Below are 144,179 nucleotides of genomic sequence, written 5' to 3'. Positions count from 1 at the left end.
GGCTATTTCAATAGTCTCCTTAGAAGTCTTCTGGCCTTCACCTTTTGTCCTCTCCAATTTATGCTTTGTACAAATGCCTGAATAATCTTTATGCATAAATCTAGTCATGTCCCTCTAATGCTTAAACACCTTCAGTGGCATCTTATTGATTAGTGATTAAAAATTCAAACAACTCTTCTGGTATTCAAGATGCTCTATAATCTGATGTCACCCAATCTTTTCAGCTGCATCTCCACACCTAGTATATCTACACTAGCCAAATTTGATAATTATCTGTTTCAAGAACACTTTTGACTCCAGAAACAGCACTGTACCACCTTGCTACACATCTCTCTTTGCAGAAATAGGGGACTATTAGGAGGGAACAGCATATATGCCATCAGGCAGGATTAATGTCAAGTCTTGTCAATAAGTCAGTAATCATTTAGTTAGGGCTTACTGTGTTGGCAGGCACTATGCCAACTGCTGGGGTCACAGATGCAAGCCAAAATAAAGACGGTCTCTGTCTTCAAGAAGCTAATAGTCTAGCAGGGAAGACAACACAGAAAAGGGTGGGAGAGAGTGGAAAGTACCAGAAAGTAGGGTGGCAAAGTTCGGAAAGCAAAGCTCTGACCTGAGTCCTTCTTCAAAATGGAGATTCTGGAAGAAATTCCCCTGTGAGAAAAGGCAACTACAGTGATAGAAGGTTATGTTGGTTAGTAGGTTTTACTAAATTCACTTTTTTTAACTCTCTCTTTTAAAATCTTTGTTACAATGGATGGCTCTCAGTAGAGAGTCGGATGAAATGTATGTGGAAGTAAAGGTGATATAAAGAGAAAATATCAACTTTTTAAAAAAAGAAAGAAAAACAAAATGGATACACACACACACACACACATAAACCTTCCGTCTTTAGTCATACATTAGTCCTTGTTTTCATTCAGCAATTTCAATCATGTCTAACTCTGTGATCCCATTTGGGGTTTTCTTAACAAAGAAACTAAAGTGGGTTACCATTTCCTTCTCTAGTTCATTTTAAAATGAGGAAGTAGGCAGAGTTAAGTGACTTGTCCAGGGTCACAGAGAGTGTCTGAGGTCAGATTTGAGCTCATGAAGAGGAGTCTTCCTGACTTTCTAAGTCCAATGTTCTACTACCTACTATGCCACCATACACCTAATCCAATTATTACTTTTCTTTTTAAATTTTTTCTTTAAACCCTTACCTTCTGTCTTAGTATCATTTTTAAGACAGAAGAGCAGTAAGGACTAGGCAATTGGGGTTAGTGACTTGCCCAAGGTCACACAGGTAGGAAGTGCCTGAGGCCAGATTTGAACAGGGTCCTCCAAATTCCAGGCTTGGTACTCTAGGCTAAATGGATGCTACTTCAATGATCCCTTTATTAGCATCTCCTACCTTCAAGCACATCAACCCTTGTCCCCCCTTTATCCACATGAACATCACTACTCTGCTCTCCAAATCTAATTGTCAAAGCCCAATGAAGAAAGCTGCATTGTTGCAACATAGGAAAGAGTCTTTAATATTTGCTGATGGCCAGACATGCAACAGATTGGCTAAAACATAGTGCCAGTGAGGCCAAAGTGTGGTGCTAATGAAGAAAACTTTGCAGGTTGAATTCCCCATAGGCCAATTACTGCTCTGAGCCACCCCAGACTGTTGTTGTAACCTCAGGCAACCATAGAGCAACTGTATTCTGTCACTAGGGTGATTAGATGAGGGGGTGTGGATGCCTCAGTACCACCTCACTCCTAAGAAAACAATCCAAGGCACCTGTCTCTAGGGGTCCTGAGGCTTGTTTCTTGCTGCTTGTCTCTTTATTTTGGTGACTATTCCCCAACTTTTCCAAAAGCAGGAAAAGGCAAGGAAAGTGGTCTGTGTGCTGGTGAGTTCAATTTCACATACCTACATAGAGAAATATGTGTATAGGAACTCATTGATTTTGATAGAATAATGGAAGTTAATCAATCAACAATAATGGAAATTAATCAATCAACTAGTCTGTGCCACACAGTTCTAGCAATAAATATAAAAGTAAAGTGTGATCAGTCTGGGAAGTCAGGCTGAAGTCAGCCTATGAAAGACCTAGAGTATCCAAAGAGGAGTTTATATTTCACTCTTAGGGCAATGGAGGAATAATCAAAGTTTCTAGAGCAGAGGAATGAGAATGCTAAGCCCTGTACTTTACGAATATCCATTTGGCAGGTGTGTAGAGGATGAAGAGAGACTCAGTGCTGGGAAACCAATTAGGAATGTCAACTTGAAATCTGGAAACCCCCAAGTTTAGTTAGGTTGAAAGCTAAAGACCCCCAAATTTGACTTTGTCACATGAGAGTTTATCATAGGAAATCCCAGACTCAGAGTTTCAGACTAACAATAGACCTTAAAGTACATTAGGTGGAGCTAGGAGACTCAATCAGATATCAAGTACCCTTTTGTCCTAGTAGGTTGTCCCAGTGTGTCAAAGTCCTTTTCTCTTGGCTGGATCTTTCCCATTTGTGTCTATTATAAAGCATCAGCCTCTCCCTGATAATCCCATCTAGAACTCCTCATTTCTTTGTAGCCATTGTAAAGCCAATCAACCATACTCCCTTGTTTTCAGTTCCCCAAGAGGTATATAAGTTCCCCAAATGTTATGGTTCATCAGAGCTGTCATCTAGCTCAGTATCACTCCAAGGGACATGGTACCCAGAGTAGCCAGAGCCTTCAGCTCACTGTGGTTTTGATCGAGTGACTCTATGTGGAGGCCTATATATTTATACTGTATCCCTCTCCTGATTAAAGACTTAGTTTTTCAGACTATTTAATAGTTGTGTTTTTTTCCAGTTTAAAAGAAGCTATTGTATAGTCCAGGTAAGAGGCAATGGTGGGGCTCCAACTTGGAGGGGTAGTGATTTGAGTAGAGAGAAAGAGGCAGATTCAATATGAGGAGATAGAAATGACAAGCCTCCACCACTGATTTGCTGTTTTCAGGTGGGTGGGCAGGGGAAAGGGAAGGAAGAGTGAGGAATTAAAGATAACTCTGAACCTGGGATCCTGCATAACTAAAAGGATGGTGGTAGCCTTGAAAAAAAAAAGGGAAGACAGAAGAAATGGGTTAGAGGAAAAAGATAATGAATAGCACTAGGTGGATTAAACCACATTGCCTTTGAGGTCAAAGTATTGTGTTAAATAGGACAAACTTGCAGGTTCCATCCCTAAGATGTCCATTACTACTATGAACTACTCCAGACTACTGCTATATTTTCAGCTAACTATGGAGTGACTGCAGTCAGTAAAGTGATTAGATTGCTTATGTAAGCATATATTCTTATTACCATTTACTAAAACAGAAGGTCACTATCATCCCTGGGGTAGAGGAAGATGGAAATCTCCTGCCTACTTCCCTTGCTGAAAGTCCAAGAGTTAGCTGGCAGAGTACCAAAGTGATGCATTCAAAAGAGAAAAGGGAGAACTTTTATATAGCTACTGAGTCGTGGTTCCATGCTTTCTTCAGAATTCACAGGTCCTCTACTTCATCAGCTGTTAATTTCTTTTTCTTTGGCTTGTAGAACTTATTCAAAGATGTTTGTACTCATATATCCTAGGGTCCATCTCCCCATTGCTTTGCCTGCTTGTGCTCAAATTTTTTTTTAACTGTTTTCTTCCTCCTGAGCTCTTTTGTAATTTCAACTTATCCTCTTATATTTCCCTATTACTCTTTTTGGTTTTTTTTTTCTCCTTTCCCTTTGATGACAGATCCTGCTCCTTCTCATCCACCTCAGAGCTGCCTCAGGCTCCTCCCATGTTGGGCAATTCACTTTTCACTAGCCTTGATCCCTTCCCCTAATGGCTTTTGGGGGGACAGAATTGTTTCTAGCTGGATGCCAATTCCTTTTCCTTCAGGCTTGGTGCAACCACACACATATGCTGTTGCCTTGAACCAATTACCTCTGTTCTTCGGTTTTCTGTCTCAATGCTGCTTCAGAACAACAGTGTGATGTCTTGAGCAGAGCACACTTTCATTTTCCCCACCTTCTACCTTTTTTGTCCAGAAGTTAGGGAAATGAACAGAGTTGAATCATCACAGAATGGCAGGGAAGGTCAGGGGCAGAATATGCTTACAAAAACTGAATCAGCATCAAGGCTATTTTACAAATTGTGTCAGATGATTAGCATTCTTTACTATTAATTCATCAGATTACCTTATTAAACTTCCTGATGTCATAGCCTGAGGAGACAGCTGAAATTCCTTCATCTGAGGTGTATAATTCTCCTAATGAAGTTTGTGAAGATCAGAGAACATATCTAGTTCTCCATTTTGTGGACCACATATCTCTGAAGACATTCTTTTTCATTATCAAAATTAAGAATAGCATGGCATTTGTGTTAGAGAAAGATAAAACCCCAGCCTGCATTCAATGTTGATGTCAAGAAAGTAAAGAATACTTTTTTCATCAAATTTTCAGTTCATAGAGCTTTTTACATTACATTTATTGTTATATGTATTATTTTATATATAATATATTTAGTCTGTATTATATTTACTATATATTATAGTTCTTTTGCATTATTTTTATACCTATTATAACAAAGAAAAGATATCATTATGGTAATTAGCTATCAACTATCTTTATCTTTGGTATTATTACTCATGAAATTCTATTTGAAAGTATAAGCCATTTTAATAGGTAAGCTCCACGAGGAAAGGGACTTTCATTTTTGTTCTTATACCCCTAGTCTAGCACATAGAAATATTTAATGAACTTTTTTAAGGTCCTGAATATAGAGTTCTATTTTGGTATTTGCAATGTGCTCTGAAGTATTACATTTATATTACTGGAGGTTTTTTTTTGGGGGGGGGGTCATAACTAGCCTGCTAGGCCTAGCTTTGGATGAATTATGTTACAAGGGAATCACTTTAAAAGACTGATATATATTAATTTAAGGTCGCCAAGGAATCAGCTATGTAATTCCTAAATGAAAAACTCAAGTCAGCCGTCAGCCTTTTTTGGAGTTTATTTACAATAGGAGTAAGAAAGGAATTAGAGATAGCGAGAGAGAAAAAGGGAGAGAAGGGAATAGGGCTTAAATACCCCTTCTGTTTAGGCTGGGCCAAAAGGCCCAAGCCCTTAGATAGCTGGGGCAAAGAAAAGAGATCAGTCCCTATTACTCACATGACCAAAATGGAGAAACAGTCTCAGAGGCCCCCACCTTCAGCTTCCTTCAGAGCAAGCTTCCTCAGAGCCCAGGAACCACACCGACCAAAAAACTCCACCCCCCCTGGAGTCTCCAGACCCCCTATCTTTAAGCAAAACCATCCAAGTTCCTCCTCCCAGTTCTCCCATCTACCAATCCCTGCTCATCAATTTCCCTGTGCCCATGGAGGCTCTAGCTTAACCCAGGACTGCCCAGAGGTTTCTGGCTTTTGCACATGTCTGTTGAAGGTCATATTTTCAAATGATTAAATCTTTACTCCTTTGCTACAGCCCTTTCTAAATCCTGTTAACTTGAGTATGGTAGAGATTGGAATAATTAAATTTTGATCTAGGCTGCAGCCCTTACTCAATCCTATTAGGACTGAATAGGGTGGAGATTTATTCCAAGTATCTCCATTGTATCAATTCTAAAATCAATCAAGACTCAAAGAAATTCCTGTTCTATGCTTAAGCATAGGTCAAAGTCCTTTCCATTGTTCAGCAAAGGGTTTCTGTCCTAAAGTAATCTTAAGAAGGGAAGAGAAAGAACCTCCCATGCCAATGGGGTTCCCATTCCAATAGACTATCAGTAAGAAATTTTCCAAGTATGAAATATCCCAATGGTGAAATTTCCAACATTTATAAGTCTAAGGAAATTTGAGGTTTACAATTAAAACAACTTATTTGGATGCTACATTTTGGATTGTGTTTACCCAGTTTCCCAGCCTTCAAGAGAGCCTCAACTCTTCCATCTCCCTCACCCTTCACACTCAATCATTTGCCAATTCTTGTCCATTCTACCTCTACGTCTCTTATACTTGTTCCCCCCTCTCTGCTCACACAGCCATCATCACCTTTTTTGCCCAACTGTTTAATAAGCCTTTGAATTCATCTCTTTTCTTTCCAAACCATTCTCTACCCATACTCCCGAGTGTCTGAAGTTAACTTTCTATTTAAAGGAAACAACTCAGACATAGAAAATTAAATACAAAATAGGTACAAAGTAAATCTAGGGAAAGAACACTGGCAAGTTTGAAGGTCAGAGAAGCAGGCTTCCTGGAGGAGACATCCCTGAGCTGAGCTTTTAAGAAAGCCAAGGGGGAGGGAGGGCAGCTGGGTAGCTCAGTGGATTGAGAACCAGGCCTAGAGATGGGAGGTCCTGGGTTCAAATCTGGCCTCAGACACTTCCCAGCTGTGTGACCTTGGGCAAGTCACTTAACCCCCATTGCCTAGCCCTTCCCACTCTTCTGCCTTGGAACCAATACACAGTATTGACTCCAAGACGGAAGGTAAGCAAAGAGAGAGAGAGAGAGAGAGAGAGAGAGAGAGAGAGAGAGAGAGAGAGAGAGAGAGAGAGAGAGAGAGAGAGAGAGAGAGAGGGTCCCCTCTTGCCTCTAGGATACAATACAAATTTTTCTTTGTCATTCAAAGACCTCTGCAATCTGGTTCCAGCCTCTCCTTCCAGCTTATCCCATGAGACTTTCCTTCGGGCAGTTAAATGGGTCTATTTGTTATTCCTTGTGTATGGCATTCCTTCTCCCTCTACCTGACTTCTCTCCGTGCCCTTCTATGAATTGTATTCCATGCCTGGAATGCTCAACCTTCTCACTTCTGCCTCACTGACTTCTTGGCTTCTTTCAAAGCTCAGCTCAAGGACCACCTCCTAAAGGAAGCTTAATTTTCTGACCTTCCATTTTCAAGTGACTTCTCCCAAGAAATTACTTTGCATATATTTTTCATTTAATTTTCTACACCCAAGGTATTTCCTTTTAATAGAATGTTTGCTTCTTGAGGACAAGTACAGATTCATTTTTGTCTTTGTATCTCCAATATGAAGAAGGCATTTAACACATGCTTGCTGAATTGAATTGATTTCAAAATCTCTAATCCTCTTATCAATTAATAGTTGCATTTGGATTTCATATGATCACAGAATCACAGAGCCACTGACTTTAAAAATTGGCAGGGACCTCAGAAGCCATTTAGTTCAATCTGTATCTAACTAAGAATTCTCTTTATAATTCTTCTAAGTGGCCATCCAAGCAGTGTTGGAAGGCTTCCAACAAATGAGGGACTCACCATCTCCTGAGGCAATCCATCCCTTCTGGATAATTCCAATTATTGGGAAGTCATCCTTGGCCTAAATCTTTCTCTCTGTAGCTACTACCAATTGCTCCTACATTGGTCCTCCATGACCAAGCAAAACAAGTCAAATTTCTCTTCCATATGATAGCCCTGTAAAAACTAAGCATCATAGATGTAGCCAGAAAGGACTTTATCACCTAATCCAGAGCTCTCATTTTATTTTATTTTATTTATTTTAATTTTTTTAAAACCCTTACCTTCCATCTTGGAATCAATACTGGGTATCAATACTTGGTTCCAAGGGAGAAGAGTGGTAAGGACTAGGCAATGGGGGTCAAGTGACTTGTCCAGGGTCACACAGCTGGGAAGTGTCTGAGGCCATATTTGAACCTAGGATCTCCCCATCTCTAGGCTTGGATCTCAATCCACTGAGCAACCCAGCTGCCCCGCCCCCCCCCAAAAACCTCTCATTTTAAAAATGAAGAAACTAAGCTCTAAAGATTTTTTTTTTTTAAGAACCTTTACTTTCTGTCTTAGTATCAATTCTAAGAGAGAAGGGTGGCAACAGCTAGGCAATAGGGATTAAGTGTCTTGCCTAGGGTCACACTGCTAATAAGTGTCTGAGACCAGATTTGACCCCAGGAAAATGAGTCTTCCTGACTCGAGGCCTGGTGACTATTCATAGCAACACCTACCTGCCCACCAATCTAGAAATCCTAGTGAAAAAAGAAAATAAGGTTCATTTGGCATAACCTGTTCTTGCTGAAGTCATGCTGGCTCTTTCCGATCACTGTTTCCTTTTCTAGATATTCAATAATCAGCCCTTGGATATTATGTTTTTTAAATTTTGTCATGAATCATAGTCAAACTCATTAACCTTTAGATTGCAGATTCCATGTTCTTCTGTAATTTGATCCTTGGAATATCTGCTCTTCCTGGTTCTAATGGCACATTTCCTGATCCTCAGGTTCTTACAAAGATCAACAGTGACAGCAATTGCATCAGCCAGTTCTTTCAGTTCCCAGCAACATAGTTTCCTCAACCCGATGGCTTGAACTTGTCAAGGACAACCAGGTACTTTCTCACTAATTCAATTATTACCCAATTATCCTTTATTGAGCACCTACCATATTCAACCCAGGTCACAAGGCACAGGAAATACTAGGACAAAGTCAAAAACAACTCCTATCCTAAGATTTTTTATTCCATTGTGGAAGAAGAGAAGGTTATGTGAATAGTTAACACAGAAGTAAATAGCAAGACAAAGTAACAAACTCTCCACTTTTGCTTGGACCACTCTCTTTCCTCATCTCCATCTCTGGCTTCCCTGGCTTCCTTAAAGCCCCAGCTGAAATCCCACCTTCTACAGGAAGCTTTCCCGAGTTTCTCTCAGCTCCTAAAGGCACTAGCCATCAGGAGGGCAGCTAGATGACTCAGTAGATAGAGAGCCAGACCTGGAGTTAGGAGGTCCTGGGTTCAAATTTGCCTCAGACACTTCCTAGCAGGGTGACCCCCAGCAAGTCATTCAACCCCTTTGTCTAGCTCTTACTGCTCTTCTGTCTTGAAACCAATACTTAAAATCAATTCTAAAATAGAAGGTAAGGGTTAAAAAAACAAACAAACAAAACGGTAAGCTACTTGATACTGCTTCCAAAGTCATAGTCTAGACATGAGTCTAGACATCATCAAGTCTCAGATATATCCATGGGGTCATATTTGCCTCCCTGAGATCTCTAGTTCATCCTGCTTGTTCCGCATACTTAATAAAAACAACAATAGTTAGCACTTATATAGCACTGGGGCATCTAGGTGGCACAGTGTATAGGGTATCAGAACTAGAATCAAGAAGACGAGTTCAAATCTGATTCAGATACTTCCTAGCTAGGAGACCCTGGGCATATCACCTAACCTCCGTTTCCTCATTGTAAAATGGGATGAAAAAGGAAATGGTAAGCCACTCGAGTATCATTGCCAACAAAACCCCAAATGGAGTCCCAAAGAATTGGATATGACTGAAATGACTGAACAACAATAGAGTTTGAAGTGCTAATAGTAGGACGTTCTGGAAGAAATGTCCAACAAACAGTTGGTAACATTGGACTTGAACACAGGAGAGAGATAGGAATGGATAATTGTATAAAGAATATTTTCTTCCTTTCTCTTAAACTCTTTCTTTGTCTCTGTATGTGTTTATCCCTGTTTTTCTGTCTCTAGATCTGGAAATCCTTTGCATAGAGCTCTAGTTTTAAATCTATTACGATACCAAGATCCTTTGAACCCGGGAGAGCTGATGAGATCACCTAGAGGAAAGAGAAAAGGGAGTAGGATGGAAAGTTGGGGATGGTTACAATTAGGGTTAGGAGAGGATCTAATCTAGCAAAGAAACTACCAAACTGTAACTGGGTAGGAGGGAAGAAAGTCAAGAGAAACTAGGGCCACACAAACTGGGTTAGGAATCAGAGTGTGAGAAAATATTCAGAAAGAATGTGAGGTCAACAGGGTCAAATGTTACAGGGAGATCAAGAAGGATGAGGACTGAGAAATGCCTTGCTCATGCCTCAGCCTCACCAATATTTTCTCTCTCTCCTCTGTACCTCTCCCCTCTCACTTCTCCAATTTTGTGCCTCCTCCGTGAAGGCTTCCCTAATTCTTCCCCTTTCCCTCCTCATCTTTCTTTATTGCTGAGCCATTCAAATAGAGTGAACTTACTAAATGTTTTCTTGATTTGTAATTATCTTTTACATATAAAGAGACATTCTAGGCTGGTGGAAATAACACTCTCTCTGATATCAGAGGAGCTGGGTTCAAATACTCCTTTTGTGTATGACCTTAGACAAGACTTTGGATATAAACTCCTTGAGCTTCAATTGCTTCCTCTGTAAAATGGGGGTGGGGAGGTGAGATGACCTTTATTTCCTCTGAGGTCCCTTCAAGCTCTAGCTCCCTGTATGTCTTCTGTCCCCAAATAATCTTTGCCCTCTGCTCATTTACATTATTTTTTTTGTTATTGTTTTTCAGTATTTTTAGTTGTGTCTAACCTTCTATGACCCCATTTTGGGGTTCTTTTGGCAAAGATACTAAAGTGGTTTGCCATTTCCTTCTCCGGCTCATTTTATAGATGAGAAAACTGAGGCAAATAGAGTTAAGTGACTTGCCCATTGAATGGCCCCATTGTGGGATTCTCTTGGCAAAAGATACCTGAGTGGTTTGCCATTTCCTTCTCCAGCTCATTTTACAGATGAGGAAACTGAAGCAAACAGGGTTAAGTGACTTTGGTCACACAGGGACACATAGCTAAGAAGTATCTGAGAGGGGATGCCCTTCGATTGGGGAATGGCTGAACAAATTGTGGTATCTATTGGTGATGGAATACTATTGTGCCCAAAGGAATAATGAACTGGTGGGATTCCATGTGAACTGGGACGACCTCCAGGAATTGATGCAGAGTGAGAGGAGCAGAACCAGGAAAACATTGTACACAGAGACCGATACACTGTGGTACAATCAATGTAATAGATTTCTCTATTAGTGGCAATGCAGTGATCCAGGACAATTCTGATTGGGGATGTAGACTCTAAATGATCACCACAGTACAAATATCAATGGTATGGAAAGAAGTCTTGATCAGTGACACTTGTAAAGCCCAGTAGAATTGTGTATTGGCTGGGGGGCGGGCTGGAGGAGGGGAGGTAAAGAACATGAATCTTGTAACCATGGAAAAATATTCTAAATTAATTAACTAAATAAAAATTTTCAATTAAAAAAAGTATCTGGGGTCCAATTTGAACTCTGGAAGGGTTTCCTAATTTCCAAGTCCAATGCTCTATCCACTGCACCAACCCTAGCTGGTAGTGGTTGAAAGAATTTCCCCTGAGGAAATTTCATCAAGCAGCTTATAATTTCCATGGGCTTAATGAGATTTTTGAGGCTCTGAGGCAGTGGTTTCTGTAGGACCATGACTAATTCACACCAGAGTCAGAATTCAAACCCATATCTTCCTTGTCCAAGTCAAGCATTCTATCCACTAGACTACATATACATTTTCTTATATGCCCAACAGTAATTAGCACAGAGCCTTGCACATAGCAGGTGCTCTGCAAATATTTGTTGTATATTGAAACAAGTTGAAATAAGAGGAAAACGGAAGTACACACCTATGAAACAACACAGAAAGCTAAGAAACTGTTTTTCATTGGTTTCCAAAGACGGTAAAAGCTGTCCTTATCTGGCTTTCCATCAGCTGTAATCATTAATTGACTCTTATGTATACACAGAGTATAATGTGACACAATTGAGGATCAGATGCTACCTGAGGTAGCAAAATCTGAGGTTCCTAAACTAAAGACAAAATAAAAGACCACACGGTTGTAGGATTAAGCATTTTTACTGCATTCTCCTTTTTTTCCAAATTGATAACGTATAAACACACACATAGGTGGTACTTCAAAGTAACCAAAATATTTGATTAACCAGAGCATGTCCTTCTTCTTATGATATCATAGAAAGACCCCTGTACAGGTGTCAGATGATGAGGGGGCCACATCTGGTTCTCTTCACTGTATGACCTCAGGGACTCTTTTGGAGGCTGTTTCCCCATATAGAAAAGGAAGGTATTAGACCAGAAGACCTCTGAAGATCTTTTTTTTTTTACTTGTTTTTTTGTCTTAGAATCAACTGTGTGACCCTGGAAAAGTCATTTAACTTCACAATGACCCAGGTAATTAATTCTCTTAGTCTACAAGTTACGGAAAGATCCTTGTTGTGGTTCATTTGATCCAGTTGTATCTATCTCTTTGTGGCCCCATTTGGGGTTTTCTTGGCCAAGATACTGGAGTGGTTTGCCATTTCCTTCTCCACAGATGAGGAAACTGGGGCACATAGCATTAAGTGACTTGTCTAGGGTCACATAGCTAAGAAGTATATGAGTTTGGATTTGAGTTCAAGTCTTTTTCTTTTTTTTTTTTTTAAACCTTTACCTTCTGTCTTAGAATGGATACTGAGTAAAAATAAATAAACAAAGATCCTGAAAATAAATAAATAATAGAATGGATGAAAGAAAGAGAAAGAAAGAAAGAAAGAAAGAAAGAAAGAAAGAAAGAAAGAAAGAAAGAAAGAAAGAAAGAAAGAAAGAAAGAAAGAAAGAAAGAAAGAAAGAAAGAAAGAAAGAAAGAAAGAAAGAAAGAAAGAAAGAAAGAAAGAAAGAAAGAAAGAAGGAAAGAAAGAAAGAAGGAAAGAAAGAAAGAAGGAAAGAAAGAAAGAAGGAAAGAAAGAAAGAAAGAAAGAAAGAAAGAAAGAAAGAAAGAAAGAAAGAAAGAAAGAAAGAAAGAAAGAAAGAAAGAAAGAAAGAAAGAAAGAAAGAAAGAAAGAAAGAAAGAAAGAAAGAAAGAAAGAAAGAAAGAAAGAAGGAAAGAAGGAAAGAAGGAAGGAAGGAAGGAAGGAAGGAAGGAAGGAAGGAAGGAAGGAAGGAAGGAAGGAAGGAAGGAAGGAAGGAAGGAAGGAAGGAAGGAAGGAAGGAAAGATTGATTTTGAAAATAAATAAATAAATAAAAGAATGGATACTAAGTATTGTTTCCAAGGCCGAAGAGCAACAGGGGCTAGGCAATGGGGATGAAGTGATTTGCCCAGGGTCACAGAGCTAGGAAGTATCTGAGGCCAGATTTGATCCTCTTGACTCCAGACCTGGTCCTCTACACACTGTGCCACCTCACTACCTGTAGAGCTTCTTATACCAGTGAAATCTCAAGTACAGTCCTTATCCTTATAGTCCGTTAAATGAGAAGAAATTGTAAAACCAAGCTTATCTGGTCATGCTCATTTTTCTGAGCTAGAGTGAAAAAGAGGGAAATCTCCTTTCCCTGTCCCTGGTTCAGTTCATGGCATCCATGCTGTAGAGGAATGGGAAACCTCCCCAGTAGTGATCTGGAGACATCTCAAAGGTCCCCTCAAGGATATCTCTGTGTTGCCAGAACTGGGAATGCCCAGGCAAGCCTGAGTTAGAGAATTAATGAATAAATAAACATTAATCGAGTGCTGGTTATATTCCAAGCTCTATGCTAAGTGCTAGGAGGAATACATCTTTGGAAAAAATGGACAAGACTGATTTTAAGATTCTCATCAGCTCTGGATATGTGATTTAACTCTCTAAACAATCCCTGCCTTTAAGGTGCTTATGTAGGCTGACATGACTGTTCTTTCTTCAAGGTCTCTAAACTCATTGCTCTTACCAAGATTAATTTCTCAGTTATCATGTAGCCTTGCAAATAAGGAACCAGCCCATTCTTTTTTCTTCATTTTCCTTCCCAGCCTCTTCTGGCCCTTGAGGAACTATTAAAAAGCCTTTCTATATTACCTAATATTGTGAAGACAGATGACTTCTTAAGCTCCAGCTGAATCCCAGGCTTCATTCTAGGTTCTGAGGATTGCAGCAAACTTTGCTCTAGGGCAGAGTTCTTTAGATTATTGTTTCCCTCTCAGGCCTGTCTCAAATTGAAATTGATACCAGTTGGCAAGGAAAGGGTGCTGCAAATCAGAACTTTTGAGCTGGAAAGGACCTTAGAGATTATTTTATCTAAACCCTTTGTGTGACAGAGAAGAAAACCAGTACAGGTCATTCCTGATGGGAAGGTTTCTCAATGTGCATAGTTTCCATTCCTTGGGTGCTTTGGCTGGATCCAGGGGCTTGCAGAGATGAGGAATTTCCAGGGGATGCCCTTCTAGAGGCTGTGACAACAAGTAGTCCACCTTTGTTCTCTGGTTTTCTAACCAGTTGCAACAAACCTTCTGCTCCCTATTTTCTTTTCTTTTGCATTTTTCCTGATACTGTGCCCAACAGAGAACATGTTTTAGGTCCAGGAAAGTGTAATGTGAGAAACATGCTTCAAAAGGCCACATTCATAAAGGTGATGGCATAGGGCCCAAGGCAGAGGCATAGATATTCAGAACAAGAGTAAGATCATAAGACCTGGAAAGTAGAGACCATCTAGTCCAATGCCTTCACTTTATAGATGAGGAAACTGAGACCCAGGGATGAAGTGACTCGCTTAAGGCTACACAATTATTGACAGGCAGAGATGGGAATTGAACCAGGGTTTCTTGACTCTAAACCTATTGATCTTTCCCTGGTTAAGTTCTGTTTTCATGTGCCCTCGCAAATGCCAATAAAATGAAGCAGGATGCCCCTTTGCTTTGCTTTCTTCTCAGGCGACTCTCTGGCCCTATACAAACTACAAATATAATAAAAATATATATTCCTAATTTACCGTAATGAACCTGAGGCCCTAGATGAAACTAGAAAGTAAACTTCGGCATTGTCTCGCTTCTTTCAGTGGACTCTCCATCCTCAAAGTGACCGCTATCAGCGTTGCCCACCTTGTAATCTTGAATTCCCATCCACACACACATACCCAGTGTTCTGCATTTTTTCGAGGCTAACCTGGTTGCCCCTACTCCATCTGAAATGTCCTTATATTGTGCTTTCAAAGCTACAAAGTGTTTAACATAAATTGAATCTCACAACAACCCTGCAAAGTTTATGTCCTGTATACATTATATCATCCCTACCCTATGAATAAGGAAACTGATATTCTGTGAGGTTGAGACTTCCCAGCAGTCACATAGCTAATAAATGTCAGGGTAGGGAATTAAACCCAAATCTTCCAGATTACAGTGTCAGACAAGCTACCTTTGCACATCATATCATTTAATGAAAGCTGTTTTAAAAACATAAATTGTTTCATTTTTTTCAATTAGGAAACATTTATTTTTATCTCCCTCCCAATCCCTGACCCTAATGAACAAATTTTTTAAAAGGCAAAAGAAAATCCTCATAACAAATATGCACACTTGACCAAAACAAATTCTCACATTGGCCATGTCTGAAAAAGTTATGTCTCATTCTGCATTTTAAGTGCATCAGCCCTCCGTCAGAAAGGAAGCAACAGTTTCATCTTTGGTCCTCGGCGATCCTGAGTTGTTATTGCACTGATCAGAGTTCTAAAGATTTTCCAAGTGGTTTTTTCTTTATCATGTTGTTGCCATGTTGCAAATTGTTTCTTAGTTCTGCTCACTTCGCTTTGAATCAGTTCCTTGAGATCTACCCAGTTTCCCTGGAAACTCTCCATTTTGCTCTTTCTTAGAGCACAATAACATTCCATTCCATTCACAAAACATAACTGATTGAGCCATCATTCCTTAAGAGGTGTGCAACTCCTTCTACCTCTTAGTTTCCAATTGTTGCTGTTGGGTTTTGCTACTACAAAAGGAGTAGTTCTAAATATTTGTGTGTGTGTGTGGGGGGGGGGTCCTTTCCCTCTTTCTTTGATCTCTTTGGGTCGGACGCTGCGGGTGGTAATTGGGCTACAGTCAAAGTGACTTTGGAGCCATAGTTCCGAATGGCTTTCAGCGTGGCTAGAGGACCCATTCACCCCTCCACCAACAATGCAGCAAAATGCCAACACGAGGCACTTTTCTCTTAAGTCCTATTTGCTAATATGGTAGGAGGAAGGTGGACCATGAGAGATGCTTTAATGTGTATCTCCCTGATTATTATTGAATAGCTATTGCATGAAAGGTTCGACATGGTTGAGGGTTAATGTGTTACTCTTCTCGATAACATAATTACATTTTTACAGGTATTTTCTGGAAACAATACCTGAACTTAAAGGACTAAATCTCTAATGGCACTATGATAGGGTAGCCTAGAGAAAAGTTTTGATGGAGAACTTTTCCTACTGAAGCTCAAATCATAACAGGTCAGTGTTAGCTAGGTACTTCCTTCTGTCTTAGAATCAACTCTATGTATTGGTTCCAAGGCAGAAGAGCAGCAAGGGCTAGACAATGAAGGGTAAGTGACTTGCCCAGAGTCACACTGCTAGAAGTGTCTGAGGCCAGATTTGAATCCAAGACCTCCTCGTTTCTAGGTCTGGCTCTCTCTACCTACTGAGCCACCCTGCTGCCCAGCTGCCCCCTGACACAACTGCTTTCTGAAGGCAATGAATATACACACAAAACTTTTTCCCCTCCACATCAAATTCTCACTAGTCCTTCCATACTATTCCCCACCTTAGTGGTGCTACAACAGCTCTGTTTTTAATAGGGATTTTAATAGGACTTAACAGAATTTAACAAGACTCTATTAAGTCCCATAGCTGATGGGATTGAAAATTCCTATTCGAGCTTTTGTTCTGAATGAAGTCTGATTTCTTTAAGCTTTGTCCCAATTTCTTTCTAGTTCTAGGCAATAATAATTAATATAATAACTATAATACAACCTAGTAAATATATATATATACACATATTACATATCTTTATCTAGCTACCACTTTAAGGTTTGCAAAATGCCTTATAAATATCTCACTTTTGTCCTCACAATAATAATAAGACTGGGGGCTAGGTACTGTTATTATCCCCATTTTATAGTTGAAGAACCAGAGGCCGAAATGTTCAAATTGTCACTTGGGGTCACACAGCCAAATAAATGTCTAAAGTTGGATTTGAACACAATTCTTCCTGACTCCAAATGTAGCACTCTATTCTCTGCACCGTCTACTTGCTTCTGAGGTGTGTCAGAGCCCATGTTGGACTCTAAAATCGTTTATGGGCACCCTATACCAACATACGGTCAAAATGGATATATGATTTAGTCATAAAGGGTGATATTATGACTAAATTGGAGGAAAATGTGATAGTTTACCTGTCATATCTATGAAGAAGAGAAGAATTTCTGATCAAACAAGCAATAAATTATAAGATATAAAATGAACTTTGATTATATCAAGTTTAAACAGTTTTTGCACAACCAAAACCAATGGAACCATGATTAGAAGGGAAACAACAAACTAGAAAAAAATTTATAACAAATTTCTCTGATAAAAATCTAATTTTTCAAATTTGTAGAGAACTGAGTCAGATTTATAAGAATACAAGCCATTTCCCAAATGACAAATGGTCAAAGGATATGAATGAGCAATTTTCAGATGAAGAAACCAAAGCTACCAATAATCATATGAAAAAAAAAATGTCCTAAATCCCTCTTGATTAGAGAAATGCAAATTAAAACAACTCTTACACCTATCATATTGACCAATAGGACGGTAAAGAAAAATTATAAATGTTGGAGGATTTGTGGCAAAATTAGGACAGTCATGCATTGTTGGTGGAGTTACGAATGGATTCGACCATTCTGGAAGGCAAATTGGAATTATGCCCATTGGGCTTTAAAAACTGTGCCTACCCTTTAATCTGGCTCTACCACTACTGGGTCTGTATCCCAAAGAGATCACAAAAAAGGGGAGAAAGGACCTGTTTGTACAACAATATTTATAGCTGCTCTTTTTGTGGTGGCAAATTGGAAATTGAGGGGCTGTCCATCAATGGGGAATGGCTGAACAAATTGTGGTATATGATGGTGACGGAATACTATTGTGGTATAAGGAATGATGAACAGGATGATTTCAATAAGAGCTGGAAAGACCTCCATGAACGGATGCAGAGTGACACAAGCAGAACCAGGACAACACTGTACACAGTGATAGGCTTAGCTATTGTGAGTGATACAATGATCCAGAACAATTCTGGGGGATTTATGACAAAGAATGCTAGCCACCTCGGGAGAAAGAACTGCTGGAGTCATTATGCTGATGAAAGCATACGATTTTTCAGTTGTTTATTTGAGTTTATGTTTTGAGAGTTTGGTTTTATAAGATTACTCACTTACAAAAGCAAACAATTTGGAAATATTTTGTGTGATAATACATATATAGCCCCAATTAAATTGCCTGGCAGCACTGAGAAGGGGGAGGGATGGGAGGAAGGTAGATACATTCAATTATTTAACTTAGGAAAACTTGTGTGTGGAAATTTGTGATTACATATAATTGGCAAATATATATACACATGTATGTATATATCTATGTATATAATTTCTAGGGATACAATTGAGGCCTTGCTTTATTTGAGTCCACATAAGACACCTTTAATAAACTGGCAGTTCTGTGACTATGAGTCATAACCTGCCATGAACTTCAGGAAATTAAAGGTAAGGGTCAATCAAAGGGCAGAAAGACTCTCAGAAAATGGCAGGCTCAGGGGCAGCTGGGTGGCTCAGTGAATTGAGAGCCAGGCCTAGAGATGGGAGGTCCTGGGTTCAAATATGACCTGATACTTCCCAGCTGTGTGACCCTGGGCAAGTCACTTGACCCCCATTGCCTAGCCCTTCTGCCTTGAAACCAATACACAATATTGATTCTTAGATAGATAGATAGATAGATAGATAGATAGATAGATAGATAGATAGATAGATGGATGGATGGATAGCTGGATAGATAGATGGATATACGGATAGATATCTATACAGATAGATATCTAGATAGATATGTAGATGGATGGATGGATAGACAGACAGACAGATAGATAGATAGACAGATAGATAGATAGATAGATAGATAGATAGATAGATAGATAGATTAGATGGATGGATGGGCAGACAGATTAGATGGATGAATGGATAGATGGACAGACAGATAGATTAGATGGATGAATGGATAAATGGACAGATGGATGGACAGAGATAGATAGATAGATAGATAGATAGATAGATAGATAGATAGATAGATAGATAATGGCAGGCTCAAGCAAGCTGCCACAAATCACCAACAAAACAGAGGAAAAGAAATGGCATAAAGGATGTCACCAGAGAGACATAACGGCAGACGAGTCACAAAGAGAGACCCATATGGATAACCTGCTTACTCTATCAGCATCAGGGCAATATTAAGATCTAGACCAAGAACACCAACATGGTGGGACGGACCCCCCAATGGAGGGCCTTTGTGGGGACACACGTATGTCGCTGTGGATGGGCAGCATCTGTGTCTTTGGGGGAAGGTCCTCCTTGGGGGAGCTCCCAAAGCCAATGGAACGTGTAACAAGTGCAATGTCTAAGTGTGACTGACCATCACAAAAACATTGAGCACCGCCGACGTGTGCCCTCCACCAGCAGGAACGCAGGCCCTGGGTCTGGGGAAAGGTCTGGCTGGCTCTCCCACATGCCCAGAGCTCCAACAGGTCTGGGCCATAAGGGGGCTGTGCCTACCCACTAGAGGAAACATGGGAGATGGGCATGGTAGAAGTTTCAGCTAGCTTGGGTTATTATTATTTTTTATCTTATTTATTAGATTATTGTTAGAATGATTAGATTACACATCCAGAATTGATGGGACCCTTAAAGGTCATTAAAAAAAAAACCTCTTACCTTTATCTTAGAATCAATACTAAGTATTGGTTCTAATGCAGATGAGCAGTAAGAGCAAGGCAATGGAGGTTAAGTGACCTGCCCAGAGTCATACAGCTGGGAAGTGTCTGAGATCATATTTGAACCCAGAACTTCCTGTCTCTGAGGCAAGATTTGAACCCAGGACCTCCTGTCTCTCACCCACCTAGCTGTCCTCAAAGGTCACTCCCTCTGCCTGTTTAAAGACGAGGAAACTGGGGTCCAAAGAGTTAAACTCATTGCCTAAGATCAGCTAGGTAGTCAGAAGTGTTAGGATTTGAACCCAGGCCCTTTGAGTCCAACTCTAACCTACGTAGAGAGTTGGCAAAGGAACCCTAACCCTAGTCCTACATCTCTAAGCACATACACACCCCCAGCATGCATCCATCCCTTGTCATATGATGCCATGCAGACATGAGCCCCGGGAAGAAAACGTCCTTTGTTGGTGTCAGTTCTTTATTTCCAGCGTCTGGAAATCTCTGGCCGATGTGTCAGCATGGTAAATGGTAACGATAAGCCAGGGAGGAGGCTGAGTCAACAAGAACTGGTCTTTCAGGGTTCCCTTAAGGTTCTCGGTAAAACCGGTTCTCTAAGTGGGCGAGGGAAAGAGCTGAGGGGATGTTCCGGCCTTCCAAGAAAACGATCATATCTCCATCTTTCCTGGGATCTGACGGGAAGGGGGCAGGCCCGGGGCGGGGTGACAGCTCTGGAAAAGGGGGGTCCCACCTGCGCGGGGCATTCGGCATCCTGACGGAGAGCTGCCCCCAGCGGCTGAAGTCTTTAGGTTTGGAGGGTCTTTAGTTTGAAAGCTCCTTCGCAGGCTGACAACAAAGCGCAAAAGCTCCAAATAAAAGTTCAGGATCATCTCTCTGAACCCTCACAGGAGGGCGGCTGCAGGCCAGGAGGACAAGGGTGCGGTTTCCATGGCCACAGGGCTGGGCTGGTGTTCCTGAGGCAGCCGGGACAAGGACACCATTGAGGAGAGAGGCAGCCTTGGATCAGGATAGCCTGGGCTCAGATCCCACCTTGGACGCCTCTCACTGTGGGAGCCTGGCCTGAATGTCTCAGCACTCTGGCTCTTTCTCTGACTCTAAGTCGGGCCAGTGAGGAGGCTCAGTGGATTGAGAGCCAGGTCGAGATTAGAGGCCCTGGGTTCAAATGTGACCTCAGACACTTCCCAGCTGTGTGATCCTGGGCCAGTCACTTAGCCCCCACTGCCTTAGCCCTTACCACTCCTCGGCCTTGGAACCAATATATAGTATTGATTCTAAGATGGAAGGTAAGGGTTTAAAAAAAAAAACAAACAAAAAGTAAATAAGAAACATACCATTTTTTACTTTCTTTCCTCTGTGAATTATTCTCTGGTATAGATACTATATAACTTGTTTCCCATGTTGAACAGGAAATATATATTATAACATATGTACAATTTTGCCTTTTTGGGAAAGGAAGAAAAATGAGACAGATTTTTGGACATAATAGTGAGAATTTGTTTCTCTTGGATAGGTATGTTCATTATAATTTATTACATACTTATAACAAATCATATGTATCATGTTACATATTAGATCATGTCATATATTTTCAAATGGTAACAAAAATAAAGAAAAAGTTGCACTGGGAAAAAAGTGAATAAGAATGAAGGGAAATTGAACAAAAGAGAGACTGATGATACTCAAGAGAATTGGGGGAACTTGGGCAATTTCTTTTATTGACTCCTGAAATCTGGGCAAAAACTCCCAGTCTGGGAGGCAGCTGGGTGGCTAAGTGGATTGAGAGGTCCTGGGTTCAAATCTAGCTTCAGATACTTCACACACAGCTGTGTGACCCTGGGCAAGTCACTTAACTCCCATTGCCTAGCCCTTCCCACTCTTCTGCCTTGGAATCAATATCCAGTATTGACTCCAAGATGGAAGGTAAGGGCTTACAGAAAAAAAAAAGACAAAAAAACTCCCAATCTGGACCTCTTCCTCTCTTCAAAGCTTAGCCCAAGTGTCACATCCCTCAGAGGCCTTTCCTCACTTTCCCTCTCAAATCATTGTGAATTTAATTTGAACAAGTCTTCTATATCTACTTATCTGTGAGCACAGCCTATTCCCATAGAAGAGAAGGTCCTGGAAGGAACGCGTTCACTTTTGCATTTCTTCTGTGTAAGGCGCCTAACTGGTGACTGATAAAATTGTTCATGTAAGCCACTCTCCAAGGCTTCGCTAAGTCACACGGGAGTTGCCAGCTCTTCCGGGATATCCCAGGTAGTCAGTCATCTGGCCAGTGTCCAGGACACCCAGCCCTCCCTTCGTGGAGGCCTTTCTAAGTTCAGCACACTCCTCCTTACTCGACTTCCTGAATTGCTGCCCTTCCTCTAATGCCAAGTCCAAGCGCTAACTCTTCTAAGAAGCCTCTCTCTGACCCATGCGGGTGGCGATGGCGTCAGCACTATCGCACACCCTGTCATGCAGCTTCTGCCCAAAGATGTGCACAGGGAAGAAATCCTTTCCTGAGGGCCGTGCAGCAGCGAGGATGGTCAGGAAGTCTCTCCTGGCATCCTAAAGTTGTCTCTTTGCTCCGGGTTCTGTACTCGGGGGACAAACAAAGCAAGAACCCTTCCTCCACATCACCCTGTCGGCCCTGCATCGTTTTCCCAAGGCTAAACAGTCTCCCTTTCTTCAACAGAGGTGGCCTGGGCACCCTTCTGTTATCTGGGGTGCCCCCTCTGGATTCTCTTCAGCTTGTCCATACACCAGTCCCAAACGGAATACTCGGCAGAGGTTCCCAGGAGGGCAGAACGCACCACCACTCTCTGCCTTTGTTTCACATCAGGTTTCTGACTGCCATACTCCACGGCGGGTTTCTGTTGAACTTCTCAGCTATTCAAAACCCTCAAATCTCCTCCAGAACTCCCACATCTTTGTAAACCTTAAAGCATAGATAAATGCTTCCATTATTACCATTACTGTACTTATAGTTGGCTTTTGTGAACGTAAGTATAGGGAAAAGGGCCGAATCTGTGATTTCACTGCGAGAGAACACCCCGATGAAGAAACTCCCTCTTCCAAGGGAGTCTGGCACCATCTCTGCAGCTTACAATTTTAGGAATTGGGCACAGCAGATCAGTGACTTGCTCAATCACCATACAGTGTTTCCGGAGGAATTTGAACTCAGGTCTTCTCGATTAGCTTCCAGATCCGTTATCTATTGCATTATGTGAATGTATCCAAATATAAGACTTCCCCTCTATTTATTTATGTTGCATTTAGCCTTATTAGGTGCTTGAGCCTGGAGAGATCTTGTTGGAGCCTGACTCTATGGTCCACTATGTTAGCTGTCCCTCCTAGCTTGGTGTCTGCCATCTGTACATCTTATTAGCAGGACCTCTAAGCCTTTAAGTGCCTGAAAAGAATGTCAAATCATGTAGATTTGACAGAGATCCTGGGGGATTCCATTGGAAACCTCCAGCCATGCTGATATTGAACAATTAATAATTACTCTCAATTCCAACAATCTGGATTTCACACACTTTGCTTTAACTTATTAATTAGATTATCTTATATTGCAGTCACGTGTGTGTACTCGATATCCTGGAGGGATTGTAGCTCCAGATCAAAGACTGACTTTTCTAAACTTGTTTCTCTCCCAGAACCTAGGGCAGTGCTGTACACAAAGGCAGGCGCTTGGTCAATGTTTATTAACTGCAATCGATCAGCATTAACTACTGAGGAAGCATATTAAAATAAATCGTTCTTTGGTCTAAAGTCCTTTCCAGACTTTTTCCTTTAGAAATATGGGTAAAAGAACAAGAACAAAAAAAGTTAAGTATCCTAGAGAATGGACCAATGGTGGTAACCAAATTTAGAAAAACCAGGTACCTATAATCTAGTTACCATCAATCCTCCTCATTCCCTACCCTGAAAGGAAGCTATGAGAAATATGGGGACCATCATTGTCCATTTCCTGAAGGGATTAGGGTATTAATCATAAGGAGGAGCTTCCTTTGATTATACCTGGAGAAAGCTTGAATGGAGTCATTAAAGGAGGAATGGAGTAGGAAACAGGCTACTGTTCTATTAAATGGAGTAGAATGTTAACCCAAAACTGCATTTCTTTATAGTGTGACCTTTTAAGATGCCTTTGCAACTTTAAACTGTCTTCTGTAACCAAGATCTCCAAAGGCATGAAGGTACTCTGCTGGTCTGGATACTTCTCTCTAAGTAGAACAATGCTTAAATTTAGAATATTAGATTAAATTAGATAAAATTGCTTCTAGTAGACTTGTGCCTAAAATGCAGAGAGCACAGGAGTTCAGTGATGGCAGCTCAAGATATATTACAAGGCTGCCTTTAGTTAGTTTTGAAACAGGCTATTTATTTAGATAGAGGTTAAAACAAGCTAAGACAAGCTCTTGCACTCTATGAGTGCTGGTCAAACTGTAGGCTTGTACTCAGACAACTCATATCAAAAATGGGATGGAGGAAATTATTTTCTTTCATAAGTCCATTAATGCTTAGGATCTGAGTACATCTGCAAGAAGTTAGTGTAAGAGTAGATCAATAGAATAGACTTGGAGTAAATGACCTCAGCAAGATAGTGTTTGATAAACCCAAAGATCCCAGATTTTGGGACAAGAACCCACTATTTGACAAAAACTGTTGGGAGAATTGGAAAACAGTATGGGAGAAATTAGGTTTAGATCAACATCTTACATCTATACCAAGATTAACTCAGAGTGGGTAAATGACTTAAATATGAAGAGGGAAATCATAAATAGATTAGGTGGCCATAGAATAATATATCTCTCAGATTTATGGGAAAGGAAGGAATTTAAGACCAAGCAGGAGATAGAGAACACTACAAAATGTAAAATGAATAATTTTGATTATATTAAAAAGTTTCTGTACAAACAAAACCAATGCAACCAAAATTAAAAGGGAAGAAACAAATTGGGGGGAAAAAATTATAACAAGTTAATGTGAATGAAAAAAGGCCATCTCTCTCACCCCCCACACACCCCAAATAAAATTTCAGTGGTTTAAAGTCACCCTATCTTGCCAGCCAAAAAGATGTATCGCAAAACACACATCACTAGATCTTTTTGAATATTGAACCAGTTTGTTTTCAAATGTCTATTTAACCAATCCCTTTGATTCAGAGACAAACCTTTCCTAAAACTCTTCACATTAAAATGAAACCAAGAGAATATAAGCTACTTGAAGGCAGGTAGGGGCAAAGAGGGACTGCTTCCTTTTCTTGTGTCTTTATTGCCTCACATCTAGTGGACGTTTATAAAATCTGAATCTACTGAACTAGAATCAGAACTATGGCAGGTACAACATGGATTTGAGTTCTTGTCACTCAAAGTCTCCTCCTTAATTTAAATCTAGATTGTGGAAGTGGAAGTGATGACTGAATTAAAGAATTTTAGTTGTCCAAGTGCCTCCATCCTCATCCTGTCTGGGATAGGACATCCCAATGACAACAGGCCAGGGTTATCATCCTTACACCACAGCTACCAGTCAGGGTGACAACCAGTGCTAGCACTTCCCAGACATGGTCCTCTCATTGTGAAGAAAGCCAAAGTGATAGATCTGGTACAGGGTTGGACATCATTCTTGTGAAAGGACAAGAAATACTACTCCAGGACCTGCCAAGTCTATGACCCCAAGATGTAGAATGCCCCCTTGGACTTGGCACCCCAATACTCACTGAACTAAGGCTTCCCAAAGAGCTTCCATATACATGGGGCAGGTTTAAGTATTCTCTTTCTAGTCCTAGTGAGAGAATCTGTTACTCAGACATCCAGGAGGACCCTTGTTGCAGATCAGGACAAGAGAGCAACCTTTGCTCTATTAAAGGTAACTATATCAACTTTAAAAAACAAAAATGTATTTTTTTTAAATCAACACTGCTGGGAAGATATGGATTTTTTTGTAATCAGGCCAACTGAAGGAGCTACTGTGTGCAACTCTTTTAAGATGATTTGGAACACTTGCTTCCTTCTCCTCAGTCATCTCCTGGAGGAAGAGGGGTTGCAGTGCTAGTCTGTTAGGCTTAACATGGCCTTAGCCTTCTTTGAAGAGAAGCTTCTCAATGGCTATGCTTCAATGGCATCTCTACGATGCATAAAATTTTAATGTTAAGTCTTCTAAGACTTAACCCAAGTTCTAACGTCTTTACCCAAGCTGAACTAGAAGTGACTAGAACTGGCTTTCAATTACAGATGTTTTACCCTGTTACTTTGGAGTAAGTAACCCTCTCCTGGCCTCAATGTCATCTATAAAATGAAGGAACTGAGCCAGTCTCTAGAAGCCACTAGATAGCACAATGGATAGGGGCCAGGAATCCAGAAACCAGTTAAGACTGGCTTCCAAAATTTGCTAGATGTGTGATCCTGGGCAAATCACTTAATCTATTTGCCTGTTTTCCCATTTAAAAAAACAGATAATTAAAGGAGATGTTTGCAAAGGGATTACCGCAGTGTCTGGCCCACAGTTAAGTACTTAAAATGCTTTTTTCCTCCCTCTTAACTCAGGGTCCATTTCGTTTTACAAAAAATGTTGATTATATGTTCATACAATTATTTCCTTTGTAGTTCTATGTCTTATGCATATAAAAACATTATTGAGAAAGGATCCATCAAAAATAGTTAAGAACAGAAGCTGGATAAGTCTCCCGAAGTATCTTGGGATCTCTGTATTCTCTCATCTGTAAAAGAGAGATGATCCTACCATCTAGCTCTCAAAGGATTATTGTGAGGATTAAGTGAGAGAAGTACTCATGTGTGCTACTAGTATTAAATGTAGGGGAAGGGACCTGTGGGGTAATTTAGTCCAACTCTTTTATAGAGGAAACTGACTTGGCCAGGTCATTCAGGGAGTAAATGGTAGACATGAGATTCAAATTCAGGCTCACCATCATGTATTTTTTTGTTCTAATACTTGAATCAAACAGGTTACAAGTACCCAACACTGTTGGGCATCAATTAAAAGCAGCCAAACCTATAAATCACTCACTTCCGATTTCCAATTTCATGCCTCAGCTGGAAGCATTTCTCAGTTACCTGTATTCTCTTAAATGAAAGGCTTTTCTCAATGATTCTAACTCTTCAACATTTGACTCTTAGCCACATATTCCAAATGGATGACTACACTCCCTAGGTTCCTGTAACATACTATATGTTCATACATATAGTTCAAACATACAGCAAATTCTCAGATACTTCCTAGAAGTGTGACACTAAAGCCCCTTAAGCACCATCGCCTAGCCTTTGTGGCTCTTCTGCTTTGGAAATACTTGGTATCAGAAGAGAAGGGTTTAAACATCCCCACGGATGTCTCATAGGAATTGACAACACACTGAAAATAAAGCTACCAGGGCCCATTTAGTCATCTATAATTCTTCCTCATATTCAATCAGGTGCTAACTTCGGGATTCTACCTCTAAAGCATTGCTTCCATTCACCTCCTTTACTCCCTCTCTTAGTTTAGGTCCTAACACTTCTTGCTAGGCTTATTAAATAGCCTAACTGGTTTTATTTCCAATCCACCTTTTGCAAGCTGCCAAATCATGCCCAAAGGTTTGACCTCATCACTCTGCTCAAAAAAACAGAAAATCCAACTTTGTGCTAAAACCTAATCCATGCCATCCACACCTACCTAGGCCTAGTCTCACCTGCCACTGCCTACCAAAGCATTGTCTCATTCCCCTCATCCACAATGAAGGCTGTTTGGACTAAATAACCTCCCCAAACCTTCCCAAGTCTATTGTTCTTCTTGGCCAGGGTTAAGTGCCTTTGGCATTCTCTTTCAAGAATCCAGTGAACTGCATCTTAGTTGCTAGAGAATTCCATTTTACTGATTGGGAACTGTTAAACTAAAGATGCTATGTCAGCTCATAAAGCTCACAATTTACTGTGGTGAAAATTCTTCAGAGTACATTTATTAGGGATGTAATGGCTGTCCTGTTAACTGAGCTCCCAATGAATGATGACTAACTTTTGGAATACCCTATAAGAAATGAGTCAATCAGGTCTGATTATTTTTATTTCTAGTACCACAACAAAAGCAGATTTCAGACCCATGAAAGCCTAATCTGGACTTACGGTAACTGGAAAACATGAGCACGCAAATCAATTTTTCCATATATACAAATTGTATCTGTGCAATTTAAGAGTATATTTACAGGATTTAGAGTAGTGATGTAATTGTCCTGTTTGTGTCTGACAATGTAAGTACTTAGCCTGGATTGGCAAGACATCAAATAGTATTGCTACAGGTTCTATGGGGGGGAGACAGCAGACTGCCATTACCCAACGAGCAACAGAAGCACTAGTTTTGAGTCTCACACATCTCATACTTCACAGGGTCCCAATGTCCTCAAAGTGAACCACTCAGATATTCGGCTCAGAAAACATCTCTCCTCAGGTTGTCGTGGTTACACTTCATTCCCATTTTAAAATAAAATCCTGTTTGCTTTCGTAGTATGCATATATGTCAAACTGTTACTGTAGCCTAAACATTAAAACATAATGGGTAAATAAGCCTCTGCCCTCCCTCCTACATTTGAGTTGGACATTATTAACCTACATTATCCAATATTTGTATTCTATCATTCTTGGTCCTATGAGTGTGATGCATGGTGATGTTACTAGGTCAGTAAGATTTCTAGCACCCCACCCACTCCAAGTCACAGCCTGAGACTGTTACCATATCAAGTAAAATGAATACCAATAGGAAACAAATGGTTATCAGACCTGCCATTTCTGTGATTTAAGGCAAATGCTAATACAGTAATGCCTTTCAACTAATAGATTTTAATTGCAATCTGCTCTGCAATTTATAGTCAGTTGACTAAAGACCCAAATACTGAGTGATTTGCCCAGGGTGACAGGCCTTCCTCAGTTGTCCCCAGAAGTTAAAAATCAAATGCTCTTATCTACCAAACTGGCTTTTGACAAATATTATGACTATTAAATCATCAAAACAGATAACTGAAGACAAAAAAAGCCTTAAAATTATAAGTCAGGATAGAATCTTTTCTCTTACTAGAGTAAGAGAAATTACTATTCTCAAAGATCTATGGAACTGTGAAATATAAAAAGTCAGGATAGAATCTTTTCTCTTACTCTATTACTATTCTCAAAGATCTATGGAACTGTGAAATATGAAGTTAAGGCATAAAGATAGACTAAAGTGCATGAGTGAGATTCATATCATTATTTTGGCCACTTGAGCTTTTTTGGCTACTAACATGAGGCACACTATACTCCAGAGGAAAGGTGAGATCAAATCTTCATTCTCTGGATTATCTCAGTGTCATTTATAACTCAAACTCAGAACACTGAAAACAACTACTTTCAATTCTATTTTTAAAAAGTGGAAAGAACCTTTTCTTAAAGAGCACAAATCTGATCAAGTTACCATGTAATGTCTTAATATTTTTTTAATCTATTCTTGCCTCTTCATTTTGAGTAACTTTAAAAAGGGACACTATAGATTTAACACCTGAAGGTTCAACAAGCAACAGCTAATATGTAGACTTTCCAACTGAACACATGGCATCGTTAACTAAATTCCAGCTCAGTACTCTCAGACGCTAGCTACTTTAAAGCATGCCAATATAAACAGACTGAAAAGAGTATAAAAAAAGTCATTGTCCACTGTTTAAGGAATTTTTATTAAAGCAAGAATTTTATAATCCAAATTACGTTTCCTTGCTCAGCTATCAATTCTGTTATCTAAAACAGTGGTGATATTCTGAGCTTTTCCACAGTAAAGAATTACAAAATTAAAGAAAGGAATGCTTTAAATTTTTGTACTGTGCTGAAAATTCTTTTCCCCCCGGGTCTATAAAACATTAATTTGTTTTTATATTTTACTATTTTTTTGGGTTTTTTGTTTTTTCTTGTTTTTTGTTTTTAAATCAATAAGTAATCTAGGACTAGCATTAAGTCTGCTAGACCTGGCATTTGCTCGGTACATCAGGTTCAAAGTTTCCTTTCCTTTTTTTATTTATTTTATATTTTGCAATGTTTTTTCACAATATTTAAGTTTTTCGATGTTTAGATATTTTTCTTCGGTGAAGCAGAGGTTCCATTTCGTGGTCCCTGATCTTTCTGCAAGTTAAAAAAAAAAAAGTTGATCTCCTTTTTTGCAATAGGAAAGACTCTAAGCCAGGGGTCACCAATTTTTAGAATGTGTACCCAAAAGTAGAATGGCTGATATTCACAACCACTCAAATAGTTAAGTATGCCATCTTAATCTTAGATGGTCATTAATTTCCACCCACCATTATATCATAGGGCAAACTGTCTTGTAGGTAGCACTACCCTTTCCACCTAAGAAAAACCCATCAATTTGTTGTCCTTGGCTGGCAATACCTATTAAACTATCTGAGATAAGGTTATTTGACCCCATAAGTCTTTCTTCTGGCTGATATACCAAATAAATGAATGTGAGGCAGGAGGGCAACATGGTCCCTTATTTCAAACATAAAACTTTCTTCTTTCTCACTGTAATTAGTGATTCTAATGTAAAATAAAGAAAAGTAGCCAGAAGAATATTTTCCTACATAACACATTTTAAATTCTTCCTCTGGTTAAACTTTGGTGTCCCCCCCCCCCCCCCAAAGTACTTACTCTTAAACAGTTGGAACGCCAGTGGCACTGTTAACTGCTTTCTGGGCAGCTTCTTTAGCTTGGTGAGCTTGCAGTACAGCTACAGCTTCATCAACCTAAGGAGAATCAATTAATGGAATGAAGGGGGTTCTATCGGCTAACAAAATTCTTATTGTACTAACTCCCAGGGTGAAGTTAGTAATAATTACTTCATGGCTACAAAGGCAGGGATGACAGAAGCTCTACTACTATAGTAACCGTATCTTATTCTAGCTATGTTCCAATAGAGGCAATGGGGAGGAATATCCTTGTATATGACACCACAGAATAAGGGATAACTATATGCCTCATCAAATCTAATCCTTAAGCATATTATTTTCTACTACTGGATTATAGTTTTCTTAGTAAAGACCAGAAAAAAAACTAGAGCCTAGGTGAGAAACTGAAATTACCTTAGAACGGAGAGACTCAGGAGACTCAAGCATATGAAGAAGCTCAGAGTTGTCAATTTCTAGCAACATGCCAGTGATTTTACCAGCCAGAGTGGGGTGCATAGCCTGAATGAGTGGAAACAGCCGTTCACCTAAGGGGTTGGATGAATAAAAATACTTGAAATCCATTATTTTATGGTGGCATCTTTCAAAACTACAGAAGAAGCATATTAGTATTTGTGCTCTATATATGAAAAAATATAGGGAAAAACTGCTTTACTATTATTTCTTTCATGGAAAAATTTTCCCATGTGTCAAACTATCCATTAACTATCACCTAGTCACTACAGGGTAAATCAATTTTTCCTCCCATGAAAAGATCAACTAAACTTTTTTCCCCTCTCCATTTTGGGAAACTGAAAATCATGTCTTGAAATCTCTAGCCCAAGAAAAGGAATAAAGATCCTCTTTACATCTTGAGATGGATCACTTCAAATCAGTTTAAAATACCCTATTGCCTGCTTGGATGCCACTAAGACACTGGAAAATTCTCATTTTCCTCCTAAAAAGCATACTGCTTAGATCTCTAACCCTAAACTCCTTGATTTGTCATTAAATACAAGTGGATACATCAAAATCAAAGAAACTGAAATAAAATTCATGATTGGCTAAGTAAGATCCATACCCAACATCTGCTTTTGCTCTTGAGGAGGGGCGGATGCCAGCATGGAAGCAGTTAAAGGTTCCTGACCTTGCACATGAACAGCAGGCTAGAAATAAAATATTAATGAACAAATGCATAATTTTATAGTACCTTAGTATTTTTATGTACAGATGAAGGCATAATGTAGACTGCAAACAGGATACTTGAATATGAAATAAACTGGTAAAACCAGAATTTCCAAGGACCATAACCCATTCAAAAGTAACCACTGAACTCCCTTTACCCTTCCCTCCTGCAAACATTTCCACCAATATTCTGCTAAACTGCACACCAAAGAGGATAAAAGAAACTGAGGTGTCTTGGTTCTCTGACTAAAATCAAAGCAACTGGTTGTTAATCATCAGCTGTTTTTACCTATAAGTTCTGTAGCTGAGGAAAGTGATTATCACATGTTCTATTTTTTTCCTTTAAATTCTATCACAAGGTAATGCATGTTTGTTCATCTATTAGGAAAAAACCTGGCATTTCACTTGCTATTGAAAAATGGAGACAGATGCTAATAAACTTTTTTTAAATCACCCAAACTGCTTTATTATGCTGCTGCCTTCAGTTCCTGTCGGGATGGCCACCTTTTATAATCAGAATTAAATCCATACCTGCTGCATGGTAACCTGTGGTTGTGCATTAAGATGCTGTTGAGGATTGCGAACACCTGCAGCATACTTATACTGTGGAACTGTGCGGACAGCAGGAGTAGCTGCAGCAGCAGCAGCTGCGGGACGTGGACCCATCGTCTGAGTTGATGTGTTTGCTGGAGGTGGAAGGAAGAATTTTAAAATATTTTAACTAAACTTTATAACAATTAAAAAAAAAACTAGCTGTTACAGCCCAAAGACTAAACAATACCCACCAACACGCTGTGTTGACATGACTCGTGGAACCTGTGAAGAAGCTGGTCTCATTGTACTAAATGGCGGCCTAGGAGCTGCTGGGCGGATAGCACCGGGCATGTTCTGGAATGCTTAATTTAAAAATGCAGCCATGTATTACTCATATTATCAAGAGAATGCAGATTTACATTCTTTGAAACTCAAGTCTCATTTACTTCACATCTGAATAGATATATAAGGACAACAAAAATAAGTTCCATGTTGTTAGGAACATCTTCCTAACACTATTTTAAGACCACTAAATGGACTGTACCAAAATTCTTTCTAGTCAGCACAAAACACAGGTTTGAAGAGCAAACAAAACTAAGTTACAACTCTTTATTTTTAGGAAAATAAAGCCACTTAATAGATTCCTTAAGCACATGATCATTATGAAAAGGAGATAAAGGTAATCTTGACCATAATTTAGTGTGAAGAACTTAAAATTATTGATGTCCACTAAAGTAAAAGTATATTTCATAGAAGAAAAGGGCTTACGATGAGGTCTGGCACCCTGAGCAGTCCAGCGAGGACTTGGTCTGAGTTGAGCAATTTGGCTAGCAGGATAGTACGCAGCACGGTTCTGAGTCTTGGGAACAAAATTAAATCACTTAAAACAATCTCCAAATATCTCCAAAATACCCGTACCTATTAAGCAGGTACATCTCAACTAAACCCTCACTGGTAAAACACATCAACATATAAGCTTTAACTCTTATGTTATAAACTGACAAATGTTACATAACCTAATTTAAATCTAAGAGGATGTTCTTTTCTCTAGTACATACCTGAGGAATAGCTGCCATGAAGTAACCTGAAGGAGGCTGATAAGGGTTGATTACAGGGTTGGGCACAGCTCTGACGCTTGCCATTCTCTGCATATACTGGTTTGTGAGGTGAGCCTGCCGTTCCTCTTTGCGTTGGGCTAAAGCTACATACAATGGCTTAGTGGCAACAATCCTGCCATTCATTTCTGTGACTGCTTTGGTGGCTTCCTCTGGCGAAGAGAAACATACAAACCCAAACCCTTTGCTGCGGCCACCTTCCATCATCACCTTATCAAAAAAGGGGGAAAAACAGAAAAACCTCAGAAATTAAACACTATTCCAGAGAGGCAATAACAATCATGCACAAAGGGCTTTACACACACCACCTTGTTTATTTCTTCATTGTTCTTAGTTTTTAGACTTATTTTTGCAATGACAAAATTAGGATTCAGATGCCAAAATGCTTGTCTCCATGGTCACTGAGCCTCAAAGTGAAATGCTCCTTATGTCATACAAGGAACCACTCATGTCATTCATTGATTGCTCCTGAATAATCTGTATTCTGGGGTTTATTGCAGGTGTGTTCTAAACTCCTGGGAGATTATAATTAAATTACTTGTATTCTACATCCTATTTTTAGCCCAGTAAACCACCTAGGGTTGAAGTTTATTATTTTTCTAAACTCTCCAAAATGGGAAAAAGAAACATGAACTTCTCTTGTCAATTAATATTGTTGCACTCATGTTGTCACAAGATAGAAAAATTGTGGGAGCCTTAGTCTAGTTTTCATTCCATCATACCCAAGAACCACTAATGACACGCTATTATTTTCCTAGATACTGCATATTGGTATATATTGAAAATGTGTTCAAAGTCACTTATATTCTATGATAGCCAATTTTTAGTTCAGTGCAATATAAGGATGAGGTGCCTTTTTTGCTATAACCAACTTTGGAAAAGCCAAAGAAAATCTGCTTGTTAACTAATAACAAAACTGTGAATTAGTAATAAACAGTGTTTAATATTGATAATGGGAATAAAATAACCATTTGGCCAATTTTTCTTAACCCCCTGGGGATTTTGTTCACCAAACATCCATTTTATATTGTACTTTGCAATCAGATCCAATGAAATCTGTCCAATTTATCAATGATAGTGTGGACAAACCAAATTGCTTTTTTGGTGGAGATTACAAAGATTTGATTTTTCTATTTCAAACCCTCCCCCTAGCCACTGGTTAAGTAAGGCCCTAAGGTTTGAAACAGTTATGGAAATTTAGATTCCCATCTAAGTTAGGAAGTCATTTAATTATGAAAAGTCATTACACTATAGGCTTCCTTTTAGGAAATTTGGTTCACAAATGTATTCAACTTCCAATAGACCCAGGTACTAGACTAAGGGAAAAAATACTTCGGAAGCAGTTATACTTCTATACAAGCCTCAAATGTAAACTAGAAACCGGTGCATTTTTTCACCACAAAAGAATAGGTTCTTCGTGCTTAACAACAAATCTCATTTTATCCTCTTAACAACCCTGAAAGGTAGATGTTATTTACTAACCTTATTTTACAAAGCATTGAAGAAACAGGTAGGCTTGGCCAGGATCATACAGCTACCAATTTTAATTCAGACCTTCCCGACTCCCCAAATCCAGCATTGTACCACCTTAACTGCCTCTATTTTATCCAAATATTGGCTCTTAAAACCTTTGTGTATTATTGATTCTAGAAATTGCAGGTTCTCATGCTCCCTCCCCCACTCTAAATTAAATTATTTAAGTGCCCTATGCTTTCTCCAAATTCTATACTTCTGCCTTTTTTGCTGGATCTTCTACCACATCTTGAGGGAGTCTCTCCCAAGGCTCTGTTCCTGGGCATTCCCTTAGAACCCTCATAATCTTACCAGCTCCCAGTTTCAATTCTCATCTTACTACAGATGACTCAGATCTACTTGTCCTGACCTCCATCATGGTCCTATCTTCAACTGTCTACAGACATCTCAAACTAGATGTCCCCTGAATATCTTAAACTCAACATGTCAAGAATTTCATCTTCCCCAATTTCATACTCTCCCAATTCCCCTTATCTAATCAGTTGTGAAAAAGTCCATCATTACCAGGACATCCCATGCCTGGACAGTCTGTTGGTTGGGTCTTCCTGCTTTTAAGTCTTGCTCCACTCTACTCAGCTGTGGTACTGACCTTCCTAAAAAAGCACAAGTCTCTCTTTCTGCCCTTTCTTTCCAAATCAACCAACTCTAATGGCTTCTAGGATAAAATATAAAATCCTGTTTTTCAAAGCTCTAGAAACCTTTTCAGTCTTTACACCTTATTCACCCCATGTACAGTGCTACTGGACACCCTGATGTTCCACAGTACAGTACATTTCCTGACTGTCCTTCATGTCTACAAAGTTCCCCTTCTCCTGTCTCCTCCAAGCCCCAGATAAAAATCCTACCTTTTAAAGGAAATTTTTGCCAACCTCCCTTTTAACATTAGTGTTAGTCTTCTCTCAATTACCCTCAATTTATATTATGCATAACTAATCTGTACAGTTTTCTTCGTCTCACTCATCAGACTGTGAGCTCCTTGAGTAGGGAAATGTTGCAGGTTTTTTGCCTTTTTTATGTATTCCTAGGTACTTAATGCCATTTTTTAGAAATTATCAAGTATGATTCAGTTGTAGTGTAACAACAGACTTACAGATCAGAGATCTATGGTTGACGTTGATTAAAACTGTTTTGAAAAAAGTGTTTCTTAGAATGTATTTGTATCTACATATTTACTGTGATGAGTAATTAGATAATTCACTTAAATCCACCCACCTACAGATACATACAAAAATAAATTTTTCATATTTTAAAAAACCTAACACCCAAAGCTTTACCTTTGCACTAGTAATTGTACCAAATGGTGAGAATTCTTTTCGAAGACGCTCATCATCAATACCGTCATCAAGATTTTTCACGTACAAGTTCACACCCTAAAAAAAAAGTTAAGTGTAATAGTATTTAAGGAAAAAATCTTTAAGATGAGGATTCAAAAATGAATATACATGCTTAATTTCATCAAGTCTAATATATATTTATTAAGGAAACTTCAACTCTTACCTTCTGCCTTATAATCAATACTGTGTATTGGTTCCAAGGCAGAAGAATTCTAAGGCAGTGGGAGTTAAGTGACTTGCCCAGGATCACACAGCTAAATATCTGAGGTCAGATTTGAAGCTAGAACTTCCCAGTCACTGGGCCTGGCTTTCAATACAGCTATCCAGCTGCCCCCTATTCAGCAAATTTCAAGTGTTTTCCAAGTTTTATTCATTTTGTTCTTTAGGGCATTTCACTTCTCACTTTATCTCCATCCCCCACACCAATGTTACCTTCCAGTCTTAAGTTTTAAAATGAGAGATATTTAAAATATACTAAACCGAACCTGAATAGTTTCTTTTTTGCCATAGTGGCCATTTTCCCTCAAAAGAAAAAAATACTTATTCCCCATCCTGGCCTTAGTGGCTGTCAACTAAAAAGCAAAATAATTCAAACCTGGTATCTGGTGATCCTATCCTGCTTCATTTGTTCAAATTTGCGCTTAAGTTCCGTCTGTCGTTCTACTTTTTTCTGAGCTCGGCCAACATAAATTTGTTTTCCATTCAGTTCTTTTCCATTCATCTCATCTACAGCCTTAAAAGATTACAAAGTTATTTTAGACTTATATAGCAGTCTAATAAAATGATTAAGAATGAGCAATCAACTGGTCTACTTTTGAGTATCAGTGGACAATCAAAGCTTGTTTTGTAATTTAAAAAATTGTCGAATTCATATACATTAAAAACTGGTAAAAAAATACATTTCTCATGTAAAATATATGTATATAGAAATGTCTTCACAGTACCTAACTAACCTGTATGCCACAATCAGGATCCCAATACCCCACACACCACCTTTTTTTTTTACTTTGAGACTATTTGTCCTGTTTGCATTCAAGATGATCATTTGAGGAACATTAAAGTCTTACTTTCTGTGCATCTTCATGTCTTTCAAAGCTCACAAAGCCAAAGCCTTTGGATTTTCCACTTTCATCAGTCATTACTTTTACACTTAAAGCAGGTCCTTTAAAAAAAATTAACATAGTATTTATTTCAAAACTACTCAGAAGTAACTGAAAAGATAAAGAATTAAGTAGAGGGAAACTTTTAGCCAGAAAATATTGAAAAACACAGAAGTTCTAGTACCATAAGGTGACATGAACTAGCAAATGGAGACATTCTTTCCTTGACATATTTTTGCGAAGCCCTCTCCTTGTACAATTCTTTACTTCTCCAAAAGCCTTCCTGCTCCCATCTATAATGGATTTCAGACCAAATGTTCATTCTTTTTTATTCTATTAAAACACTACTTGAGTAGTTGTTTTTGTGAACTTAAGAAAAATAAATAACACTATTTATTACCATTGGCTAAGCCTTGCTCCAACTTGAAACAAATTACTTATGATGTATCCACAAGCTGTCTCATGTGTACAGGGAGTTTGACAGAACTGTTATACTTGGGTTTGCCACTTTTTAAACAAATTATCACTTCTTTAAACTGGTATTCCCATCTTCGTTTTTTGTCTAGAACTGTGTACAGGAAAAACTTCTAACATACACACTGGCCACTTACTAGCTTTAGAGTTAGTTGTCTCAAGTTATATGTTGTGTGCCTCATATTAACTGAGCTGATGATGTCATGGATAAGACTTCAAACCAGCTGTTTCTGACTCCAAGATCAGTTTCTCTAGACTCTCCCACTATGCTATAAAATGCAAGGTATTATACCCAATTAAAAAAAAAAATCTTCCTTAGCTTTTCAGACTTGCAAGCTTCCTAGAGTTAAGATGAGTGATGAATAAAACTACATTTTCCAGTGTTTTAAGTCAAGATAATCTGTGATTTTTGAGGGTTAAAGTTAATGAGATAGCACAGAAGATCTAAATTTATGAATAATGTGCCATTGCTCAAAATGTCACTATACACTTTACTAGCACAAAATTCCGTTCCTAACCCAAAACCAATAGCATTGCTTTTGTAAATTAAAAATGACTTTTTTTAAATTAATGCTATCCCAAAGCATTGAAATCATTTGCTAAATGCCATTATTTCTTAAATATCATAAAATTATAACTTCCAAAACTAATAACTGGAACATTTCCTGGTTAAGTAGGCTGGCTCCAATCACCTGATATTACTGTTGATTGTTAATTAGCATCACATTTACATGAACTTTTTCAGTAGACTGAAATGTTAGCTTAAACTGATATACAAATTATAGTTCAAATTTAAGAGCTAAATTGTGATATATCCCATAACATGTAAAATTTACAAAAAAATAACAATTAAGTTATAGCTTAAGAACTTTACAAGTGTAAAGAAATGCAACAATAGACATTACCAAACTTGCCAAAGAGCTCCTTAAGTCTTTCATCATCCATGTCCTCACCAAAATTTTTGATGTAAACATTGGTGAATTCTTTTGCTCTAGCTCCAAGTTCTGCTTCTCTTTCTTTACGGGATTTAAATCGACCAACAAAGCTAATTATAGAAATGTAAAGACCAATATTAGTTAGTTTTGTGCGGGTTTTTTTGTTCTTAGTTCAGAAGGAAGTTGTCTTGATTTTATGATGGTTAACAATCTTTATTAGTGTGGTTTGAATGTAAACTAGTGCAAAGCCAACCTCATTTTGAATAGATTTGAGGGGGAGGAGGTTCCCTGCTACTTTCCTATTAGCAACATCCTACAAAAATATATTAAACAAAATACACAATAATTAGGCATAATTTCCTATTTTTCTATGATGCCAATTCATGGGTTTTGTCCTTTTATGGCCATATTGTTTTAGGAAACATTAACTAATCCTAAAATGGAACAGTAGTGTCTCAACAGGAAGTATGTGGATTATGGAGTAACTTTTTACTAATAAAATCACTCATCGAGGGCAGCTGGGTAGCTCAGTGGATTGAGAACCAGGGCTAGAGATGGGAGATCCTAGGTTCAAATCCGGCCTCAGCCACTTCCTAGCTGTGTGACCTTGGGCTAGTCACTTGACCCCCATTGCCTAGCCCTTACCACTCTTCTGCCTTGGAGCCAATACACAGTATTGACTCCAAGATGGAAGAAGTAAGGGTTAAAAAAAAAGATAAAAAAAGAAAAAAAATCACTTATCTAGTAGTCTGAGCTTCCTGAGAAAAGGGACTATTTTGCTTTTCTTTATATTCTGAATCCCTAACAGTATCTGGCAAGATTGGCAAATGCTTAATGAACTTATTGAGGAAAAAATATACTGTGTTCTAGCACTGTGGAAGCACCTTTACAAATATCTTTTAAAAACTCACAACAACCCTGAGGAGGAATAGGTGCTACATTATCACAATTTCCTCAGTTGAGGAAATTGAGTGAAATAGATGTTAGCACTTCCCCAGCATTACACATAGCTAGTAAATTTCTGAGGCTGAATTTGAGCCTAGGTCTTCCCTGACCCCTGGGTCACCTTGCTACCTTTAAGATCAACTTATTGTATTATAAATCTTTGATCTGTCTAGCTCTATCACCTAGAACCCAAGGGATTCCCGACTAAAAATATCAGTAGGTGGTGCTGTAAATTTTAGTTTATTTCACTTATAACCCAAGTAAAAATACCTGGAAATTATCACTGTTTTTGAAATTTCTGGTCATTTTATAATAGGAAAAAAACCAAGGACTGTACTTCATTTGTCCACTAATATAAAAATGATTTGTCAAATGATTTTTTTAAAGTACATATAATATTCAAGATATTTCATTTTTGCTCTCATTCAGCTTCCAAATGGCAAAATTTCCCAACATGTAGACTTCTCCAATTGTGTTACTTTGAAGCAGACCTCCTCAGTGTTTCTAAATAAAATGTTTTGATTTTCTTTTGTATTGTAAGTAAAGATTGACTAAGTCTTGAAATAACTTCAGTCTTTTGGCATTTGTTTTACAACTTCAAAGGCTTCATTAATCTATTTAGTCAAAAATCACTGACAGAATTTTCATTTTAAATCATTTTTACTCAGTTTTCTTGCTTTAAAAGTGTCCGCTTTTTAATCTTTAAAACTTCTACTGTCACCAATTACTATCTTATAGACAATTTCAAAATTAAGTATTCAAATATATATACTTCCTTTGTTTTCATTTTGGATCACCTGTTCTAGATTTCCATATTTGATTAAGTCTTAACTTGCCACAATTTTTCCTCTCCATTCTATTTTCCCCATTGCAATTCTGCAGTATAGTTATTTTTTAAACTATAGTTTTGTATCAGTTGAATGTAAATCCCTTGGTGACAAGAACTTTTTTGGATTCTCTGTACCCCCAATGCCATTTCACAATTCCTTGCGCAGCATAGTAAGCACCAATATTTGTTGCTCATGATCCTGAATTTTTAAAATGAAGTTATCTTAGTCAAACTGAGTTATTTCCATTTTGAATTTCGGAATTAGGTGATTTCCCAAGGTCACCTGGAGCTCCCTCAGGTTACTTCCATAGCTTTTGCAACCCTGACTTGTCACTCAAATGGAGTCATACAGCTAAGGAACTGTCTGAGGCCAGATTTGATCTCAGGAAGACTGAGTCTTCCTAACTTTAGCCCTGGCACTCTATCCACTGTGTTCCCCTTGCCATCTCTGGCTGGTCCCAACGTGGTTAGACAAATTATGAAAACTAAAATGGCTATATACTTACACTTTGCGATCATTAAGAAGCATTCCATTCATTTTTTCAATAGCTCTTTCAGCAGCTTCTTGTGTCTCAAAGTGTACAAATCCATAGCCCTTTGACCCATTTTCATCACATACCACCTAAAAAAGTATTATCTTTTGTTACTAAAGTTGTTTTTCATTTAGTAGTTTCAAAGAATATTCTGATCCGTAATTTACCTCATCCAAGCATGACTAAACATTAAAAACGAATATATTCATTAACTGGAGTTTTAACTTACCTTACAAGAAAGGATGTTTCCAAAAGCAGAAAATGTATCATACAATGCTTTATTATCAATGGATTTATCCAAATTTTTGATGAATATATTGCCCACACCACTTTTACGTAGTGATGGATCACGTTGAGACCACATGATACGCACTGGCTTGCCCTTAATGACATCAAAATTCATTGTATCTAATGCTCGTTCAGCTGTGGGGTGAAAGGAAATAACAAATTATCTACACATTCTAAAATGCTTTGAAGGGAAATGAAATGCCCAGAACCTCAAAATGGTATCAGGTCAATGTTTCTTCCTATATATATAGCAGGCAATGGAGAAGCTGTCAAAGCTTTTAATCTGTTAAAAGTATGATAAAAACATCTCCGGCTGTTTCCCATGAACAAAAAAATGATATACAACAGAATTTTTAAATTATTGGCAGGTTATCTTCCTTCATCCAAGGTATTCTTCATCCAAGGTACATTCTTTTCTTAACAGAATAGAGCTACTATTTCCCAAAAATTTTCTCAATATTCAGATGATTAAAGGTATGTATTTATGGTAATTCTTATATGCTATACAACATCCTTCCCTTGATGTAATATAAATACTTCTCTACTTTTATAGTACAGTTTGCAATCCTAGGTAAAACATTATGAGTTGGCCCAAATCCTTACTAGACAGGTGAAACAAATACCACAAAATCAAGCATCAATTCTACAAATTAATTGCTTCAGTTGCAGTTGAGGTTTGACTTAGTCTGTTTTTGTATCTATAAGGTATTTCAGATAAGAAAAATCTAGGTCAAATCTTTAAAATCTAAAAATCCTTAGGCCAAAAAGGCCATAGGTGCCTCAAGTAGTATGACCTTTCCCCATAATATAAAGCATGAAAAAAAGCTAACTTTTTATGATGCCCCAGGCACTTTTCTACAAATGAAAGTTCCAGTTCCTACATTTTGGAAATCAGCTAGACAGCCCATTATCAATTGACCACACACATACTCAGTTTCTCCTGGTTTTAGCTGACTTTGCTTGAACCTCTTTTGAATGAGTCACCTCTTCCTATTTATTTGAAGCTAGCTGGTCACTCTCAAAGATTAGTGTATAAACCCATCCTATCAGGCAATATGTAACCAAAAAAGTCAGGTCTGAATGATATATGCTTAAAATTGACCCTAAAGCCTACAAATTGTAGAAAATCCCAATTGAGAAATGCTTCCTGTTGATTGGTTGCTGTACTGTTCTTTTAACTACTAGAAAGGACCAGTAATGTAAACAGAACCCTGTATCCATGGCAACCCACATCTTAGACTTTTCAAACAAATTTTTGTTTCTTTAAAACTTTTAAAGCTGTCCTTATGAACCACCTCCAATTTGCTGTTTTCTTGCTATTAGTGATAGCCAAATTACTATAACTTATTTTCGTCAACCAACTGCCAAAAGTAAACAAAAATCATTTAAACTACAAATCAAATATTTTGGGGAAAACCATTTAGTATCATTTACAATGCTTTTAAAGGCACAAAAAGGAAGAGGCAAATTCAAGTAATTGGTATTTTATAGAAAAATTATGCTAATCCATGACAGAAGCCTTCTTCCTCCTAATATAATTAAAATCCTCTTTCAAAGGAATCTGTAGATGAAAAACAAGTTTAAATAAAGCTTTCACATTTCAGAATTTTGTAGCATGTAAAAACTTTAAAAGTACCATTAAATAAAATTTAATTTTGAAAAAAAGATTCAGATGCCAGGCCACTTCTGTCAAGCTAACAATCTGATTAGCCACAAATCTGTTAAAACTTGGCTAAATTTTAGAGTTGAATTAAAAATATTTAGGATGGGGGTGACTACAATTGTTGATACATTTTACCCTTAGGAGTTTAAAAAAAGTTTTAATTCTAGAAATCATTTATTCAGACCACTGATACATGTTTCACAATCTTGGTTCCAGATGAATACCTACTTTAGTAGTAATTTCACATCAAAATAAAATTCCACTACTACTCTTTAGGTAATGGTGTTTTAGTACTAAGCAATGAAACTTTGTAACAGAAGAAACCTCAAAGTCACATCATCAGGTGAAACAGAAAGCAAAGAAAATATTGAGGAAATTTCTCAACAGCTTGAAATCAACCAGATACAAGTTGATATATCGTTTTGAACTTTGATATTTACATTGATGGCCAGCCCCTTTTCTGAAGCCGAAGGGGAATGTAGGGGAAAGAGTGCCTTCCAGAGACAGCCCCTTACCTCTACTATTCCCAACCCCCACATACTTCCCAATGAGCTTTAATCAAGTTACCGTCGGGGAAATATGCCTATCAAGGCCCAGAGCTCCCCCTCGTTGAATTTCAGCAGACGTAGGCCTCGGGCCTAAGGGTTACAGAGTTCAACACGTGGTATGTATTTGGGGACACCTGATTTCTTTGGCATGAACACTTTTCCTGGGCTTCTCGAAGCTTGAGTCCCCCCGTATACCTGAGGAGTCATATCACTGGCAGCTGTGGAATGGGCCGGCGCCCAACGCCCCAAACCAGCAAAACCCACGCCTTGGAGGGGGAGGGCTAGGGAAACACAGGCTCCCAACCCCCAAAGCTCCGCGTCATCAAAGTTTGGAAGTGGCTTTGCGGCCGAGAAAATGGTCGCAAAGAAGGAAGTGCTCCGGGCGAGGGGCGTGTGGGTGCCGCGTGTGTGTGTGTGTGTGAACATGGCTCCAGGGACAGTCCAGTCCGGACTCGTCTTTTTCCAACTTGGACCCCAAACCTTGGCCCACCCGCGCCCCCAGTTCTTCTCTCACCCCCTAAGGAGCTTCCCTCCCAAACTGTCCCCGCGGACTCCCTCCCCCATCCGGTCCATAGCTCCCTCGTGGCCTCCCTGTCCCCGATCCCGTCCCTCCCGGCCCCAGGCTCTCACCGTCCGCCGGCTGCTGGAAGTTGACATAAGCGTAGCCCAGGGAGCGGCGGGTGATCATGTCCCTGCAGACCCGGATGGAGAGGATGGGCCCGGCCGGGCTGAACTTCTCGTAGAGCATCGCCTCGGTCACATCGGGGTGCAGATCCCCCACGTAGAGCGAGGCCATAGGGTAGCTGGGGGCGCTGGGGTTCATCTCGGCGCCGCCGCCCGAAGGGCCACAAGCCGCGAACTTTCCGTGGGAAGAGGTAGGGGAGTGTGGGGGGCCGGAATCTGGAGCCGGGGGGGCTGGGAAGGAGGGGAGAGGGCAAGCGCAGAGGGACAAAAATCAACCGGAATCGAAAACTACTCAACGGCCACGGAACGGGTACGATCCGCCGCCGGCTACCGGTGCTGCTTGCTCAGGGGCTGGCTCGGGAGGTGGCTGTGGTCCTGGCGGCGGGGAAGGCCTGTCTCTTCGTTCCCTCTCGGAGCTGCTGCGGGGCCGCGGGCGGCGGGTCGGTCTCGGCTGCTTCACCGGGTTATTTTATAAAAGAGGAAAAAAAATAAAAGTCTCCGGCGGGGGAGACGCGGATTTTTTATGATTTTTTTGTGGGTTTTTTAAAAGATTTTTTTGTATTTTTTTGTATTTTTTTAATAATAAATGTGTGTTCCGGGCCCGGAGCACACACTCCGCACTCACAGCACTAACCGCCGGGGAGAAGGGGACGCGCCGCCTCCCGCACCCTCTACTTATACCCGGCGTCGTACTCGCCCCGCCCCCGCGCGTCTGACGCCGGCGCCCGGCGCGAGCGTCAGTCCAGAAGGAGGGGGAGGACGAGAAGGAAGACGAAGAGGAGGAGGGGAGAGAAAAAGAGGAGGAGAGGAAAGAGCAGAGAGGAGAGGGAGAGGCCGTGGCGGCGGCTGCGGGTGTGGGGAGGGGTGGGGTGGAGAGGACAAGGGGGTGGGGTCGCCGCGCATGCGTCAGAGGATGGGGCGGAGCGAGCGTCGACACGGGGCTGGGGGAGGGGCGACTCCCTGGCGGAGGAGGTCCCTGATCCACCCTCCACTAGGGGAAGCGTTAACCCGTCACAGCGGCGGTGGGCGGCGCGTGGGGGCTTCCTGGTTCCCTCGCTCTAACCACCCCCCACGTGCTGCGGCCTCCAGCCCCCTTCTCAGAGCCTCCCCTCCTCCCTTCCCCAGCCCCGGGTGCGCCCTACCCCGGGACTTGTCCCACCCCCTCTTCTACCTACACCCCTCCCCCCCTCCTTCCCGGCTAGTGCCTCTCCTGGTGTAGAGGGCGCCTAGAGGCCAATCCCCAGCCCTGAAATATGCATGGGACGGAGCAGCGAGCGGCTCCCGGTTACCCCAGGCCGGCCAGACTACGAGTCCCAGCCTGCAGCGCTTCCCCCGCTCTGGCGACCCCAAGAGGCGGCGCGGCGCGGCGCCGGCCGGGATCCGTAGTCCAACGGCCACATCTCCCGCCCTCCCCCCGGCGGGCGGGCAGCGAACGTCCGAGGCGTGAGGGAGCCGCCCGCTGCCTCGGGCCGTGCGGAGCCCGGCTCCCTCCCTTGGGCCCCGAGGAGCCCCGACTCACCGCACCCCCACCCCCACCGCCACCTCCCGCGTCCGGACTTCCGTCTTCGGTTAAACGGTCGCCCACGCTAGCCGCCCCAATGGGGAGACCCTTTCCACGGGGCCGGGGATGTGGGGGAGGGGGCGCGTGACAACCAGCACGTGCCCATCCCGGGCTCGTTAAAGGTCACGTTCCTGAGCCATAAACTGAACCCTCAGGACCCCCTTTTTTCCTTCATCTCCCAGCCTGGGATGACAGCCCCAGTTCCCACACGGCCACCACGAACTTGCAATTTGATGGCTCTATTTGGAGAAAGATTTACACATCGGGCTTTAATTTGCTCTTCGGGATTTCATTTCATGGAGGAGTTTGCTCCTCCTGAGGCAGAAGTCCCTTTTTGGGGGGGTTGGGGGGAGTCATGGACCTCTTTGGCAGTCTGAAGCCTTTGGATCTCTTCTTAGTGTTTTTAAATGCAGGGGTGGGGGGCGGGGACCATAGGAAGCTGTATTAGCATACAGTTAAAATTTTTTAAAGTTTTATGGACTCGAGTAAGACTGCCTGTCCTGTGTCCTGAAGATCGACTGTTACCTTAACTGTGCAGCCTGGCAGACATGTATTTCAATTCTGTTCAGCCTACGTCAAGTGCTTTCTGTGTATGAGCAAGATTGTGGGCCGGCCTGTTGATTTTTTATTCCTAATAAGGCAGCTGACAGTTTTTCACAGTATTTTAAAGACCCAGATCATGTGAAAAGTGAATGACGTTTTCCCTGTTCCCCAAGAACTCAGGCTATTGAGAACTGTCACCTAGGAAAAATGGAAATACTAAATAGTAAAGCGTTAAAAGTAATTTCTAAAAATTAACCATTAGCAATACTAAATATCAAATACTAGAAGACTAATTACCATAATGGCTTTGTTATTACAAGGTTGGGTATCCTTATAATGCAAAAAAAAACAAACAAACCCAAAACAATTCAAAAAGCAAACCAATAAGCCCCTGAATTGCAAACTCCATCAGGGTTCTTTTACTTTCTTGAAGCAAACTACATGCAGTTATCTACTCAGAAGTTAATTCATGGTTTCTCGTATGCATTTCACAGTTAACCAGTTCACCCTCATTTTGAAGTAAAAATAAAATAGCTTTGGGGAAGACAATATTATAATAATTGGAATGTTGGCAGTGAATTGCTGAAAGGCTAGGGAACTTTATCTGATTTCAGTCTCTCTTACTTGAGTTACCTTTAGCTTTCTCTGATCATCAGTTTCCTCATTTTTATAAATAGGATATTCAGCTAAGTAATCTCCGACATCCTTTTCTGCACTAACCTATGACTGATCTTGTGCCTGGTTGGTAGTTTATTTGAAATTTCCTGTAAATAATTGAGTTTATAGTAGTAAGTAAAATTGTAAGTTGGTGTACTTAGGCAAACAATGAAGCATAACTTGTTTCTACTTTGAAAGAAGGGAGACTGCTATTATAAAATGATAAAATTGAATTTATAAAGCTCTTTACAACTTACAAAGCATTCTTTACAACAATCTTTTGAGACTAATTTAGAATTATTATCCAGTTTTTATAGATAAAGAAAAGGAGAGTCAGAGAAATTGCTGCAGTAACCCCATAAATGACAGATAGACCTGTCCCAGATCTTTTGACTGAAGTCTTACGTTCTTTCCCTCCTAGCCCTACCATTAGACTTTTGTATAGAAATCTGTATCAACAAAATTATTTTTAAATGCTCACTTGGCAGAAAATGTATTAGGTGACCTAGGGAACCACAAAAGAAACAGATACATTCTCTATGCTCAAGTAGTTTTCTGTAGGTTCCTTTAAAAGATGTTTTATAATTATGAGGTTAATAAATAAATAAAATAAATAAAACAGTTATGCCATTATAAATATAAGGCAAAAATTAATTCAAATCTTTCTTTTGTAGAATTAAAAGTGAGGGGGAAAAAGAATTTAAGACATACCCTAATATGATAATTTTGTATTAAGTATGACTTATTAAAATAAAGATACCTCAAATTTCATAATTCATAGTTTAAAAGAAAAAAAATTATTGTATTTAAGGATTGTATTTTCATCAATAAGGATCGCCCTCCACCTTAGACTTTTCCAAACTATAAACTGTCTTGTAGAGTTGTGGCCCAAAATTTTATTGCTCTGTGGCCAAGCTAGATCAAACTACTTTGAATTTACCATAGACTTGTTCTTGGAATGCAGACATAGTCTGTTATCTCTCCTTTCTTGAAGCCTTTCCTGGCATGGTAGGACCAAATTTGGACTCCATTTGTATAATGTTCAAGACCCTGGGATCTCCCATACCCTTTGAGGTAGCATTAGAGCAAGACTTTTGTGTTAATATTCTTATTAGTTTATTGATAGAGAATGTTTTAGAAGCCTCCCAGAACTGATTCAATATTGATTAATTCATGTGGTTATATATATTTCTGGATTTAGAGTTGGAGAACCAAGGTTTGATTAATGGGTGTAATTGGTTCTTAATAGCTCTTATTTTTTACAATACAATAAAGCCAATGGGCATAAAGGAAAATAAATCAACTATTTGTACTTCTTATATTCTATTTCTCCATCAACTCCTTTTTTAGCATCATTTTCATTTTCAGTTCACTTTTTAAAAAAATCAGTGCTATCTATGTTTATCTGGTTTCACTATATTTAATTTTAGATTGCAAGCTGTGGGACAGAATAATTACTCTATGTGTATACAGCATCACACTGTGGGTCCCTAAGAATGTATACTGACACCATCACCATTGAGTTTTCAGCTTGATGCAGTTGACTTCAGTTATCTAGAGAATTTTTATCATTTAAAGTTTCTTAGATTTTTATAGATAATTTTCAGGCCACTGGTAATTAGAAGAGCACCTAAAATATTCATAAGATTCTGTATAATATAAAAGACATGGTCATTGACTGTTTTAATGATGTCTTCAACTACTCTTTGTGACTAAGAAGAGGTCCCAGGAAAGGAAAATCTTTGGAGGGGGATACTTAAAAAATATTCCTTTAGTAAAGAAATAATGTACTCATAGTAAATAATAATACTAAAAATGCGATGTGGGGTACTTTAGGATTTGCATACATTTTTCTTTTGATCCTCACACTTACCTAGAAGATATTAGGGACCAAATTCTTAGGTATTCAGAAGGTTTATATTTTGCATGTGATAGCCTGAAGGGCATTCATTCTAATGAGTAGGATTTTCAGATAATAATTATAGTGTTAGAAAGGACCTTAGAGGGATTTATTTCACAAATGAGGAAACTAAGATTGACAAACCCTGGTTCTCCAACTGAATCCAGAGGTCTTTCCATTGCACCACTACCCCATCTAATGATTTTTTTAAAAATCCTCATCTTCTTCAAATTTATTCTAAGTATAGGTTTCCAGGCAAAAGAACAGTAAGGGCTAGGCATTTGGGGTTCAATGATTTGCCTAGGGTCACTCAGCTAGAAAGTATTTGAAGTCAAATTTAAACCAAGAAACTCCTATCTCCAGGCCTGGCTCTCAATCCAATGAGCCACCTACCTGCTCCACTCCTAATGATTGATGAATGAATAATTTTTTTGTAAGGTACTTAACAGATGCCAAGGTTCAATCTTAGTCAATTGATTGGTTGATTGAAATAAGAATAAGAACTTACTAAAGTGTGCCAAATCCTAGGAATACAGAGACTCTATCCTCAAGAATTTATATCCTAATAATAGGAAACAGTATTCATAGGAAAGTGGGGACCAGAGATATTTGGTGTTTGTTTGGTTACTCAGACACTACAAGCTGTGTTATCTTGACCGATTACTAAACCTGTTTGCCTTAGTTTCCCCAATTATAAAAAAGGGATTATAGTAGCACTTATCTCTCAAGGTTATGGTGAGGTGAGCATCAAATGAGATAATATTTGTAAAGAACATAGCTCAGTATCTGGACACAGAAGATGCTTAATTAATGGTTATTTTCTTCATTTCCTCAGGGAGACCAACCAGCAAGCCATTGCTATACTTCAGGTGTGAGGGAATGAGGACATACAACAGGCTGATGGCAATGTCAGAAGAGAAAAAGGGGTATATATATGTGTGTGTGTGTGTGTGTGTGTGTGTGTGTGTTATATGAAAGTAGAAATGAATTGCTATCAGGACCTTAAATCTGGATTAGGATTTATCCCCGGCTACTGCTTAAGCCAAGATAGTGAGTCTGTCATCCAAAGACCTATGTGATCTTAGACAAATGACTTGTAAAATGACTTCTAAAGCTAGGTTCTGTAATATTGGGAAGGCTGTTCTCTGTTATCTAAGGATCAACTTTGCTAAGTTTGGAGAGGCACAGAAGATCTGGACTCTGGTAACTAAATCCTGTCTCTGCCCTGTGAGTGAGTACCTGGGTGGCCTTTTCTGTATACCTTAAGTAAATCACTTCACCTTATTTTCTGTATCTGTAAATTGAGGGAATGTCCTATATGGTCTCTAACAGCCAAAACTATGTTCTTATGAACTTTAGGAAACCATTTCCTAAGGCAGAGAGGAGTTAATTGATGGAAGGTTTATCCTCATCAATGAAATGAAACTGTTTCATGTCTCTCCCCTTGCTCTATATTTTGTGGAGGAACAGGCTCCTGTCAACTTTTGTTGCAGGTAAAATGGGAGTTCACCTAGGTCACATATCATCTCCTCATTCATAATCTCCCAGCTGTTTTCTTATCTGATTTCATAGAATTTTATACTCCTCTGGGAAGTTGTCATAATCTTATTTGTATTATGTCTATCTTGTTGGTTGGTTGTTTTCCTTTGCACTTGAAGAGGACCAAAATGACATCATTGGTGATGTCTTTTGCCTCACCAGTAAATCAGATTTAAGTGAGGCAGAATTGTACAAAGTCATCAGCCTCATTCTCTTTTCCAGAGTTATTGAAGTGCAATAATAAAAGTCAAGATGATTGGTGATAGTGTGGGATGCAATGGACAACCTGGGGCTTTTTCAAAGCCTAACTGAGCTCTAAGCACTCCATAGTGCCTACTTCCACCACCTTTCATGGCCATGGGAACAAATTGTTCTTATCCATCCATTCTATAGGGGGGAGCCTTTACATGCCTGAATAAACATCCCTCTACTTCACTAATGGGTTTGAGGCCTGTTTTGTCAACCTCAATCTCATTTATCTGTGGTTGTCAGGGCATGGCTGCTGTGCATGCTACAGCTTCTTGGAGCTGTAGGTTGGGCTGGATAGCAGTGCCAGGGGAGGAAGAGCAGGCAGGAAAAGGGCTCTGAACAAGCTGTATACCCATTTATCTTGAAGCCTCCACTAAAACCCTATTCTAGTTATTCATTATGTTAGGAATATTTATATTGGTAAAATCAGGAATCCTTTAAAATGATCAGTAATAATAATCTGTATGTGTTTTTCTTTACTACTAGAGTGTAAGCTTTTTTGGAGACAGGAACAATTTATTATTTGTCTTTACATCTGGCCCAACCCTTAGCACATTGAGGTGTACATAGTAAGCATTCTTTAGTAGTGAATAAATAAATGCCTCAGAATGTCGGTATTTTGTAGTAATTACTACAGATGCAAGTTCAGATTAGTTTACCAAATAGTAATCAGGATCTGAGAAATCAATTAATAAATGTATAAAAGGCTATTTTATTTATTAATTTTTAAAAAGACTAAACTTCCCTTACTAGACTTGGCTATGCACAATTTATTTTTAGTGGAAGATATATTTGGCAAGCTTACAATTATTTAGAAATTATTTGCATAGCCGTGCCTTCTAGGTAAAATTGTATTAAAAGGTAATTTGATGACAATAGAATTAGAAAGAAAGGGATTAGAATTTTTTGAGGAATATCAGTTAACAATCAATCAATAAACAAACATTTATTTAGCTTTATGTGTCTGATATCATCCCTGCCCTCAAAGAGTTTATTTCTATAAGGGAGTCAATATGTAAGTAATAAGGAGATATTAGATACTGAGTAGATGAAAGCAATCTTAAAAATAATAACAAATAACAGCTATGGTCTTTATATATTTCTATAAATTGTGACTATGGAGTCAATGGCCTTTCTCCACAGTAGGGATATTTCTTGTCTAGACAACTAATATTAGAATTGGAGTACTCAGTGTTTTGGTCAGTGCTAGACATATTGGCAAAAGTCTTATTCTCTGGTTCTCTTTTTTCTAGATTCTAAGTGGGATATAACCCCTTTGTTTTCTGTATATATTTTGTTCCTATATTCAGTATAGATGGTATTTTTATCATAAGACTTATTTCATCAGTGTAAGGAACTTTTGGGTGTCAAGATGCTCTCCATTCAGATGAATATTCTTCTAACTCAGTCTACAGAAAGTTGACTAGGACATTGAAAGGTTAAATGACTTGTCCCATAGTAAGTACCTAAAAATACTTGCTACTTTCTTTCTTTCTTTTTTTTTTTTGTATCTAGGCTACTCTCAGGTACTCTTGCCTTTGGCTATTAAATCTAGGTCTTTCCTAACCATTTTAGACTATGGCTAGTTCAGGTACCAGGTGAGTGACAGGGCATAAATCCTCTCCCCTTCTCCAAAATTTCTATAAGCACCCTGTGATTCTGTAGTTCAGTGGAAGTTCTAGGACTTAGGTTCAGTGTGTCCTCCCAAATTCATCCTTCTACCTCCATTAAAGACCCTTATTATTAGTTTTTTTAAAATGCTTGCTGTGGGGTAGCTAGGTATTATAGCAGATAGAGCGCTAGACCTGGAAGCGGGAGGATCTGGGTTCAAATATGGACTCTGATGCTTCCTAGCTGACTGGGCAAGTCACTTAGCCCTAGTTGCCTAGCTCTTGCCATTCTTCTATCTTAGAATTGATACTAAGGCATGGGTTTAAAAAGAAAAAAAGTGTGTACCTTGTCTGCCTGCCTTCCTTTCCAATATCACTTGTCACAGACAAAACTCAGGTCTTCTTGTCTCTAAGGATAGTTCTGTATCCATTAGACTCTTTTGATATACAATAGTTAATTAAATTATAACCTAATTAAATGGCCATTTTAAAAAAAGTAATAGATTTTGGATAGTTTTTGTTTTTCTAGGACTTAGGTTTCCTCATTTTCTTCCCTTCCTCTGTCAAAACTCTCATAATTAAGAATTAGCAAGAAAAAATAAAAGGAGAAAAATTAGCAAAATCGATCAACACATCCAAAAAAAATCGTATCCCTCTACCTCTACAAAGGAGAAGTGAGAGAGAAGGATGTGTCTTCCCATATTACTTCATTGGGACCAAGCTTGCCTTTTACACTTTTGTAACTTTCAGTTTCAATTGTTTTGTGGTTTGTTCTTTCCATTTACATTGTTGCAATTATTGTATATATTATTTTACTGGCTCTGTTATCAGTTAACAAAAGTCTTTTCATGCTTTTCTGTTTTCTCATATTCCTCAGTTCTTAAGCAATAGCTAACATTTATATAGTGCTTACCATGTGCAGGTACTGTGCTGAGAACTTTACAATTATTATCTCTTCACTATTCCATTACCTTCATCTATCATAATTTGTTATGCTAGTCCCATTTCTCAAGTGATAGACATCTACTTTGTTTCTAGTTCTTTATTGTTCCCAAAAGTGCTTCTGTAAATATTTAGGTATAAATGGATCTTTACTTTTTGTCAGTGGCCTGCTCAGGGTATATACCTAGCAATCAAATTTCAGGGTTAAATTGGAAATCAAATTTCAGTCACTTTATCTGAATAATTAGAAATTGCTTTCCATTATGGTAGATTAGGTCACAATTCCACTAATAATATACTAATATCTTTTTTTCCAGATTTACACATTTTGTATATTTCTGGTCATTTTACAATTGTATTTTCTCATTTTCTGACCTATAAGGTACATGGAAATTGTTATAATGTTCATTCAAAACGCAACAATGACACATACGGTGAGATATCTACAAAATGTAATTAACATATCCTAAAAGTTTAGAAGATAATGTAACTCATTTAGCAATCCATGATTTTTGTTTTCAAAACAAACTTCCCTTTCCTAAACTCTCAAGTTGGAAACTGGGAAGATTTTCTTTTCATTGAAAGATCAGAAGTTATGATTCACACCTGTTCCACCATGGACATCCCTTGAGCCCACATTCCTAGGCAGTTTTTCAGCCTGCCTTTGATAAGTGAAGATTCTCATTTTAGTCTGTAAAAACTGAAATGTCAAACTTGTGCTCTTCTTTGCCTAGAAAATCTTATGTATTCTTTAATTTTTAACAAAAATTAAATTTATAACAGGTGGTCACTAAAACTACAGCTTCCCAAATGGACCACCATAAGCACAGATATCACTATTATTCCTAGGTCTGTAACCTATGTCACACAATTGCAGACTAAACATTGGGAAGAAACTGAGGCTATGACTTCTGTGCCTTAGGGGTGAAGTTGAGGAATTTGAAACTTGTGCCAGTCTTTCTACAACCCTCCAATATTGACTATTTCTGTGTTTTGTTGTCTTTGCTTGATTAGGGAGCATGAAGTGAAGCCTCAGAATTGTTTCAATTTGTAATTCTTTTTATTATCGGTAGAATGTTTTTTCATATTAATAGTTTACAATTTTTCTTTTGAGAAGTTTTTGTTCATAGCCTTTGACCAATTCTTGATGAAATTTAGGAACCACGATATGATGAGTAATTTCAGCATCTAATAGATGCCACCAAGACTATAGAATTTAGAGATAGAAGGGACCATAAAGGGTCAGTATTATACCAAGAAAACCAAGTACCACGGTCAGGGTCCAGCCCCATTCGCAACTCCAGGGTTCCCGACAGGTGGCTAGTGATCAGTCAAAATAAATAAAATAAAATAAATAACAAACAGAAGAAAGCTTAATCATTATAGCCATGGGACTGCTTTGCACCTAACAGCTTGTGAATCTTAAAACTGCTCAAACTCTACCTTAGAACATTTGGTTAAGGCTATTCCTCATTTAGACAATAGAAGTACTTGATCAGGAATGTATTGGGAACTTTAAAATTACTCCACCCATACTTAGACATATGTATAGGGGAAGATAAAGTTGTAAAACTCCTTAGTGAACTATGAAGGTACTTAACTAATACTTATAGTGAGGCCAAAAGCCCTTAAGCTAGGTCTATTTTTAGATCTAATACAAAAGGGTGCTAAGTACCTATGAAGGTCAAATTAATCACTAAAAGGTCAGGCAACTTGCAAGGGACAACCTTAGCAAAGAGGTGTGAAATACTCAGAAGTTTTAGTCTACCCAGAGAAGGTGATAACAAGATGTGAATTAAGAATTCCTTTGGAATTCTTTGGAAATTGTCCTTTGGAAAATGTCTAGTGTGATTGGTAGATGTGAAAACTTAGGGGAGGTGACATAGGAGAAAATTCTCTTTAAAAGGAGCTGTCTAAACCAGTTCAGGGGAGTTCGGATCAGTTGAGCTCAGGAGCTGAACTGGAAGGTCTCTCTGAACACTAGAGTTTTGCTTGGGACAATCTTGTGGTGAGTGATTAAAGAATTACTTAGTTTTTTCTCTTAAAAGAAAGGCCTAGGCCCTAGCCTTCCTATTATTTCCTTTTACTCTGTCTCTCTCCCTTTCTTTAATTCCTTCATTCATATTAATTAAAATCTTCATAAAACCCAGCTGACTTGGGTATTTCATATTTGGGAATTTTTCCCATGGCAACCACTTATTTTTTATTTAAATCAAGACACTAAAAATTATCTTTACAGTTTGGCAATTAACAGTCTTGAACCCACATTTTCACGGTCACAATTTATGGCAACCACTCTTTTGTCTGTAACAAGCTGCTCCACATTCCCAGGCTTGATTTTTTTATACCCATTTTCTTGGCATGCATATTGCATTACCTAACACACATATTCAAAGAGAGATAATTAGAAAAGTGATACATTAACTTTTAACAAATCACTTGATTAACATTCTATATTCTTATATTGTGATTACAGAAAGAATAAAGGTTACACACAAGATAAGTGATTTCGTCACAGGTGGCTTACCAGGGAGTTTGAGTTGCTGATTTGTGTAATTGAGTCACTGAGGCATATTGAAGCTTAGTGTACCTGTATTGTACCTGTATGAATTGTATGGGCCTCTATGATTGATCTGTGTGCTGGCTTCATGAGAAAGTTTTGGGCTTGGCCTGTAGCTACAGTTTTGCTGGGAATCATGTACCTAAATAAAAGTTAACCCATGATAGTTTTTGGGTTTGGGTTTGAGGGTCTGATCTTTTGGTGATGTTTTGGGGAATTAGGGTACAGGTGTTTTGCTCTTGCATTATTTCTTTTGAGACTAGGTGGAATAATAATCATGTCAATTCATAGGTAGGGGCATTGCTGAAAGAGGTCATGTAAAGGGGATAGAGTGGGCAGTCACATCTTGCCAAGAACCACTCTGTGGTCTCCCCAGCTACCACATGTGACTCTGTCAAGGCGTCGTGGTCTGATTACCCCCAGCAACCAAGGCCTGGAGAAATGAAATGATTTGTTTTAGATCATAGAGGTAAATAAGTAGTAGTTCCAAATGATAGTTTAGTATCCCCTGATGCATTGGTTTTGGAAGGTAAAGGACATGGGTTTAAATCCAAGCTCTGCCACTTAGAACCTAACTTCAGTTTCCTCAGGTTCTGATTTCTAGGTCTTCTGAAACTCCAGTGCTCTTTTCACAATTCTTGTATTGTCCATCATATTCTTAAAAAGTTTACTACGGCTTCTGAGACTCTACAAACTTAGTTAAATTTCAAAGTCACTAAAGTTATGTCTGGACAGGGGAGTTGATAAAGATATTCAACAAAATTTTGTTTAATAACAAATAAGCAAATGACAAAAAAAATTAACTTGCCAATGAAATAACATACTTTGTAAAGAAAAATGGGGAAATGTGGCAATAGAATCACAAAGAGTAAGGTGTCATATATAAAAGGATGAGGACAGGAAAAATTCCCATTTTGATGTTAATTCTAGCAGGTTAATCAAGATTGATGAACTTTAATAGCTAAATACAAGGACCTTCTGTGGCAGTAAAGAGAGATGAGGATTGCTAAGATATAGAGGAAGGTTAGTTAATGAAGAGTCTGGAATGTCAATCTGAGGATTTCATTTGACAAAGGTCAACATAAAATTTTGAACAGGTATTAAAATGATGAAAATAATGTTTGATAATACTTTTAGCAACTAAATATAGGAAAGATTATATACCAGGGAAATTCAAGGTAAAGAGATCAACTAAGGGATCTGTTGTAGCAGTGTAGATATGAGGTGAAAGCAATTAATTAATAAGCCTTTTATTAAGCAGCTAAAATGTACCAGACACTGTGCTGAATAAAATGAATATATAGGTAAAAATGAAACAGCCCTTCCTTGCCCTCAAAGAGGGCTTAAAAAAAAACCAAAGAGCTTAAATCCTGATACATATGAAAATAGTTATGTCTACTGTGGAAATGACAATCAACTAATCAATAAACTTTTATTGAGTGCCTACTAGGTGCCAGTCATGATTCTAAGCACTGGGAATAAAAAAGATGCAAAAGATAGTCCCTGCCCTCAAGAACCTTAAAATCTAACGAGACAGACAACATTCAGACAAATAGATATGAAGCAAGTTATACACAGGAGTAGAAGGAAATATCTGAGGGAAAGCACTAGACTTAAGAAGGATTAGGTCTACATGAAATAATGAAGAGTAAAACAAGGCGACCAGGTGGTTCAGGGGATTGAGAGCCAGACCTAGAGATTTAAAGTCCTGGCTTCAAATGTGGTCTCAGCTACTTCCTAGCTGTGTGACCCTGGGCAAGGCACCTAACCACAATTGCTTAGCCCTTACAACTCTTCTGCCTTGAAATATTGTTTCAAGAAAGATGTGTATGTCTACTTCCAGAGAAAGAACTGATAAATAGTAATAAGCAAGACATAATTTTATTTATACCCAGATCTTTTTTGTCAAATGATGCCTTATCTAATGTGGGAGGGGAAGGAAGGAGTTACCTGTGAATTTTAACGTAACAAATAGATTTCAAAAAATATTTTTTTAAAAAAGAAGGTTTCAGGAAGGCTTCCTGTATGGGAGAAGGGGAGGTTAGTTGGAATTTAAAGGAAATCAAGAAGTTTGTAGTTGGAGCAGGGGTGGGAGAGCATTCCAGGCAGGAGACAGCCAGAGAAAATGCCCAGAGCCATGAGATGGAGTGTCTTGTTGACATAATAGCCAGGATGTCAGTTTCACTCAATCACAAAGTACTAGATTAAGGCATAAGAAGAATAAATAGAAAGGCAGGAGGATGCTAAAGTATGAAGGGCTTTGAATGCCAAATATAGCATTTTACATGATTCCGGAAGCAATAGGAAGTCACTGGAGTTTATTGAGTAGGAGGATGGCATGAAAGGACCCAAGTTTTTGGGAAATTGCCCTAGTGACTGAGTGGAGGGTGGATTAGAATAGGGGCAGAAATACCCAAAAGCTAGTTAGCAAAGAATTGCAGAAAAAAACTCATCAAGACTTAGCTTTCATTTATGGGGCAAAGGAAGGAATGAGTTTAAAAAAAAAACCTATAAAGTTTCTACACTGTGGGTTAAACAAGATTGGGAAGATTGTGATTCTATAGGAAAAGGGTGATAAATTAGATCATGTCACATGCTTGGGGAAGGAGAAGATAAATGATTAACAAGTTAAAATTTAATTTATCATGTTAATATGTCAAGTTGGAGAAATCCTGGTAGACATCTGGAGAAAGGAATCTGAGAAAAGGGTGTAAAGTCAGGAGTTATATTGACGTATTTTATCTAGATTCATCCCTTTGCTACCCCCTTAATTTAGCACTCAGCACACTTTTACAGCCCACTCACAAAGCCTCAAATGATCTTTCTTCATTTTTTTTCATTGTTTTGATATTCATTATCCATAAAAGCTTGTTAGCTTATAAATATGGAGATGACACTTCACTTCTTTTTATAAATCAGCTTTTTACCACTTGCCTCAGAATTGATTCCAAGAGTTGACCACACTCTTGTTTACACTTTTCCAATGTCTAAGTTAGGACAAAAAATAATATATAATTGGATAGAAATTAGAGGGAACTCCCTCTGCCAATGCAGGTTAGTATATTCTTTGTATCTTGTAGTCTTAAGAGAATTGGCAATAGCACTAAGAGGTTAAGCTTGCCCAGGATCACACAATTTGTATGTTTTAGAGGAAGGACTTGGATTGAAGATTCCATGGTTTATGAGGCTGGCTTTCTATCAATTATGCCATGCTACTCTTGTACTATATAACTGAATATGATAAAAAGTTTGGTGCCTTTTTGGAGACCTTTACATTGTTTGGAATCTTGATGTTATCTTCTGCTTACTCTCCTCATAAAACAGGTACAGGTTTTCTTTTTTTTTTTTACTTCTTGCTATAATTTAAAAAATTTTATTTTCTTTCCCAATTAAATGCAAGAAGAATTTTCAATATAAATTTTCTAAAACTTTGAAATCCAAATTGTCACCTTCCCCTTCTTCTCTCTCTCTACTCCTACTATGGCAAATGACTTGATCTGGACTATACATGTGTGATCATGTGAAACATATTTACACACTGGTCATGTGAAAGAATACTCATATAAAAAACCAAATCCCCAAAATAGAAACACACACAAATAAAATAAAGTCAAAAATGATATGCTTCAACCTGCATTCAGAGTCTATCAGGCCGTTCTGTGAAGGTGGTTTAGCATTTTTCATTATAAGTACTTCAGAATTGTCTTGGGTCATTGTATTGCTGAGAGTAGCTTAGTCTTTCACAGTTCATGAGAAAATATTGCTGTCATTGTACAGTGTTATCCTGGTTATGCTCAGTTCACTCTGCATCAGTTCATGTAAGTCCCGTTTTTTCTGAAATCCTCTTGTTCCTCATTATTTCATCACAATCACATACCATGATTTGTTCAGCCATTCCCCAATTGATGGATGTCCCCTCAATTTTAATTTCTCTGCCCCCACAAAAAAAGAGCTACTATAAATATTTTTGTACAAGTAAGTTCTTCCTCCCCCCCCCCCCTTTTTTCAATCTTTTTGGGATACAGAGCTAGTAGTGGTATTATTGGATCAAGGGGTATGCATTGTTTTAAAGCCCTTTAGATATCACTTCAAATTGTCCTCCAGAATAGTGGGATCAGTTCACAACTCCACCAATGATGCATTAAGGTCCCATTTCAGGGGGAGGTTTTCTTTACTCAGGTAGGATAATTTGTAGCCAATTTTGTGGTTTGAGTTAATTTTATCTGTTGAAATTTCCCACCTTGCTTTTTTAATGCAATTAAATTCAACAACATATATCAAGCACAAGTAGATGCCAGGCACAGAACAAAAAACAAAATAGTCCTCACCCATAAGGAGATTACATCATTACAGTTTAAGGAAGACTGAGGAGCAACCACTCATCATAGGGGTGAGGGAAGGGGAAGGAGGAATCAGGATAGACTGATTAAGAAAGGACAACAAAGCTAATAAGTAGTAGGACTGAGGTTAAAATCCAGCACAGTCTCCAAATGCAAGACTTTCCCATTATAATATGATGCCACTTCCAGCAACATTTTTCTTGTGTCCTCTTGGATAAAATAAAGAGCATTAGATGAAATTTTAAATTCATCCATTTTTATTTTTTTAATTGAAACATTTTATTTAATTAATTTATAATATTTTCCCATGGTCACATGATTCATATTTTTTCCCTCCTCTCCTCCCATTCCCCTTAACCCCCCCCTCTAGCTGACTCACAATTCCACTGGGTTTTACATATGTCATTGATGAAGACCTATTTCCATATTATTAATATTTGCACTAGGATGATCATTTAGAGTCTACATCCTCAATCATATCCCCATCAAACCATGTAATCAAGCAGTTGTTTTTCTTCTGTGTTTCTACTCCCACAGTTCTTTCTCTGGAGGCAGATAGTGTTCTTTCTCATAAGTCCCTCAGAATTGTCCTGGATCAGGCAATTTGGAACTATGCCCAATGGGCGATAAAAGACTGCCCTTCGATCCAGCCATAGCACTGCTGGGTTTGTACCCCCAAAGAAATAATAAGGAAAAAGACATGTACAAGAATATTCATAGCTACACCCTTTGTGGTGGCAAAAAAATTGGAAAATGAGGGGTTGTCCTTCAATTGGGGAATGGCTGACCAAATTGTGGTATATGTTGGTGATGGAATACTATTGTGCTCAAAGGAATAATAAAATGGAGGAATTCCGTGGGGACTGGAACAACCTCCAGGAAGTGATGCAGAGCCAAAGGAGCAGAACCAGGAAAACATTGTACACAGAGACTGATACACTGGTACAATCAAATGTAATGGACTCCTCCATTTGTGGTAATGCATTGATTGTGAACAACTAAGAGGGCTACAGGAGAAAAAACACTATCCACATTGTAAAAAATAGACTCGAATACAGGACTACAATCCCCATGAGCCTTTGCTCCACTTCCCCAGAATGCCTTGTAATCTCACCTGGGCCGAGATCGAGAAGATATTTAAGCAAAGGCTTTTGAAGGGCTCGGCCCTTTTGGACTTCCGTTTTGGAGCAGAGGCGTCTCTTCCATGATGTGAGGTTATTTTGTCTAGGCCTCTGGCCTAGGCACATGTTTCTTACTTGTATATTCTTAATCCTTAACTTTAATAAACCTCTAAAAAATATAATACTCCTTGCAGAGAGAAACTAATTTCTACCTGCCTCAGTCTCCCCCTCTCCCCTAAATTTTAATCTTTACAACATCCAGAGGAAAAACTGGGAATAAAAACACTAAAGAAAAACAACTGCTTAATGACATGGGTCGAAGGAGATATGATTGGGAATATAGACTCTAAATGAACAATCTAGTGCAAATACCAACAACATGGAAAGGGGCTCTGATCAAGAACACATGCGATACCCAGTGAAACTGCGCGTCGGCTATGGGAGGGGTGGGAGGGAGTGGGGAAGGAGGAATAGAAAATGATTTTTGTAACCAAGGAACAATGTTTGAAATTGAAAAAATAATAATAAATAAATAAATAAAAATGAGAAGGAATTAAAATAAATTCCATTATCCTAAAAAAAAAAAAAGAATTTTCCTGGGTCATTGCATTGCTACTAGTAGAGAAGTCCATTATATTTGATTGTGCCACAGTGTATCAGTCTCTGTGTATAGTATTCTCCTGGTTCCTCTGCATTCCATTTTTACTGGGCTGTGCTTTCTTCTAATACAAAAATAATAATGCATTTATATAACATTCTAAGACTTGCAAGATGCTTTTATACATAATGCTGAGAGTGTTTGTCACACAACAGTCCTTTAAAATAGGTACTACATGCATTTTAGAGATGAGGAAAAGCAAGTTTAGAAAGGATGAGTGGCTTGCCCAGAGCCAAACAACTAGAGTGAGTCAGGATTTGAAACCAGGTGTTATCTGGCAAACTGACTGAATAAATTAATTTAAAAGATTAAGCATCCACTATGTGCCAATCACTGTATTAATTGCCAGAGATACAAATATAAGTAATCAAGAGAGCCCCTGACCTCATAAAACTCATGTTCTAATAAAAGAAGACAAGCCATAGAGGAGAGCTTGAATTAGAAAGGAGGGAGAAGGACAAGTACATATATGGTGGCCTATGTGGTTGGACACAGCCAGTGAATGATGTGATGGCTCAGTTCTAGAGAATCTAAGGTGAAAGCACATCTCTTAGAACTGAGTGTCCAGGCACAGAGTCCAGATTTTAGTGAAAGAAAGAGAAGGGCCAAAGTGTTGGTAGCACAATTTGGAAATGGTTTAGAAGTCCAAATCTTAAAAGGCTTTCCACTATGCCAATTAGCCCATTATATTAATTGGGGAATGACCAGTTAATGTGTTATATTCCTGGCATGGGGCAGCTAGTTGGCACAATAGACATAGTGCCAGACCAGGAGTCAAGAAGATTCAGCTTCCTGAGTTCAAATCTTGCCTTGGACACTTACTGTGTGATCCTAGGCAAGTCACTTATCCCTGATTGCCTCAGTTTCATCATCTGTAAAATGCTGGAAAAGGACATGAAAAACCTCTCCAGTATCCTTTGCCAAGAAAATCCCAAAAGGGGTCACAAAGAATCAAACACAACTGAAAAATGACTAAACAACACCAGCCTTCCTATTTAGGGAGAGATAATATGTATAACAACTGAAGAAGCTTATGAAACTATAGTTCACTCATTCATTTAACAAACATTCACTAAATGCCATTTTTATAAAAGACTCAATGGAACACATAAAAACATTGGAAAAAATATCAAGCAGATTTTATTCAATACAAGTTTAGCTAGGCCTTTGCAACTCCTTAGCAGTTCTACCCCACTATTATCTCCATAACTTATCTCCTAAAAAGATTTCCTAAATAATTGCTTCTCTTTTCTCACCAATACCCATCCCCAAACCTCTCCACCTCCAAAATGTACAATATTGAACATGTGACAGCATCCATTCATTCCACAAACAAAATAGAATGGCAACTCCTTGAGGGCAGGAATAGAATAAATTTCCCAAATGATAAATGGTCAAAGGATATGAACATGCAGATTTTAGGTGAAAAACTTCAAACTAGTCATATGAGAAAATGCTCAAAATGTTTATTGATTAGAGAAATAAAAACTAAAAAAAACTCTTGGAGGAACCACCTCACACCTATCAGATTCACTAATATGACAAAAAAGGAAAATGATAAATGTTGGAGGGAATGTGGGAAAATTGGGACACTAATACACTATTGATGGAACTCTGAACTGATACAATCATTCTGAAGAGCAATCTGGAACTACTGGGAGCCATCAGGCTATGACGCCTTGACAGAGTCACGCGTGGTAGCTAAGGAGGCCCTTGGCAAGATGTGATTGCCCACTCAGTCCCCTTTACATGACCTCTTTCATCAATATCCCTTACCCCTGGAATTGACATGATTATTATTCCCCCTAGTCTCAGAAGGAAAAAATGCAAGACCTGTACCCTGATTCCCCAAAACCTCACCAAAAGATCAAACCCCCCAAACCCAACCCCAAAAGACTATCATGGGTTAACTTTTACTTAGGTACATAATCCCCAGTGAAACGGAAGCTACAGGCCAAGCCCAAAACATTCCCACTCACAGAAACCTATTCTCATGAAGCCAGCATACAAATCAATCATAGAGGCCCATACAATAAGTACAAGTACATCAACCTTCAATATGCCTCCATGACTTGATTACACAAACCAGTAACTCGCCAGTGGGAAACTCCCTAGGAAACCCTAAGAAATGACCAGTCTAATATTAAATTTGAATTGTGTTCCCAGTACCCCTCAACCTCAATGGTACGATTGTTGAATTGTCTTTTAAAAACTGTTGATTAATTATTCCATTTTATTAAAAGCAATAAGTAATTTTCCTTGATTGTTTGTAAGCTCAAAACTCCTCACAGGGTAATGAGAAAATTAAGCCACCTGTGATGAAATCATTTATCTTGTATGCTATCTGTAATCACAATATAAGAATATAGAATGTTAATCAAGTGATTTGTTAAAAGTTAATGTATCACTTTTCCAATTATCTCTCTTTGAACATGTGTGTTGGGTAATGTATCTGTGTGCCGAGAAAATGGGTATAAAAATAAACACCAGGCCTGGGGATGGCTGAGCAGCTATCAGATGCAAATCAGTCCCATGGCCATAATGATTAAGCTGTCTTCTGTTTGTTATTTTCATGACTGATCATTCTCCATCTGTTGGGAACCCCTGGAGTTGGGAGTGAGGCTGGACCTTGCCTGTGGCATGGAACCACACCCAATGAGTCATAAAACTATGCATATGCTTTGACCCAGCAATACTATGTCTAGGTCTGTATTCCAAAGAGATCAAAGACAGAAAAAGGACCTACTTATACAAAAATGTTTTTAGCAACTTTCTTTGTAACAGCAAAGAATTGGAAATGGGGTGTCCATTACCTGGGGAATGGCTGAACAAGTTGTGGCATATAGTTGTAACAGAATACTATTGCACCATAATCAATGACAGGATGAATTAATAAAAACCTGGAAAGACATATGAACTGATACAAAGTGAAGTGAGCAGAACCAGGAAAACACTAAATATAGTAACAGAAATATTGTATGATGATCAACTATGAAAGATTAAACTGTTATCAGCCACACAAGATTCCAAGATGACTCCGAAGAAACTCATGATGAAAAATGCTATCCATAGTCACAATAGAAACTGTTGGAGTCTGATCACAGATCAGAGCCTTCCATTTTTCACTTCATTTCCTTCATGAGTTTTTCCTTGTATCTGTCTTCATATGTATTGCCTGATGGCACCAATATCAGACTATTTACTGCCTTGGGGAAGGGAGAAGAGAGGGAAGGAGAGGATCTGATTCACAACATGCTAGATAACATGCTAAATATTGTATATGAAATTGGAAAAAAATTAAGTTAAAAAATATGATGCTGAAGTTTTTAAACTATATAACTAAGAGAATGGTAATATGGTTGACAATAATAGGGAATTAGAAAAAGGAACTGGTTTGGGGGAGAGTTTAAAAAAGGAAAATGTCATGTTTTAAATATTTTGAATATGAGATAAAGGTAAAATATCAAGTTGAGATTCAATACATCATTGGAAATAAAGGACTGGAAGTCCAGGAGTTCATAAAAGCCCACAAATTAGAGCTGGAGACGGAGATTACAAGAATCATTCTTGTTGTGGAACTTGAATCTTAGTATAGAAAATGTCTGAGGAAGAGTTATAGAGAATGAAACCATGGGAGAGGAGGAGGCTTTTTTTTTTTTAAACCCTTACCTTCCATCTTGGAGTCAATACTGTGTATTAGCTCCAAGGCAAAAGAGCAGTAAGGGCTAGGCAATGGGGGTTAAGTAACTTTCCCAGGGTCACATAGCTAGAAAGTGTCTGAGGTCAGATTTGAACCTAGGACCTCCTTAAGCCACCCAGCTGCCCCCAGGAGGGTACTTTTGAAAGAAACTTCAAAGGGAAAAAAGGGCTAGCTATAAACAAAGTCTTGGAGAATGCCTTTATTTTGTTGTTGTTCTTCAGTTGTTTCTATCATGTCCAACTCTTTGTGGTCCCATTTGGGATTTTCATTGCAAAGATACTGCAATGGTTTGCCATTTCCTTCTCCATCTCATTTTATAATAGAGGAAACTAAGGCAAACAGGGTTAAGTGATTGGCTCAGGGTTACACAGCTAGTAAGTGTCTGAGGCCAGATTTGAACTCAGGAAGATGAGTCTTCCTGACTCCAGGTCCTGCAATCTGTATCTACTATGCCATCTAGCTGCCCCATACCCTTATGGGGGTAGAAAAAGAAAAAGGATGGGTAAGAACTTTATTTAAAAAAAAAAATTTTTTTGACAAATGGGTGTGAGGAATAACATTTTTGATAAATACTGTATAATTTATGGTGAAATGAACCAAAGAACATTGTTTTCTGCTGTTCTGATTGTTCATCATTCAGACTGGTTGGGATGCCTTTTAGAGAAGACAACACCTTTTTGCACATTAGTCAAATAACTGAGTCCTAGATTAGATCAGTTTTTTTAATGATTTCCCCAGTGGCTGGGCCTGAACACTGTGAGGTGAATGTCCATAATAACCTAGATATGTTTCTAGTCCACCAATCCATATCCTTTTCACATTCCACATACCATATTCACATTCACATTGTTAATGAGATGTGGCAAATCTGCAATGTCAGACTTAAATTCTGAGTTGACTTGGACTTTATTTTTGTAAAAGAGAAAATAGATAGGTTCTAGGTTGTTCCTAGGAGGAAAATTAAAACCAATAAACGGGTAAGAATTCTAATGAAGATTTTGGCTCAAGATAAGAAAAAAAAAAACTCACTTCCTAACAACTAGAACTGTCCAACAATAGAATGGACTGAATTTGAGGAGTAAGTTCTCTGTCATTTAGAGATATTCAAGCAGAGATTAGATATATCAGGTGTCATAGAAAAGAGATTCTTGCAGAGCTATCTGGAATTAGTTTGAGGGTCCATCAGGAAATTATTTCCATCAAATTAGTCTTGGAAAAACTGGACCAGTTCCAAATCTAAATCATAAAGATATTCGGGAAATGTGATTTGGGAAGCCTAGAAAGGCTCAAATCTACCTGGAATGCTTGGAATCATAAACTACCTCCAGGGTAAGGAAAGACTTTTGTAAGTCATAAAGTAGCATATAAATTGGTTATTATTATTATTGCATATGGACCATTTGAATTAATTAGAGTCACATCTAGGAGGCAACCTCCAAAGGGGATCCCAGGGATAAACTGGTTCTTATATGAGCCTAAAGTATCTAGTTAGAATAAAGTTGGTATTCAAGTTGCAATTAATTGAAAGTTTTTTAGAATTGCTATAATCTACCTTGATATATTTTCTTTTATTTTTGCCTCTAATCCATCTCTTTGGAGGATCCAAACTTCAACCAGCCATAAGGAGCTAAGAATGCTTTTCAACATGATCATTTGGCCTAGTAAATAAGCACAACATGCAATTTGTGAGCATGGTGCCATGTTGTCAAGGTTTTAGATTGCTTTTAGATAGATTAAATGAATAATATATCCTTTTCACTTAATGAATAATATATCCTTTTCACTTAATTTCTCCAATTAGTTTATTTCCATAGATAGTTATAGTTTCATAGACAGCTAATAATATTATTATATAGGGAGATACTTTTATTTATTATAAAATTATAGCTGAATTTGAGTTTTGTATATTGGTTGTATTTTATACAACTAACACAAATGTTTGCATGTTAGGCATTTTGATCATTCATTAGACATTTCCAGTTTATGCCCTTTAGCAGGGATGGAAAAACTTTTGGAGACAAAGTACCAGATCCCTCCCCCACACATGCTGGGTACACCCCCTCCTTAAAATGCTCCCATTGAACTGCTGTCAGAGGGGTTGGTGAAGTGAGGAATGTCCTCAGTGAATGTTGAGAGGGGTAGAGGAGTAGCCCCAGCATTCTGCTCCCCTCCAGCTCTGCTGCCTATGAGCACCCCACCTTACCCCCTGTACATTCCCATTGGGCTGCTGAGCAGAGGGGGGGATGTGAATGGAGAGGGGAAAGGGAGCAGTTCCACCCAAGTCCCTCTGCCTTTCTAGTAGCAAACTCTGGGGGTAAGGGGCACTGTGTGCCCACAGAGAGCACTCTGCATGTCATCTTTGGCACCTGTGCCATAGATTCGCCATCACTGCCCTATTGGCATCTCAAATTCAACTAGTTCAGGGGGCAGCTGGGTAGCTCAGTAAATTGAAAGCCAGGCCTAGAGACTGGAGGCCCTAGGTTCAAATCTGGCCTTAGCCACTTCCCAGCTTTGTGACCCTGGGCAAGTGTTACTTAACCCCCATTGCCTAGCCCTTACCACTCTTATGCCTTGTTACCAATACATAGTATTGATTTTAAGACAGAAGGTAAGGTTTTTTTTTTTTATTTCAACTAGTTCAGATCAGAACTCATTATCTTTTCCCCAAGACCACCACCCTTTAACACTCTTTCTCTCTCCAGGGACTACTATCTTTCCAGTCACCCAGGGCCACAACCTAGATGGATAATATCATCTTTGACTCCTCATTCTCTCTGAGGTTGTATTTCTAATCACTTACCAAATTTTGTTGTTTCTATCTCTACAATATCTCTTGTAGATACCTCCTTTCTACTCACATAGTTACTACCCTGGTTGAGTCTGTCACCACTTTCTCCTATATTATTGTGGTAGCCTTCAAATTGGACTCCCAGGCTTAAGCCTCTCCCCCTATTAATTCATCTTCTACACAACTGCCAAAAGTGATTTTTCTGAAATTCAAGTTTGACTATGTCACCCTTTTACTCAAGGAACTCCAGAGGTTTCTTATTATATCTAGATTCAGGCATAAACTCTTTTTCTTGGCAGTTATAGCTATTCATTACCTGGCTCCTTCCTACCTTTCCATTCTTACACATTATTCTCCGACACCATTCAGTGGTCTTATTTGTTGTTTCTACAGGTGATGTCCATCTTTCTTCTCCATATCTTTGTTTTGGTGTCTGTCCCCCATGCCTAGAATATTCTCCTTTCCCATCTCTGCCTCTCAGAATCTGTGACTTCCTTTAAGACTTAGCTCCATTATGTGTAATTTGGAAAATAAAAGACAAAAAAAACCAGTTCAAATAATATGTTCTGCAGAAATTCCTAACAGGTATCCTTAGCTGCCAGTATACTCCCCTCATGTTACTTTCAATCTACTCTGTAAATATATTCCTATTTATATTACAGTTATCTCTCCCATTAGAATGTAAGCTTCTTGAGCACACGTACTGTTTTTGTTTTCCTTTGTATCCCCAGTACTTAGCAGAGTGCCTGGCACATATAAAGTAAGCATTTAATACATTTTTGTTATTTAAATGTGCTGCATTAATTTGGATTGCTTCTTCAGAATATGGAGGTCTGATTAAAATAATGTACTATGTATAGTGTCTTCATATATATATCATCTCATTTCAGACTGACAACACCCTGTGAGTTCAGCAGAGCCGGTTTTATTTTCCCCATTTTACTGATTGGATAATCTCAATCCAGAGAGGTAAGAAGCAACCAAGAGAAGACTTACTCATTAAGCAATGGGACTGCACACATTGCAATATAGCTGGAAACACAGCTTTAAAAAAACAACCTACTGAATTATCCAAATTCTTAGAAAACACGTCTAGGGGATAGCTGACAATGCAGCAACCTCAGGATTACTCATACCTCAAAAAATTTATTAGAAAAAAGAACCTGACACCTTATTCCAGGGAGTGGACAAAGAAAAATTCCCATATCTGGGTAACAAAGAAACAAACAAACAAATAAAAAAACAAACAAACAGAAAAACAAACCCACAACTAGTAAAATCCAAAATGAAAAAATCCATAGTATCCTAGCACCTTTGATAAGGAAGAACCCAAGATTTATCACACTTAGACATATCACAAACTCCCACACTACCATTATAATTTAGGGTTAGGGTGAGAATAGGGTTATAGTCAAGAATAGAACCCAAGTCTTTATCTGTTACATAATACTGTTCTGGCATTATTCATGTAGAAGAGTCAACTAAATTTCTTGCACTAGACATTCTTTTGAACATTTATGTTGAAATTAAAGACTCCTTGGCAACCAGAAATATGTCACAAGACCAATTTATGACCTTTTTTTCATACTTTATTATGGTTGCATAAAATCAATTTCATAAGATTGAACTGATTATGAAATACAGTTTTCTGCACAGGAATGGATCACATGGCACTCATCATTTCTAGGATCCTATTCCAAAAAGTATAGCATGCATCACCCTAACATTTTTAACTAGGGTCCATTAATGACTGTCAAATGGCAAACCCACAGGGTAAAATTACCACTAAGAATTCAAGCCTACAGATGATACAAGTGCTTTTATTAGATTGGCAAATACAGGTTTTGGTGTTGCTTCCAGAGCTTTAAAATAATTGTCATTTATCTGTTCTAATGTAAACATTACATCCTTTGTACCATTGTAACTTCAATAATTGACAGCATTGCACAATAATTAGTCCAAAAGAATTCTTACCCACGATGAGATGCCAAGATACTGGTCAATGTGGTGTTTGATGGTGATGGCATTTTTGAAATACTGTATGAAAGTGGGAAGGAAGTTCTCAAAATATACTATAGTAAAAAATACATACCACAGAACAGTAATCCTCAAAATTATCTGGTACTAGTTTAAAAAAAAAAGAAAATTCAATTGGTGGACCAGATTACATATATAAAATAAACACAGAGAAGCAGAAATAAAGATAATAGCAAAGTGCTCAATAAACCCAAATACTCTGTCCTACTAAAGTATTCACTATTCAATAAAAATACTTGGGAAAACCATAAAGCAGTCTGGCAGAAATTATGTTCAGGCTAATATCTTATGTTTTTTACTCAGCTGTTTCAAACTTTCCCTAGACTGGCAGGTTAGGATTAGGATGCTTATGACTATTTCTTCCCTTAGGGTTCCAGGGATAAATAAGTCAGCAGTTTTCAAAGAAAGAAATATAAACTATAAGCAGTCATATGAAAAAATTCTCCCAAACTCCAATACATAGAGAAATGTAAATAATAATTCAGAGGTTCCACTTCATGCCCATCAGATTGTCAAAGAAACTAATGTAATGTAATATTACTGTGTATAAGAAATGATGAAAGAGAAGGTTTCAGAGAAACCTGGAAAGATTTATATGTAATGAAGTAGAGTGAAAATGAGTAAATTAATTAATTAAATTAAAAATTAAAAAAAAGAAAATTAGTCAAATCAGAACTATATACAATAACATTGTAAAGAGAAACAACTTTGAAAGACTTAAAAATTCAGATCAATAAAATGACCAACCATATTTCCAGAGATCAGAAGATGAAGCATATTCCCCATTTCCTGACAGAGAGATGATAGACTTAAGGGGTCAGAATGAGACATATTTTTCAAATATGGCCAATTCAGAAACATATTTTTCTTGACTACACATATTTGTTACAAGATTTTTTGTTTTTGTTTTTCTTTTTCCCAACAAAGAAGGAGGAATTAGGTAGGGTAGAGTTGCAAAAAAAAAGAAAAAAGAAGAGAGTTAATGAAGCATTTTTTTAATGTGCAGAAGGAAACATAAGCTGGACAACTTTGAAAGTTACAGGTTGAATCTATTATATACTTATATATAGTATATACTTAAGAAGAAAAAATCTATATTTAAGAGATTTCTGTGGTTTCCTGTACAATCCTTTTTTTCTGTTCTAGGCTATATATGAAAATACTCATTTCATTTGGTGTTTTAAAAACACATTTTAAAAAGAGAAAAAATACTGCAGCATTTACTTAGTATTTTTTTTTCTTAAACCCTTACCTTCCATCTTGGAATCAATACACAGGTATTGGTTCTAAGGCAGAAGAGTGGTAAGGGCTAGGCAATGGGGGTCAAGTGACTTGCCCAGAGTCACACAGCTAAGAAGTGGCTGAAGTCAGATTTGAACCTAGGACCTCCCATCTCTAGGTCTGGCTCTCAATCCATTGAACCACCCAACTTCCCTCTTAGTATTTTACATATAGAGAAAAAGACTGTGTAGACAACTGACTGACCTCTTGCATTCCCATTTCTGCAACTGAGATGGAAAACAGTTTTCTTGCATTATAGCATATAAAAGTTTTGTTTCAGAAATTCCTGGAGTGAATTGATAGATACAAACCACTTCTTTGAAGTGAATACAAAATTTGAAAGACCAATGTGTGTGTTATTTCAGTCCATTAATAGACTTCCTTAATGAGCAATTAGTTCATTAGCCTCTCACTTCTGTACCTACAAATATCCCTTTGAAATCTATGTGATATGAGGGAAAGAACATTGGATTAGTTAGGATAAACTTGGAATTGTATTCTACTTCTCAAACATACTAGTTCTGTAAAGAGGGGCTTTCCTCTCTGAGCCTGGGTTTTTTCAACTATAAAGCAGCAATAGTGGTAATTGGAGTATCTGCTTGAGCATATTGCTAGTCTCAAATTCAATAATGTATGTGAAGTGTATTGAATACCTTATTACTGTAAATATTAGTTGCTATTAAGTAAATAGATTCCCATGTGTTAAGAAAATCCTTAGCATGCAAAGTCAAAGGACTCAATTCATCATCTGTAATTTTTATTTATTTATTTTTATTTATTTATTTTTATTTTAAACATTATTTTATTTGGTCATTTCCAAACATTATTCACTGGAAACAAAGATCATTTTCTTTTCCTCCCCACCCCCCCTCCCACCACCTTTCCCTCTCCCATAGCCGACGCACGATTCCACTGGGTATCACATGTGTTCTTGACTCGAACCCATTTCCCTGTTGTTGGTATTTGCATTAGAGTGTTCATTTAGAGTCTCTCCTCAGTCATATCCCCTCCTCCCCTGTAGTCAAGCAGTTGCTTTTCATCCGTGTTTTTACTCCCACAGTTTATCCTCTGCTTGTGGATAGTATTTTTTAGATCCCTGCAGATTGTTCAGGATCACTACATTGCCACTAATGGAGAAGTCCATTACCTTCTATTGTACCACAATGTATCAGTCTCTGTGTATAATGATTTCCTGGTTCTGCTCCTTTCGCTCTGCATCACTTCCTGGAGGTTGTTCCAGTCTCCATGGAATTCCTCTACTTTATTATTCCTTTGAGCACAATAGTATTCCATCACCAACATATACCACAAGTTGTTCAGCCATTCCCCAATTGATGGGCATCCCCTCGTTTTCCAATGTTTGGCCCCACAAAGAGTGCAGCTATGAATATTCTTGTACAAGTCTTTTTCCTTATTATCTCTTTGGGGTACAAACCCAGCAGTGCTATAGCTGGATCAAAGGGCAGACAGTCTTTTATCACCCTTTGGGCATAGTTCCAAATTGCCCTCCATCATCTGTAATTTTTAAAAGATCAGAGTTCAGTTTTATTAAATTATAAAATTAACTGTAAAATGCTTAGCAATAGGGCTTAAATATGCACTAATTAAAGTGATCACTATCTGATAGATGATTTTTCTATGGAAAATATTCTCCTCTCTGATTTAGAAATGTCAACACTTAGCAGACCAAAACAAAATGAATTAAATGTTATTTTGTCCTTGAAGAAATTAAATAAGGTTTTCTTCTCTAAGCATTGCCTTTTCCCCCCTTGAAATAGTTAAAATTCAAAAAGCATTTTTAATATGTACAAAATATTTACAATTGTTATATAGAACCTCCAGAAGTATTTGATTGAGGAAATAAAATGTACAAGAGTTTCTGTAAAGGTAAGATCTTGCCTGGTTATAGATTTTTCTCCTGTGCTCTTAGGAATCCAATACTCTTCACTTAAATAACACAAGAACCCAAAAGGCCAAGGATCTGTGACAAAGAGATAAGGAAAGTACATGTGATTTTCAAAGGGAATGCTACTTTAAAACCATTCCCTTGCTAGATAATAGAGCCTGCTTGCTTCAGATACAGTTTTCTGTAGTAGATTATTCTTGGGTTAGTGCCAACCACAAAATAGTCTTAAGCACATAAAGTAAACACATTGAAAGCACTTATGACCAAGGGGAAAATAAATTCCTTCCCTATTTTGATGCCACTTTTGTAAAGGAACTTAAAAAAAAAAAAACAGGACTAGGGAGAATATTTGATTGTCACTTGGCAATAGGAAGAAAAACAGTGAAGACTGACCAGGACATCAGGAGCATTTCTAAACAGTCCCAGACCTGGCCAAAATTATTTAGTCAGCCAAATTTGTCTTCTAACACTCAGGCTTCCATTTGTTTATTCAATAGAATTAGTCTCTTTGGGGGCAAAGACTGTTTGCTTTTTTTTTCTCATCGTATCCCCAGAACTTTGCACAGTGTCTTGGATATAGTAGGTGCTGAATACTTGTTTAATTGAATTAATATCCCTTTAATAGCTCAGCCTTTTAGATACCAGATGTCTTTTTTTTTTTTTTTGAGTGTCTACTCTGGCCTTGTTTGTCTAGTTCCTTTTTAAAGGTTGTGTCCAAGATGTGAGTTCAACTATTAGTAAATCAGTAAATATTTGCTAAACTTCTAACATGAACCAGGCATTTTAGTATGCACTGGGATAAAAAAACAAAAATTAGAACAGTCCCTGTTCTCAAGGAGCTATTATTACTATGAAGAGACAACAAATATCATAGCATTATAGGTTCTTGGATTTAGAATTGGAAAATTCCTTAGAAGTGATCCAGTCCAACCCCTTCATTTTTCAGATAAGAAAACTTAGTCCAAGAGATTTTAAGTGACTTGCCCAAGGTAATGCAGGTGGCCTGCTCTAGTTTAGTAGACTGTAAGCTCTTTGAAGGAAAGAAGTCTATCTTGTTTTCTCTTTTATAGCCCCTAAGGGCATAGCACAGTGTTGTGAAAATAGTAGTCACTCAAGAAAATATCAGCTAAATTGCATTGTGGAATTTAAAGCATTGGTAACCCAGCAGGGTAAGTGCTTTGAGGATCAGAGAAGCCCTTCAGGCCACATCATACCACTGGTGGCTACTTACTCTTTCTACAAGGTCAACTCTTTCTCTAAACATGATTTGATTCAATATCCTGTGACTCTGCTGACCAATTGATCTTCCTTAAGTGCACCCCTCTCACCATGTCATCCTCCATTCAATAAACTTGTACTCCCTATCTCTAGTATCAGAAAACAATAATCTACTTAATATTCAAAGCCTTTCATGGCCTGGCCCCTGCCTACTTCTCCAGTCTTCTTATACCTTGCATCCTTCCCTGTATTCTACAACCGCATAGCATGAACTTTCCATGCCTTTCCTGGCATAAGACGCTCCATCTCCTCCCTCTAGCCATGATTTCTATCTGCCTTCCAAGTTTGGAATGCTCTACCTGTTCATCATCTCTACCTCCTGGCTTCCCTAATTCTCTTCAAGTCCTGCTAAAATCCCACCTTCTTTGTATAGTAAACCTTTCCTGAGTCCCCTTAACTCTAATGCCTTTCCTCTGTTGATCAGCAGCAATCTGTTCTGCACATATCTTGTTTCTCTATAGTTGTTTGCTTTTTGCCTCCCCTAATAGACTGTAGCTCCTTGAGAGCAGGGACTGCTTTTTACATTTCTTTATATGTCTCTGGTGCCTGGCACATGGTAGATGCTTCATAAATGCTTGCTGATTAGTTGCTAGCCTTTTCCCACCTCTAACATGCCTGGCCAGCAAGAGCTCTTTGGTCATTAAAATCTCCAGGCTGGCTCATGGCAGATTGGAAAGTAGGTCATGAGGGGCCAAGATGTAGCAAGGGATTCCAGATATATTTCTTATTTACGCTAGGCAGTTCTGAGTGTCTTGAATGGACAGTTCCTATACCAAATTGAATGACAATAAATGACAGTTGGCTGTCCCTGTCCATATTTTATTGAGTCACATCCATCAGAATTTCCCAGAGATTGACCTGAAGACAGTGCAGTTTGGAATAATTACTTCCTGCTAGCCTATGCATATGCTAGGCCAGTAATGGAATTCTGGAGCATTAAAAGCTTTGTTTGGACCTGCTCTCTTTACTCAAGTGAAATCTTGTTACCCCAGAGAACAAGAGCAAAGCATGCTGTTCAGTGGTTATGTGGGAGGAGGCTTAACTTGTTCCTTTGGGATTCCTTCTCTGCTAGTAGGTCCTCCTTGGTATTCACTGACTGAAGACAGATAAGGAGTCACCTGAAAAGCCTTCTTATCTTCTGACTATCTCCTCAACAGTCTGAAGTGATGCTTGGATTTCCAGACAATAGTTTTATTCTTTTGGGTTAAGGAATCAATTATCTAGAAAGTACTATCCCAGAGAATGAGATACAAGATATGTATGTGTATATATATGTATCTATATACATATATATTTTTTAACTTAAAACAATTTTTAATTACTCATATAAACAATTTGTAAGAATTTTTATCTGACATGATACAATGGTCTACTGAAAAAATCCTAGAGAATCAACTAAAAAGCTAGTGGAAATAATAAACAACTTTAGCAAAGTTGCAGGATACAAAACAAACCCACATAAATCATCAGCATTTCTGTATATTTCCAACACAACATGGCAGCAAGAATTTGAAAGAGAAATTCCATTTAAATTCATCCTAGACAATATAAGATATTTAGGAATCTATTTGCCAAGACAAACATAGGAATTATATGAACACAACTACAAAATACTTTTCACACAATTAAAACTAGATCTAAATAACTGGAAAAACATTAATTGCTCATGAATAGAATGAGCTAATATAATAAAAATGACAATCCTACCCAAATTAATTTACTTATTCAGTGCCATAACTATCAAACTACCAAGAAACTTTTTTTATAGAATTAGAAAAAATTATACCAAAGTTCATCTAGAGGAACAAAAGATCAAGAAAATTAAATGAACTAATGAAAATTAGTGAAGGATGGGGGCCTAGCAGTATCAGATCTCGAATTGTACTATAAAGCAGTGATCATCAAAACAATATGGTACTGGCTAAGAGATAGAAGGGTGGATCAATGGAATAGGCTTGGGGTAAATGATTTCAGCAAGATAGTATACAATAAACCCAAAGATCCCAGCTTTTGGGACAAGAACCCACTATTTGACAAAAAACTGCTGGGAAAATTGGAAAACAGTATGGAGAGATTGGGTTTAGATCAGCATCTCACACCCTACACCAAAATAAATTCAGAATGGGTAAATGACTTAATTATAAAGGAAAAAACTATAAGCAAATTAAGTGAATGTAGAGTAGTATTCCTGTTAGATCTATGGGAAAGGAAAGAATTTAAGAAGAAGCAAGAGATAAAGAATATTACAAAATATAAAGTGAGTAATTTTGATTACATTAAATTAAAAAGGTCTTGTACAAACAAAATCAATTCAACCAGAATTAGAAGGGAAGCAACAGCTTGGGGAAAAATCTTTATAACAAAAACCTCGGACAAAAGTCTAATTTCTCAAATTTATAAGGAGCTAAATCAATTGTACAAAAAAAAAATCAAGCAATTCCCCAATTGATAAATAGGCAACAGACATGAATAGGCAGTTTTCAGATAAAGAAATAAATAAGCACATGAAAGTGTTCTAAATCTCTCATAATTAGAAAAATGCAAATGAAAACAACTCGGAGGTACCACCTTACACCTAGCAAATTGGCCAATATGACAACAAATGATAAATGTTGGAGGGGATGTAGCAAAATTGGGACACTAATACATGGTTGATGGAGTTGTGAATTGATCCAACCATTCTGGAAGGCAATTTGGAACTATGCCCAAAGGGCTTTAAATGACTGCCTGCCCTTTGACCCAACCATACCACTGCTATGTTTGTACCCCAAAGAGATAATAAGGAAAATATGTATATAAAAATATTTATAGCTGTGTTCTTTGTGGTGGCAAAAAATTGGAAAATGAGGGGGTGTCCATTGATTGGTGAATGACTGAGCAAATTGTGGTATCTGATAGTGATGCAATACTACTGTGCTAAAAGCAATAATGAACTGGAGGAATTCCATGTGAACTAGAATGACCTCCAGAAATTGATGCAGAGTGAAAGGAACACAACCAGAAGAACACTGTACCCAGAGACTGATACACCGTGGCACAATTGAATGTAATGGACTTCTCTACTAGCAGCAATGCAATGATCCACGATAATCCAGAGGAACTTAGGAGAAAGAATGCTATCCACATCCAGAGAAAGAACTGTGGGAGTAGAAATACAAAAGAAAAACATATGATTGATCATTTGGCTCCATGGGGATATGATTGGGGATGTTGACTCTAAATGATTACCCTATTGCAAATATTAATAATATGGAAATAGGTCTTGAACAATGATACACATAAAGCCCAGTGGAATTGCTTGTTGGCTCTGAGAGTAGGGAGGGAAGAGAGGAGGGAAAGAACATGAATCATGTAACCATGGAAAACTATTCTTAAAATTAATTAATTAATTGAAAAATCATTATCTAACATTTTGCCATTCAGATTTTCTCCCTCCCTTCTTCCCCACCCTCCCCTCCAAGACAGTAAAAAGACTGATATAGGTTGAGATTGACTCACTCCTTGCCTATTTTTAAATTTAATCAACCAAAAATGAAATCACTCCTACTTAATGCTACTTACTAAAGTGAGATATACCTCCAGAAGGGACTTCCCCCTGGGCAGTGTTAAGAAAATTTAAAGACTGCAATTGGTCCCCATAAAGTGGAGGAAGGGGCAGGAAGTGACATAAAGAAAGGTCCATATTAAGGGCCTAAATTTCCTGTCAGAAAGTCTTTTGAGATGTTTGGAGGGTCTTTGGTCTTTGGCCTGAATCTTCAGCGTGAAGGACCTCGGGCTGGCAACTTGAACTGCTTCTGGTTAGACTGCTCTTGGATCTTCTCCCTTTGGACTTCAAATTGGGTGAGTGAAAAAAGCTGACCCTCCTTTCCTGGCTTCTGGAGAGATTAGCACCTGAGAGGCAGTGTGGGTGAAATCCTTGCTTAATTGACCACCAAGTCCTCCAGTTGAGGGGATAACTAGCCCTGCTGGAGTGGGGTTATCCTGGAATCTTCCTTTGCTGACAATAGCTTAGTCTGTCACAGGATCATTGTGTAATATTTCTGTTACTATATACAGTATTCTCCTGGTTTTGCTCATATCACTTTGCATCAGTTCATATAGGAGAGAGATATTTTGATGGGAAGTTTTGAAGGAGATACAAGAAGGATCTGAGCATGGGGTACTTAGAAGTGAAGGTGTTTCTTTTACCTAACCTGAGCTAGCTATGAGACCTCTTCAAGAACTAGTAGGTTTACCTCTTACCCAAAGTTTTTGTATTATTAGCATTCTCTCTCTCTCTTGAAATGACATGGTTCCAAGGAACTGCCTTTGCCTTTCTTAGTATCTCCACTACTTAGTACAGTCCTGAGCACATAATAGCTACAATTAATAAATGCTTGTTGACTGACTCTGGGTAGCCAAGAAGCCATAAGAATGAGTACCAAAGACAAATTTCATTTACTTTATAATTTTAGCCTAGATTGGCACCATTTCTTTCTCTAAAGGGAAGAATTCAAAGACTAGGGATATGTTATCTGCTTGGCTATGTACTAGCTATGTCACCTTGGAAAAGTCATTTCAGCCTCCCTTTGTATAAAATGGGAATAATAGAAATTTCATTATCTACCTCACAGAACTGTCATAGCAAATGAAATATTATCTGTAAAAGCACTTTTTGACCATAAACAATAAGTTGCTGTTGTTATTGCCAGAGGCCAGACTTTATTAGAAGCAGTTTGACTAGCTCACATTTTTAATATCTAGCCATAAACTTAACTCATGGGATTCTCCTTTGATTTGCCATTTCTTGGCCTCCAATAATTAAAAAATACTATACAGTATTTATTCATTAATTTATTTTTGAGACCATGTTTCCCTAACTCACCCAGACTTGAAGAAAGAAAGAAAAGAAAGATACTAACTCGAATGTCCATTTATTGTTTTCCCAGTTCTGCCCCCACCCCAAATTCCCTTCCCATATTGAATACAATTAGTATGTTCATAAGTATGGAGGTGTCTTTACCTTGGATCCGGTTTTTGGCCTTGAATCTACTTCTGTCTTAGGATCTATACAAGTATTGGTTCTAAGGTAGAAGAGCTATAAAGCTTAGGCAATTAGGGTTATGTGACTTGCTCAAGATCACACAGTTAGAAATTGTCTGAGGTCAGATTTGAAACCAGGATCTCTTGTCTCTAGGCCTGGCTCTGTCCACAGAACCACCTAGCTGCCCTTATTTATTGGTTTTCTCATTTTTATTTCTAATATTATAATAATAAATATTATTTCTAATTTTTTTTTAGTTGTATGCTCAGTTTGTTGAGGGGTCAGCTGAGGGTGCAGTGGATACAGTGCTGGGGTCTAGAATTAGGAAAATTTGAGTTCAAATCTAGCCTCAGACATTTAGGACAAGTTGTGACTGGACAAGTTGCTTAACCATATTTGCCTTAGTTTCATCATTTGTCAAATGAGCTGGAGGAAGAAATGGAAAAGTACTTCAGTGTCTTTGCCAAGAAAACCCCATATGGGGACACTAATAGTTGGATATGACTGAACAACCAAGCAGCAATTTATTGATAAGTTTTTTCTTTCTTTTTGTTGATGAAAGTGCTTAGAAACATACAGTTTCTCCTTAGGTCTGCTTTGTCTGCATCCCCCATTTTTTGGTATGTTGTTCCATTGCTGACATCTTTACTGTGTTATCGATTGTACCTATGATTTGTTTTTTGACCTATTCATTCTTTAGTTTTAAGTTTTTAGACTCTAGTTTTATTTTTAATCATTTCACCAATGACCCTTTATTGAATGAACTTTTATTTCATTGCTATCAGCAAAATATGTTTAATATTATTGCTTTTCTGTATTTTATTGTGTTTTTTCCTAATACATTGTTGCTTTTGATCAATATACCCTACATATCCAACTAATGTGTATTCCTTTCTATTTCCAAAATCAGAGGTCTATCATGTATAACTTTTCTAAAGTTCTATTTAGGTTCTTAACTTTTTTCTTGTTTTGTTATTGTTAGATCTGTGTAGCTCTGAAAGGGATGTGTTTAGGTCCCCCACTATTGTAGTTTTACTGTTACTATCTCTCTGTTATTTATTTATCTTTTCCTTTAAGTATTTAGATGATTTATCTTTTGGTGTATATATTAAGTACTGAAATTAATTCATTGTGGAATCTTTTAGCAAAATGAGGTTTCCTTTTTATCCCATTTAATTAAGCATATTTTTGTTGTATTATCTGAAATCATAATTGCTACATAATTGATTTTTTTAGTTCACCAAAGCATAATAGATTTTAATTCCTTGAAACATTTTGAAATTATTCTCTTTTGGGTTTGTGTCTTGAGCATCATTGTCACCATAATAGCTTTTATAGTGAGGTTCTTTTTTTTTTTTGCTCATTCTTCTAGCCTACTTCCTGACTTCAGACTTGATGTGATAACTCAGCTCTGCATACTTCTTGGAAAGAATGTCTGGTCTGACCTGTTGCTGCTTTTCTCCAGATACTGAATATTGTGTTAATCTAGGTTCCCAGGGACAGCTCAAACTGGGAACCTTTAAGCTTTCAGTGCTTTCAAAGTGGTCTGCTCCAGGGCAAAGTCTAATTGCTAACTCTCTAGTCTGAGCTTTGAGGAATTCCTAAACTGGGTTTGGATCTGAGCAACAGTGAACAGCATGCTGCTTGGACTTTCCTATAATTGGTCAGTAGGAAAGAAACATTTGTGGTTCAGAGTGACAGGGAACAAGCTCCTCTTTGGTCTAGGCTTCCTGTCCTAGTTATTCCTCTGCATGCTTCAGCTCGTGCTAGAAACTGAAACTGATTCTCTGCTCCACTCTTGAGGTCTGAGCCATTCTTCTGTTACTTGCTTCTGAACTTGCCTAGAACCTTCAACAATATCTCTGAGTACAAGGTCAGCCTGTCTTAGATCTGTGACTTGGAACTGGAGAATGGGTGACAAAGGGGCCAGTTAGCACCTGTTCCCTTCAGGGTCCTCAGGAGCTCTGGGACATCCTTTTGCTCTGATGCAGTCTTTCCTGGCCACTTTCTCAAGAGTCCCCTGATCTTCCCTTTGCTAACCTAAGTTTGAAAACATGATTTTTGTGATTTTCTTGGGAACATCTAGGTTGCACACAGTGCAGCTAGGTGGTACAGTGGATAAAGCATTGGATGTAGAGTCAAGGAGCTGAGTGCAAATCTGACCTCAGGCACTTATTATTAAGCTGTGTGACCCTGGACAAACCATTTAATCCCTATTTGCCTCAGTTCCTCATCTGTAAAATGAACTGGAGAAGGAAACGGCAAATCAGTATCTTTGCTAAGATTTTTTTTTCCTTTGAAGCCCTGCTTTTAGAAATTTTAGGTCCTAGGTTTATGCTTGGCGGATCCTTGTGTAAACCTCAAAATTTCTCAGACTTATGAATGTTAGGGGTTTCCCCCATTGGGGAATCTTCTACTTAAAAAAATTCCCTAGCAGATGGTGAGAACTCTACTTGAGTGTGGGGGCTCCTAGCTACTTAAGACTGTTTTAGGACAGAAAATTGCTTGATAAACAATGAAAGTACTTTGATCCATGCTTATGGAAGGGACAGGAAGTTCTTTGAGTCATGACTGTTTTAGAATTGATACAATGGGATACTAAGTACCTATAAAGGTGGGGCAACTTGTAAACTACTTAAACCTAAAAGGGTGATAACTTATTCAGATGTTTTTTCTTAATGAAATTTGTCGACACAGCAGCATTTTTTCCTGACTTACTAAAGAGATTAAAACTACTCAGCTGTGAATTCAAAATGGGCCGTCCTTTAGAAACATCTACAGTGATTGGTGGATATAAGGACTTAGGGGAGGTGACAGAGGAGATTTTGCCCTTAAAAATAAGAGCTCAGAGAAGAGCAAAGAGAGCTCGATTTCTGACTCTCATTCTGGAGGATCTGATTCTGAAGGAGAGTTCCTTGAGGAGCTCCTCTGAGGGGCTCTGTCCCTCTGGGGTAGGAGCTCTGGAGGCTCTTGAGAGAGGCCCTTTGAAACAATCTCTGGCTGGAAGACTCTTTGAGGAAGGACACTGGCCTGGTGTCACTAGTATCCTTGTTTAGTCAGACCTTGTGGTGAGTGTTAAAAAACTGACTGATTTCTCTTTTAAGACTCAGGTCTAGGCCATATTGGCTTGAGGCCCTTCATACTTATTCCTTTCTTACTCTCTCTCTCTTTCTTTGGTTACTCATTGTATTGTTAATTAAAATCTCTATAAAACCCAATTGACTTGGGTATTTGAATAATTGGGAATATTTCCCTGGTGACCACCTTATATTTGATTTTAAAATCCAAGACACTGTAGTGAAACATATTTCTGCGGTCAAAATTTACTCACCCTCTCTTATATCTATCACAATTTATATCTTCCTCTATTTTAATCACTACAGTTTAAGACCTCAACCATTTTAAATCTCACACTTGGCATCATACTAACTTTTAATCTTTTTTGTTCATTTATTTATTTGGGATCCTACCAATTCATGCTTAGAAGAGGAGCCTGAGATCTCCTGCCCTCCAGGGATGGGATCAGAGGAAGTCCCAGATCTCCTCTCCTCCAGTGACTAAGAGGCCCTGCTCCCCACCGGAGGATGTCACAGATGTCTCTTCCTTTGGAGGTTATGATTGGAGCCAAGGATGCTCCTTGCTTGGAGATCTATCCCAGATCTTGATTGAGACTGGAGCTATGGGGTGTGATAGAGGTGCTGACCCTCTGCATATAGGGGGAGATAATCACATCATGATGGAGAGCTAGGCTATGCTGCTTCCTTTTACTACTCCATTTTTTTCTAAAAAAGTTTAAAATAAAAAGGGGCAGCCGGGTGAATTGAGAGCCAGGTCTAGAGACTGGATAAGGAGTAGAAAATAGAGACATTGAGGTGTTAAGGTCTTAAATGTAGTATAAAGAAGGATTTATACTTCTTTGAGAAAGCTAAATAGCATGGTGAGTAGAGGAAGACTCCTCTTCATGAGTTCAAATCTAAGCTTAGATATTAACCAGCTGTGTGACTTTGGGCAAGTCACTTAGCTCTATTTGCCTCAATTTCCTCATCTGTAACATGAGCTAAAGAAGGAAATGGTAAACCACTTCAATATTTTTGCCAAGAAAACCCTGAAATGAGGTCAGAAAGTCGAACATGACCGAAAAGACTTCATGAACAACAAAATGCTTCCTTAACTCTTTACAATATTTTAAAGTGTTGGAGGCAGCTGGGTAGCTCAGTGGATTGAGAGCCAGGCCTAGAGATGGGAGGTCCTAGGTTCAAATTTGGCCTCTGTCATTTCTTAGCTGTGTGACTCTGGGCAAATCACTTAACCTCCATTGCCTAACCCTTACCACTCTTCTGCCTTGGAGCCAATATACAGTATTGATTCTAAGAGGGAAGGGAAGATTAAAAAAATAGATAAAAGGTGAATGCTTACAAAAATAAAATAAAATTCATATTTATGTACATGCTATCTCCTCTAATAGAATGTAAGTTCCTTGAGGGTAGAAACTGTTTCATTATTATATCTTAGTATCTCCAGCATCTGCAGTGCCTGCCCTTAAGTGTAGGCATTTAATAAATTGTTCATTGATTGTATAGGCCCAAGATAAGGTAGACCTTCTGTCACCTCAGGTACTTTTTCCCTTATGGAGGGCTGCAGTGTTGTACAATAAATCTGGAGGGCTCCCTGGTTCCCTGAGGGCTTTGGGATCCCAGAGTACTATATTTACCCCTGGTAGGTGGGACACACCCAGGGTAGTTCTCTAAGTCTGAAGGATTGTGTTGATATCTCCAGGGCCTTGGGGGCTCACTGGAGAGGAAAGGAGGAATGATCTTGATTATCTATAGGTTTAGGTACAAATGCTTTGCATTTGGGGGTTAACTAAAGTCTGGTTAGCCTGAGTGATTGAATGGGAACTGAAGGACCTTTTCCTTTTTTAAAAAAATATAGACCTAGACATAAGCTATAATTTATTATTTCCTGGTGAAATCCTGGAAATCGGTATGGGATAGAGTGACAGGGAGGAAAATCATTAAAGAAATACCCAGGGAAAAACTTCTAAGATGGAATCCTTTTTTGGTAGAAATCCAAAGCTTAGATTCTGGGTCACAGATGACAATGAGAAGAAAAGGGGAACCACCCAGAAATGACTGGTCTCCTCAAGAGATTAGCATGAGCTCTGTGCTTGAGCCAGAAGAAATGCTATTTCTTGTGTGTTTTCTTTCCTTACTAGCATTATCTTTTTGAGTCCTGGTCACTCAAAAAACAGGAGACTGAAGGCACTGTCACAGAAAAGTCTCCCTCTGTCCAAATGTCACATTAGCTTGAAGTAAATGACATAAGTAAGTGAGAGAGTGCCGCCAGTGCTTTTGTTCAGGCCCTACTTAAGTCTAGAATTTTGGATTCAATAAGTTTATTTGAGGACAAACTAAAGGCAGGAAATTACCAGTCCTGTGTTGATCCTTAAAAAAACAAAAACAAAACAAAAAACAAAATAAAAACAAAACAAAACAAACTCATCTCTGTCCCTGGATTAAGGGGGGGAAATCTGTAACCCACACAAGGGTATGATAGATCCAGTTTCTACCAGCTCAAGATCTCATTGTTAAATTTTCATCATGAGAATTTATGCCTTGACAATAAGCTAATACTACAAACTGTGGCTTGATTTATTTTGTTTATTGTCTAGACTTATGAGAATGATGGATAGATTCTTACAACTAGTCAACTAGAAAGCCTCTTCCAGAGAAAAGAACAAGGTTATCATTTTAGGCAGAGGATTGTTTCTTTTTGTGGAGATGCAAACCGGGAACTAAAGAGATGCCTATTATTTGGGGGAATGGCTGAACAAATTGTGGTATAATGTAAGAGAGTGCTATTTATTATGCTGTGAGAAATGATGATTTCAAGAAACCTGGAGAGACTCAGATGAACTGATACAGGGTAAATTAAGCAGAAACAGAAAAACTACTTATACTATTAATATCAATATTATAAAAATGAACCATTGCACCACCACCCATAACCTCTCCTCCTTCTGAGATCCATATAATCCACATCTACCACCCAAATAATATCCTGGTAGCTACTATCTATACTTATATATATATATATATATACTATACGAACACCTCCAAGTTGCTCCGCTTTCTTCCTCGGGAAGTTCATGGCTTGGCTCATGGTCTTTCTCTCCTTCCTTATTCCTTGATTTTACAACCCCCACACCTCCAAGGTTCATAGACTCTAAAATTTCCCTTTCTGATCATAATCTATTGGCTTTCCACCTCTCCCTCATCCTTCCAATATGGCACCTTACTCTTTGTCTGTATAGTGACCTGCAGTCCCTCAGTTCCCTCCCACACCATCATCCCTGCAATGCCCACACTTTCTTCTTTTGCCCATCTTCACCCTTTGTTGAAAAGCTCAGTTTTATATTGTCTTTTCTGGAGTCCCTTATCCCCTTAATATCAATATTGTGCTCTGCCAAGCTTCAATCTTAGATCACTTCCACTATTCTCTGCCTTTGCTTATATGTGAATATATAGGTAAATTATATATACATATATATATATATCCATTCATTTATATGCATATATATATATGCTGAATGAAAGTACAGAAAATAATGCAACTGTATAATTAGAATCTGCTCCCCAGGACTCTGAATCCCAGCATCCCACTTTTGTTCTCGAGTCCTTACATTTTGGAGACAGTTTGCGTGTGACCCTCCCCCCCCTCTCTTTTTTTCTCCTGATCAAGTTGGGTAAGTGGGCTTTATGCCAAGCAGGAGCATCTACACACATGAGTTTACTTTTTGTTAGATAATTAGGTTTGAACTTCTCTTTCTTTTATTTTATTTTCTTTATACTTTAAGTGATTATTAATAAACTTTATAAAATATAATACTTGGAATTATTTATATTAATTTAAATCTTATACAACTATAATGAATACACTGTAAATTTTATTTTATGCTAACTTAAATTGGCCTACACTGTTGCTAGACAATAATTCTATACCTCCCTAATTAACTCACTATCCTATTCAGACTTTTGCAGAGAGCTCCCTCTTCTACCCTTCTCTTCTCACATCACCCAAATGCCTTCTGCCACTATCTCCTCCTTTATCACTTCTCACATCCTTCCTATGACAAACCCCTTTAGCCTCACAAGTAATCCCATTCCAACCTGTCTGCTCCAGAAGATTGTTCCTTCTATCATCCCCACTCTCACTTACCTTAATCTCTCCCTGGCTGCTTCCCTATTACCTACTAACATCAAAACAACTCATGATTTATCCATCCCTGATAGCAAACACCCCAGAGTTCTCCCTTTACTGACTTGTGGAGAATGCTTCATTATATTGTTCAGAAAACTTGTTATTTTACTGTTCAAATCTAACTTTATATGACTACAGGCTATTTGAACCCCAACTGCAACTTTGACCTTAGTAACTCTCCAGGAATGCCAGAGATGGCTACCAGGAACTTGGAATTCCCTCAGGTCCTGGATCCACCCAAAATAGTATGTTTTGGGACTACTCACCCATTTCTTCTTTTGGATCCACCCAACCTTGTGTTTTGGCTTCACCCAAATCTTATTGAATGCTTATATTATATACCTTATATTCATCTCAATCCACTTTGGAAAAATTGCTTCCCTGTGTATGTGTGGTCCTTGTGCGGGTACGCTTGTCTAAATCCTCTGTAATGTAAACCTCCCAGAGCCAGGATGAGAAGAAACGACACCTTCTTTCTGCCCCAATTTTCCTCTACCAAACAACCTAATAAATTTCTTTCTAAACTTATTTTAGGGTTCATTCTTATAACTAATAAGCTAACCTCCTTGAGAAAGCTATCTACAATAAATGCCTTCACTTCCTTTCCTCTCATCTTCATAACTCCACACTGGCCTCGAACCTCATGATTACCCAGAATTGCTTTTTTCAAAGTTATCAATGAACTCTTATTCACCAAATCCAATGGCCCTTTCACTATCTTTACCCTTCTTTTTTTTTTTAAACCCTTACCTTCCATCTTGAAATCAATACTGGGTATTGGTTCCAAGGCAGAAGAGTGCTAAGGGCTAGGCAATGGGGGTTAAGTGACTTGCCCAGGGTCACACGGCTGGGAAGTGTCTGAGGTCAGATTTGAACCTAGGACCTCCCCTCTCTAGGCCTGGCTCTCAATCGACTGAGCTACCTAGCTATCTTCACTCTTCTTGACCCCTTTACAACTTTTGGCTTTATAGATCACCTTCATCTCTGCAACAATCTCTTTTGTCTAGGTTTTTAGGACTTCCAGCTCTTGGGATTCTTCTTCCTATCCTATCTTACCCCTCCTCAGTCTCCTTTGCTGGATCTTTATTTAAATCATAGAGTTCTGCCTTGGGCCCTCTTCTCTTCTCCCTACAGGCCACAAAATGCAACAAAAAAGAAGCTGAGGCAGAGCTCTGAGCACTTATCAACTTAGAGAGATCAGTGGTCCCTAAGCCTTCAGATCCAAGACCTTCCTTGCAGTGTAGAATGCCTCTGCTTAGACCATGGAAAAGCACCCAAGATAGAATGAAGTGTTACAATTCATGATTGGTCATCTCCAGAAACAAGGGAAATCTTCTGATTAAACCCTCCAGGATGAAAAAGACACCAGTATCAACCACCTGTGCTTTGTCAGCAGTATTCTGGTGTCTTCAACAGGGCAACAGTGAAATTGTGTTTGTGTGTGTGTTTAAATATAGTTCTTATACAAATGGGGGGAGGGATGCTAATACACCAGATTTTTAACATAAGTTAATAATAGACCTAATCAATAGAGTATACCCTATACATCAAATAACAGTAATATAATCATCAGCACCTGGTGGGTTAATTGATTATAATTCATGTGACTCCTATTAACAGCATTAACTACATCAAACTTAATTCTATCCTACTTAACTCACTAATACAATCATTGCTATCCAGTAAGCCACAATGCACAGGGGCAGGTAGACCACTCAGTGGATAATCCCAGAGATGGGAGATCCTGGGCTCAAGTCTTGCCTCAGACACTTCCTATGTATCTAACCCTAATTGTCTAACCCGTTCTTCTGCCCTAAAACTGACATTTAGTGTTTCTTCTAAGATAGAAGGTAAGGGTTTTTCAAAAAATCACATTGAAGTGGGTAAATATTGATTAAATTGACTGGCTGTATCAACATTATTTTCACATTCTTCTAGATTATTTCACTATGTCATCAGTTCCCATGGGTTTAATGATCATCTCTGTGCTGATCTACTTACCTTGCCCCAACCTCCTTGGCGACCTCCAATCTCTCATCTCCAACTGCCTTGCAGGCATCTCAAACTGGGTGTCCACTAGACATATTAAGTAAAATATGTCCAAAACTGAACTCCTTGTCCCTCCCCCTTTCCCTGTTACTGTAAAGAACGACTCCAGCTTCCTAGCCCTTTAGATACACTACCTAGACATCATTCTCTGCTTCTGACTATTTCTCCTCTCCTCCCCACAACATCCAATCTGGTGCCAGGGCCCTTTGCAACATCTCTCAAATATGGCCCCTTCTCTCCTCTGACATTTCCATTCTCTTGGTGTGGGCCCTCAGCTCCTAATGCGCGCTGGTTGTCTTGCTTGCCCCGAGTGTCACCCCATTCCAGGCCATCCTTCATTCCGTCACCAAAAGGATTTTTCTAAAATGTGGATCCCATCATCTCACACCCCCAATCCGTAAACCCCAAGTGGTCTCCCTATCACCTCCAGGATCAAAAATCCTCTGTTGTTCAAGCAATTGACAAGCAATTTCATTGGGTTATACATATATTTATCACTCAAATCCTAGTCCATATCATTCATTTTTGTCATAGAGTAATCTTTTAAAACCAACACTTGGTTGTTGTTGCTTTTTGTTTGTTTGTTTTTGTGACAGACACTGGAATGGTTGCTATTTCCTTCTCCAGCTCATTTTCCATATGCGGAAACAGGCCAATAGAGTGAAGTGATTTCCCCAGGATCACACAGCTAGGAAGTGTCTGAGGCCAGATAGAACTCAGGTCTTCCTGACTCCAGGCTTGGTGCTCTATCTGCTGTATCACTTAGTTGCCCCCTATAAAAAGTACTTTTGGGGACCACAGTGAGGTAGGTAGTACAAATATTTCCTCCTATTTAATGGATGAAGAAACTAAAATTCAGAGAGGTTAAATCACAGAGATCAATAAGTGGCAGGGTTAGTCCCAGAACCCACTTCTTCAGATCCCAAGTCTTTATTTTATTTTATTTTGACCCCAAGTTTTGCATTCTTGCCAGTAAACCTCACTGTCTCCCAAGTGAAGAGGAGCCAGATTATGCCTCTAGACTTACAGCCCTTTACTTCCCTTTAATGTACTCTCCTGTTTTAGACAAACAGGTCTAGTTGTTGGTGTATATAACATTCAGGCTTGCAGGCTGACTATCCCCCTGGGCATGGAAGGCATTCCCTTATCCCTTTTGCCTCTTAGCTTCCCTCTAGTCTTGGCTAAAATGCCATATTCCAAAGGAGGCTGTCTGGCCGGATTCCAAGCTTCCCTCTTGCCCTTCCCTCCCTCAGTACTAGCACCCTGCCTCTTCTGAAATGATAGTTACTTTAAAATTATTTTGTTTTGACTTAACTGTGTCTTTGTTGTTCCTCCTACAAGATTGTAAGTTCCTTGGGGGCAGAGTTTGTTTCATTTTTGACTTTGTATCCCAAGCACTCAGCACAGTGTCTGGCACATAGTAAATATGTAATAAATTCCTGTGGAATGAATAAATGAAACCACAGCAAATATGCTAAAATTTGGACAGATGGAGCATAAATAATATATTCATTGGCATAACCTTACCATTTGTCTTAGAAGCCATACTAAATACTGGTTCCAACGTAGAAGAGCCATAAGGGATAGGCAACTAGGGTTAAGTGACTCATCCAGGGTCACACAGCTAGGAAGTATCTGAAGTCAAATTTGAATTCAAGATTTCTTAGCTTCATATCTGGCTCTCTATCCACTGAACTGCCTAGCTGCTCCTGATCAGTATTTTAAAATGTAATTATTAGAGGTTTTTTTTTTAAACCTTTATTTTCCATGCCGAGTATTAGTTCCAAGGCAGAAGAGTGGTAAGGGGTAGGCAATGGGGGTCAAATGACTTGCCCAGGGTCACACAGCTAGGAAGTGGCTAAGGCCAAATTTGAATCTAGGACCTTTAGTTTCTAGGTCTGGCTCTTAATCCACTGAGCCACCCAGTTGCCCCCAAATTATTAGTTTTGAGGGAGTCAAGAGGACAGTTTACAGGGAGGAAATCAGTAGTCTATTGTTAGAAGTTTCTATAAAGAGATCCAGATAGTTTTTTAAAATGTAAATTTATTTATTTATATGTTTGTTACCTTAAAATACCCAGTTAACTCCCTCTCCCACCCTTCCCTCTATTAGAGAAGGCATCCATTGACAAAAAGATATATGTATATATAAAGCTATGTTTTATTTATTTCTATTTATCAGTTCTTTCTCTGGAGTGGGCATACACAAGTCATTTTTCAAACAATATTTTTGTTGCTGTTCACAATATTCTCCTGGTTTTGCCTGTCTCACTCTATAATTTCGTAACAGTCTTTCCATGTTTTTCCAAAATTAACCTGCTCACATTCTTATGGCAGAGTAATATTCCATCACAGTCCTTTGCCACAACTTGTTTCGCCATTCCCCAACTGAGATCCTGATAGTCTTATGAGAGATGAGAATAGAACCCTCAAAGGGTTGTAGAACTTGTGAAAGTAGAATCGTGTATGTTAGTGCTGAAATGAATCCAGGGAGATTATCTAGGCCACATTCCCCACCTCTCATCTCATAGAGAAGAAAACTTCAGCTCAGAGAAATTAAAGGCACTATTTTTTAAAAATTAAAACCTTTCCCTTCCATCTCAGAATCAATACTGTGTATTGGTTCCAAGACAGAGGAGCAGTAAGGACTAGGCAATGGGAGCTAAGTGACTTACCCAGGGTCACACAGCTGGGAAGTGTCTGAGGTCAGGAAATCCCACCTCTGGTCTTGGCTCTCAATCCACTGAGCCACCCAGCTGTCCCCTGATTAAAGACATCATTCAAGGTCACACACACCTGAATTTAAAAGACTGACTCTGCTAGGTCCAGACTGCTCCCTCAAGATGCCAGACCATCTTCCTAGTGAATAAGAGCCAGTGCAAAATTACTGAAATTTGGGCTGATGGAGTTGTAAATGAGGTGTCTTAAATTTTCAGTGTAAGTAAGCATTTACAGCTCAGAAATCAACAAAGGCTACCTACCTATCTCAGCTTAAAAAAAAAAAACACTATTATTTTTCTTGATTTAAGAAAGTGACTGAGAAAGGGTTAATAATGCAGCTTACCCTTAAAAGACTGACCTGGGGCCTTTTTCTCACCCCCACCCCTCCCCCAGTCCTAGATGTTAAACTTTTCCCAGCCCCGCTCTGATTAGCCCTAATCAGCACCAGTAGTTTTGATGAGAGCGCGCAATGGAGTTGGAGTGTGTGTATCCTTGTCCTTCTCTGTAATACTTGGGGACTAGGCAAGAACAAAAAGTCAAATAGGGCTTAAAAAAAAAAGCACACACACAACCAAAAAAACTTGCTTGGTTCCTATTCCAGGTCAGCACCAAGGTCTGTGCTAAAGAGCGCATTAGCAGAGTCCACTTAGGACAGAGCAAGCAGGATCTCGCGGCGGAGCAGCTCCCGGTTTCCTTTAATCTCAGAATAAAGGCTGAAGATTTCTGGGCAGCTGCAGCCTGAAGAAGCACCATCCAGGGGAGAGGGAGTCGGTTTGAGGCAAATCTTCCCTTTTTGGCTGCTCTTTCGATCTGCCGCTTATTGTGCAAAAGATCACACATATGTCGATTTCTCACATGCTTGGCAGGCATCGGGAGAACGAGCATGGCAATCCAGACCCAGAGCTCAGGACTCATCCTGACTCTTCCACTCATTTCCTGAGTGACTAAGCACACAGCCTTCCGGCTCACTGCATAGCCTTTATTTATTTATTCATTTATCTATCTATTTATTTCTCTTTCTCTCGAATATATAATTATTTAGCTTGCATTTTCATCAAAAAAATTTGTGGAACCTTTTACTGCATACTAGGGAAATGAAGACGAAAAGACAGCCCATGCCCTCAAGAAACTCACATTCTAATAGAGGAGACAGCTTGGCAGACAACAATGGCCAGCTTTTAAATCAGGATGCTTTAAGGACAGTAAGTCAAGACAAAGTATTGGAGTTTATGTTAATTATATGGGGTAGGGTGGAAACTAGAGACCAGGACTCTTAGCAAAGGAGCCGGTTTTCATGGTAGTTTTATAGAAAGAAAGGTCTCTTAGAGTCTTTTAGTCTGTTTAGAATCTGTTAGTAGAGGCATTGTGGTACAGCAATCATCTGCCAACATAGTAGAGTTTGCAAGACCTGGGTTCAAGTCTTGAGCCTGACTCATCATCCATTGAATCACTTAAATTCCAAGCCCCAGGCAATTCTCTAGATTACCCAAGAGTTAGTTGTCAGATCTGCTTCGGAGAAGGCACCCAACACCCACCAATGGAATTTCAATTTGGTTTCTTTAAAACAAACAAATCCTGTGATCACATTCCCGATAGTGGTAGCTGGAGGTAAGTGGCAGTGGGGGGTGGAGGCCCTGGGGACTGAACCACACAACTGCCTGTATTTTGGTCCTTCCAGGTCCTTGGGGTCCTTTATCTCACTTTATTTTTTTTATCTGTCTTATTTATTTTTATTTCTTTTAAATCTTCAGGGTCCTTCATCTCACTTTATTTTTTATCTATCTTATTTATTTTTATTTATTTTAAATCTTTTTTATTTTTAAAAAATTTCCATGGTTACATGATTCATCTTTTCTCATCCCTCTTCCCTTCCAGAGTTGACAAGCAATCCTACTGGGTTATACACAAATATATTATCACTTGAACCCATTTCCATTATTATTCATTTTCACTTTTTGTCTTTAAGTCATTTAGTCAATCAATAAACACTTATAACACTTCAATGACCTCATTTGGGGTTTTCTTAGCAAAGATGGTAGAATTGTTTGCCATTTCCTTTTCCAGCTCATTTTACAGATAAGGAAACTGAGGCAAACAAGATGAAATGACTTTCCCAGGGTCACACAGCTCTTCCTTACAGGCCTAATACTTTAAACACAGCTCCACCTAGCTGCCCCTATATGCCTACATGCTTGCTTTCTGTGGCACTGTTCTGGATCCTTGCTGGTCATTCATATTAGGCAATTCACAAAAAACTTGATTTCAGTGGTTGAGACCACCATATTGGCTTGTCTCACAGGTGATGGGACAGACACCTATTAGAGCCATGTTGGCTCTTTGCCTAAAACTATATATAAATTTAATCCTTGGTGGTTTGGAGGTTTAGGATTAGATTGCTCAATTTGCTGCCTTCTTGAACCACCGAATTGCCTAGTGGCTGGTAATAAATAGTAGGTGGTACCAGCCTATGATGTTCCCATTACCACCTGTTCTCTTCCCATGTCTGCCGTCCTTACATGCCTGTGTTGCAGCTTGTTCTTTTGCCCTTTCCTATCTCTCTCCCTGACATCCTTATTTCTGTGCTAGGCTCCATTGTCTTCCTAGGTTCACAACCCTCATGAATCTCTTCGCTTTCCCTCACACCCCATATCAAAAAAGTTGCAACATGTATTCTAACAACTGATGGGGTTAGAAAAGGTTTCTTATAGGAAGTGGCAATTGAACTAATCATTAAGGAAGCTTAGGATCAATTAGAAGGCTATTGCAATGGTGGGAAAAAATAGCATCCTCTTAAATGCTATGGAGGTACAATCAGCAAGATTTAGTGACTGGCCAGCGAGGAAGAGAGAAGCGTTGGGGATGATTCCATGGTTGTGAACCTGAGGGACTATAAAGATAGTAGTGCCCTGGACTGACCTGGGAATGTTTGGAGCCAGGGGAGATTCTGGGGAGGAGCTAATGAACTCTGTTTTGTACATGTTGAATTTGAGGGGCTTGTGGGACATCCAAATAGAGATGTCCACCAGTCAGTGATGGATTTCAGGGGAGAGATTAGCATTGACTAGATTTGTTAGGTTCCTGATCTTTGTAAAACAGAGCTTATGGGATATTGGACAGATAATTATTTAGCAAAAAAAGTCTGAAGAAGGCTAATCAGAAAGGTGATAGGAGCATCTAGAGTGAGCAATGTCATGGAAACCAAGGGACAAGAGAGTTTCTGGGAGAAAGATGGTGGTCAACAGCAATAGGAAGTAGAATGAGCCCTGAGAAAATGCCATTATATTTAGCAGTTCAGAGATCACTGGTAACCTTGGAATGGTTTTAATCAAATGGTGGAGTCAGAAGCCAAATCACAAGGGCTTATGAAGTAAGTGGGTGGTGAAGTAGAATCAGTGGAGCATAGACTTCTAGGCATCTGACAGAATTTTCATTTTCTTTTAAGAGTTTAGTTACTTTCTTCTTTTGACCACCTTCTATTTCTATTCTTGATGCTCATTTCACAGAGATTCCGTGACTATGTCCTGGTCTCTTCACTGTCTTACTTCTCCTGCTGTTACTCTTCTTGGCTCCTGTTCTCCCTATACTTCTTTTTGCACTATCAGCTTCTCTTTTACTATTTGTTATCTATTTATATACCTTCTTCTTTCCTTTCCTTTCCTTTCCTTTCCTTTCCTTTCCTTTCCTTTCCTTTCCTTTCCTTTCCTTTCCTTTCCTTTCCTTTCCTTTCTTCCTTTCCTTTCCTCTCTCTCTCTCTTTCTCTGTCTGTCTATCTGTCTCTGTCAATCTCTCTCTGTCTCTCTTTCTCTCTCTCTGTCTCTGTCTGTCTGTCTTTCTCTGTCTCTGTCTCTGTCTCTCTCTCTGTGTCTCTCTCTGTCTCTCTCTTCGTGCTTGGAAGCATTACTCATGACTATATCCCAGTATGAATCAGCAAAAAAGATTTAACTAACTCCACTTTTTTTGAACCTTTGCTGATTTGTTTTTCCTTAGGTAGCCTAATGGCTCTTTACTTTTGGTGGCCCTTTGCATCTGATGGCTCACTATTTTAGTTCAGGACTTAGTGTAGGCATCTGCTCATTTTAGCTCTATTACAGCTTAGAACTGCCAGATTAAGAGAGTCACTGTCCTCAGTTTCCCCAGCAGCTAGGATTAGAGGAATGCACTTCTAAGTCTAGCCTCTTCTTTGTTGTTTGAGAGCTCTCTTATTATTTTTGTTTCAGCATTTGTCTCCTTCCTCCTTGAAGAGACACTCTGAACATCAATCTGCTGATGGATTATAATAATATTTCTATATAGCCTTAAGGGATATAAATCACTTTCCACATAATAACACCATGAATACAAGTTGTTCAATACTCACTGAATGTTACCATATTATCTTCAACTTCCTCCTATAATGACATTTTATATTTGAATTGGGTTGAAAGAGTTCATTTCAGGAGACAGGGAAAGATAGAATGAACAAAATTACAGTGGGTTTTTTTGGGGGGTGGGGGAAGAGAGTAAATTGCTACTTTTTCCCCAAGACTATTGACCTTCTGAGTGACATGATGTGATGTGAATGGTCAGATATGCAACAAAACACCTAGATCCCAGAGAACAGTCATAGAAGAACAGTAGCAGAGAGATATGTCTTTTTTGGCATTTATACCTCTTGACTTTTAGCTGTTCTGCATCCAGATTGTTACTGTGACTTGACTGTCCACAGTATCCAGTGATTAAAATATATACTTTGATTTTTATAACAATTTTTTATAGTTATCTTTTATTTTTCACACAGTCCACATTTCCCAGTGTATCCATTCTCCTCCCATACCATCCCTTATGCCAGCAAATTAACTAACCAAGACAAGTCAGGCTTGGTGGTGCTCACCTGTGATCCCTGCTGCTAGGAAAGTTGAGATTGCTTGAGTTCAGGAGTTCTGAGTTGTAGTAGGAATAAAGCTATTTGGGTCTCCACTAAGTCTAGCACCAATATGGTGAGCCTCTAGGACCATGATGGCAAAACCATGACATGTGTGTCAGCACTGACATGCGTAGCCATTTTTAATGACAGCTCCATGTGGGTTCAGCATGCCTCAGGGCCCAGGAGATGTGTGTCCACAGCTGTGGTCGTGGCCATGCCCCAGCCCAGCCTGGGGAAAGACTGCTCCACATGGTGGCCACAGGGCAGGGGGCAAGTGACAAGCTGCCAGTGGCAAATGGCAGGGGGTATGCCAGGCAGCTGTGGCATGTGGGGCTCCTGAAGGGGTGGGAAGGAGGAGCCAGGCAGAAGGAGCGTGCATGGGCAGGCAGGCTGGCTGGCTGGCAGCAGCTACTGCTCTGCTAACCGGAAGACTGGGCAGGACTCTGGTCCATGTGCAACTGAGGAGTACCTGGAACCAATTACCAGACACTATTAGCACCCTGAAAAATATAGCAATGGCTTTACTCACAATTTTTCCCTCTATGTACTTTTGTGAGATCTTATTCTCAGCATTAAATAATATCAAAACCAATAAAAGAAACAGATTGACAGATGAAGTTAGTAGCGCTTGCTTGGGCTTGAAGTGTAAAAAATTCCAACCTTCAATTGAAGATTTAGCCAATGAAATTCAGCAACAAAAAAATCACTAATAGCCAGGTTAATTAAAGAATTTCCCCTCCCCATCAATTTTCTTAGTTCTCGGCACCCCACACAAGTTAAATAATATCATCAATACCAACAAAAGAAACTGACTGACAGATGAACAAAGAAGTCACTAAGCGGGTAAGTTAAATAATTCGTTTTTGGTTTATTAAATACAGTTATATATTATAATTATACATTTTTGTTATTTAAACTATAAACATCATGAAATTTGGGTTTTTTCTCAAAGTGACATACCACCCAAGTTATGCTCAGTTTTTTGGTGAATTTTAACACACCAAGCTCAAAAGGTTGCCCATCACTGCTCTAGGAGGTGATGGGCCATAGAGCTGCTTAAGAAAATGTGAGTGGGAGGCATCTAGATGTCTCAGTGGATAGAGCTCCAGTCCTGGAATCAGGGGGATGTGGGTTCAAATTGTAACTCAGAAATCTCCCAGCTTTGTGACCCTGAGCAAATTACTTAATCCCAATTGTCCATCCCTTACAGTTCTTCTGCCTTGGAATTGATTCTTAGTATCAATTCTGAGACAGAAATTAAGGGTTTTTTTAAAAAGTGAGTAGATTAGAAACAGAGTTCCAGGTTGGAAACAGAGTAATTAAAATCAAAACTTCTGTGGTGATCAGCAATGATATTGAGCCATGGGTGAGCCCTTGTACTTCCAGCCTGGTCAAGATAGAGAAAACCAGTTTCAAAACAATCCCCAAACAAACATATTTTAAAATCTAATATTTTACATAGCATTCCATTCTCAGTTTTTAATTGCCTAATCCTCTCTTCCACTCCAGCATCTGTAAATAAGTAGAAGAGACCTATCTTCTTCTAAGTCAAAGCTAGATGATGCAGAAGTGCTCAGCCTGGAGTCAGGAAGACTCATTCTCAGTTCAAATCTGGCCTCAGACACTTCCTAGCTCCGTGATCCTAGGTAAGTCTCTTAACCCTGCTTATCTCAGTTTCCTCATCCGTAAAATGAACTGGAGTAGGAAATGGTATCGCTGCCAAGAAAACCCCAAATGGAGTCATGAAGAGTAGGATGTAACTGGACAACAATAATCTTCTCATAGTTATTCTTTGGGGACAAAGGGCATTATAATTTCATGATATTCAATTTTAGTTTTTCATTAGTCTTGCTATTTACCTTGTGGTCATTGTGTATGTGCCCCCCCCCCCCCCCTTCTGCTTAATAGCTTTTGCATCAGTTCATAGAAGCCATCTTATTTTTCTCTGTTTTCATCCCAGTAATCATTTCTCACAGTTTTTTTTCCCATTACATTCACTTACCACAATTTGTCTAGTTATTCATCATTTGATGGGCATTTAGTTTGTTTCCAATTCTTTGCTACCACAAAAAGTGCTGCTATAAATATTTTGGTTCATATGGGGCCTTTCCTTTTGTCATTGACCTATAGTATAGACATTTTCATACATGGATTATTTGGATTATTCTTTTGTCATTTTTACCAGTTTTAGGGATATAAATTAAAATCTCAGGGTCGGTTTGATTTGCATTTCTCCTATTAGCATAAATGAGTATGTACTTTGGCTGAAGGCTTTTTTTGCATCCATTGATATTATCATGTGGTTTAGGGTACTTAAAAATATATATAATTGATTAGGCTAATTATTTTCCTAAAGTTGAACCATCCTTGGATGGTTTTTGGCCATGTAGTTTTTGGCCAATTAGTCGACCTCTTTCCTGATTAAGGACAGTTTTTCTGACTACTTTAGTGGTTCTGTGTTTTTTCCAGGTTGACACCTTATAGCTATCTTTAATCAGGAAATCTTTAATCAGAAAAGAGACAAGTCCTTAATATTCAACCATCACACAAAACTCTGGGACTCTGGGGACAATGTCTCTGAGAGAATCACTGCCAAAGATGATTCTCTGAAGAATGATAGAACATAGAGGGCTTATATAAACTTTTGGGGAAATCAGAACATGGAAGTATGAGGGAAATGAATCCAGGGCTGGAATATCAGAGAGGTTGATGCTTTATGATAGATTCAAAGGAGGATTCCAGCCAGGGGCAGGGCTACCAGGGAGAGGTCTCTGATACAATGGGAGAAACTTCTCAGACAAAAAGTATAGTTAAGATTTGATTAGGTCTATTAGTCCCACCTAAATTAGGATCATTAAGTACTTTTAAGGATAATTGTTTAGCCAGAGACCAGGTCAGTCTAAGATTTCTCACAGGGCAAGTTCCCAAGGGATAGAGGCAAACTTGGGGTTTTCAGAAATCAAGTTGACAAAGGGTTTGAAAATTAAATTTTATAGCATTGTATATATGTGTATATCTATCTGTCTGTCTATCTATCTATCTATCTATCTATCTATCTATCTATCTATCTATCCTATATATATATACCTTATCTCTGGTCAAAGAGAGACAATACTCCTGTGTGGAGTGAGAAATTTGTGTTATTCTCAAGTTATTAATAGTTATTAATATCTAAAAGTTGATGTATTCCCCCCCCCCCCCATCCTTATAAAAGTTTTATTGCCTTAAGTGAGTCTGTCTGGGAATTGCCCTAGGCAGGGACTGATGGTCATAGATCCTGAAGTATCCCCTGATCAAATCTTGAGTACCCTTTTGTCTTAGAAGCCTCTCCTATTGTATCTTTGTATTTGGATTATTGAAGCTTCTTCCAGGAGGTCAAGCCCAAAACTGGATTGATCCTCTCATCATCCCCTACTAGATAAGCCAGTCTGGAACTACTCCCCTCCTTGTATTCACCTCCAACTTCCTTATCATTTTTTTAAAATGTTGATTTGCTTGGATGTATCCATTGTGAAGGTACTCTCTAATTTCTTGAAGATATTAATGAGCTTGAATGTGTTCATTGTAAAGCCATTGTAAAACTATTTAACATTCTTTCTCCAGCTATTCCTTCTGGGAGACAAAATTCTCCTATAAATAAGGGATTTAAAAAAATGAATTTTTGGGCATTTGTCTTGGGTCAACAACTTGAGGCAGTGCCCCACATTTTCTCTGTAATCCTTTGTGGGGCATCTGTCTTGGGACCATGGCTTGAGATACTGTTCCTTCTCCCCCCCCCCCCCAATCTCTTTCTCTTTAAATGATTAATAAGTGGTAAAAGAGGGTGAACTTTGAAATTTCCAAGGTCCCCTCAACTTCCACTCCACACACTCTTATGATCACCACATAGAGTCAGGCACACATATACCAACACTATATACCAAGCCAGTGCTTTATAAATGATGGCTAGTATTAGTTTTTCTCTGACAGTGATTGTCCTGAAATGTTTTTGTTTTTGTTTTTTGCTATTATGTCCCCAGTCATCCAGTCTCCTTTCCTTCCTCCTACCCTTGCTTAGTTATGATTTTGTCCCTCATTTCACTTCATACCACATTTTTTCTATCAGGCCCAGATGAACAACATCTTAGAATACTGAAAGAACAGGCAGATGTAATCTCTGATGAGCCTTTGAAAAGTCTTGATCTCAACAATCAGAGCATCATTGAATGGAATTCTTGTTGCATCTTTCAAGGAATCTTTTATGATCTTAAACATAAGCATTGGAGATACCTTTCTGGAAAAGAGCCTTTAGGGTTACATTTTGCTCTTTTTTTTACTTTAAAAACTTTTTAAAAAGTTACATTTTGCTGCTTTTTTAATATTAAAAAATCTTTCATTTTTATATTACTTATATTTTCAAATTTATCTCTCTCTAGATCCAAAGTTCAACAAAACTCGTTGGCCCATCGACCAAACCCAATATAATATGTAGTATTCTGTACTCATGGTGTGCCCCCACCTCAGCTAATAAGGAATGGAAGCTCATTCTTATAGCGCTTCCTTTGCTGGCCTCCCTTTGTATAGTTACTAAATATTAGAGTTAAATATTGGCTTTATTTGAAGAATTTTGATCAGTTTTTCAGTAGAATTTCTCTATCTGTTCATCCTTTGATACATATTTTGGTTTGCCAGATATGGGTCTCCTGATGTGTATGAATGGCAGACACTGTAAATTAAAAGAGAGGTTTGTGTGAATAAAGCTATTTGATGAGGTTAAAGAAAGAAAAAAAATTCCTGCTAACTGGGAAGCTGGGACCGGTTCTCTGGAGTTTGAGAGTTTGGAGCTTCAGCAGGCCGAGATGATTCAGAACTATACTAATTGGTCTACCAGGTTACTTAAAAAAGAAGTGAAATGGTGAAAAATGGAGTATGCCAAAGGTCTTGTGATAATCAGAATGGGATTAGATTGGTGAGTGGCTGTTGCACTTTCAGCATGGTTGAGATAGGAAGACCTAGTGAAGAAAGAAAGGAAAGAAGGAAGGAAGGAGGGAGGGAATAAAGGAAAAGAAAGAAAAAATGAAGGAAAAGATAAAGGAAAAAGAAAGGAAGGAAGAAGAAAGAAGGAAGAGGGAGGAGGAAAAGAAAACAGAAAGGAGGGAAGAGAAAGAGATAATAATGCAAAAGCTTTATAGCATCATGATATTTTTTATCTTTAGCATATCACGAGCACTGCAAGATAAAACACCAATTGGGAAATAATGTTGCTTGTCTTGGCTGTACAATGAAATTAGCTTTTTTAACTTATTGATTTTCCCCTCCCAGGTGTGATAATTAAAATGTTTGGGAGCAAGGGAAATATATATATCAATTATGACCTCTGAAATATGTTTTCTACTGTGTCTTGGTCTTATATAAATATAAGATGGTCGCCAGGGAATATATTCCCAATTTATGAATATGCCCAAGCCAACTGGGTTTTATAGAGAAATTTAATTTATAATACACTGATTAATCAATAGAAAAAGAGAGAAAGTAAGAAAGGAATAAGAATGAATAAAGCAGTCAGTTGGTTTATCACTTACCCAAGATCTCTCTAGGTAAGGCTTCTCATGCCAACCTCAGGCTCCACCTTCAAGAGAGCCTCCTTTCAAGAAATGTTTCCAGAGAATTCTCCTCCTGACTCCTCCTGAGTTCTCCTTCCACAGCCTCCTTCAAGACCTCTCCAGGAGCTCTCCCTCCAGGACCTCTCTCCTCTCAGACTCCCCCAGAGCAAAACCTCTCAGAGCCAAAAAACTCTCCTCCCTCTGTCCTCAGACCCCGCTATCTTTAAGGAAACCATCTAAGTTACCTCCCTTCAGTTCTCACATCTACCAATCACTGTCGATGTCTCCCCTGTGCCAATGGTGGCTTTAGTTTAACCCAGGACCGCCCAGAGGTCTGTGGCTTTGCACATGTCTGTTGAAGGTCATATTCTCAAATAATTAAATCTTGATCTATGCTGCAGCCCTTCCTAAATCCTGTTACTCTAAGTAGGGTGGAGATTGTATTTTCCAAGACCTGGTTCTGTCATTGCAAGTATCTCTATTGTATCAATTCTAAAATCAATCATGACTCAAAGAACTTCCTGTTCTATGATTAAGCATAGGTCAAAGCCCTTTCCATTGTTTAGCAAAAGGTTTCTGTCCTAAAGTAGTCTTAAGTAGGGAGGAGAAGGATCCTCCCATGCCAAGGGGTTTCATATTCCAATAGAGTTCTTACTATTAGTAGGAAATTTTTTCAAGTATGAAATTTCCCAATGGTGAAATTTCCAACATTCATAAGTAAGAAATTTTAAGGTTTACACAGGAAAGTCAATGAACCATCCCTTCCATTCAGCTAAAACTTCCTTGAATCTTTTAGATTCAATTATAGTAAGAATGCCAAGATATATATGATTGATTTCTTCCATGAGTGAAAGAATAGAAAAACATGTATTAAATTTTCACTGTGTGCCAGGCACCGTGCAAAGCTCTGAGGATACAGATAGAAGCAAGTAAGATGGTCCCTGCCCTCAGTTTGGAGAGGAGAGGGGTGGTGTATGCATAGCTTGGTTTGGAAATATTTGAGAAATGTACCATACCAGGGTGCAAGGAAAGATGAAGTCAAGGCTAACCTATCTGGGACCCAGAGTCCTCAGGACAGAATCCACTTCAGTTAGAGAATAAAAAGAATAGCCATTGTGGAAGCAGCAAAATTTGGAAATGGTAATTAACTTGATGGTCATTGAACAAGCATCTCAGAATGGGATTATTTTATAGGCAGCTGGAGACTCAGTGTGTTGAGAGTCAGGCCTGGAGATGGGAGGTTCTGGGTTCAGATCTGATCTCAGATACTTCCTAACTATGTGATCCTGGGCAAGTCATTTAACTTCCATTGCCTCTTCCTCACTACTCTTCTGCCTTGGAACCAATACATAAGAAGGTAAGGATTTTTTTTTTAAAAAGGGATTATTGATAGTAATGTTTAGATCTTGTTTTAGCCCTGTAAGTTTATTGCAAAAATAGGTAAGGGACACAGTGGCCTAGGGTCATTTTGTATTTACTTATTAATGGGTTGCCATGACCAGAAAAATTCATTACCAGTGGTTAACTGAGATCCTTGCAGATGCAAAAATGTTTGTCTATGTGAATGTTATAAACTGTAAAGGCCAAAAAACTGTAAAGGTTTTGGCCAAACTGTAAAGGATAATTTTAGTGTTTTGACTTAAAATCTAAATAAGTGGTCACCATGGGAAATTCCCAAATATGAAAATACCCAAGTCAGCTGGGATTTATGGAGATTTTAATTAATATAAATGAAGGAATTAAGGGAAGGAGAGAGAGAGAGAGAAAGAGAAAGAGAGAATTAATTGCTCTGGCTCAGGCTGAGCCAAGCCGTATAAAAGGCCATTTTGGCCTAGGCCTGAGCTTAAGGGAGAGCGAGTCAGTCTTTATCACTCATCACAAGATCGTCTCCAAGAAGGGTTCTTCCACTCTGAACTGAAATTAACCTCCAAACTGAATTCAATTGCGAACTCAATTCAAAATGTCCCTCACTTTAACTCCAAACTCCAGCTCCTAAATTACCTTTTACCCCTTCCTTTTAAAAAAATTTTCTCTTATGTCACCTCCCCTAAATTTTTATGTCCACCAATCACAATAGATGCTTTTTCTCAGGACTGCCCATTCTTAGTTCTTATCTTCTTTTGTTCTCACCTTCTCTGGTTAGATTAAATCCTCTGAGTACTTCACACCTCTTTTGTTAAGCTTGCCTTTTGTAAGTTGCTTGACCTTTTAGTGCTTAATTTAACCTTTATAGGTACTTAGCACCTTTTTGTATTAGATCTAAAAAGAGACCACCTAGCTTAAGGTTCTAGATTTACTATAAGGTGTGAGTTGGGGACTTTTCATTGTTCAATCAGGAGTTTATAACTTTATCTTCCCCTAAGGCACTGTCTGAGTAGGGTGGAGTAATTTTAAAAGTTCTCAATACATTCCTGATCAAGTATCTTCATTGTTACAATAGGGGAAAAGCTTAACCAAATCTTCTAAGGTACGGTCTGAGCAGTTTTAAGATTCACATCTATTTGGAAGCAACAACAGAAAAGGCGTTAGCTATCCTGTGTCAATCTGTCTCCTTATGGGAATTTACTCTTATATATGTGAACTTCAGAGGATATTCAATAGGAAAATAATTATAACTCATATTTATGCAGCCCTTTAAAGTTGGCAAAGCACCTCCCTCGTCACAAGTTCATCAAGTAGGTCATGAGATCATAGAAATTTTGTCCAATGCCCTTATTTTACAGATAAGTAAACTGAGGTCCCAAACTATTAAGTGATTTGCTCAAAGTCACAGAGAACAAGCGGGCCCCTAAGTGTAACAATGATGATCCCACAGGTAATCCTGTGCCAAAGGATGGACATATGTTTTTAAGCCTCCTGCAGAAGGGAATGTGAGACTGGAGTTGTGCTTAGCAATTGATGACTGAACAGTGGTCTATTTTTTGCAGCCTTCAAGCTAAGAAAGGTTTTTAAATTTTAAAATACAATACAACTTTACTTAAAAATGTAAAAATCACTGTTTGTCCATGGACTGCACAAAAAACAATGGGTGGGATTTGACCCTCAGGTTGGAGTTATGCATGTCTGGGGAGCTATAGATTTGGACTTTGAGAGAATTGTTCACTCTTTTCTTTTTTTTTTAGGTGGGGGGGGGGGGCTTTGTAATATTCCTTATTTTTAAAAAAAGTTATTTATTTATACTACCATTCATTTTTTAACTTTTTGAGTTCCAGATTCTCTCCTCTGTGGGCCTTCTCTGACTAATTGAGAAAACAAGCAAGAAAAATATTCCTTCTTTTAAAAAAGAATTTGGTTTTCTAAAAATGCTGAACTTAAATACAAAATAAAAAGAGCATTTCCATTTGTATGGTAGAAAATAAAAAGAGGAATTAATAGGAAACTGAAAATTACCATTGTGAGTATCAATGGGACCCAAGTCAGGAAGACCTGTATTAAAATCTGGCCTGCGGCACTAGCTGTGTGACCCTGGGCAACTCACTTAACTTCTATTTTCCTAGAGAAGGAAATGATAAACCACATCAGTATCTTTGCCAAGAAAACTCTATGAGACAGTATGATCCCTGGGATCACAAAGATTTGAATACAACTGAGTAACTGAACATTAACAAAAATAAATTCAACATCTAGTTCCTTGGGTCCTCCAGGAGCCTTTCCTGATTCTCAGGGGAATATAATGGAAGAGATGGGTCACTATTATATGTTTTTAACTTTTATTAAAATGCTGTTTTGAATCCTCCACATTTTAAGTATTTCTTTTGTTTTGGAAGAAATATAGCTATTCATTATGTAATCTATGTTATTTTGTACATTGAGTAGTTTTATAAAAGCAGTTGTATGTCAGAATTTTCATAATGGCAAAGAATTGTAACAGTTAAAAGAGTGGTTGGCATAAACTGTGACCGCAGAATATATGGTTTCAAATCAAAAATATAGTGGTCGCCATGAGAAAATTCCCAAATATTAAATATACCCAAGTCAGCTGGGTTTTATAGAGATTTTAATTAGTACAAATTAAGGAATTAATGAAAGGGAGAGAGAGAGAGAGAGGAGAGGAAATAATGAGAAAAGGGCTAGGCCAGCCTAGGCTTAAGCCTTCAGAGAGAGATCAGTCAGTCTTTAATCCACTCACCACAAGATTTGTCCCCAGCAAGATTCTAGTGTTCAGAGAGACCCACAAGTTCAGCTTCTCAGCTCAACTAAGTTCAGTCACCAAGCCCTTCAATTCAGCTTTGGCAAGCTGCCCTCTCAGAGGCCTTTCTGACCTCCTTTTAAGGAGAATTTTCTCCTATGTCACCTCCCCTAAGTTTTTACATCTACCAATCACAGTAGATGTTTTCCAAAGGACTGACCATTCTTAATTCACACCTTCTTTAGTTCTCAACTTCTTTGGGTAGACTAGAACTTCTGAGTAAGTTCACACCTCTTTGCCCCTTGCAAGTTTGCAAGTTGCCTGACCTTTATAGGTACTTAGCACCTTTTTGTATTAGATCTAAAAATAGACTTTGCTTAAGGCTTTTGCCTCACTATAAGTATGAGTTAGGTACTTTTTCATTGTTCAGTAAGGAGTTTACAACTTTATCTTCCCCTGAAGTATGCTTAAGTATGGGTGGAGTACGGTTAGAGTTCTCACATTCCTGACCAAGTACCTTCATTGTTTAAAATGGGGAATGGTCTTAACCAAATGTTCTAAGGTAGAGTCTGAGAATCTTTAACATTCACATGTCTGAGAAATTTTAAGATTCACAGAATTGGAAACTGAGATGAGGCCCATCAATTGGAGAATGGCTGAACAAGTTAGGGTGAATGTGTATGATAGACTATTACTGTGCCATAAGAAATGATGGAGGGAATGGTTTTAGAAAAAACCTAGGGATATTTTTATGAACTGATACAGAAAGTAAAGTGAGTAGTACCAGGAGAACAATTTATTCAATAATAAAAATACTAGGAAGACAAACCATTTTGAAAGACTAGAGAATTTTTTAAATTAAATTAATTTATTTTAAAGTATTTTTCCAAGGTTACATAATTCGTGTTCTGTCCCTCACCCTCTTTCCTTCCCCTTCTTGGAGCTGACAAGCAATTCCTCTGGGTTATACATGTATTATCACCTCCTACCTATTTCCATATTGAAAAAGTACAATTAGATTTGGAAGGGTTTAGGGAAGAAACACAGGGGAATAACATAAATATTTTGATTTTATTTTTCAGAGAGGGAGAGGGTAGTGTGTGTGTGGGGAAATGCCCCTACCCCCTTATACTTGATTAGATTTTAGTGATAGTGATAGGTTTAAGATAATCAGAATTGTGATTTTAGGGGGCAGCTAGCTCAGTGGATTGAGAGCCAGGCCTAGAGATGGGAGGTCCTAGGTTCAAATCTGGCCTCAGACACTTCTCAGTTGTGTAACCCTGGGCAAGTCACTTGACCCCCATTGCCTAGCCCTTACCACTCTTCTGCCTTGGAGCCAATACACAGTATTGACTCCAAGATGGAAGGTAAGGGTTTAAAAAAAAAAGAATTGTGATTTTAAAGTGATAGTATAAATTCCATTATAATCTTAATACAATCAATAGAATTCATGATTTTTACAAGGATTTCTAACTAACGCATAAAGACGGCTTCTAAAGGAATGTCTAACCCCTCCCTAAGTTTGTACTTCCCTTTATCATAAGATGCTGACTATCTGAATCTCATGTCCCAATATGGCGCAAACATCATGCACCCTTCCCTGTTTGAAAATAGCCATCCTTCTGCCCAGATCAGATGAGAGAGGTCATTTGACTTGACCTTTAGACTAATATGGTCTTTCTGAAATGAACTAACCAATCAGCTTTGTAATTGGGTAACTGTTTCTAAATAAGTTCTATATGATGTTATATCTTGTGATATTTTTTCAACCTTGAACGGAAATATTCATTTTGTTATATAAACCAGGTCTCAGCCTCTGGGTGTCATCTCTTGCCGGGGTCCAACAATGTAATACATGCAATAGAATGCTTTTATTGGAGGACTTGGCCCTCTTCCAGTAAAATCTAACTTTTTACCTTGACTTGGAGAAATTTGACTTTTTTACTTTATTTGCCTAAATTGTCTACATTGAGTCTGTGGGTTTCTATTTCATAACACTAGGAATGAGGTAGAGGGAGATCTGATAGCTTAACCCCTATTTTAAGCCACTATCTAATAATCTTAACTACAATAAACTTCTAAGGGCCAATCCAACAGAAAACTCAGAGATCTCGCATATAGAGTCTTTGGCAGATAGATTCAGGTGTCCAGGTGGAAAGTCCTTAGCAGTCCAGAGAATGGCTGAAATCTCCCAATCTTTTCCCTTAGTCCACCTAAGGGTAGTGGGAGATTCCTATCACTCTTGCTTCAGAGAGCTGCTTGTAAGATGATCCTAAAGTGTCCACAAGAGCTCATATCTGCAACTTTCACCTTCTCTGTCAACTGCACACCCCCAAAGGAGTCCAACAATCTCCTCAACAGTTTGGAACCTTTCCCCTGCCAGCTCTGGGATTCTGAGTCTGTATTATTATTTTAAATTGCAAATTTTAAATTCTTTTTGAGAGTAATTTTAGGTTAAGAAACATGCTACCTCTCCAAATCCAGAAAATGAACTCTTCTTAGAAGGCACCATGAAGATGCCTCCACAGACCACAAGCTACATCAAGAAGTTCCAGAATGAACTTTGGATGTGGTTGATTGAGCTGAAGGTTGATTGAACATTTAATTTGAATATACACTCTTATGCCAAATGGAGACTGCCCCCTAACTGGCTTTTTGTCAATGTGCCTAGCAATTATTGGTTTTGTTTTCTTTTTTTCTTATCCTCAAATTATTGCAATTTCAAAGTTGATATGTTTACAAGACCTATTGGAGAGACTAGTCTTCTGCAGGTCTCAGGGGATGATGTATGATTGAAAATCTGTTACCCTAAAAAAGAACTACATATCCCAAGAGCCCACTGACTTCCTGTCATTATGTACTTCCTGTAGACAGAGGATAAAGGGTGTGGGCTTTGGAGGCTCTCTCTCTCTCTCTCTCTCTCTCTCTCTCTCTCTAATGTAGAATCAGCATTGATGGTGGTGAGTGGGGTTGACTAAAACATGGCTAACCAGCCATGGGCACGTGGTCTTTATTTTGTATCTTCTTTATTCCTTGATTTCTAATGATTATTAATAAATCTCTTAAAATATAATATTATTATTGATATTTTAACTTTTACATGTCTCATGACCTGTCTATCATGCTTTGCAACCCATTGCTATAGTCCCCCCTTTGCACAAAGCCTAAATCAGTTGAAAACATTATTTTGGCATTTGTGCACACTAAATTACAGATTACCTAAACTAAGATATCTACCCAAAACAACAAACAACCTATGCTCAACTATCTTAATCTATCCAATACTAATCTATTGTAGGGATTTTATCAAGGAAAATAGAAAAAAGGAATTAAATAGTGAACAAATACATATTTCAAACATATGTAAAAGCACAACAAGCAAATAACATCAAAATCAAAATATAAACACAACTTCCATGCAAACATCAAACTCATAAATACTACTCTTATCAATTAATACAGAACATTTTGCTACTATTATAATATATTAACATCAAACTTAGAGAAAAATTTTTTTGAAAACTATAATAAACACAACATTGCATAAGTTTTACACATAAATTAAACCAAAACATTAAACTCACTTATGCAAACCAAATGTAACAATAGATAAAATCATACATAAGTGATCTATTCACATAATTTACATATATACATGTAGTACATACATACAACATATAGTCATGCTATGTATACACATATACTCTATGTTTACAGTATACTACATATATACATACAGTATGATACAATTAATTTACTATCCTATTATATACACTATTTACATTTATTTACATCTGAATTTACAATTTTGTTTGATATGTGATGTAAGTTATTTGTGTTATGTATTGTGTGGTGTTATGTAATGCAAGTCAATATCTAATCTTATCTTATTTATCTTATCTAACTAAATACCTATCTTCAAAATTCCTCTGTGTAACCAAATTTCTCTACTAAACTAAGTACCTAAGTAGCTAAGTTTTGTTAGTAACTAATTTATAGCTAATTATAAAAATGTTAGTTTCCTAACTTTACATTGTTTCACTCATTCAAATAGTGATTCAATGCAACCTAACCCTGTTTATTTATGTTTATGTTTTATGGTGTTACTTTTGTTATGTCATGTTTTTTTTGCTAGTGTAATGTCGGTGTTAATGTTTTGTTAGTATTCTGTTAGTGTGGGATGTAATATACTTACCATTACTTCAGATTTTTCCTTCTCTTCTCATCTTATCTTGATTGAATAATTCTTCTTCTCCAACTCCATGGTAGTAAATATATTTATGTTTGTTTGTGAATATGTTATGTTGTTTTGTATTATAATACAAATTTTAATTCATTAGTCCATTAATCCTATGATCCTCTTCATTGCAAATTTTCCAAAGTCTTAAATTTATAAGTTTTCAGTTGTTTAACAATGTCCATTAATTTCTTGAATTCTTGTCTTGATCTGCATTGTCCTCTTCTATCCTCTTCCACTGGAATGGTCCTCTCCTTACTGATCTTTTTGACTTCAGACTCAATTTGACTGATGATTCTAACTTTCTATGATCTGTTCTTCATTTTCTTCGTTGATTTGTACATTTTTATTATTTATACAATGTGCTAATTTTATATGTGAACAATGATACCATGAATCTCTACCCAAAATTTTTACTGAAGATGGAGAAACTAACACAATAGTGTAAGGACCTACCCAACTCTCTTGTGTTGCTGATGTTTTAGCAAAATTTTTCACATATATCATATCTCCTGATTTGAAATTATGGAGAGAATAATCCAATGGACCAGCTTGAATTAATACTCCCATATTATGCAATTCTTTAAGTTGTTGTTGTAAAGCACTTAAGTAGGAAGCAATTTGACAGTCTCCTCCTAAGAGAGATGTATAGACTGTCTTACAAGTCTTTGCCTGTAGTAGAACATGTCCAAAGAGCATTTCAGAGGACGATACATGTAAATCTGCCCTTGATCTTGTATGTAGGTAAAACAAAGTTATGGGAAGAATCTCTCGCCATTTGAGAGGAGTTTCAACACAGATCTTCCTCACCATAGTCTTGAGTTCCCTATTTACACACTCCACCTGATCTGAACTTTGTAGGTGATAAGGAATATGCTATTTGGGTGTTATTCCTAGATTCTCATAGACTCTTTTCAAGATATCTTGGGTGAAATAAGATTCCTTATCAGAGTCTATGGTAAGTGGTATTCCAGATATAGGTATAGTTTCCTTAATCAACACTTTTACCACAAAGCTAGCTGTATTTGTATTTGATGGAAATGCTTCAGGTCACTTAGTTAATCTGTCTACAATTAACAGACAAAACTTGTATCTTCTAGCTTTTGGCATGCTGATGTAATCAATCTGAAGACTCTCAAATGGAAAATATGCTAAAGGTCTACCACCTAAACCTTTCTGTCTGAATGTCCCTTGATTGAATTTTTGGCAAACAGGCAAACAGAACAGCTTGTATAGATCTTATTAGCTACAGTTCCAGGAGCTACCCATTGCCTCTTTACAGAGTCAATTACAGCTTGAGTACCAAAATGACCTTTTGTGTGGATGGCTTGACACAAATAGGTATATAAGTCTTTTGATAACAGTGGTTTTCCAGTGTCTGCAACCCATATTCCATGTTCTTTCCTTACTCCAAACTTCTTCCATTTTTGAATTTCTGAGTCTACATAAGCTTTTTCTAGATCATCAGATTCAATAGTTGACAAATTCATTACATACACTAAGCATTACTGGCAGCAAATTTTGCAGTTATATCAGCTCAATGATTTCCTTTAGAGACTGAATCTCTGCCATAAGTATGACTTCTACAATGGATCACCACTAGCTGTTTAAGTTTTTGGATAGCATCCAACAACTCAGTTATTATTTCTGCGTGAGCTATTGGTTTCCCAGATGCAGTAATAAAACCTCGTTGTTTCCAGATCAGTCCTGTAGCATGACATACAGAAAATACATAACGAGAGTCTGTATAAATATTTGCACTTTTACCATCAGCTAGAAGACATGCTTGCTTTAAAGTGACCAACTCTGCCCTTTGAGCACTAAGGTTACTAGGTAATGATCCATACCACAGTGTCTCAAAATCTGTGCAACTGCAGTACTTGTACATCTAATTCCATTACATAAATATGAAGAACCATCAATGAATGACACCAATTCTGGATTTTCTATTGGAATGTCTTTTAAATAAATTCTAGGCATATCCACTATATCTACTATTTCTATACACTCAAGCACTGATTCACTGTTCTTTGGCAAATCAGGAAGAAGTGTAGCTGGATTTAATACACTATACCTTCTCAACTGGATGTTTTCACTACCTACGAGTATAATTTCATACTTAGATATTTGTTGGTCTGAATATGCTTGTGTATGGAATTTCCACATTAGTGCTTCTATTTGATGTGAACAGTATACAGTCAATGGACATCCCCAAACTAAATCAGTTGACTTCTGGACTAACATAGCTTCAACTGCTACACCCCTTAAACAAGGAAACGTACCAGCAGCTATTGGATCAAGTTGACAACTATAATAGCCAATTGGACAACAACTTTGTCCTAAAGTCTGTGTCAGTACACCAGAAGCAATACCTTTTGTTTCATTGACAAATAGTTGAAATGGTTTTGTATAGTCTAGGATACCCAAAGCTGGGGCAGATAAAATGGCTTCTTTAAGCTTACTTAAGGCTTGCAGATGTTTAGGTTTTAGTTTCAGAGGTTTTGGTTCTGTATTCCTGGTTAGATCTGTTAAACACTTAGTTATTTCACTTATACCCAGGTATCTATTGCTTACAGAAATCAGTTGTTCTAAGAACAGCTCTGAGTTGCTTTTTGGTCTTAGGTACACTCAGTTTCTGGATGTCTTGCTATTCTTTTCTGTGTGATACTTCTCGAACCCTCTGATAACACAAATCCAAGATATTGCACTGGAGGTAAAACTCACTGTAATTTTGCCTTGGATAATTTATGCTCACATTTATGTAATTCAATCAAAAGAATCTTGCTATCTCTTAAGCACACTTTAGCACTTGGAGATGCTAGGAGGATATCATCAACAAAATGTACTATTTTACTTTCCTTGAATGTTATGGTTTTTATATCTCTATTTAAAATTTGTGAGAACTGACTCAGGGAAATTGTGAATCCCTGGGGCAGATGAGTCCAAATCCACTGGATTTCCTCCCAGGTAAAAGCAAAGATCTTTTGAGAATTCTCATGAATTGGTATCGAGAAAAACGCTAAGCATAAAACTACCATGGTGAAATATCTTGCCTGACTTGGAAAGGAAGAGATTATAGCAACTGGGCTTGATACAATGTGATGTGTCTTTACCACATGACTGTTTACAGCTCTTAAATCCTGGATGAATCTGTACATGACTTTGCCATTCTGATCAAGCTTTGGCTTTTTGATGGGAAGAATAGGTGTATTTTATTCTGAGAAGCTAGGTAGTATGATCCCTTGTTGGATTAGGAATTCAGTGATTGGTCTGATACCTTCTATTGCTTCTTTACTTAAGGGATTTTGTCCTTCTTTAGTCATTATCCTTACAGACTGATTTCAATAGACCTACATCTGTGGAAGACTTTGACCATAAACACCTTCAGGGATATCCTCAGGTATAGGATAGATTGAATTCAAGTCATTCTCTGTACTGACTGAATCTAAGAACAGCAATGGAAAAGCTTTCAGACATTCTTCTGGTAGATGTAATGATATATCCCTAGTATCAATACAATATTATTCATTTTTATAATAGAGTGGAAAACTAAAGAATTCAGATCAACACAGTGCAATCATCCACAGTTCCAAAAGGTTCAAGATGATCTACGTTTCTACCTCCATTTTTTGTTGTTGTTTTTGAGTGGTTTCAGACCAAGCTTATTCTTTGTGAATCCAGTTTGTGGTTTTCTTGGCAAAGATATGAAAGTGATTTGCTATTTCCTTCTCCAGCTCAATTTATAAATGAGGAAACCTAATCAAACAGTGTTAGGTGTCTTATTCAAGGTCACCCAGCTAATGCATGTCTGAGGGCAGATTTGAACTCAGAAAAATGAGTCTTTCTGTCTCTAGGACTGGTATGCTAATATACTGCTTAACTGCCCTTTGACCTGCAATCAGAGAGGTAATGGACTCAGTATGTAGACTGAAGCATTCTTTTAGACATGAATAATATAAATTTATTTTGCTTGGCTATATTTGTTATTGGCTTTATTTTTCATATTTTCTCAATTGGGTGGGGATAGGGGTACAGATTGAATCATTCTTTTTTTATAAATTTAGAAGATGGCCTTAAAAATTTTTAAAAATTAATTATTTATGGTTACATGGTTCATGTTATCTCCTTCCCCTTTTCCTTCCCCACTCCCAGAGCTGACAAGCAATTGCATTGGGTTTATATGTGTTATCACTTGACACCTATTTCCATTTTATTTATTTTTGTAGAAATCTTTTAAAACCAAACCCCCAAATCAGATACCCATATATGAAGCATTCTTTTGGACATGAATAATATACATTTATTTTGCTTGTCTATATATATATTTGTTATTAGCTTTGTTTTTCATGTTTTCTCAATGGGGTGGAGATTGAGGAGGGAGGACAGAGAAAATTTGCCTACAAAAAAAATGAAATCCAACATCCTTGATAACTTTCCACATAACTGACTTCCTTCATAATTCTATGTATTTTATTTTAAGCATTTAAAAACATAATTCTGAGGAGCCCATTGCCTTCAACAGAGTAGGGCATGGGGTGGATTAGACACAAAAAATACTTATAAACCTTAGTTCCAAGCAGAATAAGCCTAATACCTTTTCCCTTGACAGTCTCTCAAATATTTGAAATTTGCTTTCAGTTTCTTTTCTTAGACTGAACATCTCACTGCCTCGAACTCTTGTTCAGTATACAGTAGTTTCGATTCTCTCATTGTTTGTCATCCTGCTCATTGTCTGCTCCTGCCTCCTCTCCCACTGAGGGCTAACCTTTTGAGGGAGGGATCAGGCAGTCCCAATGCTTTAGCTTGGAGGAAGATTTAAATGACCACAGAAAGTGTCTGCGTTTGAAGTTTTAAAGTATCTTCCTTATACAGCCTAAAATTCTTCATTTCTGGGAACCTACTAAATCAAATTTTGTTAGGCTTAACAACTCTTAATTTCTATTTCCCAATGAACCAAAAGTATGTGCAGGGAAAGCATAGAGATTTCATTTTTTACTAACCATGCACTTACTCTGTGCCAGGCACTGTGCTAGGGTTGCCAAGAAAGGGTACCCACCTCCATCTCCCCCATAATCCCCCAGAATTTTTAATCTGTTTGGGCAGGGGAGACCATGTGCAAACAGCTATGTACAAGCATACCTAAAGGGCAAAATGAAGATACTCTCAAAGGGCCATTGGCATTATGGGGGAAGCCGGAAGGATTCTTGTAGGTGGGATTTTAGGAGAGAAGAGTAAGTGACCTGGAGGCTATTGGGTTGGGCAGACTGAGTGAGGGGATTTGCCTGACCAGAAAGAAGTGTAAGGTCACTGGCGATCAATGGCCATCTGGGGAGAGGGAATACAAAAAATTTTTAAAAGACACAAAAATAAGTTTTACCCACCCACTTTTTTTGTCCTACTCTCTTCTTTACTTCCAAGGACAATATGGGAAGACCTAACTACCATCAAAATTATCTCAGGGAGTTGTTGGTAATCTTCTATCCAAAGCAAAGAAACAAACAAATAAAAACAACATGGAAATAATGGAAGGGAGCCTCAAGGTCCCACTTGTCCAATAATCCTCTCCTCTAGAAATGATTTGCTGAACTAAGTGTAAGGAGAAAGAGATTCTGAGTTAAGTGTCCTGAACCATCAGCTCACCAAGGTCTTGGAAGATAGCTCCCTCTGCAGAGCAGAGAGCAGATTCCCTTCTCATCTGTCCCTCCTTCCCCAGCCTCTTATTTCCTTGTGTTCCAGCCTCCAAACTAGAGAAACATTTCCTTTTGCATCTCTGTGTCACCTGCCTCAGGGCCAAAACTTTAACCGGGACAAACCCAGGACTAGGTTAGCGTGTAAATGGAAAATAAGTCATTTGTACAAGGATTTTGGTAAGAGAGGTCAATAGAGGTGCTTGTAAAGGGATTCTCTTCATGAAGGATAGCCAAACCCTAGAGCTTCCAAGAGAGTTGAAATAATAGCAGGCATCAATTCATCAATTGGTAAATATTTAGTAAGCACCTACTATGTGTCAGGCACTTCTGTAAACACTGGGGATTCAAAAAGAGGCACAAGACAGCCCCTGCCCTCAGGTAGATCAAAATCTACAGAGGGAGACAACATGCAGACTTCATATTTAAATATATAAAGGTTTATTTTAATTTAATTTATATTTTAATATATTATGTAATATAATATGTTTATATAGCTATGTGCAATATGTTTATTACATAATACATTATATATAATATATTTATTTTATCTAGTATATGTTCATATATAATATGTGCATATTGTATATATAAATATAGATAGGATATATACAAAGCACTCTATGTACAGGATAAATAAGAATTAATCAATAGAGGGAAGTGTTGTGGGGTATTAGAGGTGAACCCCCGGGGCTCATAAAGCATACCTTTTGCAAGGATGCAAGACTCCAAAACTTAGCTTAAAAACAGAAAGAGGAATTTATTAATTTAGAAAGTAATGTTGAGAATGGCCAGGAGTAGAGTATAGGTGAAACAGCAAGATGAAAGGCTGCTTCCAGAATGCATCAATTCTGGGGATTATGTACTTTTTACAACAGTGGGGACCTGATTCTAGAGTAAACACTCAAGCATTTGGGAAGGGGGTGGTCATCTGACCTGGATCTGCCTGAAGACCCTCATAGTTCAGGGGACAGATGGATGCCTGAGATACAGTCTGATGGTATCCAGGTGTAGCCTGGAGGTGCATCTCTATAGCCATCTCAAATCTAAAGGATGATCTAAAGATGAGAGTAATCTCAGGGGCTTATAGAAGTTATCAGATAGATGTTCTTGAGTTAGGAGTCACAAGGACAGAAGGGAGCAAAGGAATTTCCCTGCTTACAGTTTAGCTGGGTTTGGGGGGTACGATGCCCATGCCAGAAGGACTAGAATTAAGAGGGGCTGAGAAAGGCTTCCTATAGAAGTGAGGATTTTAATTGGAACTTGAAGGAAGCCAGAGAGGTCAGTAGTTGGGGCAGAGAAGAAGTGTTCTAGACATTGGGACAAGCCAGAGAAAATGCTCAGTCCAAAAATGGAGTGCCTTCTTTGTGGAATAGCAAGAAGTCCAGTATCATAGGGCTTTAGGATTCATAAAGTACTTTGAAAATATCTCACTTAAATACCACAATAACCTGAGAGGTTGATGATATTATTATTATCATCCTCCATATTATAGATGTAGAAACTGAGGCAGGTGGAGATTAAGTGCCTTACCCAGGATCAGACAGCAAATAAGTGTCTAATGTAGAATTTGAACACAGGTCTTCTTCCCCTCATCCAGGTCCAGTGTACTAACCATTGTCCTACCTAATTGCTTTAAATCTGAGGTTTGGGTTTTTTATTTTTTATTTTAATTTTTTTTTTAATCTCAGGTTTTTTTTAAAAAACTGACTGTTAAAATAAAAGTCCAATTGTTCAAGATTCTTCTGTGCATAAATATTATGGTGTAAATTAAGTGCATCTTTTCTCCCTTCATGAATTGGTATGTAGTTGGAAATATATATATATATATATGTGTGTGTGTATGATATATATACATATATATATATATATATAAATGTATATATAATATACAAAGCACACTATGAACTTTATTTCAGAAGTTTGTGCCACCTTGAGGGAAGTTTGTCAGTGAATCAGAGTCCCACCTGAGCTTTTATCAGCACCTTCTTTAAGGGGAGAGAAGGAAGGATAGAGAAGGGCAAATATTATGGACAGGACAAGCACTTGCAAATGTTTTCCTCCAGGACCTTGGCCATACCATCAGATGGTTATGTCACATGATAGAATTGTCCTTCCTTCCAAAGAGGGCAGTCAGGTAGGACACTTGCCAGCTGGACTCACAGCTGCCTTTGCTCTCTGTCACTGCGAAGAATGGCTACCTCTCCCGCTTACTTCTTAGCATGATTTTGTAGCTCCTTTGAGCCACCCTCCAGGATCTCGCTGACAGAACATTTCCCCATTTATGTAGGGGTATTTTATTACTCTCTGAGTCATGACATCACTTAAGAGCTCATGCCTTGCCTTGGAGGTGCCCCTCTGGCTGCTGAAGACAGCATCCTTACTTATTTGATTCAACAACAACAACAAAAACCTCAAACCCACATACCCAAGTTAGAGGATGTTAGCAGGATAGGAAACAACAAAATGTGATCAGTCTTGAAATGGTTTTGACTTCTTGTGGTCCAGGCTCAGGGAAATTATCCAAAGGATAGATCTGTAACTCTGGGCAAGTCATTCAGCCCCCATTGCCTAACCCTTACAGCTCTTCAGACTTGGAATAGATACTTGTATTGATTCTAAGATGGGAGGTAAAGGTTAAAAAAAAAGATATTTCAAGCTGTGTGACTCTGGGCAAGTCACTTCACCCTGTTTGCCTCAGTTTTCTCATCTGTAAAACAAGCTGGAAAAGGAATGGCACACCACTCTAGTATCTTTGCCAAGAAAACCCCAAATGGGGATATAAAGAGTTGGATTTGGCTGAAATAACTAAACAACAACAACCAAAAACCCAAGTTGATTCTCCATTGACAATCTCAGGAGAGAAGAGTGCTTTGGTTGCAGTTCAAGGCAACAGTACTCCGAAGTCACTCTGAACCCTCAAAGTTACTCTGAAATCCTGATGGAGGGCTATAGCCAGCCTAGCTCTGGGGACCTATCTGATTTGGGAGAGTAGGAACTGGGATGAGAATGCCCCAAAGCCTAGATGAACTAATTTGGAAATTTAGTTCTTACTGGAGGTCAGAGACTCTTCCCTCCTAAATGTCCCCCAAATAGTAATCTTTTCAGAGTATCCTCTCCAGTCCACAGATCCAAAAACCTCCACGAGAATCAGCAGCACTAAGTGGTAGTTAAGAGCAGTGGTCTTCAGACTCTACCCTTTGGTGGGAGCCAAGCCTCTGTGACTCACCCAACTTCTTTCCCATCTCTGGAACATAATACATAATCATTAAAACACACACACACCAGTTGGACCTTAGACATTAAAAAAAACAAACCAAAACAACCAACAATAACAACCTTTCTGTAAGTTCCATCTTAGAAGCAATCCTCTGTACAGTATTGGTGCCAAGGCAGAAGAGTGGTAAAGGCTAGGTAGGCAATGGGGTTAAGTGCCTTGCCCAGGATCACCCAGCTAGGAAGTTTCTGAGACCAGATTTGAACCCAGGAACTCCTGTCTCTAAATCTGACTCTCAATCTCTTGAGGCACCTACCTGCCCCTGTCATCTTCTTTAAGAGGCTTTCCCAATGACCCCACTGCTAGTGCCTTCCCTCTGAAATTTACCTCTCATTAATACTTAATTACTTAATACTGTCAAAGTCTCCTATCTAGTGTTTTTTACATATTATCTCTCCCAAAAGAATGCAAGTTCCTTTGGTAGACCAACTGTATTTTTGCCTATCTTTGTATCTCCATCACTTAACATAGTGCTTGACACATATGAAAGGTAAGGATTTAAAAATCAATAAAATTTTTAAAAATGTTGAGTTTCAAATTCTCTCCCTCCTCCTGCCTCCTTGAGAAGGTGATTTCATATAGATTATACATATATAGTCATGCAAAACATATTAGCCATAATGTGATAGAAAATATACAACAGAAAAAGAGAATAATAAGGTTTTAAAAGTATGCTTTGATCTGCATTCAGATTCTATCACTTTTTTCTCTGGAGATGGATAGCATTTTTTCATCATAAGCCCTTCAGAATTGTCTTTATTACATTACTAAGAATAACTAAGTCATTTACAGGTGATCATCATACAATAATTGCTATTGCTGTGCATAATGTTGTTTTGGTTCTACTCATTTCACTTTGCATCAGTTCATAACATTCATTTAAAAAAGTTTTTCAGTTCCATATTTTCTCCCTCCTTTCAGCCCCTCTTCCATCAATTTTTTAGATTAACTATTTATTGTGTATATATTATATGCTACTATATTTTCAAGTAGTATTTTATTATTCTCAATTACATGTAAAAATAATTTTTTAACATCCTTAAATTTTTTTTTGAATTCCAAATTCTCTCCCTTCTTCCCACTCTTCCTTCCTATTGCACTTTCTCCTCCTCATGCCTCTTCTCAAGGTGGTAAGTAATCTGATATAGATTTTACATGTGCAATTATGTAAAAGACTTTTCTATTTTAGTCATTTTGCAGAAGAGATGAAGAAGAAAAAGGAAGGAAGGAAGAAAGGAAGGAAGGAATGGAGTATTTTGGTCAGCATTCAGACTCCATCAATTCTTTCTCTGGAAGAGGATGGCATTTTTCATCTTAAGTCTCTGGGATTGTCTTGGACCACTGTATTACTGAAAATAACTAGGTCATTCATAGTTATTTATCAAAAAATATTGCTGTTCCTATGTACAATATTCTTCTGGTTTTGCTCACTTCACTTTGCATCAGTTTATGTAAGTCTTTCTACATTTTTCTGAAATCATCCGGCTCATCATTTCTTATAGAACATTCTATTACTATCATATGCCACAACTTGTTCAGCCATTCCTCAATTGATGGACAACCCCTCAGTTTTCCAATTCTTTGTAACCACAAAAAAGAGGTACAATAAATATTTTTTACAAATAGGTCCTTTTTGGTGATATTGCTGGGTTTAAGTATATATGCATTTTTAGAGCCCTTTGGAAATAGTTCCAAATTGTTCTCCAGAATATTTGGATTAGATTACAACTCCACCAACAGGTGTGTTAGTGTCTCAATTTTCCCATATCCCCTCCAATATTTATCATTTTCCTTTTCTGTCATACTGGCTGATCTGATATGTGTGAGGCGGTACCTCAGAGTTGTTTTAATTTGTATTTTTTTTTTAACCCTTACCTTCCATCTTGGAGTCAATACTGTGTATTGGCTTCAAGGCAGAAGAGTGGTAAGGGCTAGGCCATGGGGGTCAAGTGACTTGCCCAGGGTCACACAGCTGGGAAGTGTCTGAGACCAGTGTTTGAACCTAGGACCTCCCATCTCTAGGTCTGGCTCTCAATCCACTGAGCTACCCAGCTGTCCCCGTATTTCTTTAATCAAGAGTGATTTAGAGCATTTTTTTTTAATATGACTAGATAGCTTTGATTTCTTCATTTGAAAATTGCCTGTTCATATCCTTTGGCCATTTATCATTTGGAGAATGACTTCTATTTTTATAAAATTTACTTGGTTTTCTATTTATTTGAGAAATGAGACCTTTATTGGAGATACTATTTGTAAACATACCCTCCCCCCCAGCTTTCTGCTTTGCTTTTAATCTCTAACCTTTGTTGCATTGATTTTGTTTTGTACAAAACCCTTTTAATATAATCAATTCCTATAAAAACCCTTTTTAGGGGGCAGCTGGGTGGCTCAGTGGATTGAGAGCCAAACTTGGAGATGGGAGGTCCTAGGTTCAAATCTGGCCTCGGACACTTCCCAGCTGTGTGGCCCTGGGCAAGTCACTTGATCCCCATTGTCTAGTCCTTAACACTCTTCTGCCTTGGAGCCAATACACAGTATTGACTCCAAGATGGAAGGTAAGGATTAAAAAAAAAATACAAATTAAAACAACTCTGAGGTACCGCCTCACACATATCAGATCAGCCAGTATGACAGAAAAGGAAAATGATAAATATTGGAGGGGATATGGGAAAATTGAGACACTAACACACCTGTTGGTGGAGTTGTAATCTAATCCAAATATTCTGGAGAACAATTTGGAACTATTTCCAAAGGGCTCTAAAAATGCATATAAGGGTTTAAAAACCCCCCAACCCCAAACCTTTTAATATAATCAATTAAGTAACATAAAACCCTTTAAAACATAATCGATTAATTAATATAATAAAAACCATCCATTTTACATCCTATAATGCTCTCTCTCTTTGTTTGATCATAAATTTTTTCCTCATCCATAATCTGACTGGTAAACTTTTCCATGCTCCCCCAATTTGCTTATGATATCACCATTTATGTATAAATCATGCACCTATGCTGGCCTTCCCTTGGTGTTTGGTGTGAAAGGTTGGTCTGTCCTCCCTCACCTATTGATACCAGTAGTAGATATCTGTTGCTTGACTGACTGACAACCACTGTCTAGATGACTTAAAAGATCCTGAACAACAGCAACGTGACCCATGGTTTTAAGAGAATTTTGAGTTCTGCTTCTCTCCAGACCAGTACTGCTTCTAATTGGGCAGGGCAAATGATCATGGTATCCCAGCGCTGTTGGTATGCCCCTCATCTAGAAGGGAAGCAAGTCACACCATCCCCTGGACCAGCACACAAATGACTCATCATCTTATGGGCTCACCTGAGCCTGCAGTTGGTGTGCAGAGATCCAGGGCTCCAGTGCCCAGGTCCTAGACTCCCAACCCACAACCAAGCCGTGTTTGGAGACACTGACAGGAATGGCTTCTTCTCTGGACCATTAATGGACCAGATGTTGTGGCTGTTACGAAACAGATGTTTGGCACTGGGGACTCATCCCTGCACTCATACATGCTTCCCTTTCCAGGATCCCATAAGCAGTAGTTGGGGGGTAATTATAATAGCATGACCTTCCAGAAAGCCCTTCATCAAAGCCTCTCATGGTACTTTATCAAACAAGCATACTAATTTCCCTCCAATTACAGAGAGAGACGCTGAGGCAGAGAAGCTGCATTAGCAGGCTGTCCATCCAGAGTCATCCTGTGAGTCAGTACTGGAGCTGGGCTAGGAGCCAGGGTCCCACCTCCCTCCTCACTGGGGCTCAGCCACGAGCATCCAGCCTTCCTGGAAGGTTTTGCTCATTTACTCTCCGTTTATTGGGCGGCCCATGGGCTCGTTGACTTCCGCCATGAGCTTCGCACATGTTCTCTTACCAGTTCTCTTGCCAGAGGGTTCTCTTACCGGATGGTGCCTTTTTTAAGGCTTGTACAATTAAAACATACCTTAAGAGACACATTTCTTTGTAGGGTAATTTTATTTAGGTGGCTTTCAGCTTTTTCTTCTGTGCATAATGGTTCTAGAGGATGTTCCAGAAGTTTTAGTGTGGTTTTAAGCTAAAACTTCATGTTCTGTTTGTCTGTCTGTCTGTCTGTCCTCTCTTTCTCCTCTCTCCCCTCTCCTTTCTCTCTCTTTTTCTTTGTGTTTCTGTCTCTCTTCTCTGTGTCTCTTCTGTCTCTGTGTTTCTCTATCTCTGTGTCTCTATGTCTCTGTCTCTGTCTGTCTCTCAACTCTTATCTTCTATCTTAGAAATTAATGTCAAAATACTACAAGTATTATGTTTTATAAAGTTTACTAATAAATACTTGAAGCATAAAGGAAAATAACCTCAGTAAAGAAAGAAAGCTTTCCAGTGTAAAAATTAAAATTAATCTCAATATATAAAATATATATTTTAGGAGATTTATTAATGATCATTAGAAATCAAGGAATAAAGAGGATACAAAATAAAGACCATGTACCCATGGCTGATCGGCCAGTTCAAAAGCCCCCTTACCATCACCGCACTCAGGAGAGGAAGTAAAGAGGCAGGACCTTCCACGTCCCTGCCTAATATCCCCACTCTACAGGAAGTACGTAATGACAGGAAGTCGGTGGGATCCAGGGAAATGTAATTCTTATTTAGGGTAACAGATTTTCAATTATACATTTCAAAGCAGAGAACTGTAAGGGGCTCAGTAATCGGGATCACATTGCTCAGAGTCTCATAGCTAGGAACTGTCTGAGGCCAAATTTGAACCCAGCTCTCTCCAGGCCTGACTGCTCTATCCATTGAGCCACCTAGTTACCCTTGTTCTCTTAGTGTTTTCTTTAAGCTAAAGCTTAAAACTGAACTAAGACTTTGAGGACATCCTGGTTTTACATGTCTGTGCCTATGCATGCAAGCATCTATGCACATGTGTGCACATGTATAGGTGCAGTGTACACACAAACACATACATGTGTACACACAGACATACATGTACATGAATGAGCCTTGGCAGACACTTACACATGTGTATATGAATGCACACACCTGTTGTGTATGTATAAGTATTCTTTGTATATGGATATTATATAAATATATGTACAATTGCATATATACACGTGTATGTGGACACAGGTCCATATATATGTGTGCATTGTGTTGTGTCATGTATATAGGCATACACACTTGACTCTACATTCACATGAATGTGTGTATACACATATATAATGTACATTGTGGACATGTAGTATGTGTGCACATAGGAATTATGTGGATGTGTGTATACATATGTGTATATCTGTATATTTGCATGTGAATATGTGTGACCATGCAGTGCATGTACATATCGTTGTAGTTGCATATCTATATCTGCACCTATACCCCACACATGCAAAAGTCTGTCCATGTATCTAGAATGTACACATACATGTGTTTGCACATGCATGTATACACATATCACATGTATTTGCACACAGATGCATCCCATGCATCTATCTATAACTACTATTCATCCCTCTTCCTGTGCCGAGCCACACTGACTCTCACTGTTTTCAAATACCATAAAATGGAGGTAGCTCAGCAGCTCAGGTGGAGAGGGAGCCAGGCCTAGAGACAAGGTGTTCTGGGTTCAAATCTCTCCTCAGATGCTTCCCAGACCCTCAGTAGCCCACTTATCCCCATGGTCCAGCCCTTGCCCCTCTTTAGCCTCAGCACCAATACTCAGGATTGATTCTAGAAGGTAAAGGATATTTTAAAAATACCCCATAATAAGTCATAACACGAGTGTGGTTCCATCCAAGTTCCATATTCTCAGTTTAAAAAGGTGAGGAAATTTATCACACGTTTTCATACATTTCCATCAATCATTGTAGCACTGGTCCCTTAGGCTCCCCGCACTGACATTGGCCCTCGTTGGCTCGAGATCCCGGGCATCAGAGGGTCAAGGACCAGGACGTCCCGGGCAGGGATTCTGCTTGTGACGACGGCACGAGGATGAGCTCCCTCCCTGACACACATGAGTCCCTCAGCTGCTCAGTAATAAATGTTTATTAAATGCCTGTTCGGTGTCAGGCACTCTGCTAAGGTCAGGGGTGTCTACCACACAGCCCTGTCGTGCAGGTCTTAGAGATTTACCTGAGATTCTTGGTCAAGCAAACATACATATAATCTAATATTTGCAAAGTGTTTTACACACAGCACTGTGCTAGTAAATGATTAACAACCATATCTCAGAGGGGCAGTGAGGTGGCTCAATGGAGAGAGCACCAGGCTTGGAGATGGGAGGTCCTGTGTTCAAACGTGCCCCCAGACACTTCCTAGCTGTGTAACCCTGGGCAAGTCCTTTAACCCCAATTGCCCAGTCCTTCCTGCTCTTCTGTTCAGAAACCGATGCTTAGTGTCTATCCATTCTAAGAGAGAAGGTAAGGGTTTAAAGAATAGTAAAACAAAACCAAAAAAAAAGACCAGCTAGCTCTTATAGAAAATTCTATTCAAGACACACTTTTAAATTTAATCTGTATTATAAATGCTTTTCTCCATCACTTTCTTAAGCCTAGATTAGTGATGGTGAACCTTTTAGAGACTGCATGCCATGCCCTTCCCCCCTCTTACCCCACACGGGAGAGAGAAAGCACTCCCATTGGACTGCTAGGCAGAGGGGTGGGTCATAGGAGAAATGACCTTAGGTGGGTGGAGAGGGAAAAGGAAACAGCTATGCCCAAGTCACTCTACCTTTCTAGTAACAAATTCTGTGTGGGGGAGGGGGAAGGAGGGTAGCCATGTGCCCACAGAGAGCCTCTGGGTGCCATCTTTGGCACATGTGCCATAGGCTTGCCATCACTGGTCTAGACTATCAACAAAACAATAAATGAAACCCTGATTGGTAGTTTACTTCGTTCTGAGTCATGAGTATGAATGCTTCTACTAAAATCTTAACAATCGCTCTCTCTCTCTCTCTCTCTCTCTCTCTCTCTTTTTTCCTGTCTTAGAATCAATACTCTATATGGGTTCAGAGGCAAAAGAGCTAGATAAGTTAAGTGACTTATTCAGGGTCCCCCAGCTAGGAAGTGTCTAATGCCAGATTTGAACCCAGAATCTCATGACTCCAGGTCTGGATCTCTATCTGTGAGCCACCTAGTTGCCCAATCACAATGAACTCTTGCTAGCTCCAGCTGACACCAGCATACCCCCTGCTATTTATTTATTAATATGAATAATATTAATTATAAAATATAATTATTTAAAATATTCATATGAAACAATGTTATATTATTTGATTATGTTTTTTTTTTTATCCTTACAGCAGCCCTGAGTATTTCTGGGATTATCCTCATTATATGGATGAGGAAAATGAAACATAGAGAATTAAGGAATTTGCTTGCCCAGAGCTACATTTAGAAGGCACCAGACCCAACACAAGCCCCACTGACTTCAAGTCCAGTGCTCATTCTATAATAATATCTGCCTTGAAATAACCATCAAGAATGGTGTGAAAAAATAACTATGGCCCTTAAAGTGGTAAGATTTAATTATCTGGAAAATTCCAGTCCTAAGGATTATGTGAAAAATGGGACATTACTATGCAATAATTAAAAAGAAAGAAAAATTATATTCTTTCCAATGTGGAGGATAAGGACATGAATTTCCAACTGACTTGGGAAAGTCAAATTGGCTTCTTGAATCTCAGTTTCTCTTTTTGTTATACAGGTTAGAACCCACCTATATTAGATGGTACCGTTACAGCATCAGACCTAGAATTGGGAAACCCTGCCTCGAACTCTTATTATGGAGCTCTGGGCAAGTCACTTTATCTGTTTGCCTGAGTTCCTTCATCTATAGAATGGAGATAATAATAGCATCCACCTCCTAGATTTTTTTTTTTAAACCCTTACCTTCCATCTTGGAGTCAATACTGTTTATTGGCTCCAAGGCAGAAGAGTGGTAAGGGCTAGGCAATGGGGGTTAAGTAACTTGCCCAGGGTCACACAGCTGGGAAGTGTCTGAGGCCAGATTTGAACCTAGGACCTCCCATCTCCAGACTTGGCTCTCAATCCACTGAGCTACCCAGCTGCCACCCAGCTGTCCCCCACCTCCTAGATTTTTTGAGAAGATCAAATTAGATAATATTTGTAAAGCACTTAGTACAATGCCTGGGACTGTAAGGATAATTTAGAGTTGTGACCTAATCTAAATTTGATTTTTGGTCACCAGGGGATATCCCAAATAAAATACCCAAGTCAGTTTGGAAATATATGGTGGTATAATCAATATATAGGGAAGAAATCAAGGAGAAGGGAAAGGGAAAAGTATAGGATTTCTCCCACCCAGCCTGTGACATGAGGTCCTTGAAGATTAGAGGCTTTCTCTAAGAGAATAGTGTTTGGAAGATAAAGGAGAGAAAAATCAGCCTAAACTCCAAGAGATCTCAGAGAAGAGCCTCACCTGAACTAGGCTATGAGGCTTCCTCCAGTATGATATCAAGGAAAACTCACTGCTAAACCCGGGCAATAGCAGCTGCCATGCCAAGAAGCCCACACGCTCAGCAAGCTGCCGCCAGCCACCTCTCTACCATCAAAGAGGCTGGAGAGAGGAAGTGATGCGAAATATATAGAAATTTTTACATCACTTTCCTGTGTCTCACACATACCAATGATATCTTAGGCTTGATTAGGACAGTCTAGATGTCTGTCAGTTGGTTCTGATTTGTCATTTGCTAGCACATGTCTGTCATAGGCCATCCTCCTAGATACTTAATCCTTAAGTATGGGTGTAGACATTCCTGATTTTGTTAGACTAAGTAGGGTGGAGTAATCTAAAATTCACAGAACTTAGCAAATGTTCTATAAATGTCAGCTATTGTAGCCCCCCGTAGTGAGAGTAGACCCCAATAAAATCAAAACAAGAATCAGTCACATAGCCTCCTGACTTCACCTGAGGTTTCTAACCCCTTCCTGCTGTACTTTGTAAAAACTGTTCTTCCAAGTAATTACCAATGCAGGAATTCTGTGAGAAGAATATACAGTATTCTGTAAAAAGCTGGGTCACACATTGATGTATTGTGTGAGATTTAAAATGGTTGAGGTCTTAAACTGTAGTGATTAAAATAGTGGAAGATATAAATTATGATAGATATAAGAGAGGGTGAGTAAGTTTGATCACAGAAATATGTTTCACTGCAGTGTCTTGGGTTTTAAAATCAAATATAAGGTGGTCGCCAGGGAAATATTCCCAATTATTCAAATACCCAAGTCAATTGGGTTTTATAGAGATTTTAATTAACAATACAATGAGTAATCAAAGAAAGAGAGAGAGAGTAAGAAAGGAATAAGTATGAAGGGCCTCAAGCCAACATGGCCTAGACCTGAGTCTTAAAAGAGAAATCAGTCAGTTTTTTATAACTCACCATAAGATCTGTCTAAGTAAGGATTTCTAATGACACCAGGCCAGCAGCATCTCAGCTGCTTTCACCAGCTCCCTCCTCCATCTGAATGTTTCAGAATCAGTCTCCTCAGAATGCGTCTCTCCAATCTGAATGTTTCAGAATGACTTCCCAGTTCTTCCCTGAGCTCTTATTTTTAAGGGCAAAAATCTTCTTTGTTACCTCCCCTAAGTCCTTTACATCTACCAATCACTGTAGATGTTTCTAAAGGACTGCCCATTCTTAGTCCACACCTAAGAAGGTGTGGATTTTTGAGTAATTCACACCAGGAAAGCTCTGAGTAAGTTTTCCAGTTCTTTGTTCCTTGTAAATTCACAAGTTGCTTGACCTTTATAGGTACTTAGCTTAAGAAAAGTATGGGTTTAAGTACTTTTCATTGTTCAGAAAAGAGTTTACAATTTTATCTTCCCCTAGGGCAGACCCAAGTAGGTAAAGTAGAATTCTCACATTCCTGCTTTAAGTAGAGTTCACTGCCCAAATGGGGAATGGTCTTAATCCAATCTTATAAAGTAGGGTCTGGGAAATTTTAAGGTTTACAATCCCCCCTGATGATCATTGGGAGACTAGTCTCCCCATTGAGCAATTAACATAATCAATTTTGTAATTCAAAATGCACTTCTAACTCTAGATACACAATATTCAATTTTCTAAGAGCAATTAGAATAGTGAGAGAGGAAATAGAAAAGAAAAGAAAGCAAAACCAATGTTTTGCTAGGTGCATTGACAGAAAGCCAAATTAGGGGCAATCCCTTTTGGCATAAATGTGTACATTTACAATAAATGTTCAGTTCAATCAAAGTTCAGTTCAATCAATCATATCCAAAGTTCATTCTTGATCTTCTTGATGAAGTGTAAGTTTTCCGGCATCCTTCTGCAACAGTTCATTCTCTGTATATAAAAGTTTCAAGTTTCTTTCTTGAAGATCTTTTCTTGAACAAAATCAAATCTTGAATTTTTTATAAAAGTACAATCTTAAACAAAAAATGAAAATTCTTGGATTTTAATGAAAATACAATCTCAAACAAAAAATTCAAAATTTCTTAGATTTTAAATTAATATACAATCCCCCCTGAAGTAGGCGTTAAAAAACATCAAGTTTTAGCTCAGAATGCAATGTTCAACTGGGGGTGTATGAGTCAATTATCAATTATCAAAAGAAGAGAAAAATAATAAAAAACATAAGAAAAATTCACAATAGGCCTTATATAGGTCCAGTTTAAAGTAATTTCTATCCCACAAGTATGTAGGACAGAATGCAGTAATATTTCACTTAGTCATTTGTAGCCAAGACTACAGGAAGTTGCCATAATATAAGAAGAGAAGAATTAGAATTCTATTTTGATGGGGAAATGTCATTCCGTCATCTGATTTTTTTTTGTCATTCTCAGGGATATAGGGAGCCAGCATGATAGTCAAATTTTGTACTTGTATGAGTATTTTGTAAAGAGTGTAGATACAAGGAAGTCCTACAACTTAACATATGTCAAGTGTCGCAACCTCGAGTCTCACATTAGTATTTCCTGTGTGCTCTTTTTGGCACTATTCAGGTTAAGTCTGTGTTCCTTATTTTCATCCCAATTTCTGGAATCAGACACAAACATTAATCATAGTCCTATAATATTTTATCAATAAATGGCAGGTTCTCATAGTTTAAAGCTTTTAGGTATATATTGATATTATAGCAAGAATATATATTAACTTCTGTTACTGCAGGAAAAAATTTTAATATTAATTATGTGTACCTTTAGTATAAAAATGAGAAAAAATCAAATATTCTGATCAAAAAAGAAAAGAAAAGAAATAATAAAAATAAGGAAAAGTCAGTAATTCAATGTGTTCTCAAAAAAAACGGCATCCATTTGTCTATGGATTATTATCTCCAATTCATATGATAGGATACAGTCAATCAGTCTCAGCAGAAGATGCTTTCTTCACATGTGAGCAGTGAATCCAAGAGTCCCTTTCTCCAATCTTTATAGATGTTGGAGTAGTTAATAATATTTGGAATGGTCCTTCCCACGGAGGCTGAGTTGCTCCAGTTCACTTGAAATTCTTGATATAAACTTTATCTCCTGGGTTCAGGTCATGCAGAGAAAAGTCTAGTGGTCTGGCTTGTACTGCAGCTCCAGATTCATGAAGTTCACGTAGTTTGTGCTGTAACCCCTGTATATAGGAAGCAATAGTAATATCTCCCCCTAATAGCGATGTATAAGCCGGGGAGAAAGGCTTAGCCTGTATAGGCGGATGTCCAAAAAGCATCTCAAATGATGAGATATGTAAATCTCCTCTAGGCCTGCTTCTAAGATAAAATAGGGCCAGAGGGAGAATTTCAGGCCATTTTAAATGGGTCTCAGTGCATAATTTTCCAGTCATAGTTTTAAGTTCTTTGTTCATTCTTTCCTACTATTTGGAGAGGAGAAAAAAAAACTGAAAAAGGTTAATTAATATCAACAAAATCAATACAATCTAAGAAGAATCATCTTCATTATATTGGGAAGTTTTTTGGGCACCCTCCTGAAGGGCACCTCTCTGAGGGTCATTAGCACCTCGAGTATGTTTTGGACGAGCGCCATTTCTCATATATTGTTGTTGAGTATTATCATTTTCTTCATTTGGAGAATTGTCATTATTTTCCCAATTCCTATTTCTATAATTCTGGTTTCTAAAGTTCTTATTTCTATGTTCATTATAGTTATTTCCATAGTCATTATTATAATTTCTAAAATTTCTAAAATTCTGGTTTCTATGACCATTATCATCATTATAGTTGTTCTGGTTTCTATGACCATTATCATCATTTCTATAGTTATTTCTAAAGCTATTATTAAATTGCATATTCCTTCCAATCATCTTAAGAAAGGTTCTACATTCCATCATTTTGTGGCCCTTCTTCTCACAGAAGTGGCAAGTTATTGATTTATTTGTGAATTCCCACAAAGGGGCTATAGTTTCTCCCTTATTTTTCAATTGTCTCTTTAACATTTCAATTTCTTTCTTTAAATCTTTCACTGATGTATCGTCTTCCTCAGGTCTTTTTACACGACCTTTATAAACATAGGTTGCTACTCTCCTTAGTTCATCGAGGTCCATAGAGTCCCAATTAGGACAGCTCGTTTTAAAGTAGTCTTTTACCACTGAACAACAATTCTTAACAAATTGTCTACGCAGTTGCCTAATGTCTCTTTCTCCGGATAAATCAAGGTCCATATATGTATTCCCTACGTCAGTAAGTCTGTCCATAAACTGGGAGGGTGTTTCATCAATATGTTGTTGGGTTTTTTCAAATTTTGACCATTTTTCAGGTCTATCAGAGCAAGCTCTCATGGCTGTCAATAATGCTTCTCTGGCCTGGTTTAGTTTTGTGTAATCTAATTCAACATTGGGGTTTCAATGTGGATCTTCAGTTGGCCAATAATGTCCTCTTCTACCTCATTTTTGATTAGCCAGAGAGACGATTTTATTTTTTCTCTCTTTGTTAATAATTCTTCTAATATATTCTCAACATCCAACCAAGTGGGGTCAAAAGCTCTGTCGTCCTCAAATGATGGCGTATCTTCCTTCAATTTTTTAAAATCCTCAGGGGTAAAAGGTGTATGATGTCTTACAGATATCAAGTTTCCATTTTTATTAAAAGTGGGTACTTCCCTTAAAGGAAATAAACTTTCTAAATTATTTGGTACTCCTATTTCTAGACTTCTTGCTCCATTTTCAATTGGATAAGTCTGAGACATAGAAGAGTTGGGCACATTAAAAGGAAGGGTTTGTTGTTGTCCCATTGTGCCAGAAAATTCAGAGGTGGGGTGTGTACTTAGAGTTGATTGTGTTGGGTCGGAAGGATGGGTGGAGTGTGTACTCAGAGTTGATTGATTAGAGTTAGAGTTTTCTGAGGCCAAGGGGGCAGGGGGAGGGGTGGGTTCGTTAAGAGGGTTATTGTCCATAGCAGGGTGGGACAGAGATTCTGATATTGTTCTTAACTCTCTGTTAATGCTTCTTATAAAAGTTACAATCTCTCCCTGACCTTCTTCTATAAGGTCCTGTCTAGTATTTAGTTTTTCCATTTGTTGAATATGAGAGGGAGCAATTGGTTGGTTTGACTGAGAATTGCATTCTTCAAGGAAACACAATATTAAAATTATAACAATCAAAAACTCAAGGGAAAGTAGTATGTTGATTAGATTTTGCCATAAGTTCCATGTGATGAGCCCTTTTAGAGAGACAAGGAATTCTGTATTTATAAGATTGGTCATGGGGCTGATGAGCCAGCTGTTAAGTAAGCTGCAGACCAATGCTTGTACTAAGAAAAGAACAAAGTATTTACTGAAACTCCAGTTGTTAACTAAGTTCTGAACTGTCTGTGTCTGAACTGTCTGTGACTCCATATTTCTAAAGTAAGAACGTGGGAAGCAGGACAAGGCCAAAAAGTTTTCCCAGGTTTTTCTAGTCCTAATTTAGGCAATTGCTAGCCAGGACCTTAGGGCCCTGTTGCTAAGATCTAAAACAGCTTAATTTAAGGAGAATCAAAAAGGTTTTTTACTCACCCGTTCTTGCAGCTGTAAATTGAAGTCAAGTTAAAACAGAAAACAAAACTGACTAATAATAGCCAAGTAATAAGGCAAAGAGATAAAGGAAAAGAGATTTCACAGAAGTCTTTTGAGGGTTTCTCACCAACTTTGTAAGGTCACCATAAACTGTGGGATTTAAAATGGTTGAGGTCTTAAACTGTAGTGATTAAAATAGTGGAAGATATAAATTGTGATAGATATAAGAGAGGGTGAGTAAGTTTGACCGCAGAAATATGTTTCACTGCAGTGTCTTGGGTTTTTAAATCAAATATAAGGTGGTCGCCAGGGAATTATTCCCAATTATTCAAATACCCAAGTCAATTGGGTTTTATAGAGATTTTAATTAACAATACAATGAGTAATCAAAGAAAGAGAGAGAGAGTAAGAAAGGAATAAGTATGAAGGGCCTCAAAGCCAATATGGCCTAGACCTGAGTCTTAAAAGAGAAATCAGTCAGTTTTTTATAACTCACCATAAGATCTGTCTAAGTAAGGATTTCTAATGACACCAGGCCAGCAGCATCTCAGCTGCTTTCACCAGCTCCCTCCTCCATCTGAATGTTTCAGAATCAGTCTCCTCAGAATGCGTCTCTCCAATCTGAATGTTTCAGAATGACTTCCCAGCTCTTCCCTGAGCTCTTATTTTTAAGGGCAAAAATCTTCTCTGTCACCTCCCCTAAGTCCTTATATCTACCAATCACTGTAGATGTTTCTAAAGGACTGCCCATTCTTAGTCCACACCTAAGAAGGTGTGGATTTTTGAGTAATTCACACCAGGAAAGCTCTGAGTAAGTTTTCCAGTTCTTTGTTCCTTGTAAATTCACAAGTTGCCTGACCTTTATAGGTACTTAGCTTAAGAAAAGTATGGGTTTAAGTACTTTTCATTGTTCAGAAAAGAGTTTACAATTTTATCTTCCCCTAGGGCAGACCCAAGTAGGTAAAGTAGAATTCTCACATTCCTGCTTTAAGTAGAGTTCACTGCTCAAATGGGGAATGGTCTTAATCCAATCTTATAAAGTAGGGTCTGGGAAATTTTAAGGTTTACAATTGATATGTTGAATTATCACCTATAGAAAACTCTGTTCAGAGCCACTTAGGTAATTTAAATTCATTGTTTCTATCCTGCTAATCATTGACTTCCAAGAGATCTCAGAGAAGAGCCTTACCTGAACTAGGCTATGAGGCTTCCTCCAGTATGGTATCAAGGAAAACTCACTGCTAAACCCGGGCAATAGCAGCTGCCATGCCAAGAAGTCCACACGCTCAGCAAGCTGCCACCAGCCACCATTCCACCGTCAAAGAGGCTGGAGAGAGGAAGTGACTTCTATTGTGGGTGATCTAATCCCTCTGCCTGATTCAACCCTCTATAAGAATCTACCTGAAATCAATAAACTTTGTCACCCATCAGCAGGAGGCCTTGAGTCTGTCTGTAAGTCTGTCTATGACCCTCCTGATCCCAACCACATTCCTATTATCCCGTTCTGTGACTCACAAATAACTTGTTGAAATGAGCCAGATAGCCTGTGCTCCCTAGCTGTGAGTCCCTCGCCAAATCACTTGATCCCTATTGCCTAGCCCTAACCATTTTTCTGCCCTTGGAACTGATACTTAGTATTGATGGCAAGACAGAAAGTAAGGGTTAAAAAAAAATAAGGTAGCCTACTGGATGGTAGTATCAGGATTCAGGAAGATTTCAATAGCCAAATCTATTAGGATGATTTTTTTATTGGACCTACGACTTAATCACAGGATGAAGAATTCCTAGTGACAAAACTCCATCTGCCAATGACCATTGATCCCTACTCTATGATTCATATCTTTAAGGAGTTGCTCGAGACCCTGGAGGATTAAGTGACTTTCCCAGATTTACACAGTATGTGTCAGAAGCAGCCTACTTCCTTCTGACTCCAATGCTGCCTTTCTAAAATTAATAGGTGTAATTGCATAATATGGATGTCCATGGGCCATCTAATATAAAACAGCTGACTTGTGTGTATCATGAATAGAGACATGTGAACTGGAATCTCGAGTGTCCCATACCCAAAGGAACCAGTGATTTCTGACTTGTACATATAAGAATAGGATTTGGGCCAGATGCTCATTCCTTTCCTTTCCTATATCTAAGAAGGATAATGGGCTAAATCATATTTAGCCTATAGATTTTATACTATATATATAAATTACATATATTATATTATGTATAAATTCTATATAACTAACTGAATACATTTATATTCTATTTCTATTTAACCCATAGACTACTATACTTTAAACAGTGAAATTTTAGGGGGATGATGGTTTCTCTTAGTGTTTCAGAATAAAATCCATTCTCTGATTACTCCCACAGGGAGTTACAGATTACATTTATTTTAAATGAAAAAAAAATTCCAGTTATACATAGAAACAATTTTTAACAACTGTTTTCTGACATTTTGCAATCTAGATTTTCTCCCTCCCTCTGTTTTTTTCTCCCTCCCTGAAACTGTAAATAATTTGATATAGTTTATACCAGTGCTTTCATGCAATACAGATTTCCATATTCATCATGCTCTGAAAGAAGATCCATGCCACACATACAAGAAGAAACTCATGAAGAAATAAAGTGGAAAATGGCAGATTTGCATCTGCATTTGGACTCTGACAGTTCCTTCTAGAGCTATGGATAGCATTTTTCATCCTGTGTCCCTTGGAGCGATCTTGGATCCTCACATTGCTGATAATAGTTTAGTCCTTCACAATTGATCATTGCACAATATTTCTAAAATCTTTTAGAGTAAGCAGACCCCCTTTTTTAAGCAAATAGAAGGCAGAAATTTGGATATTATTCATATTAAACAAAAGAATGCACAAGAGGGAGCAGTTAGGTGGCTCAGTAGATAGAGAGCCAGACCCAAAGATGGGAGGTCCTGGACTCAGTATTGCCTCAGACACTTCATTGCTGTGTGACCCTGGGCAAGTCACTTTACCCCCATCCCTAGCCCTTATAGCTCTTCTGCCTTGGGACTAATTCATAGTATTGATCTAAGACAGAAGGTAAAGGTTAAAAAAATACATAAGAGTAAATGGATTCTTTGATTCAGGAGCAAGATAAAATATCTTTTAGATTCAGGAATAGACAATCTCAGTTGGAAAATCCATTCTTAGTAGTCTCAGGGGGTGTAGGGGCTCAGATTGAAGAGATATCTTTGAGGAGCCGATTTTGCCACGTGTTTTTGGCTCCAGGGAGATCTATATTCAAAAGTTAATGACTCACTTCTCACCTGTTTGTCTCAAATTCTGCCTTTCTGTCTCTCTGTTTCTGTTTGTGTCTGTCTGTCTCTGTCTCTCTGTCTGTCTCTGTCTCTGTCTCTCTCTGTCTCTCTCTCCCTTCCTCCCTCTCAGAGTACTCTCCACATTTATCTAGTATGCAAGTCTCAGAGGCATCTCAATCAATCTCAGTCAATCAAGAGTCCCATTTTCTGTTGCCTAAGCAATGCCACAGGGCTTATCTTAGTGCTGGTGCTGAAATCTCTTTAGAAAAAATCAGCAAAATTTAAAAGTTTATTGTTAAAATTTTTTTCTGCCTCAAATGTCAATCAAAACTGAAGATGAAACGCTGATGGATGTTAAATTTTCATGCTTTAATTTTAGCCTTTTTATATTTTATTTTTCAATTTGTTCTCTATTTTTTTACCATACTGTGTAATTTAAATTTCCTATGTGCTAACTTTTCATTTGTGCAATTAAAATTAAAAAAATTGTATAACCCTTACTTTCCATCTTAATAACAACTTTAAGAGATAAGGGCAAGAACTAGGCAAACAGGGTTAAGTGACTTGTCCAAGGTTACAGCCAGGAAGTATCTAAGGCCAGATTTGAACCCAGATTGATTAAAATAAAATTTCAATATATACATGTTGCAAAAAAAAAAATGGAGTGGCTTGTCATTTCCTTCTCTAGCTCATTTTCAGACAAGTCAGAGGGTGTACAGAAACGACGACAGTTCAGTTATCTTATTCTCTAGGTTACAAATGGTTTGAATATAGAATAATGATAAACTGAATAAAAACGTTTCTGACAGACTTGTGCAGAGAAGTCAGAGTATAGTGTGAATCTATTTTTCTTCAAGACACGGCTGTCAGTTGGAAGAGGGATTTGAATTCTTCTGTTTGGGTGCAGAGAACCAAACCAGGAATTTATTTGGAAGTTGGGAGTTTCTAAGAGGCAAATTTAGATTTGCTATCAGGAAAACTTTCTAACCATTCTAACTATCCCAAAGCAGAATGGGGTGACTCAAGAGGTAATAGGTTTCCCTTCACTGGAGAACTTCTAAGCAAAGGCTAGGTGACTACTTGTCAGGGATAATAAGATTCTAGCTGTTAAGGTTAAATTTAGGGGTTGAGACTGAATATAATAATTATTGGTTGCCAAGGATTTTATTTGTAAAATCCTAAATGAAACACTCAAGTCAGAATGGAGTTTTTATGGTGATTTAATTACAACATTAGGAAGAAATTATTAGAGGGAGAGAAGGAAAGGAATTTAACTCAAAACTGCTCTGGCTCAGACTGAGCCAAGGTGGGAGTTTAAGGCCTTGGAAAGCCAAGGTAGAGAAGGGAGTCAGTCCTTATCACTCATGTGACCAATCTGAAGGAAAGCTGTCTGCAGGGCTCCTCCAAGCTCGAGCTCCAGGATGGAACTGGAGTCTAGCCCTCTCCACAGGAAGTGACAAGGACTTCAAAGGCAGTTCTCTACCTCACTTCCTGCATCTCACATGTGCCAATGGTGGCGGCTCAAGCTTGGCTTAGGACAACCCAGGGGGGCAGTCAGTTGTTTCTGATTTGTCAGTTGCTAGCACATGCCTATGTAATGTGGGTGTGCACATTCCTGGGTGCTAGACCAAGCAAGATGGAGGAAATTTAAAAATCACATAGCCTAGAGAGCAATTGAGACTTGCTCTAACTCTTAGATTAAGACTCTATGAAAATAGAATCTGAAATTCAATATATCAACTTTTTTACATTTTCCATATTCTTGACCTAGTCTTGTTTTAAAATACTACTAATATTCGGGGCAGCTGGGTGGCTCAGTGGATTGAGAGCCAGGCCTAGAGACAGGATGTCCTAGATTCAAATCTGGCCTAGGCACTTCCCAGCTGTGTGACCCTGGGCAAATCACTTGACCCCCATTGCCTAGCCTTTACGGCTCTTCTGCCTTGGAGCCAATACACAATATTGATTCCAAGACAGAAGGTAAGGGTTTAAAAAAATAAAATATAATACTACTCATATTGCTATTGACATGAGATTTCTCCATTATCTGCTCTCATAGAACTTTAGACTCCCATTAAAAAAATAAAGCTATTCTCCATTTAAAAAACACTATTAGTGGTCAGCTAGGTGGCTCAGTGGATTGAGAGTCAGGCCCAAAAAGGAGAGTTCCTGGGTTCAAATCTGTCCTCAGACATTTCCTAGCTGTGTGACTCTGGGCAAATCACTTAACCTCCATTGCCTAGCCCTCACTACCTCACATAATATACAATGTTGTTTCTAAGATATTCTTGATATTGTCCTAGTCCTATATTTTGTTTATTTATTTATTCAATAAATCCATTTATCGAATAAATAAATAAACAAAACAAAATAAAAAACAAAAAAATAGGACTAGGACAATGTCAAGAACAATTTATTTTTTTTAAATGTGGTATTTTTCAGAGGGAAAGCTTAAGTCTATTAGAGTTCTGCTTAGCTTTTGATTTTACCTAAATATAACTAACCAAGGCTTCCACACTTAAGATGGACTTTTCCCAAACCATCTTATTAACTGCTTGCTATACTTGGATAATATAAATCTATATAACTGCAATAAAAACACATTGAACATCCACATCACCTTATTTAGTCTTATTCCATTAATATGAAGATGACATTCAAATCTAAAAAGTATAAAATATGCCAAAGAAAGACAGATTGAAGGCTTCGATCTTTAATCTGAAGGCAACACCACACTAGTGGATGAAGGGAACACTTACAAGTCCATCAGTCTCCTCCAGGGTGGACACATTGAGTACAAAGGTATCAAGGAGATAGCAATGGCTGAATTTGTTAAGAGTCTTACTGGCATCCTAAAATCAAGCTGGAATGCGAAGAGTGCATTTAAAACAACCGACATCTGTGTAATATTGATGTACACTCTTGAAATTGTAAAATTGATCTCATTAGATTTGGAAAGAATCAACAAAAACCCATTCAATATTCATGAAACCCAGGGCCCACGACCATAAGGCAATTATAGAAAAATAGCCATTTCCTCACCAAAGAGAAGGAGGAAGGTTAATAAGCATTCTTAGAGCACATGATAAATAGGTGAAAAACTACAGAATTACTTTTGGAACAAGAAGATATTGATTGCTTCACCTAGCAATAGAAAAGGGTAAGAACTGCTTCACATGATTAGATTTGTCACCCGTAAGTGAAGTTGGCTTATTTCTGACTGGACCCATGAAACAGCTAAGACTGAAGAAGAGAAAAGACTCTTTATGTGTCTATGAACATCTGCATGATCTCACCCAGCAGTAGGTCAACAAAGAAGCATTGAATAAATAGCCAAGTCATGAGGAGTCCTTTGTGGAAAGAGAAAGGTTTATGATGGCTAATAAGAGTCAGGTCAGTGCCACCACAAATTACCGAAAGAAGCCCAGATTTGATGATCAGTGTGGATTGTGCAAGGAAAGTGTGGAAATAGTGCAACACATTTTTACTATAGACCACATATACCCTTAGCATCCACTTAATAATATCAGGCTATCTGGTAGTTAGAATTGTAAAGAAGAGGACAACAAATACCCATAGAACAAACAGAGAACTCAGAATATCCTAGAGAACTCAATCAGTACTTTGTATCAGAACAAGACCAGCATGACAGGCTAGATTTTTGTTCATAATAGAACACACACAATACTGAGCAATATAAACTTAATGTAGTGGTGGTGGTGATAAGGAAGAAGTTGAGAGGGTATCCCAGATTAACTGATTCCATCCCCTTATGCCTTCCAAGCCCAGTTATTGAAATCACAGAAGATAAAGAGTAGAAAATAGAGATATTGAGGTGTTAAGGTCTTAAATGTAGTAAAAAGAAGGATTTATACTTCTTTGGGAAAGCTGAATAGCATGGTGGGTAGTGTGTTGGACTTGGAATCAGGAAGACTCATCTTCTGTGAATTTTAGATTTTCTATGCCCTGATTAGTTTTTAAAATCCTAACAAACAGGAATGTCTACACCCCTACTTAAGGATTAGGTGCTGAGGAGGACGGCCTATGACTGACATGTGCTAGCAAGCGACAAATAAGAAACAACTGGCAAACCCCCTGGGCTATCCTAAGTCAAGCTTAAGCTGCTATTGGTACATGTGAGACACAGGAAGTGATATAAAAAAGAGTCTATATATTTTGCATCTCTTCCTCTCTCTGGTCTCTCTAGTGGAGACATGGTTCTTGCTCTGGCTGGTGTGGCTTGTGGCAGTGTGCTGGGCATCCTGGTGGTTTGGTGGGTTGTGGTTTGCCAGTGAGGTAACTGGAAGAAGTTCTGTAGCGTAGGTTAGGTGAGGCATCTTCCCTGAGTGACCTGGGTGAGTGTTTAGGCTGATTCCTTTTCCTTTACCTCCTAAAACTCTATCCTAGGAGACCCCTCATCTCGGAGGAGGCCTCATGGCTAGAAACCGAGCTAGATTAAATCTTCTGAGGAGGCCTCATGGCTGAGTTCTCTGAACTTCCCTTGGTTTAGGCTAGGCCGGAGAAATCTTATACCTCTTTCTCTCTCTCTTCTTAATTCCTTTCCTCTATATTAATTAAACCACCATAAAATTCCCAAACTGACTTGAGTATTTTATTGGGATTTGAATTAATCCCTGGTGACCACTAGTATAATATATTCAGTCAAAACCCCCTACATTTACCCCTTACACTTCATGAGTTCAAACCAGCTGTGTGACTTTAGGCAAGTCACTTAGCCCTATTTGCCTCAGCTTCCTCATCTGTAAAATGATCTATAGAAGGAAATGGTAAACCACTTCAATATTTTTGCCAAGAAAACCCTGAAATGAGGTCAGAAAGTCGAACATGACTGAAAAGACTTCATGAACAACAACAAAATGCTTTCTTACCCCTTTACAAGATTTTAAAGTGTTCCTACATTGAAACTGATGGAAGGAAAGTGCAGCTAGCTTTTGACTGACGCTGGTTACATTTTTTAAAGGTGTGCAACATATTCTCCAACAAGGTAGAAGAAAAGAAAATGTCCCAATGAGTTTGAACTCCCAGTTAACAGAGAGACAGTTATAGAAGAAGAACCCAGAGATATTTCTTTCTCATCTCTCCTAGGGGAAAGAATTTCTCTTCTCACCCCCCACTTGTCTCTCAGATATCTTGTAGTAGAGCTATTTACCCAGCAGGAGACACCAAACACACCCAGAAGAGACTGTGTCCAAAGAAATGAGACAGGAAATAGTTCTGAGAAATGTGATGCCCAGGAGTTGAGCAGAGGCAGACCTGGCCATCAGGAATAGAGCTGGGAGAGGAATGGATGGAGGAAGCCCACCTGAATAAAATGTCTACCAGATACATGGTACTCAGGGGAAGCAGCGTGAAGACAGTAATAGAAGAGAAGGGACATCCGGTCCTGCAGTGCCAGAGATGTGAGTTTTCCTGGCTAGGGATGCTCCCTACGTAGGCATCTACCGGCCAGGATATATGAAGTATGGACTCACTCTTTCCACACTGTGTCGATGTGGGAAAGTATGCACCAGGTTTCTGGGAGAATGTTTCTGTTATCATTGTGTTGGTGATGTCTTTGCTTTGAGCTAATCGTGTCTGTTGTCTGACTATTAAAGGAAAATGCATGGGTGGGAACTCCTGAACTTTTAAAAGTGGGGACCCATAGAATATCTTGAACCCTGAGGTCTCACCCCGACCCCTGAATTCTAAGCTGAGGAAGTGGGGATGGGTGCTACATCCACAGTGACTCCAACAAGGAAAATGAATAGATTACTAAAAGGAAGCTATTCTCAGAACAACTGAGAATTCCCTGGAGGTCTTACAGAACAGTTAAGTGAACGCAGAGTAACTGAAAATCCCCTGGAGGTCTTATAAAACAGTTAAGTGAAGCCTATTTCCTCCCTCATTGTAGGGAGGTGGAAGGCAGATAGGTCTGAATACTGTCTCAGTTTCAGGCTCTGTATCACATGTTGTTTTCTTTGTTACAAGAGATAGTTCATTCTGGAGTGGGCCATTGTTAAAATGACTGCATCAAAGAAAAAAGCATCAACAAAACATATTTCAAACAAACAAATACAACCCCCTAAAGTATAGCCTTGCTCTTCATTGCAGGAGAGAATGGCTAACCAAAAGGTTAGACAAGCTCCAGTGATTTCCATCACACCATCTGCTAGTTTTCTTCTTGCCAGAGAAAAGGAGGCAGTTCCTCTTTGGGAATTATTATTTATTTTCCCCCTTTCAGTCTTTTTCTTCATTTTGAGGATGCAGCAGGATCCAATGGAAAGAACATTAACAGCAGAGAGAATCATAGCGTCAAGATTCACATCCAGCACATCCAGCTTCCTAGCTGATGGTCTTGAGTGATTCGCTTAACTTTCCTGATCCCTAGTTTCTTCACTGAGCCAAATGGTCTCTGAAGTGTCTTCTAGAGTGAGAAAAAAAGGCAGACAGACAGAGACACACACAGAGAGAGAGACAGAGACAGAGAGAGAGACAGAGACAGAGACAGAGAAACAGAGACAGAAAAGGAGGAGGAAGAACAAGGAGAAGAAATAGGAGAAGAAATAGAACAAGAGCAAAAAGAATAGAAACAGAGGATGATCACAATAGGGAGGAACCACCTCATACCTTTCAGATTGGCCAATATGACAGTAAAAGAAAGTGATAAATGTTGGAGGAGATGTGTAAAAATTGGTACACTAATGTAGAAAAATATTCATAGCAGTCCTTTTTGTAGTGGCAAAGACAGAACTGGAAATTGAGAGAATGCTCATCAATTGTGGAAGCTGATGGTGATGGAATATTATTGTGCTGTAAGGAATGATGAACTGGATAATTTCAGAAAGAACTGGAAAGACCTACAAGAACTGATGCAGAGTGAAACAAGCAGAACCAGGAGAACATTGTACATAGTAACAGCAATATTGTGGAATGATTAACTGTGAAAGACTTTGCTACTTTCAGCAATACAATGATCCAGGACAATTCTGAGAGATTTATGACAAAGATTGCTATCCACCTCCAGAGAAAGAACTGTTGGAGTCAGAATGCAGAACGAAGCATGCAATTTTGCACTTCAGTTTATTTGAGTTTTTATTTTGGGGATCTGGTTTTATATGAGTATTCTCTTACAACAATGAACAATATGGAAATAGGTATTGCATGATGACACATACATAATCCAAATTGCTTACCATTTTCAGGAAGGAGGAAGAAAGGGAGGGAGGGAGACAGTTTGGATCTTATAACTTCAGAACATTTATATGAAAAATTGTTATTACATAATTGATAAAATATCTTTTTTTTAAAACCCTTATCTTCCACCTTAGAATCAATATTATGTATTGGTTCCAAAGCAGAAGACTGGTAAGGTCTAGGCAATGGGGGTTAAGTGACTTGCCCAGGGTCTCACAGCTGGGAAGTATCTCAGGCAAGATTTGAACCCAGGAGCCTCCCGTCTCTAGACTTGACTCTCAATCCACTGAACTACCCAACTTCCCCCTAAAATAAAATATCTTAAAAAACAAACAATGGGGAGTTTATAGATCAGAG

General features: G+C 38.4%; 1 protein-coding gene and 1 long non-coding RNA gene across 4 annotated transcripts; one reads left to right on the top strand and one right to left on the bottom strand.

The window, feature by feature from the left end:
- Positions 1–29,170: 29,170 nt before the first annotated feature.
- PABPC1 (poly(A) binding protein cytoplasmic 1) lies at positions 29,171–45,448 on the bottom strand. Of its 2 annotated transcripts, none has more exons than XM_056823256.1 (16): positions 45,389–45,448; positions 43,816–44,323; positions 40,916–41,109; positions 40,660–40,775; positions 38,350–38,489; positions 36,938–37,032; positions 36,466–36,603; positions 35,811–35,906; positions 32,947–33,213; positions 32,657–32,747; positions 32,140–32,250; positions 31,886–32,040; positions 31,251–31,335; positions 30,587–30,717; positions 30,156–30,250; positions 29,171–29,633 (listed from the first exon to the last, which is right to left on the bottom strand). In XM_056823256.1, exons 2-15 carry the CDS (start codon positions 44,006–44,008, stop codon positions 30,158–30,160), a joined length of 1,905 nt encoding a protein of 634 aa, XP_056679234.1. In that variant the 5' UTR covers positions 44,009–44,323; positions 45,389–45,448; the 3' UTR covers positions 29,171–29,633; positions 30,156–30,157. The 2 variants fall into 2 exon arrangements, with proteins under 2 accessions (XP_056679234.1, XP_056679235.1); XM_056823257.1 differs by lacking the exon at positions 45,389–45,448 and adding an exon at positions 45,159–45,299.
- Positions 45,358–121,232, top strand: LOC103094018 (uncharacterized). 2 transcript variants are annotated; one of them, XR_001629096.2, is made up of 6 exons: positions 45,358–49,456; positions 68,928–69,006; positions 92,682–92,793; positions 97,251–97,337; positions 98,004–98,140; positions 120,596–121,232. It is a non-coding gene; the product is annotated as an uncharacterized LOC103094018 (long non-coding RNA). The 2 variants fall into 2 exon arrangements; XR_008917545.1 differs by lacking the exon at positions 92,682–92,793.
- Positions 121,233–144,179: the final 22,947 nt, after the last annotated feature.

Source organism: Monodelphis domestica, chromosome 3, assembly GCF_027887165.1.
Source record: "Monodelphis domestica isolate mMonDom1 chromosome 3, mMonDom1.pri, whole genome shotgun sequence".
NCBI classification, from domain to species: domain Eukaryota; kingdom Metazoa; phylum Chordata; class Mammalia; order Didelphimorphia; family Didelphidae; genus Monodelphis; species Monodelphis domestica.
Note: the sequence above shows the minus strand (reverse complement) of the source record. Positions and strands in the feature narration are given on the sequence as shown.

Coding starts and splice junctions, on each gene's coding strand:
- PABPC1 (XM_056823256.1), bottom strand. CDS start 44,008: ATGAACCCCAGCGCCCCCAGCTACCCTATGGCCTCGCTCTACGTGGGG. Junction 33,214..35,810: donor GTACAATTACTAGTGCAAAG/GTAAAGCTTTGG, acceptor TTTTTTGATAAG/GTGATGATGGAAGGTGGCCG. Junction 31,336..31,885: donor CACAGGTTACCATGCAGCAG/GTATGGATTTAA, acceptor TTTTATTTCTAG/CCTGCTGTTCATGTGCAAGG.